This window comes from Pistacia vera, unplaced genomic scaffold, assembly GCF_008641045.1.
Source record: "Pistacia vera cultivar Batoury unplaced genomic scaffold, PisVer_v2 Contig507, whole genome shotgun sequence".
NCBI classification, from domain to species: domain Eukaryota; kingdom Viridiplantae; phylum Streptophyta; class Magnoliopsida; order Sapindales; family Anacardiaceae; genus Pistacia; species Pistacia vera.
The window spans coordinates 1,207,033-1,339,550 of NW_022196343.1; the positions used below are offsets into that span (position 1 = coordinate 1,207,033).

The window sequence follows — 132,518 nt, forward strand, 5'->3', positions numbered from 1 at the left end:
CCATTCCGTCGCTAAGGGTACTACTTGGATAACTACCGCGTTTCAGGAAGAAAAACAATGTTGTTCACCCAGCCATGAACTCCGAACGGTACATCACAAGTTCTGCAAATTTTTGTACGTTCACGTTGCCTACGCCACGATTACTTGTATCCTAATCTTCTAGCCACTTGAGCAATTTCACCTGTATTTGTAACAAATTGTGTTCTCTTTCGAGAAATAATCAGAAGTCGAGGCTTTTTCTTTTCACCATCCTTGATTTATAGTGTAGTTGGGTAATGAACATGAACTTGAAGTCTATAGATTGAGAAGACTTAGAAGGATCAATAGTAAATCTTACCGTCATAGCGTCAAGGCCAATAATCCCGTTGAACTGTCTAGAAGACATATACAGATGAATAACGTGTCAGTGAAGTCATGGAAGTGGTTTCCTGCATATCCTGCATTGGAGAAAATAATAGCTGGAACGCTGTGATTTTTGGTGCATTGTGGGAGTTGTTGGGATTAATTCATGACTTTGCTGACCATTTCCTTAATTCATTGCGGTTATCTCCTTTCGAGACTAAGGCCTGATAATCCATGAACTGTTTCGTGACGAGATGCCTGTTTTATGAGTTCTTGAAGGAATAATACAGGGGCGGAATCTCATCAATCAATATAACATGGTTGTCTCGCAAAGTTTTACATTTTCTTGAAATTGCAGAATGGCTCTAGTACTATCCTTCTTGGGACAAATCTGGAACTTCAAAAAGGAAACCGAAATGACTCGAGTCATGATGATATATGATAATAATCTTCAGTTGTTACTACTAGTTAATCAAAACTTACCTTTAGTATGTGCTGAAAATTGTCCGATCCTTAACCAGTTGGTGGGAACTGTTCGTAATATCTTATGTTTGCAGAGAGCTATTACCAATTCCATCCACTAAAGGTAGAGATTTGCTTACATCCCCAACTATATTCCGGCTGCTGCTTGCTTCTTTAACAATATGATGTGATCAACTAATGTGAGAATTATGCTTATATTCTCATGGATGTATTTAGAGTGTTAGTATCTTGATCATTAACATCTTCAGAACGAACCTCATCGGTACCCGCAAATTTACTGCAAAACACCTCCATCATGATTAAAAACATATATATGTGCTCTTACAAACTGCAAATAGGCTACAGTGCAGAAACTCATAACGATCAGCAAGCAAAACACAAATTACACAAAGCCAAGGTCGTAAGATATTTGCTACATGCTCTTTTTGAGAGTTTGCATGTTCTCGATTTCTTTACTCTTTTAATTAATTGTTAGTAACATTTCGCATAACTTTTTTGCATGTAAACAGAACTTAAAGCTGAACTAAGCAAATTTGATTTCTGATTGTATGTTGGGTTTTTCCAGACAATTAGTAATTACAACAGAAACTTGTTGGCCTGCTTGATAACATATTTAAAATATAGTTTTGAGAAGATATTTAAAAGGATGAGATATGATTAAAATGTGAGAATGTGTAGTATAATATATTAAAATTATATGAGACTTAGATAAAATATAGATATGTGTGATATATTTTTGAAATATTTTGAATATATTTAAATTAATTTTTACCCTCTAATTTGTTAACTTAGCTAAACATTACCAATAATAAAATTTAAATTAACAAAAATACTATTCACAAGCCCTGGGCAATCGATAATCGTGGAATGGTATGAGGGTTGGATCTGCTTGGGTGGGTGAGAGATTTTATTAATTTATAAACTTTATGTAAAAAATAATTATAATATTTTGAATTAAATAAACATAATAATAAAAACAAGTATCATCCACTTTTCCAACTCTAACAAAAAATCTTTTGAGTTGGATTAATTTTAGAAAGAAATGTTCTAATAACATAAACAAAACATATCTGTTTTTCAATTTAATAGATAAAGTACTTAAAGAGTGAAACAAATAAGCATTCCGAGCTAAAGTGTTTTGATAAAGTTGAGTAGTGTTGCGGCGCCGATAATGTGCGGGTGACCAGTGAAAGGCCATCGTACACAACTTAAAGTCGGAGCAATACATAAATATACTTAAAGTTATTTTGTCAGATTCAATTGAAGTTATAGTAAGATTATTTGTACTTGTGTGAGCAAAGAAACTGAAGCTTAAAACCACCCCTCAAGTTTAACTGAAGCTTATATACATACATTGTAAATAAAAGACAAACCCATATGAGATAATAACTTCATATAAAGTTAAAGCATATAATGGAGTAGACCGTTAATGGGTAAGTTTGTGGAGGACAATGCAGTTACTAAAGCTCATATACATGTAAGTAAAATTATTCTATATGAGTAAACTCCACAATTTTAAATCTTAAAACAGAAAGTCCCACTATAAAGTTGAAAAACTAATTTTCTCTTTAACCCCTAACAAAGCAAATTAAATATCAATTTTTTTGCAATCTCTTTTTTCTTCATTGAACCGCAAACCCAAGTGACTTGATTTATTTTCAATTAATAGTAAGAGCGTGATCTGAAAATATAGAAGTGGAATTGGTCCAATTGGGCTTAATAAGTGAAGGTTTGAGTTCAATTTCAGGTAAAGTCAGTTAAGGATTTTTAAAGAGGAAGCTGATTTGGTTAAAAAGAGTAAATAATATTCAATTATCTGTCAAACCTTAACCTCACGGAGTTGGCAAAAGAAGAGCCGCAAAACCCGCAAAACCCTTTTACCGCATTTTTTTCATTCACTTCTCCACTACATGAAACCAAATTATCAATCGCATTAACACTTTGTGTTCCACAGAAGGAGCCCTGCTCATCCTTTTCATGTCTCTAAGACCCACTCTTCCTTCTATATATCCCAAAAACCCTATTAAAACCCTCTCTTTTCCTCTTGTTTCCAAAAACCAATGCTCTCTTCAGGTCTATACCTCCCTTGAGGGGCATGCGGTCCTCAGCTGCTCGGGGGCTGCCACTAGACAGTAGGTTGAATTGGAAGAACGTTTCGTGGCCTATTTGGAGCAGCAGACCTCTAATTATGGCCGGTTTGCCTACCAGGACGTTCCGGCGATGATTCCGATCGTGAATTCGGCTCAAACCAGCAACAATGGTATTATATTCTTTGAATTAGATAATTCGAATTCAGTTTTTTCGGTTTTCTTTGTGTGGCAGTGTTTATTAGTATTCAAGTTTTGAACCGTTAGAAGAAAAAAAAAAAAAAAAAAAAAAAATGTAATGAGGAAAGTAATAGTAAGCAATAAAAAGAGTAGAACATCTTAAGCCTAATATTGCTTTCTTGAAGTGTATAGCTAAGTGAAACCATCAAATTGATTAGCGGTGGTTAAGATTGAGACGTGGATAAGGTTGCTCTCTTGAGTCGGTACATGTCTTTCCGGTAAAGTTACGGTGAAAAAGAGATTCTGGCAGCATATAACATTCTCTGCTGTAACTTACCTAAAATTTAGTTTGATAGAATTATGCAATTACGCTGCTGCTTAAATTTTTGTTAGTCATCAGTTGACTGGTATGTTGAAATTTAGTTCTCATTGTGTTGGTGATGGTGTTTTAGCTTCCTATCTGTTGATGTGCTATATTTCTTATGTGAGATGTCTAACTCGGACACACACACAACCTTGTTTTAATGATTGTCAGTGTGGTTCAACCCTTGATAATATTGATGATTGGAGATGGAAGCTAACCATGCTTCTTCGCAACAAAGATGAGCAAGAGGTTGTGTCAAGGGAAAAAAAGGACAGAGCGACTTTGAGCAACTTTCAGCTCTGGCTACCAGAATGGGTTTGCATAGGTATATTCACTATTTTGGTTTATAGAATCATTTGTTGTTATTTTTCATATAACTTCTTGTAACATTTATATTTGTTGGCAGCGTCAATATGCAAAGTAGTAGTCTTAGTAAAGTCCACTGCCGAATTACAGATCCGATCTAGATGATAAGCGTCCACAGAGAGAGGTTTTTTCTGGATCCTTATCTTTGCTTTTGCTCTATGTTTAAATTAGTGTAGTTTGAGATGGGTAATGGAAAAATTCTTAAGGATAATTGATGATAAGATTCAATTTGCTGACCACCTCAGGTTATCTTACCATTGGACTGTTAGAGAAGTAGATGATCATCTCAAAGTTATGGACAACTCAAATATAGAATGGGGATTTTGTCAGGTAACTCTTTGTCAAAATCAGGTAGTAGTGGAAGTATTGCTAGATGAAGGACTTTACGAGCAGCGGTTCCCACTTGCAAAGAATAGTGTTGCAATGGAGAGAATTCTCCGGCGGCGAAGTTGCAGCTGCGTGAAAGCAGCAAGATTGGCAGGTCATTTCTACTCTAATAGTTTTATAAATTTCTTCCTGTGTCAGTTATCCTCTCTGGCATTTCTGGTTTTTCTGTAATTTACTTATTTGAAATATAGAAGTAATTTTTTGTCTTTATTATTTTGATGGTAAGGATTAAGTCTCACTTGTTTAATAGCAAAATTAAATGCATGGAAGAAAGCACTAATGTGCTTCTGTGTCCTTATTTTGTAAAATGGTGCCTACAACATTGCTATGAAGGGATATTGTGTTGAAGAAATAGAAGACTTTTTAATTTGTTCTTTGTGTAGCTAGTCTTTATATTACTCGTCATTCACAAAGCTATATGTTGTATAATGATATATATAATGAATATGCTACAGTGGGTTGTATATAGAGATGATTATTCCTTTGCAAGATAAAAATATTGTCCATCAATGTAAGACTTTTTGGATCAAGTCTCTACCAATCATAAACTTTAAAAATGATAGATGCTATCAGAATGGACTTACTTAATTGAATTATTTAGTTTCCGAGAGTTGTTAAAAAAAAAAAAAAAAAAAAAAATTAAATGAGGAAAAAATTCCTACATTGAGAATAGTGAAGTTTAATTTCAAAGGAATTCAGTTCTATCCTAACAACTACTCCAAAATTGTAACAAATAAAATTTAAAATTGCCTAAAAATGAGCAACAAACTTCTTTTTCCAATGGCTACATCAACTTAACTCACGGGATCTGCAGATGTGCACAAATCTCATAACTCAATCTGTCCATATATTTCGAAATGTTACTCTCTAATTAACAGAAGTTTATTAATCACTCTGGAATAATCATCCGAATCAAAACCTTTGCATGTACAACGAGCATTTTTATGATTTTGAGATGTAGCGTTTGCTAGTTTTACAGTGGCTTTTCCTTATTTGGAAAATATCCATCTCAGTTTAGGCAATTTTACGGATTTTTAAATCTGCTTGAGTGTTATTTTCATTTTCCTTACAATTCAAGTACAAAGTTTATGCTATATATCATGTTTCCTGTCAAATATTAAATTCAATAGATGTTTCTGATTTTTAATGGGAATTTTGGTTGGTTGCTAATTCATGTCTAGTGGTTGTAGTAGAAGTTGTCAAAATTAGTGTGTACTTTTAGTAGTATTTAGACTTATAGTTAACATGGTGCAGAACAAGGTTCTCATCTCCAGTTGTGCTACAAAATTATATGTTTCATTTTCATGTTTTTTGACGTTTTTTGATTTAATGATAGGATGGCTTTCTGTTTTCCTTTTTCATTCCTTGAATGTCTCAATTTTTTTTTTTTTTTTTGTGTGAAAAAACATGAAATCTTCTGTAGGAATCTCCTGAAGGTCAAAGATGCTTGAATTTCGTAGAAGTTCTGCCCATAAGGAGAGGGAAGCATTATTAATGCCATGACAGAATCAGGTGAAGTATAATGAGTTTGTTGTTATGAGTGGATCTTGTTGCCTGTTTAGATCCTCCTTTCCTTCTATCTCTCTCTTATATGGGTTTGATGTTTAGAAGAAATCCTGTGGGCCTTGTTTCATTGAAGATTTGGATACCTAACCAAGCAGGCATTTATTTGTCCTCCATAAAAGGGCCATTATCTAGTCATGGCGTTGCCTTAGTAAGGGCGTTGTTCTGAGTAAGGGCTTTATTCTGTTTAAGGTCCGAACGCATAAAATCATTTTGCATCAACTGTGATTTGATAGATGCATCTACCAAACAAATAATATCAGTTTTACATGCTTACATAATTTTGAAATTGTTACTGATGGCTGACATGCTCATTGTAAAAACATGATTTACTGTTTGCAGGTGGTTGTTGTCTCTGGTGAAACTGGCTGTGGTAAAACCACCCAGCTTCCTCAGTACATATTAGAATCGGAAATTGAAGCTGCTCGTGGAGTAGCCTGCAGTATCATATGTACTCAGCCTAGAAGAATATCTGCCATTGCTGTTTCTGAGAGAGTTGCTGCAGAACGAGGAGAGAAAATTGGAGAATCTGTTAGTTTCTTCTTCTGATATTACTACCCTTGCTTCAAAAGCCCAAGCTTGTTTATGATTTAGATTATTGTGGTATTGTCAATGCGGATTAATTCCTTTATTTTTATTTTTACTTTTTGTCCCTCTTGAAAGGTTGGGTATAAAGTTCGGCTAGAGGGAATCAAAGGGAGGGACACACGCCTTCTGTTTTGCACGACTGGAATACTATTGAGGAGATTACTTGTTGATAGAAATTTGAAAGGTGTAACTCATGTTATTGTTGATGAGATTCATGAACGTGGAATGAATGAAGGTAAGTTAAGAATTCAATAAGTTCCATTTTGGTCCGTGTTCCTGATGGGCTGCTTACCATAGTTTGCATATATTTCAGATTTTCTCCTTATCGTCTTGAAAGATCTCCTTCCTCGACGACCAGAATTGAGGTTGATTCTGATGAGTGCAACCCTAAATGCTGAGCTTTTTTCTTCCTACTTTGATGGTGCTCCAATGCTACATATCCCGGTAATTCCAGGATGCTATTTACTAAATACTTAAGTGTTATGAACTTGTCCCTTCTTTTTTCAATTTTTTACTCAAATTGTTATGGTCTTTAATTTCCATTTTTTTTATTCTTTTGTGTATATTCATGATGTTATTTAAGCATTAGCTTGTAAGGTGATATTATTAGTCATTCACATCATTACTTTTATCTTTTGTTCAAATGATTTTTTAGTTATTCAATAATTTATCAATTATTATCTTCCACTAGTAGTAATTTATGATAATTTCGACAATTGACAGTCGAATTCAATTTTTTAAACTAAAAATTTATGTCTTTCCTTCGTAAAAGATGGAATGAAGATTTATTTTGAAAGGACATGATAATGAACTTGGCATGAAAGAAAATTAGTTACTTGTTGCTCAGTCACCTCAACAGTTTTTTCATAATCAATGAACCTGTTTTGCTATTTTCAGTCTTACATAACTTCTTTATTTCTATTACGAGTAAAATTGTATTTCCTCTATATAAATTTATCATTCCTTTTTACAATTAACATGATCTGATTGCTTCCTAGTTTTGTTTATCTAATGATATAAGAAGATGATGATAAGATTTATTGCACTTTAAGACGGACACAGAGCTCTGTTATTTATTGTTTTCTCCATTCTGTGCGGAGTGGGTCATTCATTTTTGGCATTACATGTTGAAGGGTTGTTATCATGGTTATGGTAGGGGCTTGCGAGGTGTAGGTTTGGAGGATACTTGATATTAAAAAAAGTTAGAGCTCCAATTGCATAAATTTCAACATGTTCTCTCTTAGTCCTTGTTTCTCTGGCTTTTAGGAGTTGCACATTCTTCTTGGTACTTATGGTGACTTAAGCCAGTTCTGTCTCTTGTGCTCCCTTCCCTCCCTCTGGGATAATGATTTCTGCTTATTCGGATTTGTAATTATTTCTGCTTATTTTGATTCCAGGGTTTTACATACCCAGTTGAAGAACATTTTCTGGAACAGATTCTGGAAAGGACTGGATATCAGTTGACCTCTTATAATCAAATTGATGATTATGGTCAAGAAAAGTCATGGAAAATGCAAAAACAAGCTCAAGCTCTGAGAAAGAAGAAGAGTCAGATTGCTTCAGCTGTTGAGGTATGGAAATCTTGTGACGTTAGCTTAATGGAGCATGCATGAAGGATTCAGGTTTGGTTCTCCTTTATTTTGTCTTTCTCTTATACATCTTCCTTTAAACTTGTGAACAGGATGTACTTGAAGCTGCTGACTTTAGAGATTATAGCTTACGCACTCAAGAGTCTTTATCCTGTTGGAATCCTGACTCAATTGGATTTAACCTCATTGAGCATGTACTTTGCCACATTGCAAAGAACGAGAGACCTGGTGCAGTTTTGGTTTTTATGACTGGTTGGGATGACATAAACTCATTGAAGGATCAGCTCCAAACTCATCCTCTTTTGGGGGATCCTGGAAGGGTTTTGTTGCTTGCATGCCATGGTTCCATGGCCAGCTCTGAACAGGTGTCTTCTCTATCTTCTTGTATGTGTATATACAAGGATTGATAATGATGCCATTCATCTATTGCTAGTCGTCTTCTCAACTGATTTTATCTTTTGTTTTTCTGATTCCTTTTTTCACATTGATGCAGAGGTTAATATTTGATAAGCCCGAAGGTGGAGTGAGGAAAATAGTTTCTAGCTACTAATTGGCTGAAACTAGTATCACTATTAATGATGCGGTTTTTGTGGTGGATTGTGAAGGCGAAAGAGGCTCTTATGATGCACTAAATAACACTCCTTGTTTGCTTACATCTTGGATTTCAAAGGCTTCTGCCCGACAAGTAATAATTCTTCTTATAACCATGTGAACATTTTACCTCGTTTACTGAATTTTGCTGATGTGAGGGGTTGTTGGCTAATAAAATGTGGTGGACAGTGGCTGTCTTTTAATGTTTATCTTTTCTTTACCTAATCCTTTCCTAAACTTCACTCAGCCAGGCCTAAACATGAATCAAGTTTACTCTAATGAACGAAAGAATTGTTTTCCTTGGAACTCTTATTATATCATGTAGCCAAACCTAGGCAACCATGCAAAAAGAGTGGGTGAAAAAAAGAGTGACAGTTTGTGATAGTTCAATAAGCAAGGAAATTGGTGTTGACTGGCTTGGTTGTTTAATTGTATGCTGAGTGTGGGCCATTATGTGACTTTCGTAGCGCAATGGTGCATCAATGTAGCCAAATCTATGCTTCCTTGTAAACCCAGATGTAACTTGTTTCAATTGGATGTGGAATTGGCATCTCCCTCATCTAATAGCTTGAAGCTCTTGTCAAATCTAACTATATTCTTTGGTGTGTCCTATGTTGCTTCTCTGGCATCTTAGGTGCTGGACATGCAAGTAAGTGTGAGCATAATGAATAGGAATTTGCATTTGCTTTTACCACTTTCCCCAGACTAATGATTGTCCTTGATCTAAAAACCTATGTTGAGGTAATGCAGCTTACCTTTCTTTTAAGCTTATGGCCATCTTGCTTCTATCATTGTTTTGTTGATTTTATTTTGGTTGGAATTTCATAGCGTTCATTGTCTCCAGAAAGGCTCTGTTTTGACTTCATTCAATGAATATTGCAAGTTCAAGTGCTATCATTTATAATGTGATTACAGTGTGGCAAGACAATCATGTAACTGAAGTATTTTATTCTATGTTGTTTAATTCTTTGTGCTTACTGTAGTATATTATACATGGGTAATAAATACTTGGTTAAGATCCCATAAACTATAGTAAAATTGGAATTATGCTGCATTTACATCCTATCTCATCAGATCATGAGGCTGAATATCCTAGCGTTATTCCTAACTAAAATGGATATTAATTATTTATTATTGTTTTACTGCCCTTTATTCTAACTTTTTCTATTGCTACTATTATTATTTTATTTTATTTAACAAGATTATATTTATCATTTTATCCTTCTTATTTTGTAATTTGTATTTGGGAATATGCTTCTTTCTATGAATTTTGTTTTCGTAATTGATTCTTTGCACCCAAATTTATTATACAAGGCTTTGTAGTTTTGTGCAGACTATTGTTTTTTTATTCTGGATCATGGATCTTAACATAATCACTCATCTTCTGCTGTTGTTCTGTAGAGAAGAGGAGAGCTGGTCGTGTTCAGCCTGGCGAGTGTTATCATCTTTATCCCAATGTGTATGATGCTTTTGCTGATTATCAGTTGCCAGAACTTTTAAGGACTCCGTTGCACTCCTGTGTTTTGCAAATCAAAGTTTACAGCTTGGAAGTATATCTGAATTCCTCTCTAGGCCTTGCAGCCACCTGAACCTTTATCGGTACTTTTCAATTTGGTTTTGCCTCTCAGTACCTCATAGTTATGAAATTTGCTGATAAACAAGAAAATACTACGGTGGCATTCTTTTTGTTTGGCCTTCCTTTTTTTTTTTTTTTTTTTTTAAATACTAGATGTCTTCATCAGAAGGGTCTATTTTGTTCTGTTATTAGTATCTGTTTGCAATTGCATTTATCAATCGCTTGACTCATGGTTTTTTTGTAGGTAAAAAATGCTATTGATTATTTAAAGATCATTGGGGCTTTAGATGAGAATGAAAATCTGACAGTGCTAGGTGCAGAACTGTTTCTATCTTCTCAAGCTGTTTCAATTTAGGGATATTGGTTATTCTAAAAGGACAAAACCTTAAATTATAATTGGTGGCTTTGCAGGACGCAACATGGCAATGCTTCCAGTTGAACCCAAACTTGGAAAAATGCTGATATTAGGGGCTATTTTCAACTGTCTGGATCCCATAATGACTGTTGTTGCTGGTCTTAGTTTCCGAGATCCTTTCTTGATGCCGTTTGACAAGAAGGATGTAAGTTTGCTAACATGATTGTCGGTGCAATTAATAATTCTATTCTTTCACTATTATTCTTTTCTAGCATTTTTGCTGCTACTTTTCTTTCTTTACTGATATGATGTGTATGCCTATAAGAATTTTGAGAGGACTTGGCAGTTGAGACGTTTATGTAGAGTGAAGATATAAACATTGTCCTCTTTTTTTCAGCTTGCAGAGTCAGCAAAAGGCCAATTTTCTGCTCGTGACTACAGTGACCATCTTGCACTTGTACGAGCCTATGATGGTTGGAAAGATGCTGAAAGGCGGCAATATGACTATGAGTACTGTCGGAAAAATTTTCTTTCTGCACAAACTCTGAAAGCCATTGACTCTCTACGTGGGCAGTTCCTGTATTTGCTCAAAGATACTGGTCTGGTAGAACACAATACAGAGAACTGCAATAAATGGAGTCATGATGAGCACCTTGTTCGGGCAGTCATCTGTGCTGGTTTGTTTCCTGGAATATGCTCTGTTATGGTGAGTGATGCACTCCTTCTGCATTTGTTTTACAGGTTTACAGTAACTTGTTTGTTTTCTTATCCTAGTTGCTGCATTCACTTTTATGATTTCTTTAGTTGTATTTTTTACTTTGATGTCATTAATAATTCAACTTTAAGTTCCAATAGGAAAAAGGTTAGATGTTATAAATTTAAAGTAAGTCGCCTATTTCCCCATTCTAATCAGTTGATCTGTTTGGATTGTGTATGACTTCTCTTTTCTACTGAGCTGGTGGAAATATTTACTGATACAATTTTAATCTACAGAACAAAGAAAAGTCTATAGCACTAAAAACAATGGACGATGGTCAGGTGCTTCTGTACTCGGTAATTTCTTGTCTTTCAGCTCCGTTGGTGTTCACTTAAGAAATTGTTTATTGATTTATTTATTTTTTTAATAGAATAATGGATATAAACAGTTTCAGATTATTGGTTTTCACTTTGATTTTTTTGTTTGATTATGGCATTAAACAGAATTCTGTGAATGCTGGGGTACCCAAAATTCCTTACCCATGGCTAGTTTTCAATCAAAAGGTTAAAGTGAATGCTGTTTTTCTCCGGGATTCGACTGGTATATCTGATTCTGTACTTCTCATGTTTGGAGGGAGCATTTCCAGTGGTGGACCAGTATGTTCTACGAGCACTTCATAGTCATTTCTCATAGGACTAATTATCCCTGGTGGATGACACTGGTGATTGTTTTAGTTTGGTCTTCCTCTGCCATGTTATTTTGTTTAACGCTGAAACTACATGTTGCTTTTTATAGGATGGACACCTGAAAATGCTAGGAGGATACTTGGAATTTTCCATGGAACCAGCATTAGCGGATATGTATTTAAGCTTAAAACGAGAGATCAATGAACTAATTCAGAAGAAAGTAAGTATTAACTGACTTTTCAGAGTTGTATATTTGTTTAATTTTTATGCTGTTGTGTTTCCTTATCCAGAAGCTCTTGTTTAAATCATTGTGTGGTGTCTAATTTTGTATTTTTTATTTTCTTGATACTATATGTTTTTGCGTAGCTCCTGAATCCTGAGATGGACATGCAAGTACACAATGAACTCCTAATGGCAGTCAGATTGCTGGTGTCAAAAGACAAATGTGAGGGCAGATTTGTTGATGATCATCAGGTGCCGGAACCCTCACAAAAGGAAGCAAAAGTGACACTTCCAGTTCCAGGTATGGTCTCAGAAGGAGGAGGTGATAATTCCAAGACTGAGCTGCAAACATTAGGTATGGTCTCAAAAGGAGGAGATGATAATTCCAAGACTGAGCTGCAAACATTGGCTGTCAAGGCAGGACAAGAAGTTCCAACCTACGAGACAAATGAGCTGAAAGGCAACCAGTTCCTTTCTACTGTGATAGTTAATGGTTCGGATTTTTTTGGGCAACCTTGCAGCAGTAAGGAAGATGCTGAAAATGATGCAGCCGCTGCCGCTCTGCTTTGGTTGAAAGGATTTAATTCTTGGAGATAACTGGAGCTTAGCCGACATAAAAGACAAAGGGTGATACTACATCCTTATTTTTTACTGGGCACTGAAGTTCCTGGTTTAAGTTGCAAGTTTTGGTGGCATTTTGGGATGCGGGTAGCTGTGGAATTAAAGGCTGGAAGAGGAACCGCAATTCACAAAATCGAGGGCAGTACTGTTGACCCTTTTTAGTTAAAGGGTTAAAAGTAATTCTTTGAAGGCCAAAACTGGAGATTCCAACTTATAGTTTTCCAATGGAGGAGGGGTCTCTCAGGACTTGATCAAGTGGGTATGATTGTGTAGAGTACTAGTTATCTTCTGCTTTGGTCTTATGTTCCAAGTACCTCACAAACCTTTTGAAATCTTGATTATGAAACCGGTAAGTGAACCACTTGGATAAACACTGCATTTTCAGGAATAAAGACAACGTTGGTCAGACCAGCTCCACTTCACAAGAATTCACAATTACTGCAAAATTTTGAAACCTTTCTGCTTGCCTCTTATGTCTCAATCTTCTTGCCATTTGAGAAATTTTACCTCTATTGGTAAGAGTTTGGGTTCTTTTTCGAGAAATGAGCAGAAGTCGACGCCTTTGCTTATTGCCATCCTTTATTTTAGTTACTGTAGCTCTGTGTGACGAATATGGACTTAATAATTACCAAAAGTCTTTCATAGAATGAGAATATATATATACCTGGGAGGATCAATGCTCCGTTCTTTCCCATCACAGCGTTTAAGGCCAGCAGTCCCTCCCTGTTTTAACACCCCTTTTCTTGATTGATGTCGATTATATCGGCTTCGTTTGGTTGGATTTTGGGAATACTACTTTTAGTATTCCCAAAAAAGTTAAACAGTAAAATACCAAAAAACTCACAATATTATTCAACTTTATTCAACATTTTTTAAACCCCCTAAATTTGTTAATTCAATTAAATACCCCTAAATATTTTTAATGTTTTTGTTACGGCGACTCCGGCCACCCTCCGGCGGTGGTGGCCGGCTGTCCGTATTTGAGGGTGGATTGGGTGTGTTTTTGTTAACTTTTAATATTTTATTATAGGGGGTGTTTTGTAAAAAAACAAACATATGGGGTATTTTATTAATTTATAAATCTTACATCGTAATACCTGCCCAATTCAACTTTTTTTTAACTTGTTTCAAAAAACTTTTCTCAAAAACCCAAAATTTTGAACCAAACGAAGCCATCATATCTAGACAGTTTCTTGAGTAGACATGGCTCCGTTTGGTTCACAATTTTGTGTTTTTGGGAAAAGGTTTTTGAAAAAAGTTAAAAAAAAAGTTGAATTGGGTGGGTATTACGATGTAGGATTTACAAATTATAAAATACCTCCTATGTTTATTTTTTTATAAAACACCCCTTATAATAAAATATTAAAAGTTAACAAAAACACCCCCAATCCACCCTCAAATACGAACAGCCGACCACCACCGCCGGAGGGTGGCCGGAGTCGCCGTAACAAAAACATTAAAAATATTTAGGGGTATTTAATTGAATTAACAAATTTAGGGGGTTTAAAAAATGTTGAATAAAGTTGAATAATATTGTGAGTTTTTGGGTATTTTACTGTTTAACTTTTTTGGGAATACTAAAAGTAGTATGCCCAAAACCCAACCAAACGAAGCCCATGAACTTCTCAATCCACCAAAACTCTTTGTTGGTAATAAGGAATTTAACTTCTCCACTGAGTTGTTGAGAAGCTATATATGTAGAGGTAACGATGTCAGTGAACTCATGAAATTATATTAGTTTCCTGCATATCCTCCATTGGAGAAAGTAGTGGCTGATACGCTATCGTTTCGTTTGTTTCGTATTTGGGAATACTATTATTAGTATTCTTAAAAAAGTTAAACAGTAAAATGTCATTATTTTCAAAATATTATTCTATATTTTTCAATTTGTTTTAAACCTCCTAAATTTGTTAATTTAATTAAACACTCTCAAATAATATTTTTAGAAATTGCAAAAACACTCCGATCACTCTCCGACAGTGGTGGTTGATTGTCCGTATTTAATGTGTGAATTGGGAGTATTTTTGTTAACTTTTAATATTTTATTATAGAGGTGTTTAGTAAATAAACAAACATATGAGATATTTTTATTAATTTTTTAATTTTATATCGTAATACTTGCTTAATTTAACTTCTTTCAAAAAAATTTTCAAAAAATTATTAGAACAATGAATCAAACGGAACCTATGACTTTATACTGTGGGAGTTTCAGGGGATCCATTGCTGTACTAATTAAACACTGCCAAACGCGGCTATGTATATCTAGCGAGACAAAAGCTTTCGGCTTTTAGCAGAGCAGAGTACCTTTAAATCGTTTTAAATCAAGCTGTATGTTTTGTTTGTCAAAGTACACTTAGACAAAAGCTTTCCGGATGGGGGAGGGGTCCTTCAGGACTCGATGATCAAGTGGGTATTGTTGTATTACTAGCATTAGACTGCTTTCGTCTGCTCTGACCTTGGACTAAGTACCTCAAAATCATAGCCTTCGAAGGCTCTTCAAAATAAAATCTTGGTAACCATTCCGTCGCTAAGGGTACTACTTGGATAACTACCGCGTTTTCAGGAAGAAAAACAATGTTGTTCAACCCAGCTCCATGAACTCCGAACGGTACATCACAAGTTCTGCAAATTTTTGTACGTTCATCGTTGCCTACGCCACGATTACTTTGTATCCTAATCTTCTAGCCACTTGAGCAATTTCACCTGTATTTGTAAACAAATTGTGTTCTCTTTCGAGAAATAATCAGAAGTCGAGGCTTTTTCTTTTCACCATCCTTGATTTTAATAGCTGTAGCTCTGGGTAATGAACATGAACTTGAAGTCTCATAGATTGAGAAGACTTAGAAGGATCAATAGTCAACTCTTTACCGTCATAGCGTTCAAGGCCAATAATCCCGTTGAACTGTCTAGAAGACATATACAGATGAATAACGTGTCAGTGAAGTCATGGAAGTGGTTTCCTGCATATCCTGCATTGGAGAAAATAATAGCTGGAACGCTGTGATTTTTGGTGCATTGTTGGAGTTGTTGGGGATTAATTCATTGACTTTGCTGACCATTTCCTTAATTCATTGCGGCTTCATCTCCTTTTCGAGCATAAGGCCTGATAATCCATGAACTGTTTCGTGACGAGATGCCTGTTTTATGAGTTCTTGAAGGAATAAATACAGGGGCGGAATCTCCATCAATCAATATAACATGGTTGGTCTCGCAAAAGTTTGACATTTTCTTGAAATTGCAGACTGGCTCTAGTACTACTTCCTTTGGGACAAAATCTGGAACTTCAAAAAGGAAACCGAAATGACTCGAGTCAGTGATGATATATGATAATAATCTTCAGTTGTTACTACTAGTTAATCAAAACTTACCTTTAGCTATGTGCTGAAAATTGTCCTGATCCTTAACCAGTTGGTGGGAACTGTTCGTAATATTCTTAACTGTTTGCAGAGAGCTATTACCAATTCCATCCACTAAAGGTAGAGATTTGCTTACATCCCCAACTATATTCCGGCTGCTGCTTGCATTCTTTAACAATATGATGTGATCAACTACATGTTGAGAATTATTGCTTATATTCTCATGGATGTATTTAGAGCTGTTAGTATCTCTGATCATTAACATCTTCAGACCGAACCTCATCGGTACCCGCAAATTTACTGCAAAACACCTCCATCATGATTAAAAACATATATATGTGCTCTTACAAACTGCCAAATAAGGCTACAGTGCAGAAACTCATAACGATCAGCAAGCAAAACACAAATTACACAAAGCCAAGGTCGTAAGATATTTGCTACATGCTCTTTTTTGAGAGTTTGCATGCTTCTCGATTTCTTTACTCTTTTAATTAATTTGTTAGTAACATTTCACATAACTATTTTTGCATGTAAACATGAACTTAAAGCTGAACTATGCAAATTTGATTTCTGATTGTATAGTTGGGTTTTTCCAGACAAATTAGTAATTACAACAGAACTTGTTGGCCTGTTTGATACATTATTTAAAATATAGTTTTTGAGAAGCTATTTTAAATAGGATGAGATATGATTAAAAGGTTAGAGAATGTGTTTAGTATAATATATTATAATTATATGAGACTTATGATAAAAATATAGAATAATTGTTTGGTATATTTTTTGAAAATATTTTTTAAATATATTTAAATTAATTTTTAACCCCCTATATTTGTTAACTTAGCTAAACACCCTTTAATAATAAAAATTTATAAATTAACAAAAATATATTCAGGAGCCACTGTTGGCAATCGATAATCGCTGGAATGGTGTATGATGGGTTGGATCTGGCTTGGGTGGGTGGAGATGTTTTTATTAATTTATAAACTTTTATTATGAAAAATAATTATTAAATATTTTGAATTAAATAAAACATGATAATATAAAACAAGTATTATCCACTTTTCTAACTCTAGACAAAAAATCCTATTTGAGTTGGATTAATTTTTAGAAAGAAATTGTCTAATAACCAAATAAACACATATCCTGTTTTTCAATTTAAATATGATAAAAAGCTACCTAAAAGAGTGAAACAAACAGACATCCTCGGAGCTAAAGATGTTTTAGTAAAGTTGAGTAGTGTTGCGACGCCGATAATGTGCGGTGAGTGACCAGTGAAAGGCCATCGTACACACACTTAAAGATCGGAGCAACTACATACACACACTTAAAGTTATTTTTGTCAGATTCAATTGAAGTTATAGTAAGATTATTTGTACTTGTGTGAGCAAAGAAACTGAAGCTTAAAACCACCCCTCAAGTTTAACTGAAGCTTATATACATACATTGTAAATAAAAGACAAACCCATATGAGATAATAACTTCATATAAAGTTAAAGCATATAATGGAGTAGACCGTTAATTGGGTAAGTTTGTGGAGGACAATGCAGTTACTAAAGCTCATATACATTGTAAGTAAATATTATTCTATATGAGTCAACTCCACCAATTTTAAATCTTAAAACAGAAAGTTCCCACTTATAAAGTTGAAAAACTAATTTTCTCTTTACACCCCTAACAAAGCAAATTAAATATCAATTTTATTTTGCAATCTCTTTTTTCTTCATTGAACCAGCAAAACCCAAGTGACTTTGATTTATTTTCAATTAATAGTAAGAGCGTGATCTGAAAATATAGAAGTGGATTTGGTCCAATTGGGCTTAATCAAGTGAAGGTTTGAGTTCAATTTCAGGTAAAGTCCAGTTAAGGATTTTTAAAGAGGAAGCTGATTTGGTTAAAAAGAGTAAATAATATTCAATTTATCTGTCAAACCTTAACCTCACGGAGTTGGCAAAAGAAGAGCCGCAAAACCCCGCAAAACCCTTTTACCGCATTTTTGTTTCACTTCACTTCTCCACTACATGAAACCAAATTATCAATCGCATTAACACTTTGTGTTCCACAGAAGGATGCCCTGCTCATCCTTTTTCATGTCTCTAAGACCCACTTCTTCCCCCTTCTATATATCCCCAAAAACCCTATTAAAACCCTCTCTCTTTTCCCTTCTTGTTTCCAAAAACCAATGCCTCTCCTTCAGGTCTATACCTCCCTTGAGGAGGCATGCGGTCCTCAGCTGCTCGGGGGCTGCCACTAGAACCCGTAGGTTGAATTGGAAGAACGTTTCGTGGCCGTATTTGGAGCAGCAGACCTCTAATTATGGCCGGTTTGCCTACCAGGACGTTTCCGGCGATGATTCCGATCGTGAATTCGGCTCAAACCAGCAACAAATGGTTAGTTATACCTTCTTCTTTGAATTAGATAATTCGAATTCAGTTTTTTCGGTTTTCTTTGTGTGGCAGTGTTTATTAGTAATTCAAGTTTTGAACCGTTAGAATGAAAAAAAAAAAAAAAAAAAAATTGTAATGAGGAAAGTAATAGTAATTTGCAATAAAAAGAGTAGAACATCTTAAGCCTAATATTGCTTTCTTGAAGTTGTATAGCTAAGTGAAACCATCAAATTGCATTAGCGGTGGTTAAGATTGAGACGTGGATAAGGTTGCTCTCTTGAGTCGGTACATGTCTTTCCGGTAAATGTTACGGGTGAAAAAGAGATTCTGGCAGCATATAACATTCTCTGCTGTAACTTACCTAAAATTTTAGTTTTGATAGAATTATGCAATTACGCTGCTGCTTAAATTTTCTGTTAGTCATCAGTATGACTGGTATGTTGAAATTTAGTTCTCACTTGTGTTGGTGAATGGTGTTTTAGCTTCCTATCTGTTGATGTGCTATATTTCTTATGTGAGATGTCTAACTCGGACACACACACAACCTTGTTTTAATGATTGTCAGTGTGGTTCAACCCTTGATAATATTGATGATTGGAGATGGAAGCTAACCATGCTTCTTCGCAACAAAGATGAGCAAGAGGTTGTGTCAAGGGAAAAAAAGGACAGACGCGACTTTGAGCAACTTTCAGCTCTGGCTACCAGAATGGGTTTGCATAGGTATATTCACTATTTTGGTTTATAGAATCATTTTTGTTGTATTTTTCATATAACTTCTTGTAACATTTAAATATTTGTTGGCAGTCGTCAATATGCAAAAGTAGTAGTCTTTAGTAAAGTCCCACTGCCGAATTACAGATCCGATCTAGATGATAAGCGTCCACAGAGAGAGGTTTTTTCTGGATCCTTATCTTTGCTTTTGCTCTATTGTTAAATTTAGTGTATTTTGAGAATGGGTAATGGAACAAATTCTTAAGGATAATTGATGATAAGATTCAATTTGCTGACCACCTTCAGGTTATCTTACCATTTGGACTGTTAAGAGAAGTAGATGATCATCTCAAAGCTTATGGACAACTCAAATATAGAAATGGGGGATTTTTGTCAGGTAACTCTTTGTCAAAATCAGGTAGTAGTGGAAGTATTGCTACTGATGAAGGACTTTACGAGCAGCGGTTCCCACTTGCAAAGAATAGTGTTGCAATGGAGAGAATTCTCCGGCGGCGAAGTTTGCAGCTGCGTGAAAAGCAGCAAGATTGGCAGGTTCATTTCTACTCTAATAGTTTTATAAATTTCTTCCTGTGTCAGTTATCCTCTCTGGCATTTCTGGTTTTTCTGTAATTTACTTATGTTTGAGTAATATAGAACGTAATTTTTTGTCATTTTATTATTTTGATGGTAAGGATTAAGTCTCACTTGTTTTTAATAGCAAAATTAAATGCCACTGGAAGAAAGCACTAATGTGCTTCTTGTGTCCTTATTTTGTAAAATGGTGCCTACAACATTGCTATGAAGGGATAATTGTGTTGAAGAAATAGAACGACTTTTTAATTTGTTCGTTTGTGTAGCTAGTCTTTATAATTACTCTGTCATTCACAAAGCTACATGTTGTATAATGATATATATATAATGATATATGCTACAGTGGGTTATGCATATAGAGATGATTAATTTCCTTTGCAATGATAAATATATTGTCCATCAATGTAAGACTTTTTTCGGATCAATGTCTCTACCAATCAGTTAAACTTTAAAAATGATAGATGCTATCAGAATGGACTTACTTAAATTGAATTAATTTAGTTTCCGAGAGTTGTTAAAAAAAAAAAAAAAAAAAAAAAAAATTAAATAGAGGAAAAAATTCCTACATTGATGAATAGTGAAGTTTAATTTCAAAGGAATTCAGTTCTATCCTAACAACTACTCCAAAATTGTAAACAAATAAAATTTAAAATTGCCTAAAAATGAGCAACAAACTTATTTTTTCCAATGGCTACATCAACTTAACTCACGGGATCTGCAGATGTGCACAAATCTCATAACTCAAATCTGTCCATATATTTCGAAATGGTTACTCTCTAATTAACAGAAGTTTAATATCACTCTGGAATAATCATCCGAATCAAAACCTTTGCATGTACACACGAGCATTTTTATGATTTTGAGATGTAGCGTTTGCTAGTTTTACAGTGGCTTTTCCTTATTTGGAAAATATCCATCTTCAGTTTAGGCAATTTTTACGGATTTTTAAATCTGCTCCGAGTGTTATTTTCATTTTTCCTTACAAATTCAAGTACAAAGTTTATGCTATATATCATGTTTCCTGTCAAATATTAAATTCAATAGATGTTTCTGATTTTTTCTTAATGGGAATTTTGGTTTGGTTGCTATATTCATGTCTAGTGGTTGTAGTAGAAGTTGTCAATAATTAGTGTGTACTTTTAGTAGTTATTTAGACTTATAGTTAACATGTTGGCAGAACAAGGTTCTCATCTCCCAGTTGTGCTACAAAATTTATATGTTTCATTTTCATGTTTTTTGCCAGTTTTTTGATTTAATGATTAGGATGGCTTTCTGTTTTCCTTTTTCATTCCTCTGAATGTCTCAATTTTTTTTTTTTTTTTTGGGTGAAAAAACATGAAATCTTCTGTAGGAATCTCCTGAAGGTCAAAAGATGCTTGAATTTCGTAGAAGTCTTCCTGCACATAAGGAGAGGGAAGCATTATTAAATGCCATTGCACAGAATCAGGTGAAGTATAATGAGTTTGTTGTTATGAGTGGATCTTGTTGCCTGTTTAGATCCTTCCTTTCCTTCTATCTCTCTCTATATGGGTTTGATGTGTAGAAGAAATCCTTGTGGCCTTGTTTCATTGAAGATTTGGATACCTTAACCAAGCAGGCATTTATTTGTTCCTTCCATAAAAGGGCCATTATCTAGTCATGGCGTTGCCATAGTAAGGGCTCTGTTCTGAGTACGGGCTTTATTCTGTTTAAGGTCCGAATGCATAAAATCATTTTGCATCAACTGTGATTTGATAGATGCATCTACCAAACAAATAATATCAGTTTTGCATGCTTACATAATTTGAAATTGTTACTGATGGCTGATATGCTCATTGTAAAAACATGATTTACTGTTTGCAGGTGGTTGTTGTCTCGGGTGAAACTGGCTGTGGTAAAACCACCCAGCTTCCTCAGTACATATTAGAATCGGAAATTGAAGCTGCTCGTGGAGCAGCCTGCAGTATCATATGTACTCAGCCTAGAAGAATATCTGCCATTGCTGTTTCTGAGAGAGTTGCTGCAGAACGAGGAGAGAAAATTGGAGAATCTGTTAGTTTCTTCTTCTGATATTACTACCCTTGCTTCAAAAGCCCAAGCTTGTTTATGATTTAGATTATTGTGGTATTGTCAATGCGGATTAATTCCTTTATTTTTATTTTTACTTTTTGTCCCTCTTGAAAGGTTGGGTATAAAGTTCGGCTAGAGGGAATCAAAGGGAGGGACACACGCCTTCTGTTTTGCACAACTGGAATACTATTGAGGAGATTACTTCTTGACAGAAATTTGGAAGGTGTAACTCATGTTATTGTTGATGAGATTCATGAACGTGGAATGAATGAAGGTAAGTTAAGAATTCAATAAGTTCCATTTTGGTCTGTGGTCTTGGTGGGATGCTTACCATGGTTTGCACAATTTCAGATTTTCTCCTTATTGTCTTGAAAGATCTCCTTCCTCGTCGACCAGAATTGAGGTTGATTCTGATGAGTGCAACCCTAAATGCTGAGCTTTTTTCTTCCTACTTTGCTGGTGCTCCAATGCTACATATCCCGGTAATTCCAGGATGCTATTTACTATATACTCAAGTGTTAGGAAGTAGTCCCTTCTTTTTTCAATGTTTTAACCAAGTTGTTATGGTCTTTAATTCCCATTCTTTTTCTTCTTTTGTGTATATTCATGATGGTACTTGAGCATTAGCTTGTAAGGTGATATTATTAGTCATTCATATCATTATTTTTATCTTAGTTCAAATGATTTTTTAGTTATTCAATAATTTATTGATTATCATCATCTACCAGTAGTAGTTTATGATAATTTCAACAATTAGCAGTGGAATTCAATTTTTTTAAACTAAAAATTTCTGTCTTTTCTTCATAAAAGGTGGAATGAAGATTTATTATGAAAGGGCATGATAATGAATCTGGCATGAAAGAAAATTAGTTACTTGTCGCACTCAATCACCTCAGTGGTTTTTTCATAATGAATGACCCTATTTTGCTATTTTAAGTCTTTTATAACTTCTTTATTTCTTTACAAGTAAAATTGTATGTCCTCTATATATATTTATCATTCCTTTTTACAATTAACATGATCTGATTGCTTCCTTGTTTTGTTTCGGAGTTGTGCTAATTATTGTTTTCTTCATTCTGTGTGGAGTGTCATTCATTTTTGTGTGTTACATGTTGAAGGGGTATTATCATGGTTATGTTGGGGGCTTGTGAGTTGTAGGTTTGGAGGATACTGGAAATTTAAAAATGGTTACAGCTCCAATTGCATAAATTTCAACATGTTCTTTCTTACTCCTTGTTTCTCTGGCTTTTAGGAGTTGCACATTCTTCTTGGCGCTTATGGTGACTTTAGCCAGCTCTGTATCTTGTGCCCCCTTCCTTCCCTGTGGCCTTTTTCTTTCATGCTTCATCCTTTTATTTTTATGTTATTTTCTGTCTTTGGCGTAGAATAACCATTAAATTAGGATGGTATACTGGTCTCACAACATTATTTTTTCCCCTTATTTATTTATTTATTTATTATTATTATTATTTTTGGCTTGGGGGGTGGGTTGTGGGGTAATTATTTCTGCTTATTCTGATTTCAGGGTTTTACATATCCAGTTCGAGCATATTTTCTGGAACAGATTCTGGAAAAGACTGGATATCGGTTGACCTCTTATAATCAAATTGATGATTATGGTCAAGAAAAGTCATGGAAAATGCAAAAACAAGCTCAAGCTCTGAGAAAGAGGAAGAGTCAGATTGTTGCAGCTGTTGAGGTATGGAAATCTTGTGACGTTAGCTTAATGGAGCATGCATGAAGGATTCAGGTTTGGTTCTCCTTTATTTTGTCTTTCTCTTATACATCTTCCTTTAAACTTGTGAACAGGATGCACTTGAAGCTGCTGACTTTAGAGATTATAGCTTACGCACTCAAGAGTCTTTATCCTGTTGGAATCCTGACTCAATTGGATTTAACCTCATTGAGCATGTACTTTGCCACATTGCAAAGAACGAGAGACCTGGTGCAGTTTTGGTTTTTATGACTGGTTGGGATGACATAAACTCATTGAAGGATCAGCTCCAAACTCATCCTCTTTTGGGGGATCCTAGCAGGGTTTTGTTGCTTGCATGCCATGGTTCCATGGCCAGCTCTGAACAGGTGTCTTCTCTATCTTCTTGTATGTGTATATACAAGGATTGATAATGATGCCATTCATCTATTGCTAGTCGTCTTCTCAACTGATTTTATCTTTTGTTTTTCTGATTCCTTTTTTCACATTGATGCAGAGGTTAATATTTGATAAGCCCGAAGGTGGAGTAAGGAAAATAGTTCTAGCTACTAACATGGCTGAAACTAGTATCACTATTAATGATGCGGTTTTTGTGGTTGATTGTGGGAAGGCGAAAGAGGCATCTTATGATGCACTAAATAACACTCCTTGTTTGCTTACATCTTGGATTTCAAAGGCTTCTGCCCGACAAGTAAGATAATTCTTCTTATAACCATGTGAACATTTTACCTCGTTTACTGAATTTTTGCTGATGTGAGGGGTTGTTGGCTAAATAAAATGTGGGTGGACAGTGGCTGTGCTTTTAATGTTTATCTTTTCTTTACCTAATCCTTTCCTAAACTTCACTCAGCCAGGCCTAAACATGAATCAAGTTTATACTCTAAATTGAACGAAAAGAAATTGTTTTCCTTGGAACTCTTATTATATCAATGTAGCCAAACCTAGGCAACCATTGCAAAAAGAGGGGGGAAGAAAAGAGTGACAGTTTGTGATAGTTCAAATAAGCAAGTGAAATTGGTGTTGACTGGCTTGGTTGTTTAATTGTATGCTTGAGTGTGGGCCATTATGTGACTTTCGTAGCGGCAATGGTGCATCAATGTAGCCAAATCTATGCTTCCTTGTAAACCCAAGATGTAACTTGTTTCAATTGGATGTGGAATTGGCATCTCCCTCATCTAATAGCTTGAAGCTCTTGTCAAATCTAACTATATTCTTTGGTGTGTCCTATGTTGCTTCTCTGGCATCTTAGGTGCTGGACATGCAAGTAAGTGTGAGCATAATGAATAGGAATTTGCATTTGCTTTGATACCACTTTCACCAGACTAATGATTGTCCTTGATCTAAAAACCTATGTTGTGAGGTAATGCAGCTTACCTTTCTTTTAAGCTTATGGCCATCTTGCTTCTATCATTGTTTTGTTGATTTTATTTTGGTTGGAACTTCATAGCGGTTCATTGTCTCCAGAAAGGCTCTGTTTTGACTTCATTCAATGAATATTGCGAGTTCAAGTGCTATCAGTTTTATAATGTGATTACAGTGTGGCAAGACAATCATGTAACTGAAGTATTTTATTCTATGTTGTTTAATTCTTTGTGCTTACTGTAGTATAATTATACATGGGTAGATAAATACTTTGGTTAAGATCCCATAAACTATAGTAAAATTGGAATTTATGCTGCATTTACATCCTATCTCATCAGATCATGAGGCTGAATAATCCTAGCGTTATTCCTAACTTAAAATGGATATTAATTATTTATTATTGTTTTACTTGCCCTTTATTCTAACTTTTTCTATTGCTACTATTATTATTTTATTTTATTTAACAAAGATTATATTTATCATTTTTATCCTTCTTATTTTGTAATTTGTATTTGGGGAATATGCTTCTTTCTATGAAATTTGTTTTCGTAATTGATTCTTTGCACCCAAATTTATTATACAAGGCTTTGTAGTTTTTTGCAGACTATTGTTTTTACTTATTCTGGATCATGGATCTTAACATAATCACTCATCTTCTGCATGTTGTTCTGTAGAGAAGAGGAAGAGCTGGTCGTGTTCAGCCTGGTGAGTGTTATCATCTTTATCCCAGATGTGTGTATGATGCTTTTGCTGATTATCAGTTGCCAGAACTTTTAAGGACTCCGTTGCAGTCCTTGTGTTTGCAAATCAAAAGTTTACAGCTTGGAAGTATATCTGAATTCCTCTCTAGAGCCTTGCAGCCACCTGAACCTTTATCGGTAATTTTCAATTTGCGTTTGCCTCTCAGTACCTGCATAGTTCTGAAATTTGCGGATAAAATAAAAAAACACTATGGTGGCCTTCTTTTTTTGTTTCATTTGTTCCTTCAAGTACTGGATGTCTTCATCGGAATGTGCTATTTTCTTCTGTTATTAGTATCTGTTTGCAATTGCATTTATCAATTGCTTGACTCATGGTTGTTTTGTAGGTAAAAAATGCTGTTGATTATTTAAAGATCATTGGGGCTTTAGATGAGAATGAAAATCTAACAGTGCTAGGTGCTGAACTGTTTCTATCTTCTCAAGCTGTTTCAGTTTAGGGATATTGGTTATTCTAAAAGGACAAAACCTTAAATTATAACTGGTGGCTTTGCAGGACGCAACTTGTCAATGCTTCCAGTAGAGCCGAAACTTGGAAAAATGCTGATATTAGGGGCTATTTTCAACTGTCTGGATCCCATAATGACTGTTGTTGCTGGTCTTAGTGTTCGAGATCCTTTCTTGATGCCGTTTGACAAGAAGGATGTAAGTTTGCTAACATGATTGTCGGTGCAATTAATAATTCTATTCTTTCACTATTATTCATTTCTAGCATTTTTGTTGCTACTTTTCTTTCTTTACTTATATGATGTGTATGCCTATAAGAATTTTGAGAGGACTTGGCAGTCAAGGCTTTTATGTAGTGTGAAGGTTTAAATATTGTCTTCTTTTTTGTAGCTTGCAGAGTCAGCAAAAGCTCAGTTTTCTTCTCATGACTATAGTGACCATCTTGCACTTGTACGAGCCTATGATGGTTGGAAAGATGCTGAAAGGCAGCAATCTGGTTATGAGTACTGTTGGAAAAACTTTCTTTCTGCACAAACTCTGAAAGCCATTGACTCTCTACGTAAGCAGTTCTTTTATTTGATCAAGGATACTGGTCTGGTAGGATGCAATACAGAGAACTGCAATAAATGGAGTCATGATGAGCACCTTGTTCGGGCAGTCATCTGTGCGGGTTTGTTCCCTGGAATATGCTCTGTTATGGTGAGTGATGCACTCATTCTGCATTTGTTTTACAGGTTTACAGTAACATATTTGTTTTCTTATCTTAGTCGCTACATTCACTTGTATTATTTTTTCAGTTGTATTTTTTACTTCTATGATGTTATTTGTAATGCAACTTTAAGTTCCAATGGGAAAAAAGTTAGATGTTATGTATCTAAAATTAGTCAAGCTTCTTGTAGTTGAAAAATTAGATTCAGTTGGCCGATTTCCCCATTCAAATCAATTAATCTGTTTTGGTTGCATATGACTTCTCTTTTCTACTACAGCTGGTGGAAGTATTTACTGATACAATTGTATTCTACAGAACAAAGAAAAGTCTATAACACTAAAAACAATGGAGGATGGTCAGGTGCTTCTGTACTCGGTAATTTCTTGTCTTTCAGCTACTTTGGTGTTCACTTAAGAAATTGTTTATTTATTTATTTTTTTTTTTTATAGAATAATGGGTATAAACAGTTTCAGACTATAGGTTTTCACTTTGATTTTTTTTTTTTTTTTTTTTTTTTAAAATTATGTCATTAAACAGAATTCTGTGAATGCTGGAGTACCCAAAATTCCCTACCCATGGCTAGTTTTCAATGAAAAGGTTAAAGTGAATTCAGTTTTTCTCCGGGATTCAACTGGTATATCTGATTCTGTGCTTCTCATGTTTGGAGGGAGCATTTCCAGTGGTGGACTGGTATGTTCTATGACTTCATAGTTATTTCTCATAGTACTAATTATCCCTGATGGAAGACATTGGTGATTGTTTTAGTTGGTCTTCCTCTGCCACTTTATTTTCTTTAGTGCTGAAACTATATATTGCTTTTATAGGATGGACACCTGAAAATGTTTGGAGGATACTTGGATTTTTTCATGAAACCAGCATTAGCGTATATGTATTTGAGTTTAAAACGAGAGATCGATGAACTAGTTCAGAAGAAAGTAAGTATTAACTGACTTTTCAGGTTGTATATCTGTTTAATTTTTTATGTTGTTATGCTTCCTTATCCAGAGCTTTTGTTTAAATCATTGTGTGGTGTTTAATTTTGTATTTTTCGTTTTCTTGATGCTATGTGTTTGTGGGCAGCTTCTGAATCCTGAGATGGACATGCAAGTATACAATGAACTTTTAATGGCAGTCAGATTGCTGGTGTCAGAAGACAAATGTGAGGGCAGATTTATTTTTGGTCGTCAGGTGCCAGCACCCTCAAAGGAGGCAGCAAAAGTGATGCTTCCAGGTATGGTCTCAAAAGGAGGAGATGATAATTCCAAGGGTGAGCTGCAAACGTTGCTTGCCAGGGCAGGACATGGAGCTCCAACCTACAAGACAAATCGGCTGAAAAACAACCAGTTCCGTTCTACTGTGATGTTTAATGGGTTGGATTTTGTGGGGAAACCTTCCAGCAGTAAGAGACATGCTGAAAAGGATGCAGCTGCTGAGGCTCTGCTATGGTTGAAAGGCGAGAGTCATTCTTCTGCAAGAGATCTGGACCATGTCTCAGTGCTTCTGAATAATAGCAAAAGCAAAAGTAAAAAGAGAACTTAATTCTTGGTGCTAATGGGAGTTAAGCCGACATAAAAGACAAAGGGTGGTACTACATCCTTATCTTTTACTGAGTACTGAAGCTCCTTGTTGAAGTTGCATGTTTCGATGGCATTTTGGGATTCGGGCAGCTGTGGAATTAAGGTTGGAAGAGGAACCGCAGTTCACAAAATCAGGGCAGTCGCTACTGAACTTTTGGACCCTGTTTTAGTAAAAGGGTTAAAATAGTTCTTTGGAGGCAAAAACTGGAGATTCCAACTTACATAACTGAATATACAGAAACTGAATGGGCTTGGCACAAAGTTCTGCCTGTTGCAACAGGTGGCAACTCTCACTTTTGTATCTATTGGTTTCAGTAGGTTGGATATTGACGATATAATTCTTATAGAAGATATGATTTAGCTAAACAGCTATAGAATTTGTATCTGTAAGTTGAAGAGCATACATTGGAAGGTCATCCAAAGTGTATAAGTTATGTATCATAGGTTCATGCTCATACTTATTTTCAAAAGCAATCGGTTTTGGATTGTCATAGACAACAGGGACTGGGACAATGTTCTATGTATTCTATACTTGTACATAATATTTTTCTCGGATTCCCTGTTCAATTGCTTCAAATTTGATTTGAATCCTCAAATCTTAAAGAGTGGATGTCTTCCATGGAATAATCTTATTTTAAAACAGAGTTGAAGTTAGATTTGCAACATTGGATGGTGATGATTTTTACTTTAATCATTCTGTTGAGATGATACCATGTTACATTACTTTTCCAAATAGTTTTTGATTTTTTATTATCTTGTAATGTATGAGTATAGTTCTAACTTACTCCTCGGTCATTATGTTTGATGATAATTTAAAAATTTACTTCCACCTAAAGATTCAAATGTCTTTTAATTAAAAAACAAGGGAAATAAGAAAAAAATATAAACAGTATTATTAGTTAATTTATTACTGATGCAAAAGCTCAAGAACTTTTAACAAAGTACCTCTAAACCTATTCAAATCAAGCTGTACATTTTGTTTCTCCATGTAAACTGACCTAAATACTTTCCATCCCTGTTTTCCTATTGAGGATGGATCCTTTATTACTTGATGGTCAATTGGGTATTGTTGTATCAAACTACTCTCTTCAATCTTAATCTTATACTCCAAGTACCTCACGTTCATTCGCTTTGATGGTTCTTCATAATCTGTTCTTGCCAACCATTCAAACCCACCAAAGGGAATAACTTGAATAAAAACTGCTTTTTCAGGAAGAAATATCATGTTAGTCAAACCAGCTCCATGAACTCCCAAGAACACATCACAAGAGTTCACAGTTTCCGCAAATCTTGAAAGGTTACTTTCAGCTTCTGTTACAACTACTTCGAAACCAAACTTTCTTCCTATTTCAGCAATCTTATCTGTATTGGTGAAAGTTCGTGTTCGCTTTCGCGAAATGATCAGAAGTCGAGGTTTGATTTTGTTTTGACCATCCTTCAGTTTTATTGCTGTAGCTTTCTTCAATGAATACGAACTTCTAATAAACTCCGTGAAGTCCTTTATAGAATAAGGAGAGGTTGAAGGATCAATATGCAGCTCTTTCTCATGGCGTTTAAGGCCAACAATCCCTCTTGGAAAGCAATGAATATCCTTCTCTTTATCTATGTCGATGATCTCATAATTGGACAAGTTTCTGAGTACATTTTGGAACTTATTAATCCACCATGGATGTTTGTCAGTGACAATAAATTGTACTTCTCCATTAAACTGTCTAGAAGTTATGTAGAGTGGAATAAGAATGTCACTGAAGTCATGAAAGTGGTTTCCTGAATATCCTCCACTGGAGAAAACTATTGCTGGAATGCTGTGATTTTGAGTGCATTGTGGAAGTTGACGTTGTTGGACACTTTTTACTGACCATTCCTTAGCGCGACTCATTGCTACTCTGTCATATTTTCTAGCATATGGTCTGATATTCCATGAGCTATTCGCTTCATGTGTTGAAGAAAAATATACAGTGGCGGAGCTTCCATCAATCCTTATATCATTGTTGATTTCGCAAAAGTCTGATCTTTCTGTTATATTGCAGACAGGTTCATCTATTTTCTTGGGGATAATATCTGAAACTCCATAAATCAAGATAAAAATGAGTCAAGTCAATAATTATAATTATATATATATATATATATACTTTTTATAGTAATAAATTTATTAAGATAGAAAACAAAAATTACCCTCTATCGGTTGAGAATCGGTGGAATCCTTGAGTCGTAGGTGGGAGGTGCTTGTATCTTTGACTATCAGCATCTTGAGATCACTAACATCAATAGATAACCGCAAGTTCACTGTGAAAGAAAAGAGGACATGTATTGAGATTTGGTCGAAAGATGTTCAAAATAGCTGAATTAAAATGTAGAGAAGCAACAATGTATGGTTGATAAAATCGTAAAAGATAGAACATACAAACTGGTAGAGGACCCAAATAAGGCTTAAACACAGTGCAGAAGCTCAATACAATAAGGAAGCAACAAAATATTGCAACGTATCCCAACTTCTTCTGCTCATGCTTACTAAAGCTTCTAGCAAGTATAGAGTCGTACATCGTTTCCTTTGTTTAATTTCTTAACTTTTGCATATACAAAACCTCCCTTTATCTAACAAACAATATGCAAAGAGGCCAAGGTTATATCTATATATATGTGTATCTCAAGTAGCTACTACTTAATAATTATTGGACGGCGAATCAAGATTGGGATACCATTTTGTGGATAACAGGAGAAGGTTGGGGTGCATTCTCCTGTGATTTATTGCTTCTCACGTATGAAGTGATTTTATAGATTCTAAAATAATTAAGAAAGGGACATTCCCATTGACTGCTGTCATTATTATTTCACATTGATGTTATGTAATTAACTAACTCCAAATTCATCACTAAAATGAAGCCCGCAGATTAAGCAATGAGAAAGGGTTAAACTGGGACGAGAACATTAAAACTTTGCAACAATAAATTACTGATTCCGGAGAATGTATGAAATGAAGGTGCTTGGACTGCCGACAATTGTTTGTTCGACGGTGAGGAATACGAATACGTAGCTTTGTTTGGTAGAATGAGACATTTTAACAATCTTAATTTGACTGCAAATTAGCGTTTTGTGGGATGCATGATGAGGACTGGTTTTTTAATTATTGTTTATAGGTGGCGTGCGCCTTAAATTAATAGATTGTTTAAGTTAATTATATATTTATTAGAAGATTATGTTAATTGTTCAAATTATAGATAGCCGAGAGAAGTTAGTGCATTGCTATCACAAAATAATAAAATCTCTACCTCCCCATTTGAGAGATTATTTGATACATTCACCGGCATATATACATTCTTTATGGATTATGTTAGGTGAATTCAAAGACATCTTCTATACCTAAAACTTTTTGTAATTAAAAGAATGGTATTGTCTAAACTCTTACAAGTGAAGACATATATAATAATGTTTTTAACAAATTAATGTGGGAAGCATTATTATCGCACTTAAGTCAACGTTAGGTAGCTAATGGACCGAAGCTCTTATACCCTCGATAATCATGCTGTACTATACTTAACCAGTGTTGATGTGTGATATAACACCAACGACTCGCTCGTGTAAAGTGTTTAACTGTTCTTAGAAATTACATGTGATATAATTGATTCAAGAGTCAGGATAAGATTAAACAATAATATTGAATGCAAAGATAGAATAATAAATGAGAGAGAAGATTTTTATAGTGATTCAGATGCTTAAAGAGATTCTTACGTTCACTGTTTCTTTTATTTATGAGAGTTTACAAGAGGTCGCATATAGCGAATATCGAGCAGAGGTACAATAACTGAGTATTTAGAGAGAATATCAAGTCAGTCTCTTTTTCGTAAGTTGTCTTTGCTATGAAAATAGAGATTGGAATCAGAATCAGAATCTCAAAAATGAGAGGGGCAGTCTTCTATTTATAGTAGCTGAATTCAAGATAATGATTACAAATCTTTAAATGGGAAGGTGTCGTGCAAGTCCTTCCTTGCCTCCCCTTAACTGATAACTTAGAAAATATCCTCAAATTATCTGAGGCCTAAACATGTGTGCAGTCCTCATTCACTCATAGACAGAACCTGAATCTACTGGGTTAATGCAAACATATTCTTTCTATCTTGGGGTGATGTGGCAATTCCTGGATAGCGCAAAGTCTTTCTAAACTCAGATTGGTACTTGTTGATGGAAACTTACGTCTGCACTTATTATTTAGGCATAACAACCAGTTTTGTACCAAGCCACACTTTCAACTTCAAAATTGATTTTCTCAGGTCCATTGAAATTCTTCTCTGCTAACCTAATTACATATTATATATTTAGAAAGGTTAAAAGTCAATTTGCAATTGGTGGGATGCCATATGCCCATCACATCACTAATGATATTAAATGAGCTTCATACAATTCTTTGGTATGAATTCGGAATATAATTTCTTATACATTATTCAAATATTGTAGGTTGTTTGTATTTTAAATTTAGACATTCAGACTAATTTCAGATTTCAAATAAAAAACTAAATGCTATAAAGTTACCGAGGAAATGGAAAACATAAAATTAGAGAGGTCAAAGCAACGCACATTCTGTTGCATCGGCACGTTGCTAAAACTATATGATATAAAAACCAAAGATAATGGACAATTATTAATTTAAACAAAAGAAATAACAACAATAAATAAAGAACAAAATTCTTCATTTTAATTAGCTTTTTCTTTTGCTATCAGAAAGTAAGCGAAGGAGACTAGCAGATAAATTTAGTTATATATGGAGAAAATCAGTAACTTGATTGCTCTTTGCTCAAATATGATAAAAAATGTTAGAAAAACTGAATCTATTAGTGAAGATAAATTTGATTATTAATGGTTATATAATTAATGTTGCAGTACATACATATAGGTGTGTGTAAGTTGTGTTACATATATATATATATATATCCATTTGTTTTTAATAATTGAAATATGGATGATTTAATTTAAATATGTTTTTTCTTTTTTATTTAGAGTTACTATTTATGGAAGAAAACCTTGTAGTATAAATGCACAAGAAATTATTGATTAAGTCCCGCAATTTAAAGGTTGAGATATATATATTCAAGTGGGTATGATTGTATAGAGCATTAGCTATATTCTGCTTTGACCTTACACCTCACAGAGCCTTTGAAATCTTGATTATGAAACCGCTAAGTTCTCAATACTTGGTTAAACACTGCATTTTCAGGAATAAAAACAATGTTGGCCAAGCCAGCTCCACCTCACAAGAGTTCACAATTTCAGCAAATTTTGAAACCTTCCTGCTTCCCTCTTGTACCCCAATCTTCTTACCAATTGAGCAATTTTACCTCTTTTGGTAAGAGTTCGGGTTCTTTTTCAAGAATTGAACAGAAGTCGACGCCTTTTCTTATCGCCATCCTTTATTTTAATTAATGCAGCTCTGTGTAACGGACATGAACTTAATAATTACCAGAAGTCTTTCATAGAATGAGAATATGTACTTTGAAGGATCAATGCTCTGTTCTTTTCCATCACAGCGTTTAAGGCCAACAGTCTCTCCCAAATTCAACATCCCTTTTCTTGATTAATATCGATTATATCATATCTAGGCAGCTTCTAGAGTAGACATATTGAACTTCTCAATCCACCAAGACCATCTGTTGTTAATAAGGAATTTGACTTCTCCACTCAATTGTTGAGAAGTTATATATATAGAGGTAACGATGTCAGTGAACTCATGAAATTATATTAGTTTCCTACATATCTCCATTGGAGAAAGTAATGGCTAGAACGCTATGACTTTTAGTGTACTCTGGGAGTTTTAGGGGATCCATTACTTTTCTAATTCAAAATTGCCTAATGCAGCTAATTGCCACCTTAAGGCCTGATTATCCATCATCTATTTTGGACGAGATTGTTGATAGCAGTGATGTTTTACTGAAAACATGAAGATAGACTGCTGGTTTGTAGGATTTTGGTGCCAAGTTTGAAGTTTGCAAGGCTGAATTTGAATGATGGAGCTGTTAGATTTTTTGAATTGTAATGTGATGTTTTAGGTGTATACAACCATGTGTTATGGCTTTGTATTAGTTTAATGTACTTGGATTGGGTGAATTATATGGCTTAGTTTGAAGTTGTTTAAAATATCCTGCAAAAGTTGTTGTAACAATGACATTTTAAGCTGTTATATGAGCTACTTTGGTGCAGTGCAATTAAGCTTTTGAATGCATTAGTAATAACCTTCTCTCAACTCTCTTTTCTTAGTATTCTCTAGCTAAAAAACCTACAATTGGTATCAGAGCAACCATGATTCTCAAGGCCAAAACACAACTCTATAACTCATCTCAACTCCATTAAAAGTCTTCTTCATGGCAACAAACCCAACTCCTCTTTCTCCACCCATCTTCAATAGTGAGTAGTACCATGTTTGGGCTGTCAAAATGAAGACTTACTTGAGAGGCCACGATTTTTGGCAATATGTGGAGGAAGAGAGACAAGTCCCTCAGCTTGGAGCAAACCCAACACTGAATCAGATAAGGATTCACGAAGAAGAGCTAGCAAAGGCTCCAAGAGCACTCTTGCATCCATTTAACAGTAATTGACTAGGTTTTTACAAGAAATATGGAGTGTGAAACTCCTAAAGAGGCTTGGGATAAGCTCAAGGAGGAGTTTGGGGGCAGTAATACAACACACAGCATGTAAGTGCTTAACTTGAGAAGGGAATTTGAAGTGCTTAACTTGAGAAGGGAATTTGAAGTGCTTAAAATGTAAGAGACTAAGTTTGTTAAGGAATATATGGACAAGCTAATGAATGTTGTGAACAAAATAAAACTACTTGGAGAGGAGTTGACTGATAAAAGGATTATGGAGAAGGTTTTGGTCAGCTTACCCAAGAGATTTGAAGCAAAGAAAACTTTACTTGAAGACTCCAAAGACCTATCCCAAACTAGCCTAGTAGAACTTGTGCATGCTCTTCAAGCACAAGAACAAGAGGTTGCTGAGGCAAGAAGATTCAAGTGAGGGAGCTATGTTAGCAAGCCAAAAAAGGAGGGGATTTCAAGGTGAAAAAAGGAGGTATGCTGGAGAGAAGAAGGGAAAGAAGAAAGTTAACAACCAAGGAGGAAAGATGCGGAAACAAGAACCTTTTCTCCTTGTCCTCATTGCAAGAAAAAGAACCACTCTGAAAACAGATGTTGGTTCAGGCCTGGCATACAATGCAGGTCTTATAAGCAATTTGGACATATAGAAAAAGTGTGTAAGAATAAAAAAGGGTTGGATGAACATCAATCCTAGGCAACGTAGAATCAATAGCAGACTTAAGAACCCGAGCACCTGTTTGTGACTTCAAGATATGTAGCTAATTGTGATCAAGAGGTGTGGTTAATTGATAATGGTTGCACCAACCATATGTCACCAAACATGTCTAATTTCGTGAGCTTAGATCAAAGCTACAAGTCCAAAGTCAAAGTGGGAAATGGTGAGCTATTGGAGCTCAGAGACAAGGGAAATGTTGCTTTCCAAACCAAGGTAGGTACCAAAATTATAACTGATGTTTTATTTGTTCTTGAGATTAGTCAAAGTTTGTTAAGTGTAGGCCAAATGCTTGAAAATAATTATTCTCTGCGTTTTGAAAAGGCATCATATGTAATTGTAGAATGTGAAGGGAATGAACTAATGAAAGTAAGGATGCAAGGAAAAAGCTTTCTTGTAGTATGGGATAGGACTGGTTTTTAAGGCCCTTTGGCTAAGGTAGATGAGTCAGACTTATGGCATAGAAGATATGTGCATTTTCATTATCAAGCTCTTAAAGAATTAAGACTCAAGAACCTTGTTTAAAACTTGCCAGAGATAGAACAAGGGGAAGGGTTGTGCAATACATGTCAAATTAGGAAGTTGAGCAGACCATCTTTTCCAACAAAGAAGGCATGAAGAGCAATTGAGAAACTTCAGCTGGTGCATACAGACGTGTGTGGACCTATGCAGCAAGTTTCCTTGAATGGAAGCAAATATTACATTCTCTTCATAGACGAATTTTCCAAGCTGACATGGGTGTATGTCCTAAACCAGAAAAGCAAGGTTGTTGTTGTCTTCAAGAGATTCAAGCTACTTTTTGAAAACCAAATAGGTTTGACACTCAAATCTGTGAGGAGTGATAATGAGATTGAATACACCTCCAATGAGTTTGAAGAGGTGTGTAGGGGAGCTGGGATAATACATCAATTTAGCAATCCATACACTTTATAACAAAATGGAGTCAGTGAGAGAAAAAATAGGACTGCAATGGAGATGGCCAGGTACATGTTGGCTGAGAAAAATCTGCTCCAATGAGTTTGTTTAGGTGTGTAGGGGAGCTGGGATAACGCATCAATTTAGCAGTCCATACGCTCCACAGCAAAATGGAGTTAGTGAGAGAAAAAATAGGACTGCAATGGAGATGGCTAGGTACATGTTGGCTGAGAAAAATCTGCCTAGTCTTTTAGGCTGAAGCTGTCAATATTGCCATTTATTTGTTGAATAGACTTCCAACTAAAGCTCTTGAGAATAGGACACCTTATGAGGCATGGTATGGTGTAAAACCAAGAGTGGATCATTTGAGGAAATTTGGAAGTATGTGTTATGTATATGTCCCAGCAAACAAAAGAATCAAGTTAGATGAGAGGGCTGACGTGGGAATCCTAATCTGGTACAATAGCCAATCAAAAGCATATAGGATGTACAATCAAATCAACAAGAAAATCCAAGTTAGCAGGGATGGTAAAGTGGATGGGTGTGCTGTTTGGAATTGGGAAAGAAATCAGGTTGAAGTCAAGGCAAGCTTCCAGCAAGATAGAATACCCGAAAGGTAGATTGAAGAAATGAATTCAGTTGAAGTTGATGAAGTTCCAGTCAGAGGTACAAGGCTATTATCTGAAATTTATGAGAGGTGCAATGTGGCTAAGTTAGAACCAACAAGCTACAATGAGACAGTCAAATCCGATGCTTGGAGAGCTGCAATGAAGGAGCAATTCTCTTCAATAGAGAGGAATGGAACATGGGAGCTGGTTGATGGGCCTAAAAATAGAAAAGTTATACAAGTGAAGTGGATTTTCAACAGAAAACTATATCCATATGGATTAGTTAACAAGTACAAAGGAAGACTTGTTGTGAAGGGCTTTGCGCAACAATATGGTGTGGATTTCGTTGATACATTTGCACCGGTTGCTAGACATGACACCATCCGAATGCTTCTTGCCATTGTTGCTCAATTCAAGTGGAAAATCTTCCAACTTGATGTAAAATCAACTTTCCCAAATGGGTGGCTGGATGAAGAGATCTATGTTGAGCAACCCCAAGGACATGAAGTTAAGGGGAAGGAATATCAAGTTTATCTGTTGCGAAAGGCCTTGTATGGCCTGAAGCAAGCTCCTAGAGCCTGATACAGCAAAATTAATGAGTATTTAGGTAACTTGGAGTATGACAGAAGCCAAAATGAGCACACTCTTTATGTAAAGGTGCAGGGAGGTGGAGTAATGATAGTGTCTTTGTATGTGGATGAGCTATTGGTCACTAAAAGCAATCTAATTACTTGTTGGAGTTTAAAGAAGCAATGCAGAATGAATTTGATATGACTGACCTTCGGGACATGAGCTACTTTCTTGGCACGAAAATATTTCAAGGCTCTTGTGGTATATTTGTATGCCAAATGAGGTTTTGAAAAAGTTTGGTATGGAGAATAGCAAATCAGTGGACACACCGTTGGTCCCAAGTCAAAAATTGAGTAAAAATGATGGTGCAGAAGTAGTAGATGAGGTTGTTTATAGAAGTTTAATTGGCTGCTTGCTGTATTTAATAGCAACCAGACTAGACATCATATAATTCACTAGCTTGTTGTCTAGATTTATAAGCAATCCAAGTGAAACACATTTCAAGGCAGCTAAGAGAATATTGAGGTATATTAAGGGTACTGCAGACTTGGGAATATGGTTTAAGAGGTTTGAAATTTTCAATTTGAGAGGTTTTTCAGACAGTGACTAGGCTAGTTCCATTGATGATATGAGGAGCACTTCAGGTTACGTTTTCTTCTTGAATGCAAGAACCTTCAGTTGGATGTCCAAAAAGCAGGAAACTATTGCACAATCCACGGCTGAATTAGAGTATATCTCTACTGCTGCTGCCGTGAACTAGACCATTTGGTTAAGGAAAATTCTAGATGATGTTTCTAGCAAGCACATTAGGATCAAGTATCATGCTTTAAGGGAGGCTGAACTGATTGGAGAAGTCAGTTTAGTTCACTGCAGAGGAGAGGACCAGGTTGTAGAATTATGACTAAGGCTCTAAGCAAGTCCAAATTTGAAGAACTTAGGTTGAAGCTTGGTGTTTCTAGCAAAACATCAAGGAAGAGTGTTGATAGCAGTGATGTTTTACTAAAAACATGAAGATAGGCTGCTAGTTTGTAGGATTTTGGTGCTAAGTTTGAAGTTTGTAGGCTGAATTTGAATGATGGAGCTGTTAGATTTTTTGAATTGTAATGTGATGTTTTAGATGTATATAGCCGTGTGTTATGGCTTTGTATTAGTTTAATGTACTTGGATTAGGTGAATTGTATGGCTTAGTTTGAATTTGTTTAAAATATCCTGCAAAAGTTGTTGTAACAGTGACATTTTAGGCTGTTATATGAGCTGCTTTGGTATAATGCAATTAAGCTTTTGAATGTTAGTAATTTCTCTCAACTCTCTCTTTCCTTAGTATTCTCTAGCTAAAAAACCTACAGAGATGCCTATTTGACCTGTATATGAAGGAATGAATACAGTTGCAGAACTTCCATGAATCCTTGTTTCACGGTTGGTTTCGCAAAATTCTCATCTTTTCAGGAATTTGCAAACCGGTTCTATGTTCTGTGTTATAAAATTTGGAACTTCAGATACCAAATATCAAAACACTATATATATGTCATATAGGTTTATTACTAAGATCTAAATAATCTAATTGCTACTGTTGTTAATCAATTACTGGGAGCTGTGTGCATTGTGAACTTAAATACCCCTTAATTCATGCTTTTTTTATGGCAAAACCTCATAAGCATGCATCTTGAGTCGTTCAATTAAGTACCCCTCGATAGTCAGTGGGTTGAGAAATTAAATGTAGGTATAATTGATCGTACATTTATAGTTTATTAAAATGCTAAGCTTCCTTGTACACATAGTATATTTTCTAATTAGAAACTGAAACAGTGAACGTAAAAGGACGATGGATTGAACAATTGATATATGTTGAAATTGGTTTCCTATTGAAAAATATATGTATATCTAGCGAGCCAAAAGCTCACGGGCTTTTAGCAGAGTACCTCTAAACCGTTTCAAATCAAGCTGTATATTTTGTTTGTCTAAGTACACTGACTTAAATGCTTCCCATCCTTGTTTCCGGATGGAGGAGGGGTCTTTCAGGACTTGATGATCAAGTGGGTATTGTTGTATTAGACTGCTTTCTTCTGCTCTGACCTTGTACTCCAAGTAACTCAAATTCATAGCCATTGAAGGCTCTTCAAAATAAAATCTTGATAACCATTCCTTCGCTAAGGGTACTACTTGGATAACCACCGCGTTTTCAGGAAGAAAAACAATGTTGGTCAACCCAGCTCCATGAACTCCCAACAGTACATCACAAGAATTTACAAGTTCTGCAAATTTTTGTACGTTCATTGTTGCCTCCGCCACAATTACTTTGTATCCTAATCTTCTAGCCATTTGAGCAATTTTACCTGCATTTGTAAAAGACCGTGTTCTCTTTCGAGCAATAATCAGAAGTCGAGGCTTTTTCTTTTCACCATCCTTGATTTTAATAGCTGTAGCTCTGGGTAATGAATATGAACTTCTTAATAACTCCCTGAAGTCTTTCATGGATTGAGAAGACTTAGAAGGATCAATGGTCAGCTCTCTACCGTCATAGCGTTTAAGGCCAATAATCCCTCTTGGAAAGCAGTGGACATCAGTTTCTTTGTCAATGTCGATGATATCATATCTAGACAGCTTCTTGAGTAGCTTTCTGAACTTCTCGATCCACCAATATCCGTTGTCTGTAATGAGAAATTGGACTTCTCCGTTGAACTGTCTAGAAGACATGTACAGAGGAATAACGATGTCAGTGAAGTCATGGAAATGGTTTCCTGCATATCCTGCATTGGAGAAAATAATGGCTGGAACGCTGTGATTTTTGGTGCATTTTGGGAGTTGTTGGGGATCAATCACTGACTTTACTGACCATTTCCTTACGCTATTCATTGCGGCTTCGTCTCCTTTTCGAGCATAAGGCCTGATAATCCATGAACTGTTTTGTGACGAGATTCCTGTTTGATGAGTACTTGAAGGAATAAATACAGAGGCGGAACTTCCATCAATCAATATATCATGGTTGGTCTCGCAAAAGTCTGACCTTATCGTGAAATTGCAGACTGGCTCTAGTACTACTTCCTTTGGGACAAACTCTGGAACTTCAGAAAGGAAACCCGAAATAACTCGAGTCAGTGATGATATAAGATAATAATCTTCATTTGTTAATACTAGTTAATCAAAACTTACCTTTAGCTATGTGCTGTAAATTGTCGTTATCCTTAACCAATTGGTGGGAGCTGTTCGTGATGTTCTTAACTGTTTGCTGAGAGCTATTACTAATTCCATCCACCAAAGGTAGAGATTTACTTACGTCCCCAACTATATTCCGGCTGCTGCTTGCATTCTTAACAATATGTTGGGAAGTAATATTGGTAATTTCATCAACTACATGTCGAGAATTATGGCTTATATTCTCATGGATGTATTTAGAGCTGCTAGTATCTCTGATTATTTTATTGGAACTTCTTGTGTCCTTGACCATTAACATCTTCAGACCGGCCCCCATCGATACCCGCAAATTTACTGCAAAACACATCCATCATAGTTAGAAAGATATATATGTGCTCTTACGTTGATTATATATAAGAACCAAAATGAAGTACTTACAAACTTGTAGCGGACCAAAATAAGGCTTAAACACAGTGCAGAAACTCAAAATGACCAGCAAGCAACCGAATAATGCCCCATATCTGAACTTCTTCTGCTCGTACCGGCTGAAGCTTCTAGCAAGTATAGAATCGTACTTCATTTTCTCTCTCTCTCTCTTAATATACCTAAGACAACACTAAGTGGCTAGTTCTACAATGCCATTCTGTATGCAAGATTATAATGCATTTAAACCTATTTTGTCATGGAAAAACTTGTGGTTGATGTTTTAATTATGGAGGGCAGGTTAAGATTGGAATACCATTTTGTAAGTAGCAAGTGAAGTGCCAAGTGAAGAGAGGATTGGGGTGTAATTAGTTGTGAAATTATTGCTCCCCACGTATGATGTTGCTAATAAGCTTTGGTGGATTTTCTTATTTTGTGAAACGGTCCCAAAGGAAACCTTGTGACAGAAACATCTCTTTTAATTAATGATAATTTATTTGGTGTTTTTCTTTTATATTCTGAGAATGAATTGATTCCAGCTTTGAAAGCTATAAACCAACTAAACTTCATAAAATATAATTTTTCATGGAAATGAAAATAACCACTCTGATAAATAAAACAATAAATCATTATTTAATTGGTATATTCAGGTACATGAGAAAGTACCATAGAGCTTAATTAAGTGAGCCAAATCACCAAATAATGATCCATTAGTCATTAATCAACATAAAAATAAAAAATAAAAATAAAAATAAATAAAAAAGATTATTCATAAGACGTTTGCCTTCTATATATATAGCTTAGAATTTTTTCTCAAACATAGTCATAATAAATTTTCACAAGAAGAAATCGATTCCAACCAAAGAATGGTTATCTATTTTGTTCTTAAGATAAATTCTAAAAATGCATTTACTTGGGTAGAAGTCGATGTGATTCACATGTATAGATCAATGAAATCTCTAATCATCAATACAAAATCTTTTGCATATATATATATATATATATATATTGACACGACATGTCATTAATCTTAATTTATCATAGCTAGGTTTCTATTCTGTCTCAGGAATTTGGTCATAATTACAAACATTAATCTGTAATTGCCAATCTTTCATGGCGACACAAGCTAACTTATGAATGAGAAGAGCACAATTAAACCAGGGCTGCCGACAACTGAGTTGGATCTATTGACTCAATGTGTTGGGACGAGTGGTAGCTAGTAATAATCAAGTTCAGGCATCCAAATAATAAGTTATTATATTTGATAGAATGAGACTCTTTAACAATATTTGTCTGCTCAATTTGGTGGGATGCATGATGAGGCAGGAGGCCTTTGTATTTTAATAAGCTTTGTTTCTTTTCATGGAATACATGCGCACATTAGAATAATAGATTCTCTAACGTTACTTATTCTAAAATTTGTTCTTGATAGTTTGTTAATGCATTGTTATCACGCAACAGTATCATCCTTGGATCTCTACCTCCCTGCTTCAGTTATGACACATTATATATTCTTCTTTATATAATTGGTTTCTATATTTTGTTTACAAAGATCAATATCTAACCAAAATCTTTGACAAAGTTAGGCATTAGCGTTAACACGTTAAGTCAATGTTAGGTAGCAAATGGTATCGTATAATCAATATACAGTACATGCCTCAAGAAGATCAAAACCACCCCTTGCACAATTCTTTTTTAATTATTTATTTCTCGGGCTTTTCTTTTATATACATCAATCTTCTATTGCTTTGTAATCTTTTCTTTTCAATAATTAATTAATTTGACACATATATCTAATTTAAAAAAAAAAAAAAAAGATTACTGTTGAGTACTTCATAAAGGATGGACTTTTCAATTGTCGAGTTGTGAAACCAGAATAATTTACTTCATAATTGTTATGCCTAAAAAATATAAGGGTTGACGTAAGGCCCAGTCAGCGTGCAAAAGTCAGAACATGAGTACACCTGCAGCCTGCTTCTATCAGAATAGTGAGTGCGCGCCAGACTAGCCAAAAACTGTGGTGATCCCATCTGTCCAATTCCTGCGCCAAATCGCACAAATCACTCTAGAAGGTGGGTAATGTGACATAAAGAAGGATTTGCACGGATAATCCCACCAACTCACAGATTCAGTAATCATTGCCTCAATGTATCCCACTATAAATAGAGAACTTCTCTCCCGTTTGTAGGATTCGCTCATTTTTTTACTCTTGATTAGCTACTCTCTCTCTATAATTTATAGCATTCACTCGCTTGTACTATCATCTGTAAGTCAGTCAGCTAATGCGACCTGACCTCTATCATTAATACAAACAACATTGGACGTAGGACTTGCTACCTTAGCATCCGAACCACTTTAAAAGTTGTTCCCATTGCATTTACTCTAATTATCCTTTATATTCACGTGTGTCTTCTGAGCCAGCTCAGCATTGCATACGTGTATTTAGTTGATGTAAAAATCACGCACCAACAGTTTGGCACTAGAGGAAGGGCCTGATTTAGTGTTCACCCTTCATCAGGAGAATCTCTAACTTACCGGTCCTACAACAGCAAATGGCCCGCCAACCTGAACCTGAGCGAACTAACCAGGGTGCTGAGGGGATCCCCCAAGTTCAGGGGGACACCTCTTCCAAAATACCTTTAGTTCCGCAAAATGCTGCAGGGGATATCCCATCAAGTTCACAACTTGACCCTACCATTAGAAGCTACCTAGAGAGGTTCAACAATACTCTCCAGACGGTCAACCGAAGGTTGGACCGTTTGGACCAAAGTGTGCCATCCAAATCAGCTGGGGCAGTACAACCGCAAAAAATGCCTGCAGGTCATGCGAAAGCGCGACAAAGGGAAATAGCCTGTGCCTCGAGCACTGCAGCATGTAGACGAAAGGGTAAGCAGGTGGCAAAAAATGGGCCTACGGGCTCCAAAGGGCTAGCAAACACCGGCCGCGTCCCAAGCAGAATACCAGTCTCGTTGAGATTCGGTGAAAAGACGTAGCCCAAGCTGTCCCATGCCACATCGCAATTAAGTACACCTCCATAAAAGTGCTGGACAAGGCGATTCCTATCACCATCAGCAAAACGATCCTGATCGTCGCCGTGCGAGAGGGTCCCACACTTCACGAGGCGGTTCTTATCACCGCAAAGGTCATGAAAATACCACGCACCATTCATTGCCATCACACGGCTCTAGCCAGCGTGTGTCGAGAGTGACCGGAACCGTCGGCCGAGGCAAAGAGGAACCTGACCTCCAGACTTTTTCGACCGTAATCGCGAGGGTCGAACTCGCATGGGTGAAAGCAATCCCCAAGTGGTTCCATTGCCACAAATTGAGGAGCTGTAGCGAGCTCCAGACCGACTAAGAGCTCAGCAAAATGAGCAAGGGCAGGTCGCGTCTGCGTCCCCCTTCTCTCCCGAAGTGCTAGCCGCTCCACTCCCACCAGCATTCAGGATGCCCAACATGTGGGCGTTTGATGAAAATTCTTATCCGCAGGATCATTTATATGAATTTAACGACCTGATAGAGCTCCACCAGGTCTCAGATCTAGCAAAATGTCATTGTTTGGCAGTGACTTTAACCTCCCATGCCAAACGGTGGCTCAGGTCGCTCCTAGCGGGATCGACCAGCGCAAAGGAAAGAAACCTCGCTATGAACCCAAAAAGTCCTATGCTCCCGTCCCTCGTCGCGATTGTGACAGAGACCAATATACGTCTCTGAATGCATCTGTATCAGCTATTCTTGATAAATCAGAAGAAGCCAGCCTGCTCGAAGAGCCCGAGCCCATGAAAACTTCCTCGTCAGCTAGAAATAATAAAAAGTATTGTCGCTTTTATCAGGATAACGGGCATCACACCAATGAGTGTTGAGCTCTCAAGCAGGCAATCGAAGAACTCATCAAGAAGGGGCATTTCAAGGAGTATATTGACGACTCCGCTCCCGCACAAGAGAAAAGTCAAGGGGAGCAAGGAAAGAAGTGTCGTGATCACACAGGATATTGCAGTGTCAACCTGATCTTTGGGGGGCCGCACCTCACGTGTTCCTCGTGGGGAACACGCGAGGTGCCCAGAAAAGATATGCTTGTGCGGCTCATCACGACCCAATCAGTGTGATGAACACGTCGCAGCGACCACAAAAGGTTCGCAAGGAGGAGCCAATTACCTTCCCCGAGAAGGATGCAGCCCATTTGCATCATCCCCACGATGACGCGCTTGTGATCACACCCCTCATAGGGCACCATAACGTCGGCAGGATGCTAGTAGACAACAGAAGTGCTGTGAACATCCTGTTTCAGACCGCTTTTGAAAGAATGAACTTGGACGAGGCTGACCTGAAGCCCGCCTCGATCTCTCTTTATGGTTTTACAGGGGACCACTTGATCCCCAAAGGAACGCTCTAACTTCCAGTCACGCTGGGTGACTATGACGAAGTGACTAAGGTTACTGAATTCTTGGTCGTGGATTGCCTATCTGCCTTCAATGGAATCCTAGGGTGACCTCTACTAAGAAGCTTCAAGGCAATCACTTCGATATACCATCTGAAGATGAAGTTCCCCACCCCAACGGGGATAGGGGAAGTTAGTGGATCTCAGAGCGCATCTCACGACTATTACATAAAAGTAGTGCAGATGGCGTACAAAAGGAAGGGCATTTCTCGTGGCATTCCCCGACAGGCTATGGCGATCAGCCGGATCGAGCCACAGCCTGGTCTAACCGAGGATTATATGGATCCTCGAATTCAGGAGAGCCCTTCCAATGGGCCAGTTGAGGATTTCTCCGAAGTGTCGGTCAACATGAGCGAACCAAGTCGAGTGTTAAGGATTGGGAGCCTCTGAGCTAATCAGCTTCCTAAAAGAAAATATCGATCTGTTCACCTGGTCGCACGTAGATATGGTCGGGATCAGCCCGGATATCATCTGTCATGCGTTGAACATCGACAACGAAGCTAAGCCAGTTTGCCAAAAAAGAAAAGCGATGGATCCGGAGCGGTATGTCGCCTTAAAGCTAGAGGTGGGTAACCTTCTCTGAAACGGATCCATCCGAGAAGCACTCTACTCGACCTAGGTTGCCAACCCGGTTCAGGTAAAGAAGCCCAATGGAAAGTGGCAAACCTGTGTCGATTTCAGCGACCTCAACAAAGCGTGCCCAAAAGACAGCTTCCTCTTGCCTAGAATAGACTAGTTCGTAGATGCCAGCTCAGGGCACGAGTTGCTAAGTTTTATGGATGCGTATTCGGGATATAATCAAATTCTGATGTACGCGTCAGACGAAGAGCATACATCCTTTATTACAGATCGGGGACTGTACTGCTATAGAGTTATGTTGTTCAGCCTCAAGAACGTTGGCGCGACCTACCAACAGTTGGTTAACCAGATGTTCTCCGAACAGATCGGTAAGTCAATAGAGGTCTATGTAAATGACATGCTGGTCAAATCCTATGTCGCTTCGGATCACATAGCGCATCTCGCTGAGATGTTTGATATCCTCCGACTATATAGAATGAAGCTGAATCCTCTCAAGTGTTTGTTCAGAGTATCCTCGGGAAAATTCCTAGGATACATGGTTAACCAATGGGGGATAGAGATCAACCCCGAGAAAATTCAAGCTCTCCTCGATATAGAAAGCCCGACCAGTAAAAAACAGGTCATGAGCCTAAATAGGCGAATAGCGGCGCTTAGTCGCTTCATATCGAGGCTAACAGATCGATGTTTGCCATTCTTCAATGTCCTGAAGGCTAATAAAAAGTTTGAGTGGACTCCCGAGTGCGAACAGGCGTTTCAAAGTATAAAAGAACACCTCGGGAAGCCACCTCTCCTGTCCAAGCCTCTCCCGCAAGAGATCCTACTCCTGTACCTGTCCGTCTCTCAGTTTGCGGTCAATACAGCCTTAGTTTGGGAAGAGGAAAAGGTCAAATAACCAGTGTATTACTCAAGCAAGTGTCTGTTGGATGCCGAGATGCGGTATCCAAAAATGGAACGATTAGCCTATGCCCTGCTGATTACTTCAAGAAAGCTGCGACCTTACTTCCACGCCCATACGATCCATGTAATGACTAATTACCCGCTCAGGCAAGTCCTCCAGAAGCCAGAGGCATTAGGCAAATTGCTTAAATAGGCCATGGAATTGAGTCAGTTCGATCTGAAGTACAAGCCAAGATCGACTATCAAAGGGCAGGCTGTTGCTGACTTCATATCAGAATTTTCCTATCTTCCAAGTGAGTAGGAACAATAGCTGAGCGAAGCCATCCAGGAAACTGCTCAGAATCTATTGACCTGGAGCCTCTACGTTGATGGATCATCGAACAAAAAGAGGGCTAGTGCAGGTCTTCTCCTTTTGAGTCCCAAAGGGGCTCGCATTCACGACATTCTCTGATTCGGATTTAAGGCAACCAACAATGAGGCTGAGTACGAAGCTCTGCTCGTCGGATTACGGTTGGCCAGAGAAATGGGCACAACTGTGATCAGCATCCACAACGACTCCATGCTTGTCGTTAACCAGATCTTAGGAAAGTACCAAGCCAAGGAAGAAAATATGATCCGCTATCTGAAGGAAGCTAAGGCCGCACTCGAGCCGTTCAAGCATTTCGCGATCACCCAGATTCCCAAAGATAGCAACACTGTGGCTGACGCCTTGGCGAGGATAGCCTCATCGTTGGACTCAGAAGCACCAGATAGAATTCCTGTTCGATTCATCGGGGCCCATAGAATCAGCCCGATCGAACAGGCCGTGAATGTAACAGAATCGAATTCTTGGATGACTCCCATTTTCTAATACCTCAAGGATGGGACCTTGCCTGACGACAAGGTCGATACAAGGGTTCTGCAAACAAGATCTGCTCGTTACACCCTCATCGGGGACTAGCTATACAGGCGAAGGTTTAGCGCCCCTCTCCTCCGATGTGTAACCAGCGACGAAGCATATTCCATCATGAGGGAAATACATGAAGGGATCTATAGTAATCACATCACCGCACGATCTCTTGCGAACAAGGTTGTTCGTCAAGGGTACTATTAGCCCCGAATCCAAGAAGACACATATAACTTTGTCAAGAAGTGTGACAAGTGTCAACGGTTCGCGAACATACCACAAGCTCCTTCTCACGAGCTGATAACAATGACTAGCCCCTGGTCATTTTCCATGTGGGGAATTGATCTCATCGGTCCCATGCCAGTCGATAAAGGGCGAGTCAAATATGTCGTGGTCGTGGTAGATTACTTTACCAAATAGGTGGAAGCTGAACCGCTAACTGCGATCACAACCAAGAAACTCAAAGATTTCATTTTCAAGAATATTGTGTGCCGCTACGGAATTCCTCATACCCTCATCTCGAATAACGGAAAATAGTTCGACAACGAGGAGTTCAAGCAGTTTTGCGACGAGTTAGGCATCCATAAAAAATTCGCCTCAGTCGCAAGACCACAAGCAAATGGTCAAGTTGAAGCTGTCAACAAAACCATCAAGCACACTCTAAAGGTCAAACTTGGCGCAGCCAAGGGGAATTGGGTCGACGACCTCCCCGAAGTCCTATGGGCGTATAAGACAACTCCTAGAACCTCTACCTCAGAAACCCTTTTTTCACTAGCATACGGTTACGAAGCGATGATCCCTGTGGAGGTAGGAACTGGTTCACTTCGGAGGGACTTGTACAATGAGGCCGACAACGAAGCGCTTATAAGAGCAAGTATGGACCTTGTTGAAGAACATCGCAGCAAGGCATCGCTAAGAATAACAGCCTATCAGCAACGCGCGAAGAGACTTCCAGGTCGGCGACCTTGTATTGAAGGAAGTTCTCGGTACTAGGGAACCAAGTGCAAGAGTGTTAGGACCGAACTGGGAAGGTCCGCACCGTATCGACAAGGTGATAAGACCAAGGACTTATCATCTCAAAAGACTGAATGGTCCAAAGTACCCCGAGCTTGGAATGCTGAGCACCTTCGACCTTACTATCAATAATTCCGAACTCAGTTTTCCTTGTAAAGATTATTTTTTTATCTTTATAAATTATTTCCTTGTAAAGTACTATTCTGTTCGCTTGTAACAACCTTCGCATGCAATCTTGTTCGTATAAATGTGTTATCATGTTCGCATAGACTTGTTCCAATATTGTAGACAATGTAAACTCATGTATAATAAAGCGAACAGAAATTGTAAAAGAAAAATGTATTTCATTAATGCGAAGAGTACAGCAGGCAAAATGGTACAACTGTTTGCCCTGATCTAACTCTTAGAGGAACGACCTCATCATCCTAAGGCTGGTCGACTGGGGATCTTCGGGCGACCGCCGCTTCATCATCCTGCCGTGCCATGGACCTGACAGTTTCCTGCCAATCCTCCGGGAAGTCGGACATATCAATATGCGGGTTCTTCAACCGTAAGGCATAGATGGACTTGATCGCCCAATCGGAGGCCTTCTCCTCGACCTCTGCTACCTGATTCTGCATCTCTTCGGTCAGGGAAGCAATTTTCCCCTGACTTACCTGAAGTTCGGCCTCGAGAGCTTACCTTTGCTTCTCGGAGGCATCCTTCTCTTGTTCTGCTCGTAAAGCCCACAGAGAGGTCGCTTTGAGCTCTTGGTCCTTCTCTCCGACCTCCTTGGAGAGTCTGGCTATGGTCCTTTGAAGCTCCTTTATTTCCTCCCCATGCTTCTCGAGCTCCGCTTTTTGGAAGTCCACTGTGCGAAGAGCCGCATCCGTTTCGCTTAGGTACCGGTTTGTTGATTCAGAGGATTGGTTTCTTTCTGTTTCGACAGCTTCCAGGCTTCACTTGAGCTTTGCGTTCTCTTCCTTTAGTGTGACCTTCCCCTTTTGTAGCTCCCAGCCGAACCTTCTCCAGGGATAGTTGCATGGAAAGCAGGACCTGCAAACAAGAAAAAATAGCAAGTTAGTTTATCCAAAGGAACTAAGGGAAGTCCTCGCCGAGGACAGTTCGTTTACCTTGCTTAAATGCTGGAGTGATGTGGACGTCAGGTCCATGTAGTTGAAACCTACGAACTAGTCGAATGCTTTCGAGAGTCCGCACTCTAGCAAAGTGTAGACCATCGGTTACAGGTACTTCGGTAGGTTCCCCAGTGAGTCCAGCACTGGGGTTTCCTTCTTCGCGCCTTCCGCAAGGGTTGTGTCTCCTGTTGGTTCCTTACCCGACGTCTGGCTGCGACCTCCCGGGTTGATCGCCCTAAGATTTAGTCTCTGACTCTTCGACCTGAATTTGTCTTCTCTTATTCTTTGCTCGTTGAGCTGTTGTCTTTAGCCTCGGGTGAACAACCGATGGCTGGGAAGCCTTCGCGGTTCGAATTGGTACGTCCTCTGAAGGTTGGGGCTGAGAAGTTCTAGCAGGTCGCACCGGGGGGCCTGATGTTGCACCTTCAGCTGGGGGAACAGTAGGAGCAGCATCGGTCGCCTTGGCTTTCCTTGACTGAGGAAAATTGAATTGCCTTCATCGCGACTGCTTTGACTCCTTCGGAGGCATGGTCGCTGCATGCGAGCATAGTTAGCAAGTGATTCATTTCACGACCAGAAAAGACCCAGTTAGCAAGACTTACTCAATGGGGGCTCTAAAGAAGCGTTTGCGTTGAAGAAACCATATTTTCGCAGATTCGCGGTTGTCACGAGCTTCTTTGGTCGCGATTGGGTTCGGGCAGGAAGCCGAAAGATACGATCCTATCCGAATCGAAGAGCAGCCCTAAGTCGGTCGTCTTGTTAACTACCAGAAAAGAAACAGGTCGTTCGAAAGAAAACGCATTTCAAATTTAATGGATTCGCTAAGGGAAAAGAGCCTACTCGGGTCCTAAAAGCGGCAATGGCCGTCATAACGAAAGAAGAAAAACTTCGTTTCGTAGGCCCCCGCATTGCTAGGGTAGTTATGTATCCCCTCGGCTATAGTAGGTCGCCTGGACAAGTAATAAGAATTTTTGTCCTTGCTCTTTTTCAAGAAATACAAGCAACTGAGCTCTGCCGCGGTTAGCTCGCCCAGCCCGTTCTCACGACACGTGATGTACATGGCAATAGCAATAACATACACGTTAGGAGTAAGCTGCATCGGTGCTATCCCGAAGTGATCCAAGATCGACCTGACAAAAGGGTAGAAGAGGATCAATCCCCCACCCTTGATGATCTCCTCAGAGATCGTGGCCATCCCACTTGATAGGTATTGCGATGAGTGGGCCACATCGCGGAAGACTTCCACGTCGATACCGTATTGTTTTATCACTCTCTCGAGCTCTTCCCGATAAGTACCGAGTAGACCTCAGGAGTAGCACGCGGAGCAACCTGCGAGGACGAACCGGTCCTTTCCTCGGATCTAGTCGTTGAGGGGTCCATTCTACTGGTCTGCAAAAGCGACAAGCAGGAGGGTCATTTAGTCATCGTACGCTACTCCATACGATGACGTGGAAGGAAACAAACTCCCTAAAACCTAGAGAAAACCCTAACAGCATGATTCGAGCCGCCATTCATGGCTCGAACCCGACATGGGCGTCTCGTCTCCGATGAGCTACCGGATGATTAACGCCATTTACCAACCATGGGAATAAGAAAATAAAAGCAGAAAAAGATTCTTACCTCTCGGAGTACGAAAATGGCTTCTGCTTCGAATATCAGAAAAACACTGCTTTGGAAGGCAAAGACTCCAAGCTTGCAAAAATCTCTTTCTCTCTGTGAAAAAGACGAGTGTGGTGACATTGCTTGAGAAAGATCTGAGTTTTTATAGCACGTGAAATGACGTTTTTCTTTCTCGGAATCAAAACGACATTTGGGCGGCAAAAATTTCTCACCGTTAATCACGGCCACATGTCACAGATCAGTGAGGAAGAGTGAGCGTCACGATTGAAGAAAATCAAACCTTCATCTTTTTTCCTTTGAAAAACTCAAGCGACGACACTCTCTCTCTTAGCATTAATTGCGTCCTAATCTGCATTTAATGCCCTGATAAGGGGTGTCGTTTCAACATGTCACGCATTTAATGTTCTGATAAAGGGTACCATGTCAGCATACAATGCATTTAATGCACCTGGTTGGCACTTATCACGCACATGACACGACTGTCAGAGCAGAGGCTGCTTCATTAAATGCACCCATACCAAAAGCACAACAGGTAACGTCTGACGAAGTCAGGTCGCTCATCCTTAGCAGGCAATGACATGCGAGGTCGTGTTCACGCAGAGTGCTACCCGGACCTATTTTCAAACAAGTCGGAATCACCAGAACTTCCCGTAAGCATCCAATCGCGGCATGACTTATAGTTTCCAAGGTTCGATCCTCAAACCTTAAAAACTAGAGGACTTCTGTTATGCCTGAAAAATATAAGGGCTAACATAAGGCCCAATCAGCGTGCAAAAGTCAGAACATGGGTACACCTACAGCCTGCTTTTGTCAGAATAGTGGGTGCGCGCCAGACCAGCCAGAAGCTGTGGTGATCCCACGTGTCCAATCCCTGCGCCAAATCGCGCAAATCACTCTAAAATGTGGGTAATGTGACATAAAGAATGATTTACACGGATAATCCCACCAACTCACAGATTCAATAATCATTGCCTTAATGTATCCCACTATAAATAGAGAGCTTCTCTCCTATTTGTGGGATTCGCTCATTTTTTTACTCTTGATTAGCTACTCTCTCTCTATAATTTATAGCATTCACTCGCTTGTACTATCATCTGTAAGTCAGTCAGCTAATGCGACTTGACTTCTATCATTAATACAAACAACAGTGGACGTAGGACTTGCTACCTTAGCATCCAAACCACTTTAAAAGGTATTCCCATTGCATTTACTCTCATTATCCTTTATATTCACGTGTGTCTTTTGAGCCAGCTCATCATTGCACACGTGCTTTTAGTTGATATAAAAATCACGCATCAACAATAATGAACTACTTGTCATTACTATATTATTTTGTCTTCTTGTTTCTTTTGTGCAGTAGTGTATGATTACTTAATCTATTAATGCTGGTAACCCTTTCTGAACCAGGAGAACTGATAGGCCAAGTTCTCTATTGAATATCGATCAAAATAAGTTGTTAATTTCTGTATTGCTAGCTAGCTGGTATATTGTATTTGCATGTATATATCGTCGTAGTGTTGTTTCTGGAGTAGTTCCATGATGATCAACCGAATAGAAGATGATCGAGCTTCAACTTCGATTAATAAATCTTTGGTAAGAATTTGGTGTATCTGTCTCCAATTGGAAATGGAAAATGTTGAAAAAAATTATCTGAATAGTGAGAATATGAATATGATATATATCTGGGTGTTGTGGCCGTTTCCGGGTTGCTTTCCTTAGTGCTATTGGTAAATCAAAATCACACCAGAGGTGTTAAAGAAAAGATGGTGAAAAAGACCGTTTACTAACTGCCACATGCATGCGTTAGGTAATTGAGATTGAAAAAACTTTTGACATTATCGGAGATTTCATATGGTTTTCAATTAACCTTTGATACTTAAAGAAGAGTTTACTTCTGAGCCATATGATGGTGTTAAACAAGTCACCAAAAAACCACCAATCTTAATAATAATATCTTATGTAACGTAATTTCTGCAAAGAAACTAATTTATACATGAGTTAGTTGAATAAACCTAAAGAAAGCTAGCGACATTTAAACTTAATCTCATAATACTGCGTGTGGAGTGGGGATCACATAATTTTAGCTAAATTTGAAGTAGCTAATTAGTGTGTCTCAGTATAAAATATTTACTAGTCTAAGCGTGTCCAAGGCCACAAACTACGCTATGAACCTAAGAGTATAATATATTCTGCGATTTAAATTAGTGTGGAACCTACGTATCAGCTACAACGTCAATTCTTGTAATAAAATTGAAACTGATCTTCTATCTCTCATTTAATTTGGATTTTGTTTTATAAATACACCTAAATGGAAGTTTATTGTCTTTACAATTACTCCGCCATTTAAAGTTCATATCGTCGGTGAAGAGCGTTGCTTCAAGGGATGCGGCATAAAATTAGCAGGGTCTCAGTCTTGTCATTCCTAATTATCTCAATAAAACTTAACTCACACATCTTACCAAATACTACTTAATAATGCTGTTGCAGTTGACAAAAAAAATATATAGCCAACCACTCCACAATCTCTTCCCACCCTTTTTCTCCGTTGTTCAATAAAACAAATAGAGAAGAATAGTTCCAATATTGATGAGCTTTAAAGAAATTAATGCCTCTAAACCTGTTTAAACATCCAGTAAACATATAGATTAGTACATAGTGACTCTCATGATTTAATTATATTGATAATTAAAGAGAAGAACATATATATCATTAACCGGCAACTACTTCTCGTATCTAGTAGATTCGATTAAGAGTTATTGATGATTTTTAGTTATTACATAAACCACAATTCCATTATTAAGAAGAGACATTCGGGCTGTGGCTTAAGGCTTCACCTTCTCTTCCTTGAGCAGTTGTTGGAACCAATATGCAGACAACTTGGGGTACCTCTTTTGATCGTTAAGATCAACATGGACAATGCCATACCTCGTAGTGTATCCTCTACTCCATTCCCAATTATCAAGCAATGACCATGCGAAATAGCCTATCACTTTTGCTCCATTATCAATTGCATTTTTCACTGCATCCACATAGCCTTTATAATAATCCACCCTTGCTTTGTCATGCAATACGTAGGGAAATAGGATATCGCTCGCATCATTCGTCCCTGTAAATCATGTGTCAAAATTATATGTTCCGTGTGCATATTGAAGAGTACATTTCTTGATTGTGGTATAGGACCATAGGTTATACATAAACACATCAACTGATATTTCAATTGTCCATCTTATTGAAAACTTTATCTAAGATATAATTAGTGACTCCTTAAGAATAATCAACTAATCATATATAATTAGGAAAATTGTGTTACCTTGTACGCAATTAGAATTTGTCTATTAGTATTACTTTCTTTTGTTGCAAGCTATTTTTAGATTATATATAAATACAGTGTAAAATACAATTTAATCAATTCATTTCAATAATCTAACTGATGAATCATTGAAACGTACCATTTTCCACCACAATGATCGGATAGTGTCCATAGTTGTCTTTTAGGTGCATTAAAAGCTTGTACATACCCCAAGGTCTACCATTCTGCAAATTTTAATTCAGTCAAACAAAACTCATATAATGTCTGCACAAATATTAAAAAATAAATAAATAAAAAGTTTGTGATCGAAGAGATACATTATTCGAACCATTTGCCTCTTCAACTTTGTCATCTGCAAAATATATATATGTCAAGAAACTATAATAAATACTTGAATATAATACTGTTTCTATTTTATTTTCCGAAAAGGATGAGATGAGAGATCTTACCATGAACAATAACACGGCGGTCTTTTTCGTAGCCTGCATATAAACGAGGCGGCAATTCGATTGGATCTTCAGCATAACTAGTGGAGTAGTGGTTGATACCCACGTAATCTATTGAGCCCCGCACCATGTCTCTCTCTTTTTCCGTGAAACTTGGTAGTCTATCCCCAACGTTATGTATCATGCTTTTTGGGTACTCACCACATGAAATCGGATGCATAAACCTACATGAATGTCCCAGTATCAATCATTGTCATTTGTCAAAACCACTTTTATACAATGAAAATCGTTTATATTTCCATTCTAATTAATGACGCTGGCTAGAATTTTACCATCCAATTTCAAAGTCGATTGCTCTTTTAGCAGCTTCATGGTCATTTCTGGGGCTGCGAAAAGGTTCATACCACCTACAATCCAGGACAATTCCAATTTTTCCCTGTTGTTTTTTCTGAAAATGAATGTCCACATTTAGTCGATCACTTGAGACAATCAATAACATTAATTATAATGGCAAAAAATGAAAATAATCTTTCATCTTACTTGATACTTTAGACGATATATTTGGACGGCAGCTGCATGGGCTAAAATCATGTTGTGGGCAGCTTCATAAGGCTCAGTTAGAGAACACCCCTCCTCACACTCTCCAATTGGTTTGGAGCACCTTCCAGGAGCAATAATACCAGAGTAGTAACCAAAAATACTTGCAATTCTGGGTTCATTAAGAGTAAACCAGTTCTTTACTCTGTCTCCGAACAACTTGAAACAAAAGTCCGCATAATCAACAAAGTCTTTCCTGTAAAATTTCAAACATTAATTCTATCAACAATTTAAAATCTAACTTGAGTTATAGTTTCCTCGAAACTTTCTTCTATTGTGCATGCTTAAGTATTAAGTACTCACACTATTTCCTTTTTCTTGCATAACCATTCATTGTATCTCTTTTCAAGTACCTCAGGAAGGTCAAACTAATGAAGATTGACGTAGGGAGTAATACCTAAAAGCTCAGTTCGAGAAGCTTCAGATGTCGCTTTTGTCTCACGTTAATATGAAGATTTAACAATGCATATATAGGTTACATTTTTAATTGCAAGATCTTTGATTAATTGGAGTTTACCTTTCTCAAGCAAGTAGTCGATAAATCTATTGTAGTAATCTACTCCCTTCCAATTTACTTTCCCGGTTCCATCTATATTTAAACAATATGGATTGAAGAGGGCTAAGGAATATGATGATAAGTTGATATATGTGTCGTGCCAGCTGTTTATTAATATCAATATTAGAATAAATATAAATACCTGGGAAGATTCTAGACCATGATATTGAGAATCGGTAAGAGTCAAAATTCAAATCTTTCAGAAGATCAATATCTTCCTGTTAAAACAGAAGAAGAATTTACATAAATCATGTTTACGAAAAAAAAAATTATAAATATATAGTCTCACTTTATAATGATGATACTGGTCCACTGTATCATCTGCTGTAGTTTTATCCTTTATTTTCCCTGTCATAAAAAGAATTTAAAGCAATATAACTAAGCCAAAATTGATATATATATAATTAAATTATTAGCATAGGAGATTATGTTACAATGAACAGAATACTTGGATATTGTTGTTTGATTGTTTGAATCCCTTAATAAGAGTTATACGTGTTGATATAAGAGGATGAAAGTGCAAAGTCATTAAGTGTTTGGATGCTTTTGACAGTAGGCAAAGTGGTGTCGTTTTAAGTAACAGTTTCAGCTTACTTTACTCTTTACTCTGTATCAGTGTTTGTATATAATGTATAGTAGCTCTTCCTCATTTGTAACGAAAATTCAGATAATTGAATATCAAATATTGTTCTCTCAAATTCGTTTTTTCAATCTTTCCTTATATTTCTCATGGTATCAGAGCCAAGACTCGCGTCAATGGCTAAGGATTCCTCATCTTCTCACAGGCTTAACAGCAATCGAGAAATGTTGCAAGATTCTTCAAGTAGATCTACTTCAGCTCTCAATTCGAGTTTGTAAGTTATAAACCCTAAGCTGACAAGAAATAATTACTGATTTTGGAGCTCCCAAGTGTTATCTGCCGTTGGTTCTCATGAATTGGAAGATCATCTCTTAGGTAGAGCTCATTGCCCCTCGCCAGTTCTAATCGATGAATCTGAGGTTAGTGAACAACTTAATCTAGCTTATGTTTTGTGGAAAAGAGTTGATAAATGCTTAGTTAGTTGGCTGCTTGCATCAATATCGGAAAGCATGTTCTATGTTGTTTCAAAATGTAAATTAGCCACTGAAATTTGGTTAGCCTTAGAAAATGAGTTTGTAACAGATTCCAAGGCTCGAGCTCTTCATCTTAAAAATTTACTTCAAACAACTCAAAAAGGTAGTCTTAGTATTAGTGATTACATTAAAAAGATGAAAGAGATTTCTGAAAGTTTAGCAGCAAGTGGAATGGTTGTATCTGATGAGGACTTGCTTCAATACGTATTAGATGGGTTAGGACCTGAGTATGATGTTGCTGTTATGACCCTCACTTCCAGATTAGAGTCTAAAGTTGATAATGTTACACTTCAAGAGGCACAATTTTTACTTCAGAAATATGAGCTGAGATTAGAAAAATTTAACTCAGTTGATCTCTTTAATAGATCTGTTAATGTAGCCTTAGCTAATCATCCTAATGCATCTGACATTTCTGGAGCAAAAGAGCAGACTAGTTACAATAAAGCTACAAACGTTGAGCACATTGTACCATCCCTAATGTCTTTGGGAAATCCTCATAGTTCACAGACTTATATCCCTCCACCAGCTTTCACATCCTCTCAACCTCAAACTTGTATACCTTTTGTTGGTAATGGACTGAATCAAAACTGGACTAGACCTTTTGTTTATGGAAAAGGTAGAGGCCGTGGGAATGGAAGAAACAGACTCATTTGTCAGGTCTGTAATAAGGTTAGACACTCTGCTGTTCAATATTACCATCATTTTAATGCAGCTTACAGTGGTATTTCATAGCAGCAACACCCTGTTCATGTGTCTCAACAGCAGCACCCTAGGCTTACTCATCAAGGCTACCAAAATGTGTTACCTCCACATTTTCAGAGCTCAACTTATCCTCAGCATGCTCAGAATTCTCAACATGTTCAGAACAATGTTTTCTCTGCTGCTAATCAACTGCATAATGATCACTCACCATCAATCCCAAATAGTGGTTCAGCACATTTCAATCCTACTTCAGGTGTTAGCTGTTTTGGAGTACCTAGTCAGCAGAACTCTGTTTATAGTCAAGCCCATTTTGTTTCTACTGGACCAGGGACTGAAATTCATACTGATAATGGTGGAAATTGTGGATAATCTGGGAACCATTACTGTCAACCTTCTCATGTGTTTGATAGTGCTACAGGCTTCTCTTCCACTGATCCAGCATGGTATATGGACTCTGGAGCAACCGATCATGTGACCTCTGATCTTGGATAGCTACAAATCAGCAAGACTTATGCAGGTGATGCTCAACTTCAAGTAGGCAGTGGTGAGCATCTTTCTATCTCTCATACAGGTCATTCTATCTTACCTAGTTCATTGCATTCCAAATGTTTACATCTTAGGAATATACTTTGTGTGCCAAACATTACAAAAAACTTGCTTAGCATCTCTAGGTTTACCAAAGACAATAATGTTATTGTTGAGTTTGATGCAAATTGTTGTGTTGTTAAGGACAAATCCACACAAAGGCAATGTTATTGCAAGGGGGCCTTAAGGGAGGTCTAGACCAGCTGAATATTCCACCTGCCTTGTTTCCTTCTGCTGTTCCAACCTCCACAGCTTCATACATATCACCTACCTATAGTTCATCATCTAATAAAGCAGCTCCTTCTGTCCAATTCTCAGGAGATGCACTGTTTAGTTAGTCTCATAGGCCTAGTATTCAAAATAGGTCAACTGTATCTACTAATGATACTCTCCATTGTAATCAGTCTCAAATGCAAGCTACCAATAACTGTTCATCCACATCATGTAAAGAACTTTGCAATGTTTTTAATACTAATAAAATTGATCATTCTTGTGATTCACAAACTGCTTTAGTTTCTGATTTTAATCTTGATGTTGATATGTCTGCTTCTAACATGCACAATTCTGATTAACTTCAATCTACTTGTGTAACTACTTTGGATAAGCCTGAAGCACAATCTGTTAGTAATGCACCCTTATGTTCTAATTCTGCACTGTCTCATAATATTCAGAATAAACTAAGTTTGCCCGAAAATGTGCAATTACCTACCTTGCATGCATCCAATGTTTCCCATATCAATCTACATGAGAGTCAACCCAATCTTCACTGCCTTGCTGTTAATAAACAGGTTCCTTCTCATATGGTTTGGCATAGAAGATTAGGACATCCCAATCCTACTGTTTTTGGAAAAATCATGACCAGTTTTTCAGGATCTCACTCACAAGCTTCCCAATTCCACAAACCTGAAAATTTCTTTTGTGATGCATGTCAATTAGGTAAACTACATCAGAATCCCTTTCCTGCCTCCCAGCCACATGCTCTTAAACCACTTGCTTTAATTCATAGTGATGTTTGGGTTCCTGCCCCTGCTGTGTCTGTTGAAGGTTTCCGGTATTATGTTCAGTTTTTAGATGATTTCAATAGGTTTACATGGGTTTTTCCTTTAAAAACAAAAGCTGAAGTTAAGTCTGTGTTTATTAAATTTCATCACCTCGCGGAGAGGCAATTTAACACTAAACTAAAGTGTCTTCAATCTGATCAAGGAGGAGAGTATAAAACTCTTATTCCTTATCGAAATGACTTAGGCATTCAATTTAGACAATCATGTGCTTACACTCACCAACAAAATGGGCGTAGTGAACGAAAACATAGACATATTGTAGAAATCGGTTTAACATTACTTGCACATGCATATATGCCCCTGCATTATTGGTGGTTAGCATTTGAGACTGCTACATTCTTAATTAATAGACTGCCTACTGATGTCCTAAACGGTGATACTCCTTATTTCAAATTGTTCCACAAATAGCCTGTTTATGAAAGTCTTAAAGTATTTGGGTGTACTTGTTTTCCTTACCTTTATCACTTTAACAATCATAAGTTTAGTTTTCATTCTTCCAAGTGTGTTTTTATAGGATATAGTTTAGTTCATAAGGGGTACAAGTGTTTAAGAGAAGATGGAAAAAATTTTGTTACACCTAGTGTCACCTTTTATGAAACAGAATTTCCATTCCAAAATAAACAGTTTATTGATCCTTATGGCACTTCTTCCTTCAAACAAATTTCTCTTAATGAACAGGATAGTTACAACACCTCTTCCTCGTCTCAGTTACCTTGTTTCATCCTACCCGTCTCTTCTTCAGGTTCTCATGTTCCTCATGCAGTAACAAAGCCTACAAACAAAGCTGTCCTTAATGATTCAACAATTGCTACTCATATCACTTCATCTAATACAGTCAAAAATTCAAAAATACACTCTCCAAACCAACATATCAGCTCACCTATATTATCATTAACACCTGCAACCATGACTGTCACCTCACCATCTACAGATCCACTACATATAGCATCTTGTAGCAGCCCTTTAGACTCTCCTTTGTTACCATCAGTTTCTTCATTACCCGTAATTAGATCAGATTGTGTTCCACCTACCTGCCATCTTGAAGTTGATTTATCATCAGCACAAGTTACTACTGATCTCATGGCATCACAAACTGTTTCAAATTTGCACCCCATGATTACAAGATCCAAGTCTGGTGTTGCTATTCTCAAATCAATTAAAGCTCTTGAAAGTTCAGCCTTAAAAACAGTTGTGCAGAATAAATCTGATTCATATGATTCAGCTGGTCCAGTTTCAAATAAAGATGAAATTTTGTTGCACTCAGCTTTTCTTACCACTGGTCAGGATGTCATTGAACCTAAACCTAAATCTGCAGTTGAAGCACTTGGAAGTCCAGCTTGGAAAGCAGCCATGCAAGTTGAGTTCGATGCTCTTATCCAGAATAACACTTGGTCTCTTGTTCCACCTTCTTCTAATATGAATATTGTTAGGAACAAATGGGTTTTCCGGACTAAATTCAATGCAGATGGCAGTCTACAAAAATACAAAGCCAAGCTAGTGGCCAAAGGGTTTCAACAAACACCAGGATTAATGGATTACTTTGAAACATTCAGTCCAGTCGTCAAGCCATCCACCATTCGTATCATTCTTACGTTAGCAGTTACTGATGCTTGGGATATTTAGCAGATTGATGTGAACAATGCCTTTCTTAATGGCACACTAAATGAGACAGTTTACATGCGACAACCACCTGGTTTTGAATCATCTGATTACCCCTCTTTCATTTGCAAACTGAATAAAGCTCTATATGGATTGAAGCAATCTCCCAGGGCCTGGTTTGACAAGTTAAAAACTGCACTGCAGATTAAGGGATTTCAGAACTCCATTTCAGATTCTAGCTTGTTCATTTTCAAGGAAAATTCTGCTGTCACTTATGTTTTGGTATACGTTGATGATATTCTCATTACCGGATCCAATTCCACTTATATTAGTCAATTGATGACAGATCTAAATGATGAATTTGCATTGAAAACTTTGGGGTCTTTGTAGTATTTCTTGGGTTTGGAAGCAACTAGAACTTCAGCTGGTATTCATCTTAAACAGACTAAGTATGCAACTAATTTACTTGTGAAGACTAATATGCTTGAAGCTCATGCTTGCTCCACTCCAATGGCTGTTGGTACCAGGTTATCCTCACTTGACAGTCCAGCCTTTGAACATCCCAGTTTATACAAAAGCACTATTGGTGCTCTTCAGTATTTAACCCTTACTCATCTTGACATTAGCTTCCCTGTTAACAAACTCAGTCAACACTTGCAAGCCCTAACAAATCTGCAGTGGCAGGCCTACAAGAGGATCCTTAGATATATCAAAGGTACTCTTCAGTTTGGGTTACATTTTAAGCCCGCAGTATCATTAAATATTGAGTGTTATGCTACTACCGATTAGGGAAGTAGTCCTGATGATCGAAGGTCTACAAGTGGGTGTTGTGTCTTCTTAGGTCCAAATCTTATTCAATGGAGTTCTCGCAAGCAAAAAATGGTAGCATTGTCCTCAACTGAGGCTGAATACAGAGCACTTGCTCAAACTGCCACTGAGGTAGCTTGGTTACAGAATATGTTCTCTGAATTGGGTCTAAATTTTCCTATGACTCCAGTGGTATGGTGTGATAATGTGAGTGCTGGAGCGCTAGTTTTTAACCCAGTTTTCCATCCACAGACCAAACATATTGAACTGGATGCACACTACATTCGTGAACAGGTTTTAGCTAAGAAGCAGGTGGTACAATATGTGCCATCAAAACTTCAAATTGCTGATCTCCTAACAAAACCCCTCTCAGCTGCTCAATTTAGTGAGCTCAGACAAAAATTGACAGTTCTTGATGGTGCAAGTTTGAGTTCTGGTTACTGATTCTACAGTAATTTGATGGTGCAAGTTTGAGTTCTGGTTACTGATTTTGCAGCAACTGTTTTTTTTTTTTTTTTAAAGTTTGCAACTGTTAGTGCAGATTTCTAATCAGATTTGGTGAACCTGATTTTTTTTATATACTGAAACTGCTAGCTGATGAGTTTTTTTTTTTTTTTTTTTTTTTTTTTTTTTTTTTTTTTTGATTGCCAATGTTAATGAATGTTGATGAAGTGAAAGTTGATGGAGTTTTTTTTTTGGCTGGTGAAGTTCTGATGGTTGACAATGAATATTGGTGGAGTTACTCATAACTCACTTTGGCAGTAGAGAATCAGAGTTGTGCTGTTGTGTTGAGAATTTGACAGTACAGGATCAACATGTGTTGTGAATGCTGTGTTGAGAATTTGACAGTACAGGATCAGCATGTGTTGTGAATGTTGTGTTGAGAATTTGACAGTACAGGATCAGCATGTGTTGTGAATGCTGTGTTGAGAATTTTGCAGTAAAGAATCAGAGTTATGCTGCTGTGTTGAGAGTTTGGCAGTGCAGGATCAGAATGTGTTGTAAATTTTGCAGAATGTGTTGTAAATTTTGCAGTGAAGAATCAGAGTTGTATTGCTGTGTTGAGAGTTTGGCAGTGTAGGATCAGCATGTGTTATGAATTTTGCAGTAAAGAATCAGAGTTGTGCTGCTGTGTTGTGAATTTGGCAAGCTGATAGCTGATATTTTAGAATCAGAGTTGGTAGTGGAAAATCAGAATTAAGCTATTGAGTTGTTGTGAACTTGGCAAGCTGATATTTTAAGAGTCAGCGTTAAGCTACTGTGTTGTGAATTAGGGTTGTGTATTTTAATCAGAATTGAGTTGTTGAGTTTTTTTTTTTTTTTTTTTTTTTTAGCATTTGGGGGGGGGGGCATACCTAAAGTGATAATTTCCTTTTAATTAATATTTAAATATAAACTTTTTTTTTTTTTTTTGTTGATAACTGAAACTGGGAAGTGTTGACCCTAAACCAGGTTTGGTTTGAAGGGAGATGTTGATATAAGAGGATGAAAGTGCAAAGTCATTAAGTGTTTGGATGCTTTTGATAATAGGCAAAGTGGTGTCGTTTTAAGTAAAAGTCTCAGCTTACTTTACTCTTTACTCTGTATCAGTGTTTGTATATAATGTACAGTAGCTCTTCCTCATTTGTAACAAAAATTCAGATAATTGAATATCAAATATTGTTCTCTCAAATTCTTTTTTTTAATCTTTCCTTATATTTCTCAATACGAAAAGGTTGTAAGATTAAATGATTTCGCTCATATTAAGGTGGGAAAGATGCATCAATTTGTAAAGAAGGATTTTATGGGTACAGTTGATAAATGTAATATATTATACAAGAAGTTCTAACAAAGGAATCCCAGATGCTAGATCCGCGACCTTCCTCAAGAGCCATTCCTTCCACTTGATACGCAGAAGTTGAAGCTCCAAAAGCAAAAGTGTGGGGAAAGCATTGTCTACTTAGTCCGCCAATATCCAAATGGATATCCTGATCAGACTTTGAAACTCCATTGAGCTTTGGCGCATTGGCATAGCACTTGACACCAACTCTCTTTCTGAACCCATTTGATTATGTTAATTTTGACCATTTTATGTTATGTTCAGATTTAATTTAAATAATGATTTTGCAAATCTGAATTCTGGAAGGAGGTTAAAAGAATTTCTCATACCTAAAGGGTCTACAATATTGTTTGAAACCTTCGGGGTTGGCTACCCTTCCTAGTTAAACCAGGCCAAAAGAGCTATTTAATAAAATTCCTTAATAATTAATAGGCTTTGAAGCTCAAAAGAATCAACATATTGGCACTGGAGTATCTTCTACAATGTCTGACGAAGCCAACAGAACCGTAAGAACAGCCATAGATTATCATTGATTCATATTTGTTAAATTACAAATTTCTTTATTGATCTGAAACCATTTGTTTAAAAAGAAAAAAAAGGCATTTATGGAGATTAAAGGTCGCATGATTGAAACTACTGGCAAATTGAAGCAGGTCAGTCTCTTTTACTTTTTCTTCGCAATTAATTACTTTTATGGTTCTGATATGAGTTTTCCCTCGCTTCACGCATTTTAACTTGGCTTGTTTTGTTGATTTAGCTTAGTGTTACTCTTGGTATGCTTTGAAAGTGTTGGTAGAAAATAATTAAGTTTTAGTTTTAAGGAAGAAGATTTGAAGCCAAAGCAAGATTGTTTTTATTCTTTATTCTTTTTTTTTTTTTTTCAAGAAAATATTGGAGGAAGGCCTAGGGAGTAGGGGGAAGGAAAAATTATAATATTTCCTTCTCTTATGATTGTTTGGAAGGAAAATGGAGGGGATAGAGATGTAGAATGAATGGAATTTTTTAGCTATGCACTCTGCCAAACGTTTGGCAAAGAGGTGAATTGAAAACTGCTTCTGAAAGGAGAAGGATTTTTTCGTATCAATTCTTCCCATGTAAAAATATGACACTAGATCGATGTTGGTGTAATTGTTCGTTCATTAAGCGCTGAATTCTTTATTTTCAAAATAAGTTCCTCTGAATATGATTTCTTTTGTCATTAAAAAATTAGTGAAATATAATGATTTGATGTCAGGTTTTGACTTGTTTTTCTTTTATAATGTGAAAATTTAACTTTTTGATTATTTACTTGCACCTCATATGTTGAAGCTCTTTTCGTAGTTGCCCATGCAACCCTGTGAAGATCCTAATTCTTTTACTCTTTCAAGAATATCTTCTCTAGACATTTGTAATGTTGATGCCATTTCAGTTGGATTATATGTTTGCTGCCCTTGATTGTCTTGTTGTCTTTTGGTATTTAGGGTGGTGCTTTAGTAAACATTACATCACCTCTCTTTGTCTTCTAATTACTGTTTTACGTCACTGGATGTATTTCTATCAATTGAAGAATTCCATTTGAAGATAGTTTTAAGATAGTTTTGCCATGATGCATTTGATTTAGTGATAGAAAGATAGTTTTGACTCTTTAAACTGAAGTGAGTGATCTTGTTGCTTTCAGGTGCACAACCAAATGCGAAATAAAGAAGGGGAGAATAAGTGTGCTTACTTAACCTTGGAGGAGCTGCGCCAATTACCTGATGATACAAATACATACAAATCCATAGGTATCAATTTAGAGCCATTATCTTATTTTAGCATGTTTTACTCAGATCAATTCTTTAATCTAGGAAATTAACCAGTTTCTGTTTGGTGTTTTGGTAATAAGACTGCCTTATATGCTTCTGGATCTTAAATGAGTAGCTGTTGTTACTTTCATTTTTAGCATATTAATTTCTGTGAGACAGATTACATGGTTAACCCTCTTCTCCTTATCATTTTGCAGGGAGAACGTAAGTACTGGAAAACCTAGTGGCTCTCACTAAATTTCATTTTTAGACTTCCTGGAATGTGGATTATTAAATTTGAGTAACTATTTTGTTTGTCTCTCTCATTATTACTCTCACTGTCTAACACTCACATCTCATGGCCAGGTTTGTTCTGGAGCCCAAGTCAATTTTAATGAATGAACAAGAGCAGAAATTTAAGGATAGTGAAACTGCAATTGCAGCATTACAGGTATATGTCCTCTCAACTGCTTATTCTTGCTATAAATTTTCATTTATTGCTGTTAAGAGATACGAGACAGAGAAAAAGAATTGAGGAAAAAATTATTGAACTCAACTCAACTCAGTTTTTACAACTACTACAGCTCTTTTAAATAACTAATTACAACCAATTACAATATGACACTTGGACTTCAGCAGTAACAAAAACTACAACAGTAATAAAAACTAATATAACTAATATCACCCCTCAAGCTGGTAATGATTGATGAATATCAAACATACCAAGCTTGGACATGAGAATCCGATGTTGTTGCTTGCATAATCCCTTGGTCATCAAATCGGTGGGCTGTTCACTGGTGGAGATGTATGTAGGTTTAATTAATTTGCGATCAATCTTTTCTTGGATCAGATGACAGTCAATCTCAACATGTTTGGTTCGTTCATGGTATACTGGATCAACAGCAATATGTAGGGCAGCTTTATTGTCACAGTACAATAATGCTGGTAGTAGAAGTTTGATGCCCAAATCAAGGAGCAAACTTTGTATCCAAGTAATCTTGCAACAAGTGGATGCCATTGATCTATATTCAACCTCACAAGATGATCTGGAAATAGTAGATTGTTTATTTGTTTTCCAGGAAATTAAAGATTCACCAAACTTGATACAATAACATGTTAAGGACCTTCTAGACATTAGACAGGCAGCCCAATCAGTATCACAATAAGCCTCAATGGTGTAATTATTCTTTGCAGAAAAAAATAAGCCAGTACCAGGACTCTATTTGATGTATCTCAATACTCTGAAGCAGCTTCATAGTGAGATTTCTTAGGTGAATGCATGTACTGACGTAGATGTTGAACTGAGTAACAAATATTTGGTCGAGTCATACATAAGTAGATGAGTTTACCTACTAATCTCTGATGCTTATTCTCTAGGAGTGGATCATTTGTACAGGTGCCAACTAATTTATCCAATTCAACAGTCGTTAATTTGAGGTGTAGCTCATAAGGGGTGGCAACTGGTTTAGAACCTAGCAAACCAGTTTCAGAAAGAATTTCGAGTGCATATTTTCGTTGATTTATTACCAAACCAGCTCGTGAGCAACTGATTTCCATCCCAAGGAAGTATCTCAAGATGCCTAAATCCTTGATTCTAAATTTGGCATTGAGATATCGTTTGACTTCATCAATGGCTGCAAGATTGTTACCCGTTAGTAGTATGTCATCAACATACACTAATAAGATCACCAAACTACTCCCATGAGTCTTAGTGAATAACAAGTAGTCATTTTTGGACTGCAAGAAACCATACTCTAACAGTGCAGTGGTAAACTTGTGATGCCATTGTCTAGAAGCTTGTTTCAAACCATATAAGGATTTCAATAGTTTGCAGACCTTATTTGTGGTCTCAAGTTGATTATTCAGACCTGGAGGAACCTTCATATATATTTCCTCATTCAAATCTCCTTGAAGGAAGGTATTATATACATCCATTTGAAAGAGACCCCAATCATTTATGGCTGCAAGTGCTAAAATGGTCCTAACTGTAACCATTTTGGCTACAGGAGAAAAAGTCTCTGTGTAATCAATACCTTCTTGCTATGTATACCCCTTTGCAACTAATCAAGCCTAATATCTTTCAATGCTACCATCTGACTTAAGTTCCACTTTATAAACTCATTTACACCCAATGGCCTTATTTCCAGTAGGTGGAAGAGAAACTAATATATTGCCATGTTTCATTTGATTCTAATGCCTGAAGTTTTGTATCCCTAGCATTCCTCCAATTTTGGTCAGTTATGGCTTCTTTAAAGGTTTGTGGTTCAGATATGTGAGATATGGCAGAAAGTAGACTTTGATATCTAGGCGACAAATGTTTATATGAAATGAAATTAGAAATTGGGTATTGTGATTTATAAGGGATAGCATAATCTTTTTGCCAAACAGGTGGTTTAGATGGTCTTGTGGACCGTCAGACAGTGTTTGGAATAGGCTGTATAGGTGAAACTTCAATGATGCGACTACTACCTGAATCTGTTGCTGGAGAAACTATGGAATTGTCATTAATAGAAACTAGATGTGGAACTGCCATTGGATTGTCAAAAACTAAAAAATCTGATTCATCATGAAATTGTGTGGTAGAAGGGAATAATGGTGATGCATGAGATGTGATGTTATGGTCAGTATATGGAAAAATAGTCTCATGAGATGTGACATCCCTACTAACAAAAAACCTTTGAGATTGAATGTCAAATGCTTTGTAACCCTTTTGGAAGGTTGGATAGCCTAAAAAAATGCAAGGAACTGCTCTTGGACCAAACTTGTCTACTTGGGGCAGTATATTTGCATAACAAAGGCAACCAAAGACTCTAAGATGGGAAAGTGTGGGAGGTGTTTTAAACAACATTTCAAATGGTGACTTACCCTATAACAGTGAAGTAGGAATTCTATTTAGAATATAAGTGGCACTCAAAATACATTCCCCCCAAAAAGTGATTGGAACATGAGATTGGAATCGTAAAGCTCTAGCTATAGTCATGATGTGTCTATGCTTTCTACAGTTCCGTTTTGTTGAGGTGTGTAAGGACATGAACTCTCATGAATAATTCCGTTAGAATTTAAAAAATTTGTGAAGTCAGTACTAAAGAATTTAGTACCATTATCTGTCTTAATCTTTTTTATGTTGACATAAAACTGATTATTAACCATGGAAACAAAGTTTTTGAATATATGTAATGTATCCGACTTAACAGTCATAAGATATGTCCAAGTGGCACTAGAAAAGTCATCCACAAGAGTTAAAAAATATTTGAAACCATTATGAGTAGATTCCTTGTAAGGACCCCATATATCAATATGTACCAGATCAAAAATTGTATAAGTGATAGAGAGACTGGTAGGAAAAGGTTTTCTGCATTGTTTAGCTAATGGGCAAACCTTACAATGAGGGAGTGATTCCTTTACAAACGAATTATGTAAGGAAGAAATCAACTTTATTCTCGAAATAGATGCATGACCTAGCCTATTATGCGTATGGCATGGGAAAGAGCACTACAAGCAATCATGGTTTTATTCAAATGAGAAAACAAATGTGAATTCGGTTTCTGAATCAGATAATACAATCCATTATGCTCTTTACCAATCGCTATCATTGATCCATTCCATAGGTCCTGAAACAAACAGAATTTTGGAAAAAAAGAAACATGTACATTGTTATCTTTGCAAAACTTTGACACAAATAATAGATTGTATCTAAACTATGGTATGAATAAGACTTTATGTAGTTTAAGTTGTGGAGAGAGGCAAACATCACTAGTATGGGTTATTGGGACAGATATACCATTTGGTAACTTAACAGTAAGATTGATGAAGGAATTATAAGGGTGCACATTATCCAGGCAATGAAAATCAGATGACATATGATGATTAGCTCCTGTATCTAATATCCATGCATTATTTAAAAAAGAAACCATAAAAGAATGAGGAGTACCTGCGACATTGGTAGCAATGTCAAGAGCACCTTGAACAACATTAGCAATAAGTGAAGGTCCATCCTTGCCCAATAGCTTAAGAATTTCTTGTTATTGGGCTGGAGAAAAAAATCGATGTAGTCACTGGTACATTCTTTGTTGAACTTGAAGATAACTCCTCAGCTGTGTGTTTAGTATTATTGGCCGTAGGTGTTTTATGGTTGAAATGCTTCTTGTTTCTGCATCTTTGGCAGTTCTCGGGATAGCCATGAAGTTTCCAACAAAAATCAATGGTATGATTTGTTAGATGACAAAATTCACATTCCATCGCCTTCTTTTTAGATTGCTGACTGTTACTTCTTGGATTCCCTTGATTCTTGGAAATATTGTGTGTATAAAAAACAGCAGTATCTGATAGAGAGGTGGTGGAATTAGTGATACCCCTATATTTCTCTTCTTAACTAAGCATGCCATAAGCAACATTCACGACTGGTAAAGGATTCATTAGAAGAATTTGACTCCTAACAGCCGCATAACCCTCACTTAGACCCATCAGAAATTGTATTACTTTCTGAGTTTGTTCATACTCTTTATAAACTTTGGATGAAGGACAAGAACATGTGATAGATGGGACTATAGAAGAATACTCATCCCAGAGGAGCTTCAATTGCGTATAATAAACTGAAATTGATGACGAACCTTGTTGTATTGTAGCAATGTCTTTCATGATTGAATATATGTGAGAACCATTGATCTTGTCAAATGTCTCTTGCAAATCTTGCCAAACAGTGCAGCGTTGGTTCCATAGATGACTCGACCCACAAGATTTTTAGAAATGCAATTCATTATCGAAGACATGACAATGACGTTACAACGATCCCACTACTGCACCTAAATCAGATCAAGAGGGTGCAGGAGTGTTCCATTGATAAACCTTAACTTGTTCTTCACAAGGAGGGCAATTTTCATTGCTCGACTCCAAATACTGTAATTGTCACTTCCTGTTAAAATTTGGCTAATGATTTGACTCCCCAGCGTGTCGGAAGGGTGCATGTATAACAGATTGTTGTAATCGGCGGCCATGGACACAACTTGAAGATTCTCCGAGGTGTTTGACGACATTGTTGAAAATAAATGATCTTCAAGAAAGATTGTAAAGAATTTGAGTAAACTGAACGATCTTAAATGAAATTGGAACTAATTTAGTCTCGACTTTGGAAGAAAAAAAACTTGCAGAATTTGGATTGAATTGAACCCAAGATCAAGGTTTGATTTCATGTTAAGAGATACGAGACAGAGAAAAAGAATTGAGGAAAAAATTATTCAGTCAACTCAACTCAGTTTTTACAACTACTACAACTCTTTTAAATAACTAATTACAACCAATTACAATATGACACTTGGACTTCAGCAGTAATAAAAACTAATATAACTAATAATTGCATTATGAAAATTAGGCATCCTAGCAAATGCTTTTCCCACCAGTACTTTTAACTGGTCATTTTAACCATATCAATCTTTAGTTTTCTACTTTAGCTGCTTCTCACAATTTTCTACTTTTTATATTCTTATTACTAATATTTAACGTATCTAGCTTCATTGTTAATTGATTTTAGTGTATGATGTAGTATGGGATCACCTTTTTAACCTAAGCATCGGATGAGTTAATATGTTAATGTTCTTAACATTTTTATGGAAAACCAGGATGGCTGAATTATTTTTGGTAGACTTTAGGATTATCTTTGGTTAAATTGTTATAACAAATTTGGACTTTGGACAAATCCATATTTTTCTATGTGTGTAAGCAATAAGCTCTTTTATATCGCTTTATCACTAAGGGAAAAGAATGATAATATATGCTACCACAACTAACTAAACTTGAAATCTCAGTCTAAGAACCTCAAATTGTTCATGGATGGAAATGTGAAACTGCATATATATTGGCAGGTGGTATTCATCTTTCGATTGAGGCTATGTAAAAAAAAAGGTTTCTTCTATGAAAAAGTTCATTTTGCAATTTCTAAAATGTTGAACTTGCTATTGGCATGTGTGCGGTTTAGAGTGAAAACAGAGAAAAACGATGAAGAAGAAAAGAGTATTTTGGAATTTTTTTTTCTGTTGTGTATTTCACTTAACGAGTACAAGCTACAGTAATGCTTTTATAAGCTACAGTATTGAGCTGAACAGTAACCGATATCTAATGGCAGTAACTACTTCTTAACAAACTTAACACTTAAACAGACTCCTAACAAACTCCTTTACTAACATCTTCCCTCAAACTAAACTGGGAAAGATTGTTACATTTGTACTTGCTGACTAGGGGTGTTCAGTTCCGGGTACCCTGTATTTTTTGAAGGAACTGGAACTGGAATCGGAACCAACGGTTCCTTGAAATTTGGAACCAAAACCGGAACCGATGGTTTCGGTTCCTAGGTACCCAGAACTGAAACCTGTAACAACGGTTCCGGTTCTGGGTACCCTATAAAATTACAATGATCCCCCAAAACTTTTTAAATGACAAAAAAACCCTTAAAAACTTACAAATACTGCCCCCTCCCCCACCTGGTACTTGTTAACAAAAATAAAATAACAAATTATAAATTCAAAATTACAAACTCCATTACTTTGTAAAGGTAGATTCTCAAAAGTCAAACCAACTTACTTTAAATGTTATGAAATATAAATATAAATGTATTCACATTACTTTTTCTAAAAAGTTTTTATTAACCCCCATAATCTTTAATTTTATTTTATATTAGTCTTGGTTCCCGGTTCTAGTTCCTATAGTTAGGAATCGAAACTGAAACCGCACAGTAATAGTTCCAAAAATTTGGAACCGGAACGTACCCCGTTGACAGCTGGTTCTGGGTAAGAATCGGAACCAAACCCTGGGTACCCGCCGGTTCTGGTTCCAATCAGTTCTTTTGAACACCCCTATTGCTGACATCTTCCCTCAAAATGAACTGGGAATTGTTGTACTTTTACTATCATCTTCCCACAAACTGAGCAGTGTTAACATTGTGCATTTTCACTTTTTAACATCTTTTATCAAACTGAGCAGGAGTTCTTGTAAGCTTAATTTCATCACAGGTAACTGATTGTCAACAACATTAAACTGAACATTACACCAATAGTAATTGACAGCAAGTGAAACTTACTGCATTTGCAATCATGAATAGCAAACTGATTACCATCAACTGAACATTACAACAGCAGCAACTGATCTCAAGTGAACTAACATCAAATAACACTACACCAGAAGCAACTGATCTCAAGTGAAACTTACTGCATTTGTAAACATGAACAGCAAACTGATTACCATCAACTGAACACTACAGTAATAACAACTGATCTCAAGCGAATTGACATCAAATAACCACTACACCAGCAGCAACTGATCTCAAGTGAAATTGACTGTATTTGCAAACATGAACAGCAATCTGATTACTATCAACTGAACACTACACCAGTAACTAATGTCAAGTGAAATTGACTACATTTTCAAACATGAACAGCAAACTGATTACCATCAACTAACCACTACACCAGTAGTAACTGATCTCAAGAGTAACTGATTATCAACAACCTGATCAAACTGTCATCAGGCAATTAAGCATCCCTTTTAACAGAAAATTGACTGCCATCAAACTGAACACTTACATCGAAGGCATATGAAAGTGACCTGATCACACCAGTACCTTTAGTAAGCCGCAACTACAAATTTGAACATTGTAGTATGCATCCAGTACTGAATATGAATATGATTATCACTTCTATTTATCTTTAGTTGATTCAGGAAGAGATTCAACTGTACCGACAGCAGTTGTAACTTGTAGTTTGTTTCTAAGAAGTTCAAACCTTGAAGTAGACATGGATTTAGTGAATATATCAGCTGTTTGATATTCAGTAGGTACATATTGAACTTTCACATGATTGGAAGCAACTTGTTCTCTTATATAGTGTGCATCAAGTTCAATATGCTTGGTTTTAGCATGAAAAACTAGATTAGATGCAAGAGAGCCAACACTCTGATTATCACACCAAATAATTGGGATTTCAGGAAGATTCAAGCCAATTTCAGAGAATAGACTTCTGAACCAAGCTACTTTTGTAGCTCCTTGGGCAAGGGCTCTATATTCTACCTTTGTAGAGGATAGAGACACTACTTTTTGCTTACGAGAGCTTCATTGCAGCAAATTTGAGCCAAGAAAAAAGCAGTAGCCACTAGTGGATCTTCTGTCCTAAATACTCTCTACCTAGTCAGCATTGGTGTAGCATTCTAGGTGAAATCTATGAATTTTACTGAACTGAGTTCCAAAATTTGTTATCCCTTTAAGGTATCTATAAAGTCTTTTACAAGCTTGCCAATGTAGTTGAGTAGGAGCCTTAAGGAATTGACTCGATTTATTGACTGAGTAGGCTATATTGGGTCTTGACAAAGTTAGATATTGTACGGCTCCAATGGTACTTTTATAAAGTGTTGGATTATCAAATAACTCAATGTTCTCAAAGGTTAATTTGTTGCCTGTAGCCATCGGTGTAGAACATGCCTTGGAGTCCATCATTCCAGTTTTTACTAGAAGATCTTTGGCATATTTTTCCTGACTCATATGAATGTCTGAGTCATTTCTAAGAACTTCAAAGCCTAGAAAATATTTCAGGGACCCCAAAGTCTTCAAGGCAAATTCAATGTTCAGTTTGTGCATAATTCCACTCACAAATATAGCATCACTACCAGTTAAGAGAATGTCATCTACATAGACAACAACATAAGCAACCTGATCATTTTTTTTGTAAATAAACAGACTAGAGTCAGCCACAGAAGTTACAAAGCTCTACTTGAGAAAAGCAGTTCTGAGCTTATAAAACCAGGCTCTCGAGGCCTATTTTAGGCCATATAGTGTCTTGACTAGTTTACAAACATGGAGAGGATTTTTGGAGTCCACAAAGCCTTGAGGTTGAGACATGCAAACTGTTTCACTCAGCTCACCACTTAAGAAGACATTATTTACATCTACTTGTTGAATATCCCATCCATAGGTGATAGCCAAGCTTAACACAACTCTGATTGTAGATTACTTAATTACTGGACTAAATGTCTCTAGGTAATCAATTCCAGGAGTTTGTTGGAACCCCTTAGCCACTTACCTGGCTTTGAACCTTTGAATTGAACCATCAGTATTATGCTTAATCCTAAATACCCATTTGCACCCAACTATATTCATGTGAGGCTCGGTTGGAACTAGTTCCCAAGTATTATTCGTGAGCAAGGCAGTAAATTCACTGTGCATGGCTTATTTCCAGGCCAGATGAGAGAGAGCTTTAGAAACACTTAATGGTTTAGTTGTGTCAAGGTGAGATGTGACTAGCATTGTTTTTATAAAGTGTGGTTTTGGATCTAGTAAGCATGGGGTGAGTATTTAGAGGTTGTAGAGCAGCAGGTAAGTTAGTTGTAGGCTGAGTATTTTCGGGATGGTTGGTAGAGGGAATATGAGATGAAATTTGGTTGTCAAAAGGTAGTTCAACAGCTAGTTGAATGCTATCAGGAAAGGGATTTGAAGTAGTGTGATTGGAAGACTGTTTTGCAAAGGGTAGTTCAATAGCTAATTGAATGTTGTTAGGATGGGGATTGGAAAGCTGTTTTTCAAATGGTAGTTCAACAGCTAATTGAATGCTATTAGGATGGGGATTCGTAGTAGTGTAAGTGAAAGGCTGTTTTTCAAATGGTAGTTCAACAGTGAGTTGAACAGGTTTAGAAGAGTGATTTGGGGATCTAGGCAGTGTTCTGGAACTTGAGGGAATGTGAGGTGACATATTCATAGTTGTATCTTGCTAATGATGTGATATAATAGGACAATTGAGTAAATGTTCTTGTGACTCAGTAGGTGTAGTAAATAAATGTTCATGTGATTTAGCATGTGTAGGTGAAGCAGAGGAAACTGTAGGCAATTGAAAAAAGGAAATAGGGGATTGATTAGCTGATAAATCAGAATTATAAAATGATGATGCAGAAGTAGATATGTTACTGTGAGGAGATGAAGAACATGTAGCAAAAGGAAAACTAGACTCATCGAATTTAACACTAAGACAAATATAAAGTTTGCCATTAGAATCTAAACATTTGTATCCTTTGTGATTGAAGCTGTAGCTAACAAATGTGCACTTTGTTGTGTGAAAATCAAACTTGTGAGCACTATATGGTCTAGTAAACGGATAGGTTGCACACCCAAATACTCTAATAATGGAATAGTTGGGTTTTTGTTTAAATAAAAATTCAAAAGGAAAGCAGTTTGATAGAATAGAAGTGGGCAATCTATTGGTGAGAAAAGTGGCAGTTTGAAAGGCAAACCACCAGTATTTCAAGGGCATACAGGCTTGGACTAATAATGTAAGACCTTGTTTCACTATTTGTCGTTGTTTTCTCTCTACTCTTCCATTTTGTTGGTGAGCGTAGGGACATGGATGTCTAAAATGAATCTCATGGTCAAGAAAATATGAAGTTAGACTGCTATACTCACAACCCCAATCAGTTTGAACAGATTACATGACTGTATTGAACTGTCTCTCGGCTAACTTATGGAACTGTTTAAAAATGGCTTGAGTTTCAGATTTAAACTTTAAAGGAAGGATCCAAGTAAACCTACTATAGTCATCTAAGAATTGAATGTAGTAGCTAAAGCCTTTAGGAGATGGGACAGGTGATGATCGCCATAGGTCAGAATAGACCAATTCCATGACGATTAGATTATTTATTGATTTTGAAGTGAAGACTGAAATTAGGCTACTGTGAAGTTTAATGAAACGCAACGTTTGGTATTTGGCTGAAATGAATTCTGACAGTTGATCTCTTCCAAATCTGATGGTTGAGAATCTCTATTGAGTCAACATATAAAAGAAAAAGTTGCCCAGTCAACTGCAGAAAAATCGAGCTGTTATTTTACTTCTGAAAAACCTTTACTCTTTTGCAATTTTTCTCTCTGTTTTGAGTTGTTCAGTTTGGTTGTAGAAACTCTTGTAATGTGGGTTAATTAGGTGATTTGGTAATCAATCAGGAGGGCTGATTTGCTTTTGTTCTTGGGGATTCGAGGTGAGTGTTTCCAGGAGTAGTTGCGGTGAGGGTTTCTTGTACAGTGAGAGAGATAGGCTTGTAATTGTTCTTGGTTGGATCTTTTCTAATAAGTAGTGCAGTGAGTTCTCCCATTTCCGGAGCTCAACGTGGACGTAGCTTATCCAATTTGGATAAGTGAACCACGGTAAAATTCTGTGTTGTGTGTTGGTTCTTTGTTGTCTTTGTGATTTGTGTTTTGTGTGAGTTTATTCTTTTAGTTCTTACAATTACCATGACGATCAGCCAGAATTAAAGTTGTAAATGCTATCGATTGACCTAGTCTCTATCAAGGCTTTTTTATGTTTGTTACACTTTCACATGCTCATGTGATTTAATCTAGTATATTCTCTTAGAATCATACTTTTGGACTATGGTAACGAGTGAAATGACTTTATTGGAAATGGGAAGTTTGTTGCAGAAAATGTCTCACCTTCATAACTCCTTGCTTTGTCAAGGGAAGGGAACTCATTATTTCTAAGGAAGATGAAATTGAAAATTGTTGTCACTTACAATTGTTTGGAATTTAATAAGAAAGAAAAGGAAGAAAAACAATTATATTTCTGTTCCTATTCATTCCACATATTGAAGGGTCAAGTTTTCCGAGCTTTGAGGGATTGTATATCTTTTCCTCATTATTTTTCTGCCGATCAAGTAGGGGATATGGATTCCTTTCTATTCTTTTTCTTTTGACTGTAAAAAGGTAAGGATTGGAATAAGATGATATCTTTTCATCAAGCATACCTCAAATGAATACCTAGAGAAGCAGAAGGCAGAGGTGGAAAACAACTTGACAGAGCTCTTACCACAAGATCCAGGTCTCGCACAACAGATTATGTCCGTGACTGTAATGTAGGGTATGTAGCTCTTATGGTAATGAAAATTTCCGCAATTATTGTCTTTGATTTTCCATTATGAACAAAAACTAGAATGTGACACAATTTGATTATACTATGGCTTTGTTAGTTTTTTTATATTGTCTTTGACAAATTCTCAAGTGTTTCATTTTTTGCTGACCTATGAAGTTAGCAACTCTCCTAGATTCTTTTCCTTAATTCCAAATCTCATGACCTCTTGGAATCTGTTCATCAGAGACTCTAGCTTTTTGCGCCCAAATAGGTAGAGCACCCGATATTTTGTCTAGGGATTTAAGTATGCTAAATTATGCATGTGTAATCACACGTGTGAACATAAAAAACATGAGCAATTGACAACCCAAGTTTTTTGGAGTCAACCAATTTGCTCAATCTTTGGAACATCTCATTTCCTCTCTTTGTATCTTCCAAATTGTGTTCTCCCATATAGCATAAACAGGTAGTTGGGATTTGTGTTGGCCCTGATTGAAGTAGTGGACAATATTTCATGGTAAATACAACATCTTTACTAGAACCATAGCCTATATGAAGCATAACATCAATCAAAATGATATGATATCTAATTTATTACATCAAACCAGTGTACATCTTTTAGGGACTTGTATGATATCTTTTAGGCTTATATAAAATTGATGGTATTGATCTTGACATCTTTTTGTGTACTGTACACCAAAAATCCACTGCGATTTTACCGGTGGATATATTCAATATCAGAAAGAGTCCAATATGATTCTAAAAATGTTACGGAAGTCCCATATAATTTTCATTATTATATCCACCCCACTTGAGCAGGGTAATGTTAGTCGAGCACTTGAGTGTAGTCAAAGTGTCAAACCATGCTCAACTTTATTTACCATTTTTAGGAAATTTTACTTCTGAACCCAATTGAATTAGCACACTATTTTTTATTTTTTTATTTTTTGGTTTTAATGCACAAAGAACATTTATTATTCTACATTTCAATTTCAAATAAAAGAATTCTTAAACCCTTTGTTGAAGAGAAGGATTTTGTGTTATTTAGTGATGAAAAGGCAAAGGTAAAGTTGGAAAACTTGAAATAAAAGGTCTTACTGAAGTGCCCTAAAAAATGGGGTTATTTTTTACTTTAAACCCTGAAAATGGGGCAAATAATTATGGTTTTATTTTTTGTTTATTTTTAAATTTCCCTAAAGTAATATTTTATTCATGAAAATTAATTAGAAACATTAAAAATGAAATGACTAGGACCTACAATGAACAAATTATTGGTACGAAAACTAGTCCTCTTAGTTTCCCCAATAAAGTTGTTCTATATTAACATCCTCATAATCCCACAAGATCAAAACAATCTTCAACCTAAATCCAAAAAATCACATCATTCACATAGTAGCGAGCCAATTCTGTCGTTTGAAAATTAGACCAATTCGGTTGATGATAAAAGAGTTAACATGATACTCTAAATGTAAATCCCATGGTTTCAATGGATTCGATAAATTTGCTGGCCAAAAGTTAGTCAGTACTAAAGTTGTTATTCAACTATTTTACGTGAGTTTTAATAATCTAATTTGCTTTGTTATTTGTGCAAACTGCATTGGCAGATGTTCTATTAACTCACAAAGTTAAACATCACGTAAAATCTTAATGATGTATATATAACATGTACAATCATACATATTACATTACAGTATATTCACATTGACATTTCTGAAGAGATTTTGCACAGTTGATAAGGAAGACATTTACATCTTCTCTGATATTTTACATATTCTGACAAACTGATATATTGTGGTTTATAATATATTCATTCATTCTTTCACTGGGTGTAAAGGTTGTGACCATTAGTTTCATCTCATGCTTCTAGTTTAGATAATTAGGCAAATATAACACGACGTCGATATTCTCCAAGAGCCCATATAGAGAAGATGTTTCGATATGATGAGTAATTTAGTGTACAGTTCCTCATAAAAACTCCTGTAATTTCCTGTTGAGGGAAGTCTCCATCTTCCATCTGTGAATTGATCAAGACCCTGATTCCGCGATGAATGGGTGTAGGATCTACTTCAGCCTAAATTAAACAGAACATGTCCCATCAAGTTATAGCTATTGTTAAAAGCAACATCATGATCAGTATCATTACTTGATGTTAGAGTAAGATTAGTATAATACGGACCTGTCCTGCATCAATTAAAGACAACAAAGCCCATGCTGTTTGTACTACGTTTGCTCGGTTACCTTCTAAATTCGTATAAACCTATACGTGGGAGAAAGTAGTGTTACACTTACACAACACAAAGTTTAACTTTAGTTGAAGTTACCGAACCGATAAATTTTGATTGTTACCTTATTTTGGCTTGAAAGATAACTCTCTCCCCATCCACCACAAGGTAACTGCTTTGATAATAAAAATTCACAAGCTTTACGCAATGCAGGACTGTTGTTGTAGTTTTTACCACAGGCTGCCAGTCCCTCTACTGCAAACCATGTCCCGTAGGTGTAGCAAATTCCCCAACAACCGTACCTAGTTTAGTTTAAACCACAAAATGTAACTATTGTTAAATCTAGTATTGATTTCGAAGGGTATAATTAAATTCTAGAAAACCTTACCATGAACCATCAGGCTTTTGTGTGTCTTCAATGTAACGAATTGCTTTTGAGATACAACTATCTATTTCCCCTCTTCGATGCTCGGGATGTAACTTTCTGAAGAGTGCCAAACCTTGAATTGCAGATGAAGTGCATTCTACATACCTAAAGGATTATGTTGTTGCAAAATCATCATTGCTTTTTACATATGATATTATACAATACCGTTAACTTAGTTGCTGAATAATCATTACTCTGTTTCGATTAGAGTGTCTTCAAAGAACTCTGTAGGATTGAACTTCTGCAAGAGAAAGATACAAAGTAATTAGAAATGTTGAGTGAATACTTCCCTTACCTAGTAACTAGTTACGGTTTATAAGCTATGATATGAAACGTGTTTACAAAAGGGACAAGTTAGTTAATAAGTTGTCTAATTTACCTCCAACCATTTGAATGCTCTTTGAGGCTCCCAAGCTGGGAAACCACCATTTCTACTCTGTATTAGACATTAGGTAAACATATGTAGTAAGTGTGGCAATAAATCTACCAAGACTAGAGGAAAAACATATTCTACTTAGGAAATATATATTATCTAAAATCCGAACTTAAACTTCTGCATGCGAGAGGGTATAGGAGTTTGTGAAATTTTCTTGATAGAAAAAGACTAAAATAGTGTGTGTTCAGATTTGAAGTCCGCAGTTAAGAATTTCTGTATGTTTATAAGCTTTCTAGAAAATACTGCATGAAAGGATGACAAGTAGAATTCTTGATTACCTGCAAGGAAAGAATAACATTAACAGCATCATATAAGCGATCTGTTTCCAGTTTTTGACCAACAAGATGTGATGGCATTTGTGACAATAAGAGTGCAGCCTTTAATCCTTCTGAAGTACAGTCGGAGACTTGCCAACCATGGTCTTGTGTCGAAAATGTCCATGCACCTTTAGAGATGTGCCTGTACATTGAAGAGAAATCGCCAGAAGGGTTTTGTCGTACCTTTATTTATGACACCACGATTTCAGTTAGTAGATTAGATAGTGAGAATTAAGAGTTCAAATTAGTTAGTTGCTACTAAGATTTAATTACCTGTGAAGCTTTCACAAATTCGTGTGCCTTACCAAGTGTTTGCCCATATTCTCCAACTAGATTACTTGAGATAATTGCTTGGATGGCAAAAGCTGCATCCCACATTTGACTACCGAAAGTCTGCATTATGTTATTCAAATCATAGGGCATTGTTGATTCTTAATTTTTTGATAAATTTGAAGCGTAGAGAAAGACTTGATCCACCCTGAGGTTTTGGTCCGCTAGAGTCAAGATCTTAACCTTTCAAATACCCCCCTCTGTTAATTAAATCCTAACTTTGAAATACCATTTTTTACACTGAGACAAAGATGTCCTCAAGTTGACATTGACCAAAAGTTATTGAAAAAATTAATATTTACATAAAAAATATATTCAATTTGTGCTTAGGTATTCTAATTACTTATATCAGAATTAGGGATCAATCACTGTATAATTGGTGGGATTTTTTTAACGGTAGGATCTGGAGTACTAGACACGAACCCCAGGGGTAAATGTAATTATCTCATTTGAACCCATCTCTAACCTGAAATTTCAAGCCATCTTCAGCAATCCAATAGTAATCAGGCAGTCTAGCTAGATGGCGTTTGTATGCTTCTGATTTTGGATCTTCGGCCCAACATGCAACAAGGCATAACACCTGTACTCAATACAATTAATTATATAATTATGATAAATTTATCTCAATTAATATAAATAGACATTGTCTAATGAGTACGTTTTAAAATTTGTTACGTGCGGACCAAAAGTGAGTGTCTAGTCACTCACTTCACAAATTCTATAATCAAAAGTTAGAGCAACTAAACGTTCGCCTTTGATTTGTACGTAAAAAATTTCAGATTATCCGGAGAATTTTCATAGATATAAATATGTTTAAATTCAAGTACCTTTTCAACACATCCAATGCAGAGGTATTGGCTATTCTCATCTTCGTAATGTATATGCTGAATTGCAACTTTGAGTGCCTTTTCTCTCATCATTGAAAAGGGCCAACGTGTCAAGAAAGGTTCAGCAACATGGTGTAAAAAACCCCATGTTAAATCTTGAATTAAAGGATGTGGATAGTAGAGATCCTCCTGATGATCCATCATCAAATAAAATACATATAAGCTTAGTTAATTGCATAATATATATAAGGAATCCAATTAATTAAGTATTACTAACCCTTGCAACTGTGTTTCGGGATTTATTCCAGTTAATGAGATGATATGGTTCATTGTAAAGCTCTTGTCTGAGTGATCGAATCAATGGGGTGATTGGCCCAACAAACCTCTTTCCATATAGATATGACATTGGCATGTAAACCAACCGGCAATAGCATAACATTTTTCCTGCATTTAAATTTTCAATTAATTTTCTTAAATTGACATAAAACTTCACATCTGGGTTCAATCAAGCAGATATTGTTTGCTTTGATTGATACCCAATTTTGAATTATACCACTTAAACTAGAAGTTTTCTTAAATTGATATAAATCTTTATATCTAGGTTTAATCAAGTTTTTGTTCGCTTTGGATCGATATCCAATTTTGAGATATACCACCTAACTCAAATTTTCTATCAAGTAGATTTTTTTGCTTTGGAACCATACCTGATTTTGAATTATGCCACTCAAACTAAAAGTTTTCTTAAACTTTACATGCAGTTCAATCAAATAGATTTTGTTCGCTTTGGATTTGTATTTGAGTATTACACAAACGCCATTTATTGAAAGCTTGTCTATTTAGAAGGATCCAAACTTTATAAATTAAATGTTATACTGATTTGAGAGCAATATGAAATATGACGAAACTCACATATGTACCTGGATGGATAGGGAAGATCTTAGGTAGAAGCCAGAACTCTGGGGGCATAGGATTGCAGCCGGACCACTCATAGATTCCAAGTACCGAAACCCAAAACTTTCCCCAAGATGGAATGGCCACGAGACCGCCGTGGTCAAGGATCCATTGGCGGCCTCGTGCTATAGCCATGTCCTCTCCATCTTCAGTTCCCTCTCCAAGCAATCTCAAGGCTATGTAGCTCAGTGCTGAACCAAACATTGTGCTCTCACCCTCTATGTGTAATCCCCAACCTTCATCCTCATTCTGCCAACATCTAATCAATCTCTAAGCAATTTTTTTTTTTCTTTCAAATAAATTATTTTCAAAATATTAAAAAGGGTTAGATTACTGTAGCTATACATAAAGTTAACTGAAGCAGTGTTATAAACACCTGATGATTGTAGAGGTAGCGTTTAATTTCCTTCTGGTGTTCTGATGATAATACAGCATTAAGTCCTCCAGTAACACACAAAGCTATCACCTGCTCATCACATAATTAGTTGGAATAGAATAGTGATTACTATTTTACTAGTAATTTCATAAATAAACAGCTGTTATTGAGAATGATAATTTAAGAGTGATGAGTTACCAAAGGCTGAATAAAGAAGAGAGGGCCAGCAGATTCCGAAGGCCAATGGCCATCATGAGCTTGAATGGAAGAGTAAAAACTTACGGCTCTTCTTAGTGTAGTAGTCACTGCTTCTTCTGTTATCTCTCCTCCTTCTTTAACTTCCATTCTTTCGGGAATTTCCCCACGAGGATTTTCCTTTGTAAGCTGTTACATTTCATAAGCCACAAATTAAATCAATCACAATATCATGTCATAAATTTTTAAAATATATAATTTAATTAATTAGTTTTGAAAGATGAACAAATAATTTGAGCATTAGTCCCCCCTTGTTATTACCATTTTGTAGCTTTTATCAAATTTTCTTTTTTATAAAATATATTTTCAAACTTATCTCTCTATTTATTAATTATGTTTTTCCACTCTCTTGTTTTCATTTTTTTTATTTTTTTTATGTTTTTTTAATTAAGTATGTCTTTTCACTCTCTTGTCACAACCGCTATTTGGATTATTTCATTAACCTATTTACACCTATTGGAGCATACTCTCTTCTTCTTCTTCTTCTTTTCTTTTCTTTTAATAATTTGCTTCTATACAAGAGATCTTTAAAGAGATTATTTTATCATTCAAAGAATTATAATTCAATTTATTTTAATAATAATATAACATATTCAATTAATGTATCCACAAAAAATTGATATAATATCTATAAAGTGAAAGGGTTTACAACTAAAAATCAATATTAAATATCACATATTTTGCATGTATTAATAATTAATATGTATAGGTTGTATGTATAATAGTTGGTTGTATTACTGTACGAGATAAATGACATGACTAACCTAATACAATTCTTCGATTGAAAATCTAAATGCTCAGGAATTTTCTTTTTATTTAAAAAGTCTTACCATAATTATTTTTAAGATGTATTCACAGATAACATAAAAAAATACATGTTGCAACAAATACATGAACTAGTCAGTCGGGGTAATAAGGGATATCAAACGTTTCATATAGTCCACAACCAAAGGGGGTGAACGTTGTTAGACAAACGGTATTTGTCTAAGCTGAAACTGCATGTAGAGAGTAGAGTTTAGCTTGATTGGGGCTGTTAGACAAACGGTGACGTTTTAGAAAGGTTAAACTGTCGTCGTTTTTATGTTGAAATAATCAGCTATTAAAACTGACTTGTAACACTGTTCACTCAATTGAAATATTAAGAAAAGTTCTAATCCCTCTTTTCTCTCTGTTTTTGCTCTCAAATCCCTAACTCTCATAAACGTTTGGTTTCCAAATGTCATGGGCAAATGGCTCAACAGTAATTATTTCTGGAAGATATGTAAGTCACTTACTAAAAAGGCAGGCAAAACAATAATTCAAGATTTAAGAGTCACCATCTGTGTGACTTGGAATAACCCAATTTAGATTCTTGTATTTGTAATTAAAGACAATGGCGACCGGCCAAAATCCTAATTTTCTTGCTTTCCGTCGTCCAACCTCGATATTCCTAATTCCTTTTATTTCCTATACTTAATCAAGTAGGTAGGAGACAAGGTTGTTTACTAATTAATAATCATAATTACGTAACACATGAAAGAGATGGAGATTAATTCACACACCTGCATTCTCATCAAGATATCTGCACTTTGTTTAACCCGAAACCGATTCTTCTTAAATTCTTGGCGAACTTTTTCCACTTGGGCAACTTCTTCTGGGGTTCCACTATCTGGATCGAACTCCCAATGTTGCCTTCCGATGTGATTATTTAATGTGCTCAGCCATGGTCCATCTTCAGCTATTTTCAGCTTCCACATCTCTCTAATCTATTTGCCTAACAAGAAACTTTTTGACAAGCCATATATATCAAGGAAATCAATCATTAAAATGGCTAAACATTAATTAAAGAAGAAGTAATATATAGGTTAATTATATAAAGCACTTAGCAGATATCATCAAAAAGTGATCTTGTTTTGAGATATCTATGTAGCTTACTGCATGTGGAAACATCCGCTCAGAAAATGACACAATTAACAACATGTTTTTTTTTCCATAATATTATTGGACTTAGGATAAGTATGAATAATTTCATAAAATACAGTTGATTGGAGGAAGAAAACAAGTTCCGGGTAAAAAGTAAAAACTTAACACGTGCATGAAAAACAATGAGATGATATTTTTCACTTCGAAATGAACACTTCTACTATAATAAGTTCATTGAAAGGAATGCTCTGAACAGACCAAGAAGAAGGTGGATCAGAACCTTGTTTACAGAAAGTAGCAAAGGAAAGAGAAAGATTGCTCAATAATGAATCACTTACAGCACGCTATTTTGTTAATCCTAGTTGTTAAAAATTGTATGTAAGCTAAAAAATAAGAAGAAATGACGCATGTATATAGAAAGGATATATATGAATATATTGATAGATCATGCATACCCCATGAACACCACAAGAAAAACGGTCTACACTGACGCCAAAACCAACGCCAGAAAGCTGGCACCGGTGTAGGTTTAATTCCTCAACGCCATGGTGGCGTCAGGATATTGTTACAATACCATTACTGAAGGGGTTCAAATTAAGTGATTGAAACATAGTTTCTTTCATGATAAAAATAATAATATATGGATAACTATTATATATGTAAAAGGAATTAAATAAAACAAGTAGCGAAGGAAGTAGAATTCTTATACCTTTTTGGATGGAAGAGAATAACGAAGTTGATAATTTTGAGGGCAGTGTTAATTGGTATAAGTAAAGCAAAATTCTATCATATTTATAGTGAAGAGTGAGAGTTGTGGGGCAATCAAATGATAGGTAAAGGCAACAGTTGGCAGGCGAAATTTATTTCCCTCTGTATTTATCTATAGTTCAAGCTAGAAGCCGTCAAATTTAGTTGTGAACAATGATTCAATATACGGTTTCATATACATTCCTAAGAGCATTTCTAAAAAACTTTTTATATGAATTAAATTCTTTATTATAAAGAGTCTATTCATAAAAATAAGAATCTAACAAACTCTTTATCTTTAAAATATAAATTAAAGAGCGAGTTTAACTCTCTATATCTAGAGAGTCAAATTTCACTCTCTATCCTAATTTTAATTAATAAACTATAATTTTCTATGCATTTTATTTATTATTTCTCTCTCTCATTAAGTCTCTTTCTTAAAAATAAATAGTATCTTCATTAAATTTAAAAAGTCTATTAAATTTGAATAAAAATTACGTTCTTTATATTTAAAAATTAATGAAGATACTCTTTATTTATAAGAAAGATATTCTTCAAAATAAAGAGCACCTTGGAGATGCTCTAATATTAGTTGAAGCTCGGTAATTAAATGTGATTGGAAAGAAATTAAGGTTACATGCGTGAACCAACCATCAGCTCCCAAATGGCAGTGTCCGTTTAATCAAATTTATTACGAGTGATCTTCAGGTTGTGGCCATGGATGGTAGCTATATATATTAAGAATAATATTACACATACATCACTCACATACAATATTTTTTATACAATATTATATGACAAGATGTGATTGGGTGAAAGTTTAATTTTAACTTTAAATTAGTCAATCATATCTTGCCACATAATGTTGTATAGGAAATATTGTACGAAAATGATGTATGTGTAGTATTTGTATGCAACTACATATTTGATAGCATTAATTATATACTTGTTTTTTCTTTTGGCCTCAACCCTTGTACGAGAATTATATATATATATATGTACTTGTTGTTTTCGAATAGTAATTTGATTATCTGCTTTTAGAAAGGATTTTTATCCTTGACCTCTCATGAGGTTTTCAGAAATTAAACATCACCAAGACAAAGGGACGGACTTATAAATTGACTTTAGAGGGTCAAATTCAAAATAATATAAAATAGGAAAGGAACAAATTGTGAAAGAACAAATTCAACATAATATAATATAAAATTAAATTAAATTAAATAAGTGAGATCCCGTATAGAAACAATAATACAAATAGAGTGTGATCAAGACAAATTTTATTGAAAAAAAAATTGAATGGTCAATAGGTGGATCATCCATGCCAAGGCACCAACGCATACATGTGGAAAAACTTCTCTAACTTTCCTTTATATTATATATTTTAGAATACTGCTCTAACATTCCTTTATATTATATTTTAGAATACTTCTCTAACTTAATTTTATATTATATATTTTAGAATACTTCTCTAACTTTCCTTTATATTATATATTTTAGAATACTTCTCTAACTTTCCCNCCAGAAGCTGTGGTGATCCCACGTGTCCAATCCCTGCGCCAAATCGCGCAAATCACTCTAAAATGTGGGTAATGTGACATAAAGAATGATTTACACGGATAATCCCACCAACTCACAGATTCAATAATCATTGCCTTAATGTATCCCACTATAAATAGAGAGCTTCTCTCCTATTTGTGGGATTCGCTCATTTTTTTACTCTTGATTAGCTACTCTCTCTCTATAATTTATAGCATTCACTCGCTTGTACTATCATCTGTAAGTCAGTCAGCTAATGCGACTTGACTTCTATCATTAATACAAACAACAGTGGACGTAGGACTTGCTACCTTAGCATCCAAACCACTTTAAAAGGTATTCCCATTGCATTTACTCTCATTATCCTTTATATTCACGTGTGTCTTTTGAGCCAGCTCATCATTGCACACGTGCTTTTAGTTGATATAAAAATCACGCATCAACAATAATGAACTACTTGTCATTACCATATTATTTTGTCTTCTTGTTTCTTTTGTGCAGTAGTGTATGATTACTTAATCTATTAATGCTGGTAACCCTTTCTGAACCAGGGGAACTGATAGGCCAAGTTCTCTATTGAATATCGATCAAAGTAAGTTGTTAATTTCTGTATTGCTAGCTGGCTGGTATATTGTATTTGCATGTATATATCGTTGTAGTGTTGTTTCTGGAGTAGTTCCATGATGATCAACCGAATAGAAAATGATCGAGCTTCAACTTCGATTAATAAATCTTTGCTAAGAATTTGGTGTATCTGTCTCCAATTGGAAATGGAAAATGTTGAAAAAATTATCTGAATAATGAGAATATGAATATGAATATGATATATATCTGGGTGTTGTGGCCGTTTCCGGGTTGCTTTCCTTAGTGCTATTGGTAAATCAAAATCACACCAGAGGTGTTAAAGAAAAGATGGTGAAAGTGACAGTTTACTAACTGCCACATGCATGCGTTAGGTAATTGAGATTGAAAAAACTTTTGACATTATCGGAGATTTCATATGGCTTTCAATTAACCTTTGATACTTAAAGAAGAGTTTACTTCTGAGCCATAAGATGGTGTTAAACAAGTCACCAAAAAACCACCAATCTTAATAATAATATCTTATGTAACGTAATTTCTGCAAAGAAACTAATTTATACATGAGTTAGTTGAATAAACCTAAAGAAAGCTAGCGACACTTAAACTTAATCTCATAATACTGCGTGTGGAGTGGGGATCACATAATTTTAGCTAAATTTGAAGTAGCTAATTAGTGTGTCTCAGTATAAAATATTTACTAGTCTAAGCGTGTCCAAGGCCACAAACTATGCTATGAACCTAAGAGTATAATATATTCTGCGATTTAAATTAGTGTGGAACCTACGTATCAGCTGCAACGTCAATTCTTGTAATAAAATTGAAACTGATCTTCTATCCCTCATTTAATTTGGATTTTGTTTTATAAATACACCTAAATGGAAGTTTATTGTCTTTACAATTACTCCGCCATTTAAAGTTCATATCGTCGGTGAAGAGCGTTGCTTCAAGTGATGCGGCATAAAATTAGGCAGGGTCTCAGTCTTGTCATTCCTAATTATCTCAATAAAACTTAAAACTCACACATCTTACCAAATACTACTTAATAATGCTGTTGCAGTTGACAAAAAAAATATATAGCCAACCACTCCACAATCTCTTCCCACCCTTTTTCTCCGTTGTTCAATAAAACAAATAGAGAAGAATAGTTCAAATATTGATGAGCTTTAAAGAAATTAATGCCTCTAAACCTGTTTAAACATCCAGTAAACGTGGACCTTAAACATATAGATTAGTACATAGTGACTCTCATGATTTAATTATATTGATAATTAAAGAGAAGAACATATATATCATTAACCGGCAACTACTTCTCGTATCTAGTAGATTCGATTAAGAGTTATTGATGATTTTTAGTTATTACATAAACCACAATTCCATTATTAAGAAGAGACATTCGGGCTGTGGCTTAAGGCTTCACCTTCTCTTCCTGGAGGCAGTTGTTGGAACCAATATGCAGACAACTTGGGGTACCTCTTTTGATCGTTAAGATCAACATGGACAATGCCATACCTCGTAGTGTATCCTCTACTCCATTCCCAATTATCAAGCAGTGACCATGCGAAATAGCCTATCACTTTTGCTCCATTATCAATTGCATTCTTCACTGCATCCACATAGCCTTTATAATAATCCACCCTTGCTTTGTCATGCAATACGTAGGGAAATAGGATATCGCTCGCATCATTCGTCCCTGTAAATCATGTGTCAAAATTATATGTTCCGTGTGCATATTGAAGAGTACATTTCTTGATTGTGGTATAGGACCATGGGTTATACATAAACACATCAACTGATATTTCAATTGTCCATCTTATTGAAAACTTTATCTAAGATATAATTAGTGACTCCTTAAGAATAATCAACTAATCATATATAATTAGGAAAATTGTGTTACCTTGTACGCAATTAGAATTTGTCTATTAGTATTACTTTCTTTTGTTGCAAGCTATTTTTAGATTATATATAAATACAGTGTAAAATACAATTTAATCAATTCATTTCAATAATCTAACTGATGAATCTTTCAAACGTACCATTTTCCACCACAATGATCGGATAGTGTCCATAGTTGTCTTTTAGGTGCATTAAAAGCTTGTACATACCCCAAGGTCTACCATTCTGCAAATTTTAATAGAGTCAAACAAAACTCATATAATGTCTGCACAAATATTAAAAAATAAATAAATAAAAAGTTTGTGATCGAAGAGATACATTATTCGAACCATTTGCCCCCTCAACTTTGTCATCTGCAAAATATATATGTCAAGAAACTATAATAAATATTTTAACGAGTAATACTACATTTACAAAGAAATTGTATAGAGATCTCCGTAAAAAATGATGTGGTAAAAAATGAATAGAAGAGTGAATTTAATAAGTTTGATTTTTTGTTTCACTCTTCCATTCATTTTTTATCATATCACTTTGTATAGAAATCTTTTTAAGTATAATATTATTATACCTGAATAATATACTCTATTTTATTTTCCGAAAAGGGTGAGGTGAGAGATCTTACCATGAACAGTAACACGGCGGTCTTTTTCGTAGCCTGCAGGTAAACCAGGCGGCAATTCGATTAGATCTTCGGCATAACTAGTGTAGTAGTGGTTGATACCCACGTAATCTATTGAGCCCCGCACCATGTCTCTCTCTTTTTCCGTGAAACTTGGTAGTCTATCCCCAACGTTATGTATCATGCTTTTTGGATACTCACCACATGAAATCGGATGCATAAACCTACATGAATGTCCCAGTATCAATCATTGTCATTTGTCAAAACCACTTTTATACAATGAAAATCGTTTTAATTTCCATTCTAATTAAAGACGCTGGCTAGAATTTTACCATCCAATTTCAAAGTCGATTGCTCTTTTAGCAGCTTCATGGTCATTTCTGGGGCTGCGAAAAGGCTCATACCATCTACAATCCAGGACAATTCCAATTTTTCCCTGTTGTTTTTTCTGAAAATGAATGTCCACATTTAGTCGATCACTTAAGACAATCAATAACATAAATTATAATGGCAAAAAATGAAAAAAAAAATCTTTCATCTTATTCATCTTACTTGATATTTTAGACGATATCTTTGGACGGCAGCTGCATGGGCTAAAATCATGTTGTGGGCAGCTTCATAAGGCTCAGTTGGAGAACACCCCTCCTCACACTCTCCAATTGGTTTGGAGCACCTTCCAGGAGCAATAATACCATAGTAATAACCAAAAATACTTGCAAGTCTGGGTTCATTAAGAGTAAACCAGTTCTTTACTCTGTCTCCGAACAACTTGAAACAAAAGTCCGCATAATCAGCAAAATCTTTCCTGTAAAATTTCAAACACTAATTCTATCAACAATTTAAAATCTAACTTGACTTAATAGTTTCTTCGAAACTTTCTTCTATTGTGCATGCTTAAGTATTAAGTACTCACACTATTTCCTTTTTCTTGCATAACCATCCACTGTATCTCTTTTCAAGTACCTCAGGAAGGTCAAAATGATGAAGATTGACGTAGGGAGTAATACCTAAAAGCTCAGTTCGAGAAGCTTCAGATGTCGCTTTTGTCTCACGTTAATATGAAGATTTAACAATGCATAACTAGGTTACATTTTTAATTGCAAGATCTTTGATTAATTGGAGTTTACCTTTCTCGAGCAAGTAGTCGATCAATCTATTGTAGTAATCTACTCCCTTCCAATTTACTTTCCCGGTTCCATCTATATTTAACAACATGGATTGAAGAGGGTTAAGGAATATGATGATAAGTTGATATATGTGTCGTGCCAGCTGTTTGTTAATATCAATATTAGAATAAATATAATTACCTGGGAAGATTCTAGACCATGATATTGAGAATCGGTAAGAGTCAAAATTCAAATCTCTCAGAAGATCAATATCTTCCTGTTAAAACAGAAGGAGAATTTACATAAATCATGTTTACGAAAAAAAAAATTATATATATATAAATAGTCTCACTTTATAATGATGATACTGGTCCACTGTAACATCTGCTGTAGATTTATCCTTTATTTTCCCTGTCATAAAAAGAATTTATAGCAATATAACTAAGATAAAATTGATATATATTAGCATAGGAGATTATGTTACAATGAACAGAATACTTGGATATTGTTGTTGGATTGTTTGAATCCCTTAATAAGAGTTATACAAAAAGGTTATTAGATTAAATGACTTCGCTCATATTAAGGCGGGAAAGATGCATCAATTTGTAAAGAAGGATTGTATGGGTACAGTTGATAAATATAATATATTATACCAGAACTTCTAACAAAGGAATCCCAGATGCTAGATCCGCGACCTTCCTCAAGAGCCATTCCTTCCACTTGATACGCAGAAGTTGAAGCTCCAAAAGCAAAAGTGTGGGGAAAGCATTGTCTACTTAGTCCGCCAGTATCCAAATGGATATCCTGATCAGACTTTGAAACTCCATTGAACTTTGGCGCATTGGCACAGCACTTGACACCAACTCTCTTTCTGAACCCACAAGGAGAAAAAGAGAGAGGGCTAGCCACAGTCACAAATGCTGCCTGCATCATTCTACTTAGTTTTCTAGTGCAATGTGACTAACTGAGTGACTCGGTTATGCTATTTATAGATGAAATTTTTTATTCGGTGAATTCTTTAAGAAAAAGTATATAACCTCAGTTGCATTTCATAATGGACCACTTACATTATTCTAATAAATCATAACATTATATGCATGCATGCATGCATAATGGTCCCTTCTCTCTAACAAAAACAATAAAACTAAGGTCCATCACTCTCCCAACGTAACATATATTTACACAGGCTTTAATGTGAAAAATTCTGAAAGAATTTTTTCTCTCGTAGTGTTCGTTGGCGAGAGTTAACCATTAATTATCACTAGCTATTTTTAAAATAAGCGATATCCACACCCATTGTTGACTATATATTACAAATTAATTTAATGTTTAATATTATAGATCTTCTATCATTTGGTGAAGTTGTGATCTCTATGTGTCATGTACATTGAAAGGGTATGTACTTTTTATATCAAACCAATTATAATAGTAATGAAAAAATTATAATACAGGTTGGTGGATTTGTAATGTGTTCAAATCAAATGTAAACTTGCAGCAAAGTAACTTCTTTAGTTTATATGGGTGACATTGAAACACAAATTGCACAAAGCCAAGGTCGTAAGATATTTGCTAGCTCTATCTTGAGACTCTGCATGTTTCCCGATTTATTTCACTCTTTTAATTAATTTTATTAGTAACATTTCGTATAACTATTTTTTCCTGTAAACATCAACGTAATGCTGAACTAACCAAATTTGATTTGTGATTATATAGTTGGGTTTTTCCTCGGTTAAATTAGTCCAAGAGAACTTGTATTATCCAGATATATGTAGGAACCATCCTCGGAGATAAAGGTGTTTTAGTAGAGTTGTAGTGTTGCGGCGCCGGTAGCGTGAGGTTACCGGTGAAAGGCCAATATTGTATGGACATTTATTTCTATCTTGGTGAGAAAGTTTGACAATATAATTATATGCCAATTTGGGTAGGGTGACTCCCGGTCCTTCATCCTGTCCCATTATTATCGTTGAGCCATTAATACAATCTACCGAACTACATTATATCCATCAACAACCTATAAAACACCTCAAACTAAATGGAGAAGCCAAATTATATATGGCGGTGGACTTTCGAAGCATCATCGTGCGGCGCATGTCAACTGGACCCAAATCAAATTAGAGCTTCCACATCATCACTTGGCTGCTTCAGGATCAACCAATATGAATTTAAAGAAACTGAAGCTTATATGAGATAAAACCACGCCTCAAGTTTCAGAAACTGAAGCCTATATACATACAATATTATAAATAAAAGACAAACCCAGCATCTTATATGAGATAATATAAAGTTAAAACATACAATGGACAATGGAGTAGACTATTAGTTGGATAAGTTTATGGAGTACAATGCAGTTACTGAGGATATTGATTAATTAGAATATTGTCCAATTTGCTACTAATCCAATGCAATTAATATAAGCTATCAACCATTGAGCTAATTAACTTAATGATATACTTTTAATGTGGTGTCTTTACTTAATTACCTATCTTTTACGATTCTGATCTACAAATTCATTAATGCATATTTATTATCACAAATTAATTGACTACTGAAAACAAAACGACGTGAATGTAGAGATAAAATTATACCGAGCAATGTGAACGTATATACATACTACTCAGCTATTAATTAATATATCTGTATAGATCAAGATCAATATTATTTTACATGATATTACTCACCAAATCTACCCATTTTAAATCCTAAAACAAAAATTTCCACTTATAAAGTTTAAAAACTAATCTTCTCTTTACACCTATAATAAACAAATTCTATATCAGTATAATTATTTTCTCCTTTTTCTTCATTCAACCAGCAAAGTCCAAGTGGTTTTGATTTATTTTCTTTCAATTTATGTGCCAATGATTTAAAAATATAGAATTGGACTTGGTCCAATTGAGAATGAGCTGGGCTTAATTAAGTAAAGGTGAGTTTAACTTTAGTAAAGCCCAACCAGGTAAAGTCCAGTAAAGGAACTTTAAAGAGGAAGCTGATTGGTTATAAAAAGACTTTAAGGCCAACCAGGTGACTGTAAAACTTTAAGCCTTGTTTTACTTGAAGCCTTGACACTGTGCAATTACCACCGTAATCCTTCTCACATTTTTTCTAGCTTTTGAAAGAAAGAAAAGCAGGGGAAGATGAATAAATAAAGCAATATTATAAATATATAAATATAAGCCCTAATGACGTAGAAGCTCAAAAGCTTTTGACAATGTGGGTTTAAACCTATGCACGTCTAATTTCACATTCTGTCTCTCCAAGTACATTGACTTCACTGCACCCCAACCCTGCTTATGAACTACCATTGGATCTCTAAAAATTACATGCTCAATTGGATATTCTTTTATCAGAGAGCTTTCTTTCACCCCAATATTATACTCCAAGTATCTTATATTCATGTCTTTTGAAGGCTCCGCAAAGTCAGCTCTTGCCAGCCGCTCGATCTTTCCCAGCGGAACTATTTGAATCAGAATTGCATTTTCAGGGAGGAACACCATGTTTGCCAGTCCAGCTCCATGCACTCCCATCAACACATCACAAGAATTCACTAATGCTGCAAATTTTGTTAAATCTGTTGAAAGATTAGCCTCTGCTACTACTACTTCATACCCCAAGTTTCTTGCTGATTTACTTATTCTACCCACATTCACAAATGCTCGCGATTTTCTCCTTGTTATGATTAATAACCGAGGCCTTCGATCTTGATCACTTTCTCGCAATTTTATTGCTTTTGTTCGCTGCAAGGAGTACGTGCTTCTCAGGAAGCGTCTGAAATCTTTCATGGATACTCCGGCTGGGGATTTTGAAGGGTCAATGCTCAGCTCTTTGTGATATTTCAGGCCAATAATCACACTTGAGAAGCAATGGACATTCTCTTGTTTATCAATGTCTATAATTTCATACCTTGAAAGATTCTCAAGTATTCTCCGGAACTTGGAAACCCACCAGGGTTTATAATCTGTTACAAGAAACTGAACTTCCCCATTAAATTGCTGAGAAGTTATATACAGAGGAACCACTAAGTCGCTAAAATCATGAAAATGATTTCCTGAAAATCCTCCAAGGGAGAAAAGAATGGCTGGAACACTGTGATTGAGTTTACAATGATGAGTTTTATTATAACCTGTCAGCGAATTTACTGACCAATTCTTAACAAGCTCCATTGCCACTGAGTTTTCTTTTCTAGAGTAAGGCCTTATTTTCCATGAATAATTTCCAACCTGAAAGCCTGATTGCAATGAAGCTATAGAGACAGTGGAAGATTTCCCATGAACTCTTATGTCGCCAGTGATCTCGCAATAATCTGATCTTGGTTCCAAGAAATTGCATGTTGGCTTGACTTTCTCTGTCTCACCCTCTGCACTTCAGTAATATAATGTTAAAAGGTGAATTATATCATGTGTTTGGTGGCTAGAATGAAATATTGTGCATAGCTAAGTTCAAGTAAACTTGGTAGTGATTGTGACAATGCAAATTCATAAATTTATGTATTTTCAGGTTTCCTAGTATCATACCTAAATACCTTGAGATTTTTGTATCATTGATCACTTTCACTGGCATTTCAAGACTAGCATCTATTGGTATCTTCTGCAAACTCACTGCATCACAAGAAGTGAATAATTTAAGAAAAACTGAATTGTTAAAATATCAATTATTTTAATGACTTGCGCATGATATAGGATTTATAACTAATTGAAAATGGTACTTACAAACTGAAACTTGACACAAATAATGCTTGAACACAATCCAAATGCCGAATGCCATAATCAAACTTCCAGTAGCTCCATATCCCAACTTCTTCTTCTCATTCTTGCCAAAGCTTCTTGCAAATATCGAGATATACGCCATCTTAATTTTCTCAGAACTCAGTGCCACATTTTTCATTTTTGAGTTAAAAAAGGGGTCTTGCGATCATATATAGTATTTGCTTAGAGTTAACTCCAAACACTTAAAAGATGACTTGAAAGGGACTTATGAAATTGGCAATCATCATTTCGTCTATACATTTACCTTTTGTTTGTAGTAAAGGGACTTACGCAATTGTTTATAACGAGAATAAATTGCCGGCCATAGATTAAAACCTTGATAGGAACGAGCCAACCAAAGTTTGTTGACAACAATCATGATTGATATCATTAATGAGGTTGTTGCTTGTGTTATACTTCAATGCACAATCATTTAGGGTGAAAATCTGAAGGGGATTCCTTAAAGCTGGTAGAACTTGTATTTCATTAAGAAAACGTTTACTACTGCAATTAAAAGGGGTGATGCTTACACACATGATTGATTAATGGGCCTTGCAGGATTAAGCTCAATACCAAAGATTCAGTTGGGTATGAAGGCGAGTGCGATTCGGATATAATCAAGAGTAACGTAATATTTATTACATTTTAAATCGAAATCCAATCTGACCTACACTTAGGCCCATACCAACCATATTTACTCCTTCAGCTACAAGATACAAATCAGACTGATACCAACTTGAAATCCAATTGGACCTAAATTTAAGGCCCATACTGACCCAATTGGATGAAACACATAATAATAGCCATGACCTCATGTTGCATCAGACAGAAGCATTAGCTTGAGTTCAATCACACTTGCAACATTCTTGGCTCCTACGCATAAAACAGGATGATGCTGATCCGTGGTGTGTTGTTTGATCATGGGATCATTGGGTTGCCTCTCTTGGGTAGGTTCAAATTCTAGTCAAAGTCGTAAAACCAGCCCTGAATGTTATAACTGGTATATCTCCGGACTAGACCTGAGAAATGCAGCTTACAACCCTGAACTGGCCATCCTAAATTAGAAACTGTTATAAACAAAGAGCACGATGCATGCTACTAAAGTTTATGCTCAAAGAAAGTCCAACATCAGATTCAGAACAGCATATGGGCTAATATGAATGAGAGACATAAACATCAATAGACGGAGTACTACATAATTTTAAAATCCTTCCACCTATCGAATACAATTCTACACACAAGGATAAAAGATTTTAACTGTAAACAGAAAGAAGCATGATCTACAAACATCTTTTCACATAAAAAATAAGATGCTCAAAGAAAACTGTTTGCTTTTCCCAAATTCCAGAATGAGATCAAAATTTATAACTTCTACGATGTGTTCGGTGATCATCTGCCGTGAAGAAACATTTCCTTAACATTCAAATTCAAAATGCACGTGTTGGCAGTATCTCTACTTATTACGTTTTGCAGCACGCTTCCCTTGGCCCTTCGTGGGTGGTCCCTTGCCACGCCGCTTGAACATTTCAAGCTTGGATAATCGCTCTTGTTCTTGACGGGCCATCACAAGTGGGTCATCCTTTTTTATATCATATGGGTACCGCTGTGAAATTTTGTCACCAACTGAGCTTCTTGCGTAAAATCTTGTGGGGAGATCTTCGTCCTGTTGGGTTAAGTAAATGTCTAAAGATCCTTGCCCTAGCTTCATTCACCCCTGTTATGACCGCTCCAGCCAACACGCTCTTAAGGCTATTGCCACTCATCCTCTCCACTACTTATTTAAAGTTTATGTTACGTTGATTTCTACCTTCAGCACCTCTGCACTAGAAGATAAAACATAGAACATTTGGAGAAATTAGAAGCTACTTTAGGTCAAAAACTATTTACAACAATGTAGGATGTCAAATGGAAAACTTCCAGTTGAAGCTTTAAACAACATACAGAATGGTTGTTAAAGTCAACAGGGAAAGCCAACACATCAGTAGATTTATGTCCTAAGTGTGTTTCAGAGCTTGACAATAAATTTGAGAACATTACTCAAAATCTAGTAGAAAAGGAAATGTCTAAATATAGATATTGAGCTCCATGATTTAACAAACAAAGGAAGCATTTTTTCGTTGGAATGAATCAGCCAACCTTAAGTCATGGTGTTAATTGAATAACTTCCCAATGAGGCAACTTATTCACAGTTTGATCATTCTCCAATTAAACACAACCAATAAGCAAAGCAACATGAATAAAATAATTGACAGTGATAACTAAATAAGAGATCTGATCTTTAAGTAAAGTGTTGCATATTTAATATAATTCACAATATTGCTTCTCAAAGCTTGTGCAACAGTTCATGAATTTTGTTCAAATCAAGGAAATTGAACTACATCCCAGTCCAGGGAGAAGCTAAACCATGCATCCAATGATTTTTAATCAGACATAACCCATTCACATCCTGCTAAGATGGGTAAAATTAGTTTGGGATCTTTAATACATAGTTGGCAGCTCAAACATGTTACAGTCCAATTAAAACATAGAACTCCTGACCTACTAACTGTTCAGTTAAGAAAGAGTAGAGAGTTCTAACAAAAATCTGTTTTCTAGAACACGTACAAACCAGACCAAGAACTCATCAAGGAAAGGAACTTCCCATTGTCTTTCTTAAAGTGGCTGGTGCACTTATGATCCCATATTTGGAGACTTAACTGGGGAATTTACATTCTTAGGTTCTACGATTTAAAATGTCATTCCAAAAACACAATTCTGTATAAACCAAGGAACTTAAAGTCAATTCTAAGTAATAACAAAGAAAAAGAAAAACTCTAGAAAGCTTGCAATTTGAAATTTAGAATACTAGGTGTAAAAAGAAAACAAAAAAAGAAACACCAAAGATAAATGGGTAGACTTTAACCAACTTAATTTCCTTCGTTTGAAACAATAAACAGAAAAAAAACCATTCTAAATAAAACATCTCCAGAAATTTCCTGTACTTCCCAGCTAAGAGAAAATTGCATAGGACTCCAAAGAGAGAGAGAAAACGAAGTATACCAACACATTACAAACTTAAAAATGTATACTTTTTACATATATAATCCAGCAACTCTTGAATTCTCTTCCAATTCAAAATTTGGGGCTCACGCCAACAAACACAAGATGAATTTATGAGCAGGAACTCATTATTCCAAGAACTTGTTAATTTAAGCAAGATGCAGATCCATATTCCTCAATTGAAGGATAAATACCTTAATTTACACATAAATCACTACAAAAAATTGACCTTATATAAGAAATGGGCAATCCTCCACCTGCAATGAAACTCCCTACAAAAATCTTCAATCTCCCCAACTGTAATTTAAGTAATTAAACTGAATGTGTTTTATATCCCACCTATGAATCTGTTTAAGAAGCCTAATTCATGCAAATTTTGTCAATATTGTACTTAGATAAATACAGGTCAACTCCCAAGACAAGTCAGCGGAATTTAACATACAATTCTTCAACAATGCAAAGAATAAAAATTTAATGATATGCAATCAAGTAACTTCGTACCTTAAACTAAGATGATCCACTGTTGTGTTATTCAGCTAAACGGAGCAGCAGGACACGCTCGTTGAGCCAGCAGAAATAGGTGCTTTCAATAAGTTTTTCGCCATCTTTATGTTGAAGGGATAAACTATCAAGACGTTACCTAAATTTTCATATACTATTAATAAGCCCCTACATGTTTAGAATTATTTACAACATCCACTGTAATTAATTAACTATCGTTCGTCTCCTTGCTATTCCTTTAAACCAACATTCACCTTTTCGAAGCAAATTTTAACACAAAGTCCAAGCCATGTGATAAACAAAGAAAGCATGCCCTTCAAAAATTTAATCACCATTAATGAGGAAAACGACATGTCACATTGTCATTGTCTATAGAGAGCCGTGTCCAACAAAAACTCAAAGACCTTTTACCGTTTGTCGTCTATATTATTCTTAACCAAAATTTCCTGGGTGGCAATAATAATATTAATTGCTTGGAAGACAAACTTGCCGCCAGGAGGAAAAGCCAAAGCATGTGACCTCTGCAAATTGCCATAAGCTAATGCACTAGTGATGTAAGGTGGAGAGATATTCATATTTTTATAATAAACCAGGCTTCAAATGCAAATGATTATTCTTTAAAGAACTAATCAGATTTGTAAATGTTGACAAAGTGAGGATATCAGGATTTTTTATGATAGCAAATCAAATCATGCAACGTCCACCATTTGTCTTCACCTACATTAATAATTTGATTCTCTTGTAAAGTTGATTTATTAACTCTTTCTTTAAGGTAATACCTGAGCAGATTAAGCCATTGAATTTGAACATGGACAAATGACACCAATGGCTTTTTTTTCCTTCTTATTACTTTAGGTTTTTTTAATAAAATCCAAAGCCAGTCTCAAGTCCAAAACATATGGCTGTCGTAAGTTCTTACAATTAATTGCGAAGGGCTAACAAGAAACAACACATAGAAGATAATAACTTTCCTGGTGAAAAATGAAAGAATAGAGAGATACAAACCAAAATAATACTAAACACAAAAACTATAAACAGTAAAGAGATATTTGTCACCAACTGAGCTTCTTGCGTAAAATCTTGTGGGGAGATCTTCGTCCTGTTGGGTTAAGTAAATGTCTAAAGATCCTTGCCCTAGCTTCATTCACCCCTGTTATGACCGCTCCAGCCAACACGCTCTTAAGGCTATTGCCACTCATCCTCTCCACTACTTATTTTAAGTTTATGTTACGTTGATTTCTACCTTCAGCACCTCTGCACTAGAAGATAAAACATAGAACATTTGGAGAAATTAGAAGCTACTTTAGGTCAAAAACTATTTACAACAATGTAGGATGTCAAATGGAAAACTTCCAGTTGAAGCTTTAAACAACATACAGAATGGTTGTTAAAGTCAACAGGGAAAGCCAACACATCAGTAGATTTATGTCCTAAGTGTGTTTCAGAGCTTGACAATAAATTTGAGAACATTACTCAAAATCTAGTAGAAAAGGAAATGTCTAAATATAGATATTGAGCTCCACGATTTAACAAACAAAGGAAGCATTTTTTCGTTGGAATGAATCAGCCAACCTTAAGTCATGGTGTTAATTGAATAACTTCCCAATGAGGCAACTTATTCACAGTTTGATCATTCTCCAATTAAACACAACCAATAAGCAAAGCAACATGAATAAAATAATTGACAGTGATAACTAAATAAGAGATCTGATCTTTAAGTAAAGTGTTGCATATTTAATATAATTCACAATATTGCTTCTCAAAGCTTGTGCAACAGTTCATGAATTTTGTTCAAATCAAGGAAATTGAACTACATCCCAGTCCAGGGAGAAGCTAAACCATGCATCCAATGATTTTTAATCAGACACAACCCATTCACATCCTGCTAAGATGGGTAAAATTAGTTTGGGATCTTTAATACATAGTAGGCAGCTCAAACATGTTACAGTCCAATTAAAACATAGAACTCCTGACCTACTAACTGTTCAGTTAAGAAAGAGTAGAGAGTTCTAACAAAAATCTGTTTTCTAGAACACGTACAAACCAGACCAAGAACTCATCAAGGAAAGGAACTTCCCATTGTCTTTCTTAAAGTGGCTGGTGCACTTATGATCCCATATTTGGAGACTTAACTGGGGAATTTACATTCTTATGTTCTACGATTTAAAATGTCATTCCAAAAACACAATTCTGTATAAACCAAGGAACTTAAAGTCAATTCTAAGTAATAACAAAGAAAAAGAAAAACTCTAGAAAGCTTGCAATTTGAAATTTAGAATACTAGGTGTAAAAAGAAAACAAAAAAAGAAACACCAAAGATAAATGGGTAGACTTTAACCAACTTAATTTCCTTCGTTTGAAACAATAAACAGAAAAAAAACCATTCTAAATAAAACATCTCCAGAAATTTCCTGTACTTCCCAGCTAAGAGAAAATTGCATAGGACTCCAAAGAGAGAGAGAAAACGAAGTATACCAACACATTACAAACTTAAAAATGTATACTTTTTACATATATAATCCAGCAACTCTTGAATTCTCTTCCAATTCAAAATTTGGGGCTCACGCCAACAAACACAAGATGAATTTATGAGCAGGAACTCATTATTCCAAGAACTTGTTAATTTAAGCAAGATGCAGATCCATATTCCTCAATTGAAGGATAAATACCTTAATTTACACATAAATCACTACAAAAAATTGAACTTATATAAGAAATGGGCAATCCTCCACCTGCAATGAAACTCCCTACAAAAATCTTTAATCTCCCCAACTGTAATTTAAGTAATTAAACTGAATGTGTTTTATATCCCACCTATGAATCTGTTTAAGAAGCCTAATTCATGCAAATTTTGTCAATATTGTACTTAGATAAATACAGGTCAACTCCCAAGACAATTCAGCGGAATTTAACATACAATTCTTCAACAATGCAAAGAATAAAAATTTAATGATATGCAATCAAGTAACTTCGTACCTTAAACTAAGATGATCCACTGTTGTGTTATTCAGCTAAACGGAGCAGCAGGACACGCTCGTTGAGCCAGCAGAAATAGGTGCTTACAGTAAGTTTTTCGCCATCTTTATGTTGAAGGGATAAAATATCAAGACGTTACCTAAATTTTCATATACAATTAATAAGCCCCTACATGTTTAGAATTATTTACAACATCCACTGTAATTAATTAACTATCGTTCGTCTCCTTGCTATTCCTTTAAACCAACATTCACCTTTTCGAAGCAAATTTTAACACAAAGTCCAAGCCATGTGATAAACAAAGAAAGCATGCCCTTCAAAAATTTAATCACCATTAATGAGGAAAACGACATGTCACGTTGTCATTGTCTATAGAGAGCTGTGTCCAACGAAAACTCAAAGACCTTTTACCGTTTGTCGTCTATATTATTCTTAACCAAAATTTCCTGGGTGGCAATAATAATATTAATTGCTTGGAAGACAAACTTGCCGCCAGGAGGAAAAGCCAAAGCATGTGACCTCTGCAAATTGCCATAAGCTAATGCACTAGTGATGTAAGGTGGAGAGATATTCATATTTTTATAATAAACCAGGCTTCAAATGCAAATGATTATTCTTTAAAGAACTAATTATCAGAGTTGTAAATGTTGACAAAGTGAGGATATCAGGATTTTTTATGATAGCAAATCAAATCATGCAACGTCCACCATTTGTCTTCTCCTACATTAATAATTTGATTCTCTTGTAAAGTTGATTTATTAACTCTTTCTTTAAAGTAATACCTGAGCAGATTAAGCCATTGAATTTGAACATGGACAAATGACGCCAATGGCTTTTTTTTCCTTCTTATTACTTTAGGTTTTTTTAATAAAAGCCAAAGTCAGTCTCAAGTCCAAAACATATGGTTGTCGTAAGTTCTTACAATTAATTGCCAAGGGCAAACAAGAAACAACACATAGAAGATAATAACTTTCTTGGTGAAAAATGAAAGAATAGAGAGATACAAACCAAAATAACACTAAACACAAAAACTATAAACAGTAAAGAGAAAGAACAAATACTTACGATTTTCTCTTAATTCATCCAATTAACAGACTACGTCTAACAGAATCAATATTATTGTAATATTGTCTCGACCCTCGCTTTTACAATTAATATAATTTATCCTATGATTTGTTATCATTCATTAGAAGATAAAAGTATATTTATATATTAGATTTAAAAGACTAAAGCCTAATATTATAAAGATTTCTATTCTTAAACCGAAACCCAATAATGAATTAATAACTTACACCTGCCCTGCCCACTGACCAGGCAATAGGCCCCAAATGTGGTACACAACTCCAACTAAAAACAAGTGTTACATTTGAAACCAAGTCAATGCTGTGGCTTCCTTTATATGAGGCTGTAGAATTAACAGGAGAAACTGTAACTCTTCTATACTCTGTTTTATTTCTCTCTGCAGGAAGAACATGGGGAGAGAAGACCAGAAACCATCTCTGAATTCTCCATTGATTGAAATCTCTGAAGAAACCTATCAGGGTTTCAGCAGAGACAGAAACAATGGAACTTGCACCGAAAAGAAGGTTATTTCTGAAGAAGTGAAGAAGCAGCTATGGCTAGCAGGGCCTTTGATCTCTGTTAGCTTGTTACAGTATTGTTTGCAGATGATATCTGTGATGTTTGTGGGTCACCTTGGCAAGTTGCCACTCTCTGGTGCTTCCATGGCCACATCTTTTGCATCTGTAACTGGTTTCAGCTTGTTGGTGAGTTGAGTTTGGTTTATTAATTTTACATATATGTTTCGGCTTTGTTACTCATTTTGCATACTAAATATAGAAAATTGCTGTGTTTTTTCTGCAATAGTTATTTATAGTTAATCTAGCCATCTTATTTTGCCATTTTTAAAGCTTAAAGGAGACAATAGGTATGTTCTTGATTTGCAAATGCAGTGAGCCACTGACTATGTACAATCTTTAATTTATTGGATAGAAATACAGTCATTTCTCCACCCTCTCTTAAATTTTGTGGACATGAGTTATCTTAGGAGTGAGTTTAGTGTTATGTTTATCATGTTTTGTTGTGACATGTGGCTTAAATGGAGTCACACTTCAGCTTATAGAAACAGGATTCATTCATATTGCTTTACAGAAACGTTTATACTAAGGATTACAACAACAGTTAAATTGATTCAGATTGATATACTTTAATGCAATTTAATCCAATTCGGCAATTCATATAGTTAAAGGATACAGTATCATCAGTAAATCGATAGCATAACAATCCTATATAAAAGTAAACCATGAAAGAAAAAAAAAAATTATCAGGGTGTGAAAGCATGCAAGAGGTTTATTCGTTTTTAAGTAAGTACGTAACTTAACGAGAAATTTTCTTACCTGTACAATTTGTTAGATTTATGCAAACTAAAATTAAAGGTAACTATGGTTATTTATCAATAAATTTGTTACATGTAGTCGTCCTGCTTTTTGCTTTCACAGTATGGTCCCTCGAATACAAATTCCTAACTCCAACCCTGCATATCAATTGATAAGTTCTTAATAACGTGTTAAGACCTTCCATTGCCTTTGTTGTTGAACAGTTCATGTGATAATTAGGACAGATAAGTTGAAATAGAAAGGCAATTTGGTAAAAACTGTGAGTTACATTGTTGAGAGTCTAAGGGACTAGATCAATGGTACCCCTTTAAGAGATTTCTATAGATAAAATCAACGTTTAAATGTACTTAAGTATTGAATAAAACTTGAATTTTTCAGTTTTTTATTGTTTTAATAGATGGGAATGGCAAGTGCATTAGAGACGCAATGTGGACAGTCATATGGAGCAAAGCAGTATTCTATGCTTGGAATACACATGCAGATAGCCATGTTTGTTCTTTTACTTGTTAGCATTCCACTGTCTTTTATTTGGGCAAACACAAGATCCATTCTTATTGCTGCGCATCAAGATGTTAATATATCAGAAGAAGCAGGATTATATGCTCGTTTCATGATCCCTAGCCTTTTCGCATATGCTATTCTTCAGTGCCTTGTACGATTCTTGCAAACGCAGAATATTGTATTTCCAATGATGCTAAGCTCTGGAATTACTACTTTGTTACACATACTTGTATGTTGGATTCTGGTTTTCAAGTCTGGTCTTGGAAGTAGAGGAGCTGCCTTGGCAAATTCAATCTCCTACTGGATAAATGTGATACTTTTGGCAATTTATGTCAAATTTTCTCCTTCATGCTCGAAAACTTGGACAGGTTTTTCGATGGAGGCCTTGCACAATATTCTCAATTTTATTAGACTTGCTATTCCTTCAGCTGTTATGGTCTGGTAATTAGCATGTTTCTTCTCTTTGCTCTATGCGGTTGTTTAGTGAAATTTAAACAAGAATCAGAATAGTCTGCTATTAGAATGCACAAACACTTTGTGTAAGATCTTAATTTAGTTGTTCACTTTGAAGCTTGGAGATGTGGTCATTCGAAATGATGGTTCTCCTCTCTGGTCTTCTTCCTAATCCAGAATTAGAAACTTCAGTGCTTTCCATAAGGTTAGCTTTTATTTCAATAGATTAAAATTTTCCAAATTTATTTGCTTGTCTTGAAACAATTATGCAATTTGTTACTTCTTTTAAACAATGGTGTATTGTTGGTATATTGTTTTGCTGACCGAAATTTTGCATTTTCCAGCCTTAATATAGCTGGAACAGTTTGGATGATCCCCTTCGGACTTAGTGGTGCTGTGAGGTGAGTTGCAAATTAAGGAATTACACGTTTGCGTTCTGAAGTTTGTAACAGTTGATCTACAATCATATTAACTATTAACTATTTCTTCGTAATGAATCTAATATACACTTAAATCGATCAAATTGAACCCATTAATGTGTTAATGTTGGTAATTACAGCACTCGGGTCTCCAATGAATTAGGAGCAGGAAATGCAGAAGGTGCACGTTTAGCAGTACGTGTTGTCCTAGTTGTGGCCATTACTGTGGGCATTTTGGTTGGATCAGTCTTGCTTTTGATACGCAACATCTGGGGTTATGCTTATAGCAATGAAATAGAAGTGGTTAAATATGTGTCCTCCATGATGCCTATTCTTGCAGTGTCAAACTTTTTAGATGGACTGCAGTGTGTTCTTTCAGGTTCTTATTGCCTCTCAGCTTTTACTCAATATGAAAAAATAAATCTATATATACTGGTAGTATAACTATCTTGATTGTGTTGGATTAGGCAATGCTAGAGGATGTGGATGGCAGAATATTGGTGCATATGTTAATCTTGGATCATATTACTTGGTGGGGATTCCTTCTGCTGTTTTGCTAGCCTTCGTTCTCCACATAGGCGGCAAGGTAAAGGGTCCCAGCCCATTATTTTTTATTACAGGATTTTTTCCGTATTCACTTAATTGCAAGTGTGTAATATCTTTGTAACACAGTGTACTGCATATGTACTACTCTGCAGGGGCTTTGGCTAGGTATTATATGTGCCCTCATTGTGCAAGTGTCGTCTCTTTTAATTATTACTATTCGCACTAACTGGGAGCAAGAGGTACGACACATTATTTTTCAATGTACAAGTTATGATTTTTATGCGTTTGTCATCCTAGTTCTCCCAACATATATATCATTTTACATCTGATCACTGTCTTCTCGTTCTTGTTCAGGCCAAAAAAGCTACAGAGAGAGTCTATGACTCTGTAATCCCTGTTAATACAGTGTCCTAAAGCTGATTTGTCAACAAGAGTTGATTAATGAAAGGTGGAAATTTAGAATAATAATGTGTTAATATTGTATTAGGTAACAGACTAACAGCATGATTTGGCACAAATGGGTGCTTTGTTGAGCCTGCCTATTAAGTTTTCTTATATAGCGTTTTCCTCAAATGTAAGTATCTGAATCATCTTCTAATGGCTCAGAGAAAAACTGGTTTTGGTTAATGATGTAAATTAATACCTCGTTCTCTTAATTTTTCATAACTTAGGTGATGACAGTGTTTATTCTCTGCTGTAAATTACACATATCTCAGCTGTCAGGTCCATGAATGGAATCCTCATGGCTCTTATCTATGTTTCAGGAAATGGAAAAGTTCAAATATCAGTAGTGTCAGATTTTATCAAAAACCACTTGCTTCCACACATGGGCAAAAAAACATTAACTTGATATCTCTAAGGAGATTGGTTGGTAGAATTGACCAGACTCAGGAGCATATATTTGTCACTTTACTTAACTAATGAATTGCCCCTGCAACCCTTTAATAACTCATCTTAGTATGTACAAAGCTTCAAAGATTCCAAATTGAAGAAAATGAGGCAGCATGTGCAAATCAGCCCTTTACCATTCAATCTATAGAAAGATGGAACACGTCTCTCACCAGAAACTTATTATTATGTTACTAGAGGTGCTGATCTTGGTCCAAGGGACAAAATAATTTTTTAAGAAAATTCTGTGTAGCAGTTTTCTGACATAAGACAAATCAAGACGTTAGTAGGAAAGAAATATATATTTATATATTATAAACTTACTCTCCATGCTCAAAGAAGAAGAGAAGGAAATTATGGGGAGTGAATGTGAAAGGTCTTCTTTAAGATTGGCTCTGATTCAAACATCTGATGGTTCTGCTTCTGCTTCTGGATTCAGTAAAGAGAGAATAAGTAGAAAAGAAGATGGCATTGTGAGGAAGTGAAGAAGTAGGTATGGCTGGCAGGGCCTCTGATATTTGAAAGCTTATTAATCTACTGTTTACAGGTTATATCTGTGATGTTTGTGGGTCATCTTGGTGAAGTAGCTTTCTCTAGTGCTTCTCTGGCCAGTTCCTTTGCCTCAGTCACTGGTTTCAACTTGTTGGCGAGTTTGATTACTTTCTCTGTTGCTCTCTTGAATAATTGTTTGAAGCTTTGTTATCTCANAGGTCTTCTTTAAGATTGGCTCTGATTCAAACATCTGATGGTTCTGCTTCTGCTTCTGGATTCAGTAAAGAGAGAATAAGTAGAAAAGAAGATGGCATTGTGAGGAAGTGAAGAAGTAGGTATGGCTGGCAGGGCCTCTGATATTTGAAAGCTTATTAATCTACTGTTTACAGGTTATATCTGTGATGTTTGTGGGTCATCTTGGTGAAGTAGCTTTCTCTAGTGCTTCTCTTGCCAGTTCCTTCGCCTCAGTCACTGGTTTCAACTTGTTGGCGAGTTTGATTACTTTCTCTGTTGCTCTCTTGAATAATTGTTTGAAGCTTTGTTATCTCAGTTTAGAGCCCAACCTGTATTCTCCATTTCAATGTGTTTAAGTTTCTTATTTTACCAAAAATGTTATATTATCTATGAATATCACATCATAAACACACCAGTTTAATAAAATCATGAAATATATATATATATCCTTATTATCTTTATTTTATGAAAAGTCCAGCATCATTGATTTCAGGACTAATAATATTAATTTTTAGTTCACTCAACAAAGAGTTTTAGTTCTTCAACACAATGTAACGTTAATTTTTTTACTGAATCTTGTTCAAAACCTGGGTTATGTTTGAATAGATAGGAATGGCATGTGCATTGGATACTTTCTGTGGGCAGGCATATGGGGTAAAACAATATCAAATGCTAGGCATACACTTGCAAAGAGCCATATTTGTTCTTTCACTCATCGCCCTCCCTCTGGCTCTAGTTTGGGCAAACACTGCAAAAATTTTAACTGCAATGGACCAAGATCCTCACATATCAAAAGCAGCAGGATTATATGCTCATTACATGATCCGGAGCCTTTTTGCCTATGGTCCTCTGCAGTGCTTTGTCAGGTTTTTCAGAACACAAAAAAAAACATAGTATTCCCATTGATGCTAAGCTCTGGAATAACAACTTCACTGCATATGCTTGTGTGTTGGATTCTGGTGTTTAAATCCGGTCTTGGAAGTAGAGAAGCTGCGCTAGCAAATTCAGTTTCTTGTTGGATCAATGTGGTATTATTGGCATTTTATGTGATGTTCTCTTCTTCTTGTGTGCTAAAACTTGGACAGGCTTTTCTAAAGAGGCCTTGCATGATATTTTTGCCTATCTTCAGCTGGCTATACCTTCAGCTGCAATAGTGTGGAAAAATTCTAGCTATCTTTTCCATCTCCAAATAGTTACATTCATTTATGTTCAAATATGATGAAATATGTGAATAAATTAGTGATATGATTTACCATGAAACTGTTGAACAGCTAGGAATCATGGTCATTTCAGATGATTGTCCTACTAGCAGTTCTTCTTCCTAATCCAGAGTTAGAAACTGCAGTGCTTTCAATCAGGTGAGTGTTGGATCCAAAGAGTTTTCATGTTAATATTTTCATTCTGACAGTTGATAAAATTTACATGCAGCATTTAAGAATTAATCTTTCAATATGATAAGTTTCACATTATTGTTCAGCCTCAATACAACTTCAGCTATTTGGATGATTCCCTTTGGCCTGAGTGGCGCTGCGAGGTTAGCTACCTGTCATATATATATGAGTAGTAGACTTTTAATAATAAAGCATACAACTAAATGATAAAACTAATTCCGTTTGTGATTTATCTATCTTTGGACGTGTGTGTTTCACGTTTAGCAGTATGCATAGGCTTAATCCTGACTATTACTGAGGGCATTGTGGGGGGAATAGTATTGGCATCGATCTGCAATAAATGGGGTTATGCTTATAGCAGAGACACAGAAGTGGTCACATATGTAGCAACTATGAATCCAATTCTTGCAGCTTCCACCTTCCACCTTCATTGATGCTCGCCAGTGCGTTCTTTCAGGTTTGTTTAACAATCTCTGCACCACCCTGGTTGCCTTGCATTAGATTAGAAACAATTTTCAACAGTGAAACAAAGTGTTTTGGTGAACGATTAGGCGTAGCGAGAGGATGCGGCTGGCAGAAGATAGATGCATATGTGAATCTTGCTTCATAGTATTTGGTGGGACTTCCAACTTCTGGGTTACTAGCTTTTGTTTTCCACATTGATGGTAAGGTAATTAATATTTAAACAAATCTTTATTATTTTCTCATTCTGGTTGAACCTTTGGAAACAAATTAAATGCAAAGCAAAGTAACTGATGAATTTGACGGCGGTTAATAGGGGCTCTGGTGGGGATCATCTGTGCAATCTTTGTTCAAATGCTATTCCTCCTTATTATAACTGGAATCTTAGAAGTGAAATCTCTCTCTCTCTCTCTCTCTCAATTGTCTCTTATTTCCATTACTTTTCGAAATATACTTGTCTATTCCAAAATCGTTTTTTAAATGGTAAAAACGTTCACAAACTTTGCTTTCTCTCCCATATTCCTTCACTAGTAACTGCATTTTATCTTCTTTATTGTTAGGCAAAGAAAGCTAAGGAGAGAGTGAGCGAGTATGGAACATAATTCTGAGCATCTGCCTTCAAGAACTTCCAATTATTGTTACAGCATCAAACATTCAACCAGACACTTTGGGGATCCGTTTCTTTTGGTCCAACCGTCTTTACAAAGTATTATAATGCACAAAACAAATTATTAGCAACATTACACAGCTCAAATCTTATCACAAATTTTCATCTCAAACTGATGCATCTCTGACTCCCTCATAAAATACCAGTAACCAATGTAATAAGAATCTGGCAAAGCTTCAGCATGTCACCAACTAGAGAAAAACAAGGTAGAATCAGTAAATAATATTCCGCTTTATATAATAAAACTGAAGTGCCCACTAACACAAGTTCAATTTTCCCCAAATGTCAACTCTCATTAAACAAAAATTAAACGCCTCAAAATTTGGCCTTACATGGGCTAGTATACAAGTTCTATTAGAATTTGGAGTAACAATTCTTTTTCTTTACAATTATTTTTGAGTCCCACTTCAATCTCAAAAAAGAATGAATTTCTACTTCAACGAGAATTGATTCCTCTTGATGATCTCAAGCCACATAATAGACGAAAAAGTGCTTGCATACAGATATGAGAACAGGTTGGAGACCGCCAAATAAATATAACAAAATTCAAATTCATTGCATACCTCCCAGATGAGTGATGACTAATAATACATCCCTTGAACATAAAAAATCTGGGTACGAATAACATTAATTTAGTTTTCTTATTCTGGGTGTTGGAATTCAAGATCTAGTTTCCTCTTTAGATGAGATCTGTCAGCACTGCAAATGAAAAGAGAAAATGAATCAGATGACACTATCATGTAGAAAGTACATTGAAGCACACAAGGTCTAAGGATCAAACTTAGGGACATTTATTTTTCTTTCTATATAAGCCTGGGAGGATTGTGTGGTAAAATTAAATAAAAATATAAGTACAAAGTTTAAAGCTCCATCCTCACATTGAAACACTTTTCTTACACATCTAATTCACTTTATGCATGCGTTGGGAAAAATATTATGACTCATGATCCAGAAGATAATGCTTTACCTGTTAATTGTAGGTCTACTAGGGGGTTTTGATGCAAAGATTGAAAAATCTATTGACATTGGCACTTGTTCATTCCTGCCAGCAATGTCACCATCTGCCTGTTTCACTTCACCAGCATGCTCCTCAATCTTATCAAGTCGGTGAGCATTTCCTTCAAATCCTTCACGTTCTGGCATCACTCTCCTTGACTTTCTCGGTGGTGAGAACACAGTAGGACCCTTTTGAGGGTTAAAATCTGAAGCTTTAGACCGCTTAAGAGCAGGTCTAGGAAGTTTCTCTGGTTCTGTAGGCAGTGGTGCAGAAGAGAAGTACCTAGATTGTAGACCAGAGATGAGAGCCAAAACTAACAGGAACAGGAAAAGAAAAAAAAAAAAAAACAATGGAAGAGTTTTGCATACCTGTGCTCTAGTGCCTGCTGTGCTGTAATTCTAGCTTTCGGGTCGTAAGTTAACATCTTCGATAACAAATCTAGAGCATCATCACTGGCCGTTGGAAATAATGAACGCAAAGGGGGTGCAGCAACATACTGGTATTCCACATAATCAGGAAGGTATGCTAAATCAGGCCACTGAGAAGGTGTTGCAGTCCCCAAAGCAGCAAAGATCTTTCCCAGTTGATCAATGTCGCTTGTCCCCTATACAATATTAAATATTATAAAAATGATCAGATAAAAGAAGACAAGATAGTTCAACAAAAACGAAATTAACCTGTTTTCTGTTAAGAGAAACAAATAAGGGGTGTGAGACTCAATGCCTCGATTAGAAAGTCAAGGAGTGATCAGGCTGTTACTAGTCACATTAAAATAGGCTAAACTATCTCGTCAACGATAACAGTGCTTTGGGAAGGATAACAAAAGTGAAATTATGTTTAAGTCCAATTTATTTTTATCAAATCCCATGTTTGAAATCAATTAATACTTTAAAATTCAATTAATTAGAAACTTCAGATGTTTTTGGTTTGACAACTTAACTTTTGAAATAAAAATGAGAATGAAGCATTCTACAGTTATAATGCGATAAATTGACTGAGTTTCAGGTAACCTAAATGCACATCCTATTCATTAAAAGCATTCTAGATATAGTTAACCCTAACATGCTGCCACGAAAGTTCTTAGCTGCTGATGTCCGTGGAAAACTGGAAGAAATCAGAATGCTGACTATGAAATCAATCATTGTAGCATGTTTAAATACACAAAACATAGAAGTACAAAGAAACACAATCAGTAATGTCAGAAGGATTCAAACAACCATCAAGTAACTCCTTGAGTATCAAAACCACATGATTATAGGTCAGAAGATACAGCAACCATACCAATATAAAATCACTTTTACCTGCAGAAATGGTCGACGGTTGAGAAGTTCAGCAAATATACAGCCTGCAGCCCAAACATCCACCCCAGCACCATACTGTTTGGCCCCAAACAACAGCTCAGGTGATCTGTACCATCGAGCAAACACCTATACATAAATGATAAATGCCATTAGCTCAGCTAAATTTCTAAAATTACCACTCCATTCGCCTAAAAGTTGTGAGATGAAAAAAACCACAGTAATACACTATCAACTTCCAAAATGAAAACTCCAACACTATCAACTCAGGAAAGATTAAAAAAACAATATTTTTTCACTCATCAGATTGAAAATTTACTGTTATAGACTTATAAATCAATAACACTAACCAAATTAATAAGCTACCATGCAAACAGCACACAATAAATAAGCATGGTCAGTATCAAATTTATGTGAATAAGGAAAATAAAAGTGGGGGGGAAATCCTCAAACACTTGTCACTATGTATACAAAAAAAAAAAAAAAAAAAAAAAAAAAGCTAAGAACATATGCCTCATATTATCCACTGCCACCATTTCACATCCACGGTTAATAAAAATTAGCTTTAATATTTCAAAGATCAGATGGTTTGGACTAAACAGTTAGGACTGTTAACTCAACTATGTGCAACAATAGAAAGGACCAGCAGGCAATTTTAGAAGAAACGCATACCTGGTGAGTAAACCTCGATCTGGCTCCCGAGATGCGTGCTAAACCGAAATCAGCAAGTTTAAGCTGTCCATTGGATCCTATCAACAGATTATTTGGCTTCATATCCCTGTCAAGCACAAGAAGGATACATTTGAGATCAATTCTGGCATTCATTGGTTTAATCAACCAGGCACAAAAGGAAAGACCTATCAAAACCATTTCTTGTGGCAAAAAGCAAGCCCTTTCAGTCATCTGCATTTAAGTTTTATGTCAGCTGGTGAAAGAAATATATTGGTGTTGCGAATAACCGTTTCCAGTTCAGTCTCCATGATTCAAACACAAGATGCAAGTTTCCCTTGTGAGGAAATGCATCAATTAACCATAATGTTTGGATCTTTCAGTTCTTTTAGCAGCTTTATTCTCTTAGTGCAGTAAATTCACTCCCTCCTTTTGCTTTCCAAGCCGAATTTTCTTGATTGCAACTGTCTGTCCTGTCTGCAATCACAACACATTTTTTTTTTTTCAAAAACCATTCTATTTCTCAAATAAAAGGATTTATTGAACAATTGGCACTAAAGTTGTAAAATCAAAGTCATAGATATCATTTATATAGGTTACTTAAGATTAATCAGTGATTTTACATATGATTGGTTAAGTTTACTGGCTAAATCTTATTGGAAAATAAGAGAAAGAGCAATACTATTATTTATTTCAAATTAAAATCCAGATTGTAGTCCAATTACCATTACAGTTTCTTCTGTGATGGAATCATAGCATTCAACAATTAACAGATAGTAATATCCTTTAATCGTCTGTTTATTTCTAGTTTATTTTATTTTTTTCTAATAAACAAACTACATTTCATTAAATAGACCACGATATTTCAAATACAGTGGTAACAAGCAGTCCCCTAAATCGAGTCATATCAAATAAACAGACAAACAACAAGGACTGCAGCTTCCGATTCAGAGTGAATGAAGAAAAAGGAATACCTCTGAACTCAAACCATGACCATAGTGAAGCCAAAAGAATGAACTATATCCCACAATACTTCAACCAATTACAATACAACTGAATTCTCTTCAACCAAGATGCTGAGCCCTAAACCAGCCCAACATCTAGGGCACCAAACCAACTATCATCTACCTAAATATGCTTTTCTCCACCACCATGCCCTTCCCATAAAAGCTTCCTCGTTAGTTTTCAATCTTTTTTGGCACTTATAACAAGAATATTCTAAAAGAGAACGAAAAGTAGGTAAAATTGGCAATACTGCTGGCACCCATTAGAAGATATTTTAGGGAAAGGGAAAAAGATATATAAATTGAAAAAAGAAAAAGGCCTTGCAATTATCTAATCTTTTCTCTACCCTTTCAACCACCTACTCCCCAAACACTCAAGTCTCTATACTATGTTAAAACATTCAACAGTTCTTCCAAAATTCAAATAATTCACTCAGAAAGAGGCAACTAAAAGAATTAAATTCTTGATTATGATACTTAGATTAATCAATTGAACAGAGCCTTCACACTCAAATAAGCGTCATTAAAAGAAGTCCTTTCCCATGACAAAGGCAACAAAAGAAATAACAAAACACAGTTGAGTTGCTTAATTTTCTGAATATAACATTCTAAACAATAAATTCAACCGTTTTAGATTTTCCCTTATAATCCTTTCTTATAAACCGAAACGAATAAACGTATAGTATCCTATTTGCATTTCTAAATAGCTCAAAACTAAGCAATGACAAACTTAAAAAAATGAAAAAGCTAACCATCATAAATTACCCAATTCTCTTCATTAGCTAAATCTAATCACCGACCAAACTGACAAAAATAAGGGAAAATAAAAAAAACAAACACATAATATAATCGGAAATAAACGGCTAGGGTTTTACATTGACTTTACCTTCGTATCAATAGCTTTGTAAACGACACCGTCTGTACCTTCACCGAGCACTTCGCGCTTGAGGTACCTATCGGCGACTTTCTTTGACAGATCGACTTCTGTCATTGTGTTTCTTATTTTCTAAATATTATTGTTATTCAGGTGATATATGTGTATGTGTATGGAATGTCAGGTTTGAGAGTTTTGTGGGCAGATCATTTTGAGGAGAAAATATCTGAGAGAGTGGGATTGTGACGTGGAGTTTGAAATAAAGAGGTTGGAAGGTTGAAGAGAAGGGAGTGAAGGTAAGGGAATAGGAGAAGAAATCCCAGCAGTTGAGTTATTAGTGAAAGAGTAAAGCCAGTTAAGCAAGCCCAAGGTGCATTGAATGTAAATTTTGTATTTTATTAGGGGTCTTTTTGTAATAAAACTTGTACTTGGTTTATTATGGATTTATGAATCAAACTCCTCATACATTATTATCATCTTCAAGACATATATATTAACTAAACGAGATTTCTCCGCTTATTATAAATATATAAAATGTGGTGTAACATCAAATATTATATGGTTGTAAGAGTTTGCTCACAACCATTACACATACAAGCATTAATAATATGAAAATTACATAAGATGGAGTTAATTAATTATTAGTAGGGAATATTAGCATGAGTTAAGGCATTCTGACAACATTCTGGATTATATCGACAACAAAATGGAATTCCAACTTCACTTATTTCAATCAATGTAGCAACAACTAAAACCACCATTATTATTATCTTCAACACAACAACGTTCATCATTGAGCTTGGAGTCACTAACAACTCTTTTTAATGCATGAATATGATAGAATAAATGAACATGTATGTATATATAACATACTCCTTACTATACTTAGAATAATTAATTAACTGCATTTCTTCACATATTTTTTTACATTTAAAATAAGTTACCATTAACCACAACCACCCTAACAAAAACTAATTATGCAACATATTTATACTTGATCATCTCAAATCCCTATTTATTATTCCTGGAAATAAAACATTCTCCTGAAAATCTTTTTATAAAATATTGTTGTCACTCTCTCCTCTTACACTATATAAAATCAAATAATTTGATTCAAATTCCAACTTATAAACATGTGTGGAAAGAGTTTTTTAAAGCTAATTTTTGCACAAAATTTAGTTATTGCTTATATATCCTGCTTCCTTGTTGATGAAATGATCAATGAATATCCTGTATATTCTAACAACATACCTTACTGTGAATTTTATATATCAAGAATGGGGTTTAGGTATTTTTTGTTTAATGAATTTTGCAAAACTACAAAGTGACTTGTTGAAAGTTGAAGCAGAAAACGACCAGCTAGAATTAATATAATATTTTTTAAACATTATTGCATTGCCATTAGCAAATCACTTCACATTAATTTTCCATCAAATTGAGTTGATGAGCATGGGCGAAGTGAAGTTGATTGGGTCAACTATAAGCCTATTCTGCACTAGAATTGAATGAGCTCTCAAACTTAAAGGGGTTGAATATGAATACATAGCAGAAGATTTACAGAACAGGACTTCAATCCTTCTCAAATCTAATCCTGTGCATAAGAAGGTTCCTGTGCTCGTTCACAATGAAAAACCCATTGCTGGATCACTGGTAATTTTGGAATACATAGATGAGTTGTGGAAGGAGAAGCCTTTGTTGCCTGAAGATCCATGTGACAGAGCTTGGCGACAAGGTGGTCTGCTTCTTTCTTCTTTGTCTTCCACCATTCTTCTTCCGACTCTTCAACCATGGCCATCATTGCCTTCACCAAAACAGGTTCATCTTTCAACAGTTACTTTTATCTCACCTTCTGTCGAACTCATTGATCTTACTGAAGATTTTTGGCAGTTCATCGTTGATATATTTTTTTTATAACTAGGCATATATACAAGCAATGTCACAAATATAACATTGAAGGTCAGCTCCAACAAGATATGAACAAAATTATAACAAGCCACAACAGTTAACTCGAAAGGAAAAACCACTGATCACAAGTAGGAACGACATCAGTGGATTTGCCTGAGCTTATTCTTCAAGGATCGGCAAACACTTTACGGTGCATGAAGATTGAAAGTTGTCCCAACTTAGAAGCAATACCGGCCATCACTTCAAACGCTGGAAATTATAAGATGCTGGAGGTTGTCATCTCTTCCAGAAGGGATCCAACACCTTACTGCCCTCAGAAAACTGAAGATTAAAGACTGTCCTCCTCTGAGTGAAAGCTGCAGACGCGATGGCTCAAAGATTGCTCATGTCCGATGTTAACAAAATGTAATTGGAAGAACTGAAAGCAAATGAAAAGAAAAGAAATACTCTCTTCTTATTAATCATTCGTTAGTACATCAATATACATATATATAACTTGTAGAATAACCGTTTAACTATCTCTAACTAAAACACTAACAAACTCTGACTAAAACTTCCAGCTCAACACTCAGCATAACTAATTTTCCCAGCTCAGCTTCTCCTCTGTCAACTTGCTTCTTAACAAACTCAACACTCCCCCTCAAGTTGACACTTTGTAGATGTCCTTAATACCAAGCTTGGCCATCAATTTCTCATGCTGCTATACACCTAAACCTTTAGTCAAAATATCTGCAATCTGATTTCCAGTTGCAATAGACCCTGTGCATATGACTCCTTGCTGATTTTTTTCTCTTGTAAAATGGCAGTCAATCTCAATGTGTTTGGTCCTCTTATGATACATTGGATTGGCTGCTATTTGTAATGCAGCTTTGTTTTCACAATATAGCAGCACAAGCTTTATTCCTTCTACTCCTAATTCATCAAACAAACCAAGTAGCCAAATTATCTCAGATACACATGCTGCCATGCTTCTGTATTCTGCTTTAGCAGATGATCTAGCTATAGTACTCTGTTTTTTTTACTTCCACGATATAAGAGACTCTCCGAGCTTGACACAATACCCACTCACTAATTTTCTACTCATTTGACAAGCTCCCCAAGCAGAATCGCAATATGCAACAAGTTTCATTTCATTGCTTGATGGCATTAACAACCCAAGTCCAGGACTTTGTTTAATATACCTGACAACCCTTAATGCTGCTTCTAAGTGGGATTCCTTAGGTGCATGCATGTATTGACGAAGTGTTTGAACTGAAAAGGCTATGTCAGGCCTTGTCATGGTCAGATAAAGCAGTCTACCAATCAACCTCTTATAAATGGATGAATCTTCTAACAGCTTATCCTCTGATGCAAGGTTAAACTGTTGATCATATTCGAATGAAGTAAGTTTTGAATTCTGTTCAAGTGGAGTCTTAGCAGGCTTTGCATCAGCTAGTCCAGCTTCTGACATGAGCTCCAATGCATACTTCCTCTGACTCATAATCAACCCTTCCTTTGATCTAGCAATCTCAATGCCAAGAAAGTACTTCAGCTCACCAAGATCTTTTATCTTGAAGCTCCTTCGTAGAACATTTTTCAAGTCTAGTAGCATCTCCTGATCATTTCCAGTGATTAGAAGATCATCTACATAGACCAATAAAATTACTATCTTACTGCCATTCCTTTTAGTAAATAGGGAATAGTCATATTTGCTCTGTTGATATCCATGCTTGATTAGTGCTTCTATCAGCTTGATATTCCACTGTCTGCTAGCTTGCTTCAATCCATATAAGGATTTGAGCAATCTACAGACCAATGGCTCCCCCTGATTGTGAAAACCTTTAGGTAATTCCATGTAAACCTCTTCGAAAATATCCCCCTATAAAAAGGCATTATACACGTCCATTTGCATAAGTGGCCAACCATGAATAGATGCTAAAGCCAAGACACTCCTTACTGTCACCATTTTAGCAACTGGACTGAATGTGTCAATATAATCGATACCTTCTTGTTGGTTGTAGCCTTTGGCTACAAGCCATGCCTTGTACCTCTCAAGGCTACCATCTGAGTGATATTTGGCTTTAAATACCCATTTGTATCCTATGGCAGATTTGCCTGGTGGAAAATGAACCAAAGTCCATGTCTTGTTAGCCTCTAAGGCAGCTATTTCTGCCTGCATTACAGCCACCCAATTGGGATCCTTGACAGCTTCTTCATATGTAGTAGGCTCATGTATGCGAGAGATAGCAGTGAGAAAACATTGATAGGAAGGTTTAAGATGCTTGTAAGAAACATAGTTGGTGATTGCATAATGAGCACCAGGAGAGATATAATCAGTGAGCCAAATAGGGGGTTTAGGGGTCCTAGAGGATCTTCTAAGGACTGGAGGTGATATAGGAGGCGGTGATGTATCAGAAGAAGGGACAAGCTCAGAAGATTCAGATGGATCAGGTGGCGAATTGTCAAGTGGAGAAGTGTGGTGTGGTGTATTAATTGGTGAAAATTTGTAAGATAACTCAATATCCTCAGAATGTGCAGGTGAAAAGGAAGGATAAGGAGGAAAATCTGCTAAAAAGGATTGAGAAAGAAATGGGAAAACATGCTCAACAAACTTCACACCTCCACTTACAAAAAACATGTGAGTTTTCAAATTCAGCAGCCTATATCCCTTTTGAGTTGTTGAGTATCCCATGAAAATTGACAGAATAGCTTTCTTAGCAAATTTATTTGTTGATGTAAAATGAGTTGCATAGCTAAGGCAACCAAACACCCGAAGATGAGCAATTGGTGGTGGTATCCCATACAGCATTTCATAAGGAGATTTGTTGCCTAAAACAGGAAATGATAGCCTGTTCACCAAATAACATGCAGTGAGAATGCAGTCACCCCAGTACTGAAGTGGAATTCCAGCTTGGATTTTCAAAAATCTAGCTACATCCAACAGGTGTCTATGTTTGCGTTCTACCACCCCATTCTATTGAGGGGTGTAGACGCAAGAGCTTTGATGAATGATGCCCAAGGATGTAAACAACTCAGTACAAGCAATGTCAAAAAAATCCCCCTCATTGTCTGATCGAATGACTTTAATAGAAGCAAAAAAATGATTCTGGACCAGCAAACAAAATTTTCGAAGATGGATTATAGTTTTTGACTTATGTTGCATTAAGAAACCCAAGTGATCCTTGTATGATCATCTACTATAGTGAGAAAGAACTTATGATGATCAACAGTGGGGTGAGCATAAGGGCCCCAAACATCCATGTGCAATAGATCAAAAGGATGAGATGCTCTAGTATTACTTGAAGTAAATGGCAATCTGACTTGTTTAGCTGAGAGGCATATTCTGCAATCTGCCACACAATTTATATCACTCTGAGTAAGCTTTATTGAAGCAAAATATTTCAACTTGAGAATAGGCACATGGCCAAGTCTTTTATGCCACAATTCAACTAAAGATAAGCAACAATTATTATGTAAAGTAGGGCAATCTGCATGCACTGTGGAAACTTGAGAAACCTTAGGAACAGTAGAGAGAATTCTTGAGAAATGTTGAGGCACAACTGGTGATGCATGGTGTTTGAAAGGCAGTAAAAAGTATAAACCTTCAGCTTCTCTACCAATCCCCTTTACCTTCCCACTGAAGAGGTCCTGAAGTATGCAAAAGTCAGGAAAAAAAGAGATGAAACAAGACAAATCTCTTGTCATCTTTGCAACTGAAATCAAATTGAATTTGAAATCAGGAATATAGAGAACATTGGTGAGTTTCTGGTCAGAAGCAAGATAATGTGATCCAATATAAGAAACTTTAGACACATGACCATTAGGCAATCAAACTGATGTAGAAATAGGTGAAGACACTAAATATGATAATAGATCAATACAAGGGGACATATGATGACTAGCCCCTGTGTCTAGAATCCATGATTGTTTTTCACCTAGTGAAGATATAAAACACTTTATACCTGCCATGTTCACCATTCCATCTGATGTAGAAGTAGTTGAGTCCTTGTTCAGGAGTTTGAGGATCTCTTCATACTGTTCCTTAGAGAATACTGGAGCAGCATGTCCTTAATTGTTAGGCTCAGCATGATTAGTAGATGGAGCTGAAACATTATTGACTGAAGATTGAGTTCCTGTGAATTTTTTTTTTTTTTTTTTTTGGTAAACTTAAAGTCAGGAGGATAGCCAATGAGCCTATAACAATTTTCCTTCTTATGACCTCTCATATTGCAGTGTTCACAGGTAACATTCCAATTTTTCTTTCCCTTGGACTACTGCTCTGATGATGATGATGAATATAAGACGGTGGATTCCAGGGAAGACTCTGATGCGGTAGATCCTGTTATGCTCCTTTGACTTTCTTCTGTCACAAGCATGGAATAAGCTTGGTTGATACTAGGCAGTGGATTCATCATCAAGATCTGTCCTCTTGCTTGCACAAATGTCTCATTCAGTCCCATGAGGAACTACAGAAGTTTTTTATTCTGCATATGTTCCACATAAGTCTTTGACATCTCACATTCACATGTAGGTAGCTGTATGATAGATCCATATTCATCCCATAAAAGTTTGAGTTTAGTATAATAAGTGGATATAGTTGAAGTTCCTTGTGTTAAAGTGACAATGTCTCAGTGCAATTGAAAGATCCTTGAACCATTGATTTTGTCAAATCTCTCCTTTAAATCCTGCCATACCAGGTGTGAATTAGAAGCATAGACTATACCACTCAGCAATTCTTTACTTACAGAGTTCATAATCCAAGAGAGCACAATGGCATTGTATTTGTCCCACTGCTGTTGCAAGTTAAGTGAAATTGTGTCTCTTTTACAAGTTCCATCAATAAAACCTATCTTGTTCTTAGCAAGCAATGCAATTTTCATTGATCGACTCCATAGTGAATAATTCTCTATTCCAATGAGTTGAAAGGAAACTAAGATAGAACCTGGAGTATTCGAGGGGTGCAAGCACAAGGGATGATTGAAGTCAACCCATCCTTTTAAAAAGTATTAAAAATATCATTATCAAAAATTCCCTAAAAAATATAAAACCCCTTTATAAATTATCAAAACCCGTAATATGTTACGGTTTGGATTGTAATATATATCTTTATAATTTTCTCATTGGTTTAATTATTACTTTAATTTCAATTTCATTAATAATATTGGTGCTATCTATGCAAGCAATGATGTAATTAGCTAATTAATTATTTTTAATCCTGAATGAACCCCTCTTTTCATTTTTTTACTACAATTGTCACATCAGTCAAAATTATAATCCTTTTATTTAGAAATTTTCCTGTTGAACTTTCCGGTTGCTAATCGGTCGTCCAGGCTGAAAATATTCTTTTTCTCTATCTTTTATTATTCAAACATATATATACGAATTCTCCATGAATGAAATTTCTTTGTTTATCCTTGAAGTCAAAATGCGCGGCCGCATATTTTATAGTCATTTGACTTTTCAAACGAAAAACATATAAGGCAACTCTTTGCTAAATACTTTATATTAGATCGATAATCACCAGAAGATAGTTGGAATAAATTGCAAATTGAGTTCACAGTTCATATCGAAGCTTATCAACATGCCCTGAAATTTGAAGAAGATAGGTTCCCTTGTTGGTGGGGAAGATCACTAAAGTTTTACCTACTTCTAACCACTACAAAATAAAATATTTTATAGGTTGACTTTCAAGGCTGTAAGTTTTACCAGTATAGGGATGCTGAATACGCTCAATACGATTCCTAGCTATTTCATTTCTCTTAAACTATATTTTCGCTCTCTTCAAAGAAAATATGGCTGAATCCATTGTATTTGGCATTGCCACGGAAATTTGAAGAAGATAGGTTCCCTTGTTGGTGGGGAATTGTCGTGCTGTGGAATCTGGATAGTGATTTAAGAAGACTTCAGCGAACCATGAGCGCCATCAAAGCTGTGCTGTTGGATGCCGAGACAAAGCAGACTCAAAACCATCAGCTGCGTGACTGGCTTGCGAAGCTTAAGGATGTTTTTTATGATGCTGAGGACTTTTAGATGAATTCGACTTTCAAGCTTCCAGGAGATCACAACAGGGGAGCTCAACATTAAAGGTATGTCAATGCTTTTCAAGCTCTAATCTTATTAAAATTGGTCACAAGATCAAGGAGATTAGAGAAAGGTTAGATGAGATCGCAGATGATAGGCTAAATTTCATCTTATTGAGAGTCATGTTGACGTGAGCGTGTAATTCCCAAGGAGAGGGAGACTAATTCCTTCTCCAAGCTTCTGATGTCATTGGAAGAGAAGATAAAGAAAACATCATAACCTTTGACACAACCAGGCTATGTAATGTCTCCGTCATTCCTATAGTTGGGATTGGGGTTTGGGTAAAACCACTCTTTCTAAAATGTTTTACAATGATGACGGGTCTATAGGCATTTTGTGTTAAAGATGTGGGTATGTGTTTCCGACGACTTTGATGTTGTTAGGTTGATTAAAGAAATTATTTATTCTGCAACCATGAGGATTGTGCTAAGTTAAAAGGCGATGAAATACCCAGGCGTTTGCAAGAAATTTTGGCTGATCAAAAGTTTTTGCTTGTTTTAGATGTTTGGAATGACAATCCAATGAAATGGATGGATCTGAGAAATTACTGCTAAATGGTGCCAATGGAAGTAAAATTATTGTTAGTACACGCAGTAAAACTGTTGCCGAGATATGGGCACCGTTTCCCCATTTCTAGAATTACAAGGTCTTTCACCTGACGATTCTTTATTGTTGTTTAAAAAGTGCGCATTTAAAGATGAAGAGGAAGGATTTTCCAAACCTCATTAAAATCGCCAAGGACATTGTGGGAAAATGTAAAGGAATTCCGTTAGCTTTGAGAACTTTAGGGAGCTACTTTTTGCAAACACGGATGAAGAGAGATGGTTAAGAATAAAAAGAAGTGCTCCTGGCAGCTGAAACAGGAAAGGAAGGCACTTACCAGTATTGAAACTGAGCTATGATATTTGCCGTCTCACTTGAAGCAATGTTTTGCTTATCTTTCCTTATTTCCAAAGGATTATATCTATGACAGTGATTAGTGACCGGACATTGGATGGCACATGGACTCCTTGCAACCTTTAATGATGATATTGAAGAGTTAGAAGATGTTGCTGTGCTTTGTATGAAGGAGTTAGGCTCAAGGGTTTTCTTAGAGGTTTACGGAACATCACATTTATTTTATCGGTTTAAAATGCATGATCTTATGCATGTCTTGCAATATCAGTGGCAAAAAGTGAGTGTGCTATAAATCCGGAAGCCAAATAGTTGATGGGAGTTCGGCACTTTTCAATTATTGCTATGATTTCAACCATCAAAACTCCAGGAGTTCTTGATAATATATCAAGACCGCTCGGTCCGTTATTTTTCTGCAGATTACAAGCATGTTGGTGTGTCATTTATTGATACATCAATCCAAATTCAAGCACCTCCGACTGCTATACTTAACAAGATAAGTTTTGAAGTCTTGCCAAATTCTGTCGGTAAACTGATACATTTGAGATACCTTGACTTATCATATAATATTTATTGAAGAAACTTCCTGAATCTATTTGTCAGCTTCAGAAGTTGGAGACATTGAACTTTTGGTTGTAATCAGCTGAGAAGTTGCCTGGAATATACGAAGGATGATCTCCCTCAGGCACATGGAAATAACCACAAAGAGCGGTACCTACCAGAAGATGGAATCGGATGTTTGAGTTCTCTTAAATTTTTGAACTTACTGCTGCAGAACTAGTAAGACTGTTTGAAGGATGCAAGGTCTCACAAGCCTCCGAAGATTGGATATTCAATTTTGTCCCCTGACCTCGTTGCCATATAGTATCAAGTATCTCAAGAGATATAGAAGGTGTTATTCAATCTTTCAGAGCTTAACTTGAAGATGGAATTTCAAGGAGAAGATAAGACAACCTTTGCTTGGAGTTCGAAAATTTAATTAACAATTTGCCATCGTTAGTGGATTTGCCTCCTTATTCTTCAGGATCGCAAACACCTACAGTGCATAATGATTGAAATTGTTCCAAACTAAAAGAACTACCGGAGTGGCTGCAAAATCTCACATCACTTCAAACACTGGAGATTTAATTGCCGGAGCTTGTCATGTCTCCAGAAGGGATGCAACCCTTACTGTCCTCAGACACTGAAGATTCAAGGCTGTCCTGCTCTGAGTGAAAGCTCAGCCGCGATCAGTCGAAGATTGCTCATGTCCAAGAGGTTCATCTGATGAATAATTGCCATCACATAATAATGCTTTTTTTTCTGTTGAAGAAAATGTGATAGCAGATTCTCTTGCTAATGCATTGGTGGCGGCCTCTTTTGCTCTTCCTTTATTTTTCAGACCTACATCATGATTCCCGCAAGTTTTCCGTTCCCAGGTTCACAGACTACCCAATTCTTTCTTCTCTATTTTCATTTGTTGGTTGTATTTTATTGTTTCAATGCATGCATGCTTGAATATTTTATTTTTCCTTTGTACCATGACATTATGGTGTCAAAGTTTCATCACATCTTCTTATTCCGAGTGTTTTTTCTTATTTTTTTTTTTTTATTTTCTGTTAATAAATCTCCTTCTTATGATCCAGACTTACCAAAAAAATAAATTATAATATAGATTTATTAGTCTATTTTTATTTTACTTGTGATACAGTTAACCAGGCTGTGAAAACAAGGCGCTTGTCCAGTCAATTCAATTACCAATTTTCTAATGTTATTAGTTCAAACTTGTATAAGTTGTCACAACAACCTTTAGTATTGCAGTTATGTTTCAGCATTCAAAGTGACGCTAAAGTCTTTTAAGTTGTGTAAACTATAATCCGAGATGCAAATAATGCACTGCATTGTGTATGTAAAGGGAAGTAGGAACCCTGTTTATACTGTAAGGCTTGAATGTAAAACCAGAGTTCATAAAAATCACGTTTCTTGTAATCCATGATTTAGAGAGGTCTTGAATGTGAGAATAATTTGTATTACCTTTTTACTTTGATAAAGCTGTTAACCATAACTAATTCTACCAATTCACAACTTTTATCTCAACTGAAATGTAATTGAATATTGCTGGGGGACATTACTGTATACCCTCTAGGATTCCGAATATGTGATTATTTTCAATTAACTTACATATTTCGAGAAGCTAGTTGAAGGAGACAAATTTTGGGTGGAGAGAGAACAGAGGATCCCTCTCTGGCCGATGCAGATTTAAGTACATTGCTTCATGAATGGTTGATGCAAAGAAAAGTTTCTCAACTATTTCAATTTTTGTAGAAAAGTATCTCTTTGCCTATCAATTTTATGATCTAATGAAGAACCAACTTAAGCTTTTGTCTGCTTGGATTGATGGCTTTCAACAAACAGTTCATTATTGCTAATCCTTAAACCCTCTGATTTAACTGAAACAAAATCAGAAAACCGCCGCACAGAGTTGAAAGGTTTCTTTATCTTCTTGATTTGTAATATGACTGACTGAGAGAGAGTTTAAAAAGTTTGCTTAATTTTGAGTGGTTTTATATATGAGGGCAGTGTTATCTCTTAAACTTTGTGAGGACTATGTTTGCAAGAGCGGTTTTTAGATTACGGCCAATTAACTATCATTAATGAACTTAATAAATATTTACAAATGAAAGGGCTTTAGTTCTGATGAATAGGAATATATATTTTGTATAATGATATTCATTTACAAAAAATTGTGATACAAAATGAACCTGTATTTATGAGAATGTATTTAAGAAATATACTTAAAGGTCACTGGTTTATTATAAAAATATTCAATCCCTCAAATATAATTGAGCGATAATAATCATCTCTTGCTTAATAGACATTGAATATATAAAATGAGTAAAACTGTAACGTTAAAATAAGAATAGGACTGTTATCTATATCATACAATTATTCATTACCTTACTTGGGTTTTTTGACATCAAAATTCTTGATTTCTCTTCATAATATCTTTCCATAGTTGTAGACGATCAATTTAAGTTATCATTGCTTCTGAACGGTTCACAGCTTCATCCAATTCCATTCCATTCGCCTTGCACCCAAAGTAAAGCAATAAGTTGGATCTTCACTCTTTAGATTCTAGTTCATGGCTTGTTTTGTTGCTTGGGACCTATCCAAATGAGATGCCATTCTTTTCTTTCCACCAGAAAAGCCATCGACAATTCTCCAACCATCCACATCCTGACCAAGGTAATAAGTGTTAAAGTTTGTGTTTTTCCAAGAAACATACTGCTATACTTTTCCACAAAAATGCATACTTTTCAGAACCCCTCTAGTATTTAGAAACTAGTGTTTGATCAATGATTTTCATATCTCAAAAAATGGAAGAGGTAAAGTTATTGGAGCTTCGCCGAGCCATTCTGTGTTAGAATTGAATGGGCTTTAATGCTCAAGGGTATAACATATGAGTATATAGAAGAAACTTGAAAAGAAGAACCTGCTTCTCCAATCTAATCCTGTTCACAAGAAGGTTCCGGTGCTTCTGCACAATGGAAAACCAATCTGAATCAGTTAAAAGGACAAGAGATGCTACAGCAGCGTCAAACCTCGAACGGCTGTAATAGGAAAGTGCGACCACCCTTTAATTGCTTCTACAAGATATAAATGATAACAAGAAGATTTAACTAATGAGAAACTCTAAGTCACATAATATCACATAAGAGAAAGCAATGCAAGTATACGAACTTCGGCAGTGAAGATCAACATCCAGTTCTGCCAGGAGACTCTGTACCACCAAGTGTCTCCAAAAACCCAGATATCTGCGCAAGAATTTTTTGTTAGTAGTTTTCACTGTATTTGTCTGCTAGTCGTATAAACAGTGGGAAAGATGATAGTATTCCATTGTACTGGTATGCTTGGATGATGGTTAACAGAGAGTTCAATTTGATGGGAGAAATTTACTTTTAAAGTTCATTTTGGTGCTATTGGAATGAAAGATCTTTTGATTGAAATGCGCTAGGAAACTATTGAAATTGAAATCACTGAAGTACAAGGAACGAAGGAAATCGAAACCAATATTTTCAAATTTGTTAAGCGTACAGAAAAATTAGCCCTTGAGATGACTTCTCTGTTTGGGCCTGACAATCTTCATCTTTTGGGTTCCAGAGCATTTCCTTTTTAGAGGATGACTTGGCGAACTTTTATAATTCTGGTTTCATACCACGGAGGTAAAAAATAATATTTGTAGAGGACCAGTCATTAAGCAATAGAACTTTGGAGAGTTGGAAGCTTTTGTGGGTTTAAAGGCTACAAAACTTAGGCAAGTTCTAGACCTAAGGTAGTCTAAAGAGTTCGCTTTTCTTTCATTTTAGCTGACCAAAATGGCGTAGTTGGTTTCCTCTGTATATAAAGAAAGATTTTTATTTGTTTGTGAGTGTTTCCTCATATCAATTTGGCAAATGAACCTATTTATTCCCATTGTTTGGAGATATGTCCCTAATGCACAGATGATGATATGGTTCTAGCTACTCTTAGGTTGTCTATTCCATTATGTGACATTAAGTCTCTTATTATTGTATTTCATTGGAGTTAGCTGGTGCGCACGAGTTAAAAACTTTCATACAATTTAAAACTTTATTTGTTGCCAAACCATATTCATGCTATCATCTTGGTGGCAATTTTATGCTTCCACAGCTTCCACCTTTTTTCTCTTTGTGAGAATCTGATGTTATGTTGGTTGACAATGTGGTCGATTGTAAACAGGAAAAGCCATTAAGGTTTGTAAGGAGAAGAGTTTGTACCCAAGATGGAGCCTGCAATCCTATCATTACGGTATGATTTAGAATACAGTAGTCCCTCCCTTCTCTCTCTGTCTGTGTTTATCTATTCAAACTTGTTCTTTAGAAGCCAATTTCTGTACTTTAACTCAATAATGTTGGATCTTTCAGTGCTTTTAGCAGCTTTATTTCTCTTAGTGCAGTAAAATTCACTCCCTCCTTTTGCTTTCCAAGCCCAATTTTCTTGATTGCACTGTCTGTCCTGTCTGCAAACACCAACACATTTTTTTTTATTTCAAAAACCATTAAATTTTCATCATAAAAGGTTTTTGAACAATTGGCACTAAAGTTGTAAAATCAAAGTCATAGCATTTATATAGGTTACTTAAGATTAATCAGTGATTTTACATATGATTGGTTAAGTTTACTGGCTAAATCTTATTGGAAATAAGAGAAAGAGCAAACTATTATTATTTCAAATTAAATCCAGATTGTAGTCCATTACCATTACAGTTTCTTCTGTGATGGAATCATAGCATTCAACAATTAACAGATAGTAATTCCTTTATCGTCTGTTTATTTCTAGTTTATTTTATTTTTTTCTAATAACAAACTACATTTCATTAAATGACCACGATATTTCAAATACAGTGGTAACAAGCAGTCCCCTAAATCGAGTCATATCAAATAAACAGACAAACAACAAGGACTGCAGCTTCCGAATCAGAGTGAATGAGAAAGGAATCCCTCTGAACTCAAACCAGGACCATAGTGAAGCCAAAAGAATGAACATATCCACAATACTTCAACCAATTACAATACACCTGAATTCTCTTCACCAGATGCTGAGCCCTAAACCAGCCCAACATCTAGGGCACCAAACCAACTACATCTACCTAAATATGCTTTTCTCCACCACCATGCCCTTCCCATAAAGCTTCCTCGTTAGTTTTCAATCTTTTTTGGCACTTATAACAAGAATATTCTAAAGAGAACGAAAAGTAGGTAAAATTGGCAATGACGCTGGCACCCATTAAGAATATTTTAGGAAAGGGAAAAAGATATATAAATTGAAAAAGAAAAAGGCCTTCCAATCACTAATCTTTCTCTAACCCTTTCAACCACCTACTCCCAAACACTCAAGTCTCTTACTATGTTAAAACATTCAACAGTTCTTCCAAAATTAAAATAATTCACTCAGAAAGAGGCATTAAATTCTTGATTATGATACTTAGATTAATCAATTGACCAGAGCCTTCACACTCAAATAGCGTCATAAAGACTCCTTTCCCATGACAAAGGCAACAAAAGAAATAACAAACACAGTTGAGTTGCTTAATTTTCTGAATATAACATTCTAACAATAATTCAACCGTTATAGATTTTCCCTTATAATCCTTTCTTATAAACCGAAACGAATAAACGTATAGTATCCTATTTGCATTTCTAAATAGCTCAAAACTAAGCAATGACAAACTTAAAAAATGAAAAAGCTAACCATCATAAATTACCCAATTCTCTTCATTAGCTAAATCTAATCACCGACCAAACTGACAAAATAAGGAAATAAAAAAACAACACAAATATAATCGGAAATAAACGCTAGGTTTTACATTGACTTTACCTTCGTATCAATGCTTTGTAAACGACACCGTCTGTACCTTCACCGAGCACTTCGCGCTTGAGGTACCTATCGGCGACTTTCTTTGACAGATCGACTTCTGTCATTGTTTTTCTTATTTTCTAAATATTATTGTTATTCAGGTG

General features: G+C 35.9%; 10 protein-coding genes and 4 pseudogenes across 11 annotated transcripts; 5 read left to right on the top strand and 9 right to left on the bottom strand.

Moving 5' to 3' along the window:
• Nucleotides 1-2,254: 2,254 nt before the first annotated feature.
• On the top strand, nucleotides 2,255-13,455 carry LOC116105924 (annotated as a pseudogene).
• A 1,595-nt stretch (nucleotides 13,456-15,050) lies between these two features.
• On the bottom strand, nucleotides 15,051-16,336 carry LOC116105925 (annotated as a pseudogene).
• A 1,666-nt stretch (nucleotides 16,337-18,002) lies between these two features.
• LOC116105947 (DExH-box ATP-dependent RNA helicase DExH3) lies at nucleotides 18,003-28,943 on the top strand. Its single transcript, XM_031392305.1, has 19 exons — nucleotides 18,003-18,440; nucleotides 19,003-19,157; nucleotides 19,242-19,329; nucleotides 19,455-19,700; nucleotides 21,091-21,186; nucleotides 21,582-21,770; nucleotides 21,903-22,062; nucleotides 22,140-22,270; nucleotides 23,314-23,487; nucleotides 23,598-23,870; nucleotides 23,999-24,193; nucleotides 25,539-25,742; nucleotides 25,952-26,021; nucleotides 26,119-26,267; nucleotides 26,460-26,768; nucleotides 27,094-27,153; nucleotides 27,316-27,468; nucleotides 27,603-27,713; nucleotides 27,859-28,943. Exons 1-19 carry the CDS (start codon nucleotides 18,120-18,122, stop codon nucleotides 28,315-28,317), a joined length of 3,543 nt encoding a protein of 1,180 aa, XP_031248165.1. The 5' UTR covers nucleotides 18,003-18,119; the 3' UTR covers nucleotides 28,318-28,943.
• A 319-nt stretch (nucleotides 28,944-29,262) lies between these two features.
• On the bottom strand, nucleotides 29,263-30,956 carry LOC116105949 (alpha-1,3-arabinosyltransferase XAT3-like). The gene is made up of 3 exons (XM_031392306.1): nucleotides 30,760-30,956; nucleotides 30,531-30,641; nucleotides 29,263-30,416 (listed from the first exon to the last, which is right to left on the bottom strand). The coding sequence occupies exons 1-3, from the start codon at nucleotides 30,896-30,898 to the stop codon at nucleotides 29,263-29,265; spliced, it is 1,404 nt and encodes a 467-aa protein (XP_031248166.1). The 5' UTR covers nucleotides 30,899-30,956.
• Nucleotides 30,957-39,467: 8,511 nt separating this feature from the next.
• LOC116105990 (beta-1,2-xylosyltransferase XYXT1-like) lies at nucleotides 39,468-41,653 on the bottom strand. 2 transcript variants are annotated; one of them, XM_031392361.1, is made up of 4 exons: nucleotides 41,312-41,653; nucleotides 40,892-41,227; nucleotides 40,586-40,803; nucleotides 39,468-40,420 (listed from the first exon to the last, which is right to left on the bottom strand). In XM_031392361.1, the coding sequence occupies exons 1-4, from the start codon at nucleotides 41,451-41,453 to the stop codon at nucleotides 39,623-39,625; spliced, it is 1,494 nt and encodes a 497-aa protein (XP_031248221.1). In that variant the 5' UTR covers nucleotides 41,454-41,653; the 3' UTR covers nucleotides 39,468-39,622. The 2 variants fall into 2 exon arrangements, with proteins under 2 accessions (XP_031248221.1, XP_031248220.1); XM_031392360.1 differs by having other exon boundaries at nucleotides 39,468-40,803.
• A 12,855-nt stretch (nucleotides 41,654-54,508) lies between these two features.
• LOC116105926 (beta-glucosidase 44-like) lies at nucleotides 54,509-64,687 on the bottom strand. The gene is given in 12 exon segments (XM_031392291.1): nucleotides 54,509-54,950; nucleotides 55,294-55,378; nucleotides 55,472-55,506; nucleotides 55,604-55,824; nucleotides 55,933-56,048; nucleotides 56,141-56,393; nucleotides 56,501-56,594; nucleotides 56,715-56,786; nucleotides 56,896-56,971; nucleotides 57,043-57,101; nucleotides 64,437-64,614; nucleotides 64,661-64,687. Coding segments are annotated over 12 exon segments (1,500 nt in total). The 3' UTR covers nucleotides 54,509-54,666.
• A 220-nt stretch (nucleotides 64,688-64,907) lies between these two features.
• LOC116105960 (prefoldin subunit 1-like) lies at nucleotides 64,908-78,074 on the top strand. Its single transcript, XM_031392323.1, has 6 exons — nucleotides 64,908-64,945; nucleotides 65,039-65,092; nucleotides 66,097-66,202; nucleotides 66,421-66,427; nucleotides 66,569-66,653; nucleotides 77,958-78,074. The coding sequence occupies exons 1-6, from the start codon at nucleotides 64,922-64,924 to the stop codon at nucleotides 78,072-78,074; spliced, it is 393 nt and encodes a 130-aa protein (XP_031248183.1). The 5' UTR covers nucleotides 64,908-64,921.
• A 1,648-nt stretch (nucleotides 78,075-79,722) lies between these two features.
• On the bottom strand, nucleotides 79,723-85,953 carry LOC116105893 (lupeol synthase-like). The gene is made up of 15 exons (XM_031392279.1): nucleotides 85,749-85,953; nucleotides 84,151-84,336; nucleotides 83,953-84,042; nucleotides 83,543-83,825; nucleotides 82,903-83,069; nucleotides 82,626-82,814; nucleotides 82,265-82,378; nucleotides 81,742-81,861; nucleotides 81,430-81,651; nucleotides 81,095-81,151; nucleotides 80,910-80,956; nucleotides 80,677-80,820; nucleotides 80,413-80,590; nucleotides 80,243-80,323; nucleotides 79,723-80,137 (listed from the first exon to the last, which is right to left on the bottom strand). Exons 1-15 carry the CDS (start codon nucleotides 85,941-85,943, stop codon nucleotides 79,943-79,945), a joined length of 2,268 nt encoding a protein of 755 aa, XP_031248139.1. The 5' UTR covers nucleotides 85,944-85,953; the 3' UTR covers nucleotides 79,723-79,942.
• Nucleotides 85,954-90,353: 4,400 nt separating this feature from the next.
• LOC116105928 (beta-glucosidase 44-like) lies at nucleotides 90,354-93,522 on the bottom strand. Its single transcript, XM_031392292.1, has 11 exons — nucleotides 93,246-93,522; nucleotides 92,945-93,003; nucleotides 92,794-92,869; nucleotides 92,614-92,685; nucleotides 92,400-92,493; nucleotides 92,039-92,291; nucleotides 91,819-91,934; nucleotides 91,490-91,710; nucleotides 91,186-91,220; nucleotides 91,008-91,092; nucleotides 90,354-90,664 (listed from the first exon to the last, which is right to left on the bottom strand). The coding sequence occupies exons 1-11, from the start codon at nucleotides 93,520-93,522 to the stop codon at nucleotides 90,354-90,356; spliced, it is 1,599 nt and encodes a 532-aa protein (XP_031248152.1).
• A 2,205-nt stretch (nucleotides 93,523-95,727) lies between these two features.
• On the bottom strand, nucleotides 95,728-97,464 carry LOC116106001 (beta-1,2-xylosyltransferase XYXT1-like). Its single transcript, XM_031392369.1, has 3 exons — nucleotides 97,299-97,464; nucleotides 97,104-97,187; nucleotides 95,728-96,946 (listed from the first exon to the last, which is right to left on the bottom strand). The coding sequence occupies exons 1-3, from the start codon at nucleotides 97,435-97,437 to the stop codon at nucleotides 95,769-95,771; spliced, it is 1,401 nt and encodes a 466-aa protein (XP_031248229.1). The 5' UTR covers nucleotides 97,438-97,464; the 3' UTR covers nucleotides 95,728-95,768.
• A 1,181-nt stretch (nucleotides 97,465-98,645) lies between these two features.
• Nucleotides 98,646-104,006, bottom strand: LOC116105973. The gene is made up of 3 exons (XM_031392340.1): nucleotides 103,851-104,006; nucleotides 101,935-102,133; nucleotides 98,646-98,957 (listed from the first exon to the last, which is right to left on the bottom strand). Exons 2-3 carry the CDS (start codon nucleotides 102,071-102,073, stop codon nucleotides 98,788-98,790), a joined length of 309 nt encoding a protein of 102 aa, XP_031248200.1. The 5' UTR covers nucleotides 102,074-102,133; nucleotides 103,851-104,006; the 3' UTR covers nucleotides 98,646-98,787.
• Nucleotides 104,007-105,322: 1,316 nt separating this feature from the next.
• LOC116105963 (protein DETOXIFICATION 16-like) lies at nucleotides 105,323-108,832 on the top strand. The gene is made up of 8 exons (XM_031392326.1): nucleotides 105,323-105,616; nucleotides 106,644-107,188; nucleotides 107,319-107,405; nucleotides 107,545-107,601; nucleotides 107,760-107,998; nucleotides 108,087-108,205; nucleotides 108,318-108,404; nucleotides 108,520-108,832. The coding sequence occupies exons 1-8, from the start codon at nucleotides 105,323-105,325 to the stop codon at nucleotides 108,577-108,579; spliced, it is 1,488 nt and encodes a 495-aa protein (XP_031248186.1). The 3' UTR covers nucleotides 108,580-108,832.
• Nucleotides 108,833-109,409: 577 nt separating this feature from the next.
• On the top strand, nucleotides 109,410-112,234 carry LOC116105929 (annotated as a pseudogene).
• A 274-nt stretch (nucleotides 112,235-112,508) lies between these two features.
• LOC116105992 lies at nucleotides 112,509-117,495 on the bottom strand (annotated as a pseudogene).
• Nucleotides 117,496-132,518: the final 15,023 nt, after the last annotated feature.

What these genes read in the sequence shown, in the direction of transcription:
- LOC116105928 (XM_031392292.1), bottom strand. Translation starts at nt 93,522, where the DNA reads ATGCAGGCAGCATTTGTGACTGTGGCTAGCCCTCTCTCTTTTTCTCCT. An exon ending in CGACTACTTGCTCGAGAAAG is followed by an intron (nt 92,494 to 92,613) that starts GTAAACTCCAAT and finishes CTGAGCTTTTAG; the next exon opens with GTATTACTCCCTACGTCAAT. An exon ending in GATATCGTCTAAAATATCAA is followed by an intron (nt 91,935 to 92,038) that starts GTAAGATGAATA and finishes ATTCATTTTCAG; the next exon opens with AAAAAACAACAGGGAAAAAT.
- LOC116105973 (XM_031392340.1), bottom strand. Translation starts at nt 102,073, where the DNA reads ATGAGTGGCAATAGCCTTAAGAGCGTGTTGGCTGGAGCGGTCATAACA. An exon ending in GATTTTACGCAAGAAGCTCA is followed by an intron (nt 98,958 to 101,934) that starts GTTGGTGACAAA and finishes CAAGAAGCTCAG; the next exon opens with TTGGTGACAAAATTTCACAG.
- LOC116105963 (XM_031392326.1), top strand. Translation starts at nt 105,323, where the DNA reads ATGGGGAGAGAAGACCAGAAACCATCTCTGAATTCTCCATTGATTGAA. An exon ending in CCTTCAGCTGTTATGGTCTG is followed by an intron (nt 107,189 to 107,318) that starts GTAATTAGCATG and finishes TTCACTTTGAAG; the next exon opens with CTTGGAGATGTGGTCATTCG. An exon ending in TTCTCCACATAGGCGGCAAG is followed by an intron (nt 108,206 to 108,317) that starts GTAAAGGGTCCC and finishes ACTACTCTGCAG; the next exon opens with GGGCTTTGGCTAGGTATTAT.
- LOC116105893 (XM_031392279.1), bottom strand. Translation starts at nt 85,943, where the DNA reads ATGTGGAAGCTGAAAATAGCTGAAGATGGACCATGGCTGAGCACATTA. An exon ending in GAGCATTCAAATGGTTGGAG is followed by an intron (nt 80,957 to 81,094) that starts GTAAATTAGACA and finishes TTTCTCTTGCAG; the next exon opens with AAGTTCAATCCTACAGAGTT. An exon ending in CTTTAATTGATGCAGGACAG is followed by an intron (nt 80,138 to 80,242) that starts GTCCGTATTATA and finishes TGTTTAATTTAG; the next exon opens with GCTGAAGTAGATCCTACACC.
- LOC116105947 (XM_031392305.1), top strand. Translation starts at nt 18,120, where the DNA reads ATGCCCTGCTCATCCTTTTTCATGTCTCTAAGACCCACTTCTTCCCCC. An exon ending in ACCAGAATGGGTTTGCATAG is followed by an intron (nt 19,158 to 19,241) that starts GTATATTCACTA and finishes ATTTGTTGGCAG; the next exon opens with TCGTCAATATGCAAAAGTAG. An exon ending in GAGAGAAAATTGGAGAATCT is followed by an intron (nt 21,771 to 21,902) that starts GTTAGTTTCTTC and finishes CCCTCTTGAAAG; the next exon opens with GTTGGGTATAAAGTTCGGCT.
- LOC116105960 (XM_031392323.1), top strand. Translation starts at nt 64,922, where the DNA reads ATGTCTGACGAAGCCAACAGAACC. An exon ending in CTGACGAAGCCAACAGAACC is followed by an intron (nt 64,946 to 65,038) that starts GTAAGAACAGCC and finishes AAGAAAAAAAAG; the next exon opens with GCATTTATGGAGATTAAAGG. An exon ending in CTACTGGCAAATTGAAGCAG is followed by an intron (nt 65,093 to 66,096) that starts GTCAGTCTCTTT and finishes TGTTGCTTTCAG; the next exon opens with GTGCACAACCAAATGCGAAA.
- LOC116105990 (XM_031392360.1), bottom strand. Translation starts at nt 41,453, where the DNA reads ATGAAGTACGATTCTATACTTGCTAGAAGCTTCAGCCGGTACGAGCAG. An exon ending in TTTTGGTCCGCTACAAGTTT is followed by an intron (nt 41,228 to 41,311) that starts GTAAGTACTTCA and finishes TGTGTTTTGCAG; the next exon opens with TAAATTTGCGGGTATCGATG. An exon ending in TTTACAGCACATAGCTAAAG is followed by an intron (nt 40,804 to 40,891) that starts GTAAGTTTTGAT and finishes TCCTTTCTGAAG; the next exon opens with TTCCAGAGTTTGTCCCAAAG.
- LOC116105949 (XM_031392306.1), bottom strand. Translation starts at nt 30,898, where the DNA reads ATGTACGACTCTATACTTGCTAGAAGCTTTAGTAAGCATGAGCAGAAG. An exon ending in TTTGGGTCCTCTACCAGTTT is followed by an intron (nt 30,642 to 30,759) that starts GTATGTTCTATC and finishes TTTCTTTCACAG; the next exon opens with TGAACTTGCGGTTATCTATT. An exon ending in CGATTCTCAACCGATAGAGG is followed by an intron (nt 30,417 to 30,530) that starts GTAATTTTTGTT and finishes ATGGAGTTTCAG; the next exon opens with ATATTATCCCCAAGAAAATA.
- LOC116106001 (XM_031392369.1), bottom strand. Translation starts at nt 97,437, where the DNA reads ATGGCGTATATCTCGATATTTGCAAGAAGCTTTGGCAAGAATGAGAAG. An exon ending in TTTGTGTCAAGTTTCAGTTT is followed by an intron (nt 97,188 to 97,298) that starts GTAAGTACCATT and finishes CTTGTGATGCAG; the next exon opens with TGAGTTTGCAGAAGATACCA. An exon ending in AAAAATCTCAAGGTATTTAG is followed by an intron (nt 96,947 to 97,103) that starts GTATGATACTAG and finishes ACTGAAGTGCAG; the next exon opens with AGGGTGAGACAGAGAAAGTC.